At 38.7% G+C, this 115,352-nt stretch overlaps 12 protein-coding genes across 18 annotated transcripts; 7 read left to right on the top strand and 5 right to left on the bottom strand.

Moving 5' to 3' along the window:
• Positions 1-8,415: 8,415 nt before the first annotated feature.
• LOC121809100 lies at positions 8,416-8,979 on the top strand. Its single transcript, XM_042209648.1, has one exon. It carries the CDS (start codon positions 8,416-8,418, stop codon positions 8,977-8,979), a length of 564 nt encoding a protein of 187 aa, XP_042065582.1.
• A 4,129-nt stretch (positions 8,980-13,108) lies between these two features.
• LOC121809099 lies at positions 13,109-13,786 on the top strand. Its single transcript, XM_042209647.1, has one exon. It carries the CDS (start codon positions 13,109-13,111, stop codon positions 13,784-13,786), a length of 678 nt encoding a protein of 225 aa, XP_042065581.1.
• Positions 13,787-31,585: 17,799 nt separating this feature from the next.
• LOC121809098 (protein FAR1-RELATED SEQUENCE 5-like) lies at positions 31,586-32,684 on the top strand. Its single transcript, XM_042209645.1, has 2 exons — positions 31,586-31,658; positions 31,954-32,684. The coding sequence occupies exons 1-2, from the start codon at positions 31,586-31,588 to the stop codon at positions 32,682-32,684; spliced, it is 804 nt and encodes a 267-aa protein (XP_042065579.1).
• Positions 32,685-40,532: 7,848 nt separating this feature from the next.
• On the bottom strand, positions 40,533-46,902 carry LOC121808233 (tubulin-folding cofactor B-like). Its single transcript, XM_042208621.1, has 9 exons — positions 46,755-46,902; positions 46,186-46,314; positions 44,078-44,229; positions 43,496-43,614; positions 42,716-42,774; positions 42,313-42,354; positions 41,786-41,919; positions 41,138-41,207; positions 40,533-40,896 (listed from the first exon to the last, which is right to left on the bottom strand). The coding sequence occupies exons 2-9, from the start codon at positions 46,282-46,284 to the stop codon at positions 40,849-40,851; spliced, it is 723 nt and encodes a 240-aa protein (XP_042064555.1). The 5' UTR covers positions 46,285-46,314; positions 46,755-46,902; the 3' UTR covers positions 40,533-40,848.
• A 64-nt stretch (positions 46,903-46,966) lies between these two features.
• On the top strand, positions 46,967-49,481 carry LOC121808234 (PRKR-interacting protein 1-like). Its single transcript, XM_042208622.1, has 2 exons — positions 46,967-47,453; positions 48,967-49,481. The coding sequence occupies exons 1-2, from the start codon at positions 47,193-47,195 to the stop codon at positions 49,231-49,233; spliced, it is 528 nt and encodes a 175-aa protein (XP_042064556.1). The 5' UTR covers positions 46,967-47,192; the 3' UTR covers positions 49,234-49,481.
• Positions 49,482-49,698: 217 nt separating this feature from the next.
• On the bottom strand, positions 49,699-52,269 carry LOC121808232 (protein TIC 21, chloroplastic-like). The gene is made up of 4 exons (XM_042208620.1): positions 51,789-52,269; positions 51,090-51,347; positions 50,128-50,331; positions 49,699-49,952 (listed from the first exon to the last, which is right to left on the bottom strand). The coding sequence occupies exons 1-4, from the start codon at positions 52,071-52,073 to the stop codon at positions 49,839-49,841; spliced, it is 861 nt and encodes a 286-aa protein (XP_042064554.1). The 5' UTR covers positions 52,074-52,269; the 3' UTR covers positions 49,699-49,838.
• Positions 52,270-56,331: 4,062 nt separating this feature from the next.
• LOC121807057 lies at positions 56,332-59,153 on the bottom strand. 5 transcript variants are annotated; one of them, XR_006051739.1, is made up of 3 exons: positions 58,815-59,146; positions 56,900-58,003; positions 56,332-56,620 (listed from the first exon to the last, which is right to left on the bottom strand). XR_006051739.1 is itself a non-coding variant. In XM_042207245.1 (3 exons), coding segments are annotated over exons 2-3 (921 nt in total). In that variant the 5' UTR covers positions 58,249-58,301; positions 58,815-59,146; the 3' UTR covers positions 56,737-57,083. The 5 variants fall into 5 exon arrangements, 2 of the variants coding, with proteins under 2 accessions (XP_042063179.1, XP_042063178.1); XR_006051738.1 differs by having other exon boundaries at positions 56,333-56,601; XM_042207245.1 differs by lacking the exon at positions 56,332-56,620 and adding an exon at positions 58,248-58,301 and having other exon boundaries at positions 56,737-58,003.
• A 9,972-nt stretch (positions 59,154-69,125) lies between these two features.
• LOC121807240 (receptor protein kinase-like protein At4g34220) lies at positions 69,126-72,353 on the top strand. Its single transcript, XM_042207458.1, has 2 exons — positions 69,126-70,957; positions 71,540-72,353. Exons 1-2 carry the CDS (start codon positions 69,295-69,297, stop codon positions 72,193-72,195), a joined length of 2,319 nt encoding a protein of 772 aa, XP_042063392.1. The 5' UTR covers positions 69,126-69,294; the 3' UTR covers positions 72,196-72,353.
• Positions 72,354-78,501: 6,148 nt separating this feature from the next.
• Positions 78,502-80,713, bottom strand: LOC121807001 (leucine-rich repeat receptor-like kinase protein THICK TASSEL DWARF1). The gene is made up of 2 exons (XM_042207185.1): positions 79,157-80,713; positions 78,502-78,634 (listed from the first exon to the last, which is right to left on the bottom strand). The coding sequence occupies exon 1, from the start codon at positions 80,372-80,374 to the stop codon at positions 79,244-79,246; it is 1,131 nt and encodes a 376-aa protein (XP_042063119.1). The 5' UTR covers positions 80,375-80,713; the 3' UTR covers positions 78,502-78,634; positions 79,157-79,243.
• A 1,609-nt stretch (positions 80,714-82,322) lies between these two features.
• LOC121807161 (cyclase-like protein 2) lies at positions 82,323-84,296 on the top strand. The gene is given in 6 exon segments (XM_042207367.1): positions 82,323-82,678; positions 83,147-83,191; positions 83,303-83,375; positions 83,687-83,784; positions 83,881-83,951; positions 84,156-84,296. Coding segments are annotated over 6 exon segments (654 nt in total). The 5' UTR covers positions 82,323-82,434; the 3' UTR covers positions 84,279-84,296.
• A 1,328-nt stretch (positions 84,297-85,624) lies between these two features.
• On the top strand, positions 85,625-90,085 carry LOC121809674 (cyclase-like protein 2). Its single transcript, XM_042210427.1, has 6 exons — positions 85,625-86,508; positions 88,093-88,127; positions 88,233-88,315; positions 89,029-89,126; positions 89,617-89,687; positions 89,771-90,085. The coding sequence occupies exons 1-6, from the start codon at positions 86,094-86,096 to the stop codon at positions 89,897-89,899; spliced, it is 831 nt and encodes a 276-aa protein (XP_042066361.1). The 5' UTR covers positions 85,625-86,093; the 3' UTR covers positions 89,900-90,085.
• Positions 90,086-112,284: 22,199 nt separating this feature from the next.
• Positions 112,285-114,127, bottom strand: LOC121806810 (cyclin-D3-1-like). Of its 3 annotated transcripts, none has more exons than XM_042206964.1 (5): positions 113,618-114,127; positions 113,338-113,539; positions 113,124-113,254; positions 113,024-113,047; positions 112,285-112,947 (listed from the first exon to the last, which is right to left on the bottom strand). In XM_042206964.1, exons 1-5 carry the CDS (start codon positions 114,038-114,040, stop codon positions 112,924-112,926), a joined length of 804 nt encoding a protein of 267 aa, XP_042062898.1. In that variant the 5' UTR covers positions 114,041-114,127; the 3' UTR covers positions 112,285-112,923. The 3 variants fall into 3 exon arrangements, with proteins under 3 accessions (XP_042062898.1, XP_042062896.1, XP_042062895.1); XM_042206962.1 differs by having other exon boundaries at positions 112,286-112,947; positions 113,012-113,047; XM_042206961.1 differs by having other exon boundaries at positions 112,289-113,047.
• Positions 114,128-115,352: the final 1,225 nt, after the last annotated feature.

Below are 115,352 nucleotides of genomic sequence, written 5' to 3'. Positions count from 1 at the left end.
CACGTAAATCTCTGTGTCGTGATCTGTATTTTCCAGCATTCATCACCATCAAAAATTCGCCCAACCATCACTGGCGCCGTCTGTGGGAACACAAAGAACCAAATTTGTGATAAAGCGAATTTTTGACCCTTTTTCCACCCCAAAAAAATGCATACCAGATCACATACTACCCGTAATACCGTTCGTGAAAACCATGAGGAAGCTAGTCCAGCCCGCAGGTCCGGAAAACAGCCTCGGGAGACATCTACTTCCAGTTTTCACGATGAAGGAACAAGCCGCTCAAAAGGTCCACACACCGAGTCTTCCCAGCAGCCTGATTTGAATGAGGCTGTCAAGCTGTTCTTGGCTGAGAAGCAGGATGAGTTCTTAGCCTTCCTGCAAAAGAGCCAAGAGCCGAAGACGAAAACGGTGGATTCTCCTTCCTCATCCAGACATGAAAGTCACTACCGCAGTAGTGCCGTGTCTTCCAGGAAGAAGAATCCTCAACCCCGACATGTTCCTGTTCCTCCTCGGTACCGGAATCACAGGAGATCTCCATCTCCTCCATACCGAAGAGATGTCGGGTTCGCCATGTACGGAGCATTGAAGACTCCGTTCTCGGACGATATCACCCGAACTCCCCTTCCACAGAACTACCGAACTCCGTCGATGACTTATGACGGGTTGGTGAATCCTCATGACTTCCTGGGACGCTATCAGTATAACATGGCGAACCAGGGTCTCAATGAGGTCCATATGTGCAAGCTGTTTCCCGAGCTGCTTATCGGGAACGCAAGAAGGTGGTTCGATAGCCTCCCCCAAGGCAGCATTAGATCTTACCGAGATCTAATGGATGCTTTCCACAGGAGGTTCTTTCAGAAAGCGGAAGCCCGAATCACTTCGGCTCAGCTGCTTTCTACACGTCAAGGTCGCGACGAAAAGATCAGCGACTTTATGACGAGGTTCCACAAGGAATGCCTACAAGTAGATAATCTCAATGATCTACTTGTTATTTCGGCATTCCAAAATGGAATCCTGCCCGGAGCTCTCTACAGAAAGCTCGTGGAATGCAGTCCGCAAACAGCTCAAGAGATGTGGGACATTGCGGACCAGTTCTCCCGTGCCGATGAGGCAGACCGTCGCAAACGGTCTTTAGACAGCTCATCCCGAGGAGACGGGAGGAAGCCCGATCATAGCGATCAGGGACATCCTCGCCGAACTCCTTTTGGCGATCAGGGACATCCTCGCCGAACTCCTTTTGAAAGGATTCAAAGGACTCCGGTGCAAGACCGATTGGGGCCACGTCTCAATCCTGAGAAGCCGCCCGCCCGCCGTGATTCCGGTTGAGATCGGCGTACCCAGTCCCCGAACTCTAAATTTCTCCTCAGAAATGAATGATGACGGACTGAGAGCCGAACTAGATCTGGCCGAAGAAAGAAGAGAATTGGCCTGCATAAAAGCAGCCAAGTACAAGGAGCAAGTAGCCCGGTATTATAACCAAAGGGTGAAAAAGCTGCAATTTCAAGTGGGAGATCTCGTCTTGAGAAACAACGAAGTAAGCCGAGCAGAAAAGCTGGGCAAACTCGAACCCACATGGGAAGGTCCATATCGGGTGTCAGAAGTCCTCGGCAAAGGGTCTTACAAATTGACTCACATGTCAGGAGAACAAGTACCCCGAACATGGCACATTTCCAACCTCAAGAAGTTCCATTTGTAAGAGACAGTCCGGTCAGTCAGTCTTGTGTCTAGTTCGGTCCTAGAGGTATGTGCTTTCTTTGTGCTTGTTCGTCCTTTTTTGTCTATGTGCGTTTGGTTTGTCTATGTGCGTTTGGTTTGTCTATGTGCGTTTTGTCTGTCTATGTGCGTGTCGTCTCTTACAAATGTTACTGAGGTATCTTGTTCTTTAAAGGCTGATCCCTTTCTTAGAACATATATAAGCCAACGATTGTGAGTCCAAGCTTCTAAGGAGGATACAAGACCACAATTCAGCTTAAGAAACAAGCAGTTCGTCTGAAACGAACTGCAACAAAGGGAAAGTCCGATCCACGCGATAAAACTCGCCGAATTAGGACAAGGGAAAGTCCGATCCACGCGATAAAACTCGCCGAATTAGGACAAGGGAAAGTCCGATCCACGCGATAAAACTCGCCGAATTAGGACACAAGCTTAGTCCGGTCAAAGAAATTTACTTCATAAGACCAAAGACGAGTCCGGTCAAAGAAGTTTATTTCATAAGACCGAGGACCAAGTCCGGTCAAAGAAGTTTACTTCATAAGACCAAAGACGAGTCCGGTCAAAGAAGCTCACTTCATAAGACCGAGGACGAGTCCGGTCAAAAGAAGTTTACTTCATAAGACCGAGGACGAGCACGATGAAATTTTTTCGCCGAGCTGTAAATACGCAGTGTTAGAAGCGAAATGAAGATTTCATTTATTAAAACTTGTTCGGCATACAACTCCGCTGCCCTACGGGAAGGCGTTACGCTATTACAAAGGACTATTCTACTGTCCCTGGTTGCTAAAGTTGAGCCATCTATTCACAAAATCCTCGTGAAGCCGAGTTCGGGCGTTCTCGGCAGCTGAAGAATAAGCAGGTCGACGAGATGCTCTAATCGACCTACCGCCTCTTCCCTGAGCCCGGGAAGCTCTAGCACCTCGGCGGCGAAGAGTCTCTTCACGAAGCATTTGTTGATCTTGCTCACTCATAATCACAGCTCCTCTACGAACTTCAGTCCGTTCTCGTCTTGACGTTTCCGGCTGCTCCTGAGTTCGTTGCTGACTTGGAGTAGGGTTTTGAGCAAGTGAATCAGGGGTTTGAGCTAGAGTGTGACCATCTGTTGGCGGGAAATGCCTAAGGAATCTCTCGATTGAGGGACGCCGGGAAAGAATGATGTCGTACCGAGAAGCCCAGCGCCGCAATGATTTCACGACTTGTTGGCAATCCGAGCTCTCCAGCGCATTGTTCCTCCGGAATACATGATATTCCTCCCACAGTTCGTCAACTCGTTCCTGAACTTCAGAGATGGTCATTCCCCCGCGCCTGCAGATGAAATCCTCATACGCAGTCCTCTCAGCGACGGCGGTATTCAGCTCGGCCTCCAGATCTTTCTTTTCGGACTCTAAGTCCTTATTGTCGGCCTCCAGCTTCACTGAACGAGCCAAGAGTTCGTCATTCTTCACCTGGTCAGCTATGGCTCTTTTCTCAGCTTCGTCTAAAGCCGAAGAGTACAGCCGCTTCCAGTGAAGTACCTCCAGCTCCTTAAGAGTTCAGAATATAGAGCAGCTATGTCAGTTCGGCATTTCAGATTACTGAGCAGGTAGTAAACCACAACAGGAGTAAAAGAGAGTACGAAAGGCTATACGAAGACACAAGAGCAGAAAGAAGAATTTTTTCATTCATAAGAAAAAATTTTTTCTACACAAGGGCTTCAAAGCCGTTTTACAAGAAGGAAGAAACTAAACTAAGAGAAGGGAGACGAAATCATACTCCACCAGCTTCGTCTCCGCCTTCTCGGTGAGGTTCAGCTTCCTTCTCCTTGTCTGCTTCAGCTTCAGCCTCGGCCTCCCTGCTCTCCCCAGCCTGCTCGGCGCCACCGTAGCCGATCTGCTGGGCCTCCTGCTCGGCCTGCTCATCGCCGGTCTGCCGCTCATGCTGCTCGGTCTCACCCTCTCCATGGAAAATTGGAGCGGGTGAAACTGACCCTATGGAGGCAAAGATAGCCTCCATATTCTCATCGCGGTCAGCTCGGCAACTACGAACTTGGTCTGCAGAAAGCAGGACCGAGGACGAAGCAAGCTCCTCAAGCACCGGCAGACTCTGAAGCCGAGCTGCTATCTCTCGGCCGTACAGCGGCAGGATGACTTCGGGACCCTGCTCGGCTTTATCGGTCATCAGTTTCAGCAGATCACCGACAAAGGCCGAAAATTGGTTGCTCAGAAAGAGTTTCTCCGCGAAAGCACGGAGAACCTCTCCTTGGGCAACCACGGCGGCAGCATCCCTCCGTTTCGTCTGCTCTCGCTGGATGACGAGCTGGTTTTTGGCAAACTGAGCTTCATCTTGGGCCGAAATCCTAGCAGCTCTGGCTTTCTCAAAGTTTGCCTCAGCCTGCTCGGCCCGATGACAAGCAGCCGCCAACTTCCTCTGCATCTCAGCATAGTCGTTGGACGCTTTGGAGAGTTCGACGGCGACGAGCTTGGAGAGCATATCGTTCCTCTGAAAATGGAAAAAGCAAAAAGTCAACAGAGGGGCTACAAAAAATACAGAAAAAAAAAGCAAGGCCAGAAAATCAAGAAGAAAGTTCACCTCGGCGAAGTCCGTGGGCCATAAAAACGGCTCACAGATATGTTCCGAAGGAGGCGCCAAGACCACGTCTTTCTCCGGCGCTCTTGGGGGCTTCTGGGTCTTCCCCTTCCTACTTGCCGAAGTCGACTCCGGCTTCTTTGGATCCGAAGAGGTCTTTTGCCTCTTCGGATTCTTCTCGGCATCAGACGCCGAGCTGGTGGTTTTCGGCCTCTCCGGCTCCTTGGACTCAGAGGATTGGCGACTGAGCTTATTTAGCATGTTCACTGCCGAAAAGCAAGGAAACAAGGTTAGTTTTCGCCGCTAAAAGCAGTAAAGCATAAAAAAGAAATCCTCACCCTCAGTTTCTTCGTCCGAAGACGAGATATTGAACACGAGGTCGCCCTTGACGAGCTCAGTTTCCGAGTACTGTTTCCTAATCATAGGAATCTTATTGAGCTCGCCCTCGAGCTCGGCCAACGGTTCTAACCGAGGATGAGGAATCACGGACTTCGGCCCTCTCCAGGGAAAGCCCGGAGCCGCTGTCCTATTATAAAAAAAGAAGCGGTTTTGCCATTTCGGCCATTTGGTTTTGCAGAAGGCCCTAAAAGGCTGTAAAGGGATCAAGTAAAACCAAGATCCCTTCCTTTTAAACTGGAAAAAATTAAGGATTGCCCTCAGAGACAGATCCTTATCTAGCCTACGCAGTTCGGCAGCAAAGGCCGATAAGTGCCTCCAAGAGTTCGGAGTCACCTGACCTAAAGGGAGTTGAAAAAAATCTAGCAGCTCTACAAAGGCAGGGGGAAGAGGGAAACGAAGCCCGCATTCCAAGCCGGCTTCGTAAACGGTGGCATAACCCTCCGGCGGCTCGTTAGCCCTATGATCGTCGTCGGGAACCACCGCCTTCCCCCTGGGAAGAAGATATTTTTCGTATATGGATATCACAGTATCCTTACTCAAGATGCTGTGAAAATACTCTACGGTCTTCTCCCCGGATTCTTTCCGGCTAGAAGACCCCTTATCCCCTTTCCTACCGCTACCTGACTCAGAAGAAGAAGAAGACATAGTTCTTACTCTTTGAAAGTTTGAAGAAATTCTGAAGAAACTCTTGAAAGCGGAAGGAAATTTTTACGCAAAAGAGAGAGGATGCAGAAGAAGCAATAGCAAAAGTATTCAAATGATGAAGAAAGGACGTATTTATCAGATTCGGAGAAGATTTCAAAATCATCGCACCGTTTCGAATCCCACCTTTTCAGGATTCAACGGCCGGATTTTACTGTCGCATTTAATGCAGTCACGCGCAAGGCACGTCCCCTGACGTCAGCCTCCCCCGTACCTTTATCCAGAATGCCGAAGTGACTCGCTTCGCCGAAGTGATTCACTTCGCTTTTCGGGGGGGGTAGTGATGGGGTACGTACTAAACAAGCCCAATAGCAGTGACGGCCCATCAGCCCAAAGCCCAAGGAAGAGTATCAGTTCGGCATTACCAAAGAGTTCGGCCCCAGCCTACAGCTCGGTAAAAGCCGACCAATCAGTTCGGCATTACCAAAGAGTTCGGCCCCAGCCTACAGCTCGGTAAAAGCCGACCAATCAAGCTCTACTCTCAGATCGGCAAAAGCTGCTCGGCAATAGTTCAGCAGTTCGGTCTCAGTATTCGACCGAACTGGGAGATAGTGGACCCATGCAGGATCTCATGACCACTACACGATCTATTTAGTGGTGTCAAATCATGCAGGATCTCATGCGGGATAAGCGGACCAAACAAAGAGGTAGTGGACCCATGCAGGATCTCCATGACCTCCACGACATCCACAACCATCATTAGTGGTGATGCAAGCCACGATCTTAGTTCAATGTATAAATAGAACTTAGATCAGATAGACTGGGGTTAGGTTCTCGAGAGATCAAATATCAAATAGCAAGTCTGTATTGTAAGCTGTAGAAAACAGATCAAGCAATACAACTCTGCCCTCTTTTCTTCCCGTGGACGTAGATTTACCTCAGTAAATCGAACCACGTAAATCTCTGTGTCGTGATCTGTATTTTCCAGCATTCATCACCATCAAAAATTCGCCCAACCATCAATATACATCACGCAAATTACATTAATTATTAGTGCAATATATAGTTTCCCCAGAATCCTCTTGTAAATTGCGTGTTACTAATAATTAACGACTATAGATGGCAGAGAGGCAATTACACATTGAAGGCATGCAAATTAAATTATTTTGACCACATAATCAACGAGTAAAAAGTATGCAAATCTCTCAAATTCAAATCACTCACACCCTTCGACTCCTATATATTCTATATATATATATATATATATATATATATATATATATATATATATATAGGTATATATATATATATATATATATATATATATATAGGTATTTGATCAAAACAAGTATTGGCTTAAACCAAGAAATGCAGACGGTTTTCTGTCCATTGGATTAGCCAATCTAATCTTAAGATTACATTAATTAACGGCTAGATTTATTGGGTAGATATTAATATTTTAATTACTTATGATCTTAAAAGGTTAATTATGTAAATTGCATTATGTCGTTAGTTATAGTATTTCCTATAATTTTGCTCCGTCATCTAATGTTCCTTTTATATGATCATGACCTATATTTTCATCTATTATGACATATTAGAATAAATTAAATTTTTGTGGTATAAAACATAATTCATGTGTTATGACTTGAATGTAATTATACTTTGACCCTATTTTACCATGTTTTTTATTATGACACATAACATTAATTAGTATGACCCAAAGATATGTCTATATTTTTGGGTAATTTTTTTTGTCGTGCTTGAATTGTAAAGGCATTTTTAGTATGGTTATACCATATAATCCATGTGTTATGACTTGAATGTAATTATATTTTGACCCTATTTTACCATATTTTTTATTATGACACATAACATTAATTAGTATGACCCAAAGATATGTCTATATTTTTGGGTAATTTTTTTTTGTCGTGTTTGAATTGTAAAGGCGTTTTTAGTATGGTTATGCCATATAATCCCTGTGTTATGACTTGAATGTAATTATATTTTGACCCTATTTTACCATATTTTTTATTATGACACATAACATAAATTAGTATGACCCAAAGATATGTCTATATTTTTGGTTAATTTTTTTTTGTCGTGCTTGAATTGTAAAGGCGTTTTTAGTATGGTTATGCCATGAGTAAAACGGAACGTCAGTTTATATTTTTGAGTAATGATCCCATGATTTACGCGAAGAAAAAACGGAACGTCAGTTTATTTTTTTTTAGTTCCCATATTACCCTTTTATGCCTCAATTCGTTATTATTATGACCTAACAAAATGGTTGACAAGACTAAATCGTGGCCGTTCATAATCAGATCCTCCGTTCCAGATTTGGTCTGTATTTTTGTACTTAAGGGCGTATTTTGATAGATTAAGACCCTATATATATATATATATATATATATATATATATATATATATATATATATATATATATATATATATATATATATATAGGGTTGTGTTAAAGATAGAACCATTCTTAAGTGTAGAACCTAGAACTCTACATATTTTATTCATTGGATGAGGAAAAAATGACGGTCAAGATTAAAAATCATACATATTAGACTATGTTTCCACGACATTCCGGACTCAATATGTGAAAAAACTCACATGTTGATGGAAGAATGAATGAAATGAAGAAGAGTCCATGCATGCTTTATTTTTTCACTTCTCTGCATTCACCCATTAATAATAATTTTGGTTGTAATGGGAAGTTGCTGTGCAAATCAACACCATTGGATTAAAAGATCTAACGACCTCCGTTTGACATTTGTTCTACGTTTAAGAATGGTTCTATCTTGATCACAATCCTATATATATATATATATATATATATATATATATATATATATATATATATATTACTAACATGTATCCCGCAAAATAAAAGAATAAGAAAACAAAAACTCTAATGAATGCAGCCATGAAACCGTCCCATTTCATTCTTCTCCTAATCATCCTCCAAACCTCCACCATCTTCCGGCCATCCTGGCCGTGAAATACGTGTCGATCAACAACGCAAAGAACTATCCGGGAGGGAAGCGGTTCGAGAACGAGATCGGAATCCCATACACCCTAAAGATCATGGAAGAGATCAACAACTACATCTATAAAATTTTCCAGCAAAAAACCGAATCCGACAGGAAACCAGTGAAAGTGGCCACAGTTTTCATCCGGCAATACGACGGCGCAGAGGCCATAACCTACGGCGAGACCGTCAACGTCAGTGCACTCTACTTACAAGGGTACCAAGGGAACCTCAAATGGGAGTACACATCTCTCCTCCACCACGAGCTCACGCATGTTTTCCAGTGGGACGGCGAGGGGCAGGCGCAGATAGGCCTCGTTGGGGGGATGGCTGATTACATGATACTTGCGTCCAACTATTATCCCGAGGGATTCGCGAGTCGCGGGATGGGGCAGAGGTGGGACCAGGGCTATGATTTCACGGCGAGGTTCTTGGAGTATTGTGAGGGGCTGAAACCGGGGTTTGTGGCGGCGTTGAATAAGAAGATGAGGCATAATTTTTCTGAGAGTTTCTTTGTGGAGTTGTTGGGGAAGCCGGTGGCGCAGCTATGGTCGGAGTATAAGGCTAAATATGGGAATATTCATTCTACTGTTTTAAAGAAGAATAAATTGAATAATTGAAGAACGAGGAATTTTATTTACATGGATATATTTTGATCCCGAGTTTAATTTGAAAGGTGATGATAGACTTCGCCTGAGTAAAAAGGATATAGTATATTATTATATTTAGGGCTCAATCACCATTGCTTCATAGGAAAAGTCAAAATTAAAATGCATACATATTCACAATTTACAAACATAATTGATATCAAATATATATAGATAAAAAAAACAAATTATATTGTGCTTAAGAATGTTAAGCATGAAAAATATATCAAGAGAGATATTTATGTAAAAGATCCAGAACACCTTTATCTTGATGGAATCACTATCTCTTATTTTATTCTCTCCACTTAACTCACAAAATATATAACACTATATAAAATCTCGTGTCGAAAAGGAAATGTCCAACTTAGAATGGGACGGAGGGAATACAAAGAATAGAGGCGAACCATTAGATTCACTATGGGGCAAGAGTCCAATAAATATGGATGATAATTGACAGACGAGCAAATCCTATACAAGTTCCCCATGAAATCCTATATCTTCAAAAACATTTTCACTTCTACTTTCCCTGATTATCACAAATAGAAATAAATTTTTTTCACTTCCCTAATTTATCATTAGAAAATTCATAATAGCATAATTGTTACTTTTCCATAAATCACATTTTTTTATGAATAAATGAACATAAATTTAAAGTCTGGGCAACGAAGAACATAAAATAAAATTCTCATTTTTATATATGTATAAATTTAATCCAAAGTTCTTACTATTCATGGCTTTAAATGCAATTCACCGTATAGCAGTTTGCGCCAACATAAAAACAATTAAGATTTTTCATTCAATTTTTTGATGTGCTAATATTCCATGTTATCAATTCTTTTTTCGATTTTTTCTGCTCTTTATTTTTCGATTTCAGTCCCTTGTATGTAGTTATATTCTAGTTAATATTTTTTACAATTAATAATCAATTATCTCATAAATAATATGATTATTTGTTAATAAGTATTATTAATATTTTATTAAATTTATTAGCAAGACACTTGTATAAAATGATAATAAACTAGGAATGGGTATTCCGTTAATCTATTATTGGTTAATCAATAATTGAAACAAAAAAGTCGACTATTAGCTACTAGGGTTGGAACGGTACGGTATACCATGCCGAAATTGCCATACCGCATACCGTACCGAAAAATGCGGTATGACCAAAAACCTTACCTTTACCGTACTGCTTTTTTCGGTATACCGCATACCGGTATACCGAAAAGTCGGTATACCAAAATTTAGATATCGTTACCTTACCGATATTTCGGTATACCGTACCGTGATTTCGACATACCGCAATATGCGGTATGCCGAAATCACGGTACGGTATACCGAATACCACCTGTCAAAACCTAACATTCATGCATTAAATAGCAAAAATATCATTTTAAACATCTAAGAAATATCCAAAGTGATAAAAATCCATCACAAAGCAAACATAGTTCATGACATTCAAAATCTATTCAACTTCAAAAAAGATGTCACTAATCCAAAGAACCGACAAGGGGAGGAGCAGGGCAGAGCCGACGGGGAGCGACCTGAGATGACATCAATCATCATCAACACCTGAGATGACAAAGAAGGGGAAACATTAGCCGTGGTATTGGTTAGATACAGAACATGTGTAATTCTGAACAATTCTTCTACCGAATATAAAAGCCCTATTTATAACAACTAATAAATATAATAATCTAAAACATAACAGGAAAAGACTACTAACAAACTATAATATCTAAACAATTAACAAATACTACTACCTAACAAAAAAACTTGAAAGACATCTGTTTGATTAGATATTGAATATACTCTGTCATAATTGTTTTAGTTGTATAATTACTTATTACGTGCATGTGCTATATTTTTCCAGTTACATCTAAAATTAATTTGAATATCTGTTCCTAGACAATAATAAAACCATACTAGTTCTCCAAGTATAGTACCACTATTTCAATCAGAAATTGGTAGTAGTACATACACAAATTACAACTATATGATTCAAAGCTCACAAATTGATAAACAATTACATGCAAAGCAAATTTTATAACAGATTAATATACACCAATGAAGAAATAAAAGGTTTGCCATGACATACCTTGGCAAACCATAAGTGCAAAGGATTAGCTCAAGTAGAAGATATTGCTTTAAAAGCATCTTGGCTCATGTTTGGATCTACAAAAGAATCACAAAAGAATAATTAACATCTATAAGGATATAAATATAATAATTTATACTAAAGAGTAAAGCAACATACTCTTTTCAATTTCTTCAATTTCTCTATAAAATTCAAGGTCATCATCAGTAGGATCCTTATATAAGTTGAAATTTTAAGCTCTAAGCCAATCATTAGTGCACACCACTGCCTCCACCATTTTTGGACTCAAACACGTTCTAAAAGGATCCACAACCCTTTTACCTAAGCTAAAAGCTGACTCACTTGCGACCGTTGAGTTTGGAATTGTAAAGATATCCTTCGCAGTTAGTGAAAGGATTGGATACCTAGATGCATTTAATTTCCACTATTCCAAAAGATCAATATTAGGATTAGACCTCTTCTTCATCTCATTAGATCAAAATTAGGATTAAATTAAGAATAGGTGTACATTTTGCTTTGTTCTTCCGAAAGGCACAAAGAAGGCTGCTGTGTTAGATTAAGAAATCAATGGCAAGTATGCTAGTCAAGTTTACAACAATTTTAAATCTCCATTCCAAAATGCAAATGCACTCAATAAAAACATTACTTCTCCAAGCAAGAAGCAGATGATCATGAATTACCTAAATTGCATCTGCATACATACGCTACCTCATCTGCATACATACGCTATCTCTATTAATTACGGTCATCATCTAAGGCATCTCAACAAGGTAAAGCAGGATTCCTACCTTATTAGGTCATGGAGGAAATCTACGCTCTCATTAAAACAACAAACTACAGAAAATCAAGTAACTAGAAAAAAAATCAATGAATAGCTTACGGTACCAGCGGACGGCGGTGGTGGAGTGGCTGTCGACTGCGTCTGCGGAGCCTCTGTGTGTGTCGTGGGTGCGGTGCGGGGGTGCTGTGTGGGGGTGCGGCGGAGATAATGTTCTAGGGTTGCAAGAATTCCTCCCTTTAGGTTTCAATTATGTTTAATAAAATTATATAATAATATATTTTATAAATAATAAATATGTTAAATATGGTATATCTGCGGTATATACCGCCAATTACGGTATATACCGTATTTGCGGTATACCGTGTTATACCAGTATATACCGTAAATTTACGGTATATACCGCAAATATGCGGTATATACCGCAATTGCGGTATGATGCGGTATAACGCGGTATACCGTTGTATATACAAAATGCATACATTTACCGTACCTAAAACTGTCGGTACGATATGATACCGTACCGAAAAGTACGGTATACCAAAAATTCGGTATTTTCGATATTTTTTCAGTACGGTAAGTGCGGTATTTCGGTATATTTACCCAGCCCTATTAGCTACCGATAACCGAATTTTTCAGTTTCATTTCGTTTCCAATTATAACTGATCTCATTTGGTTCCAAGTATCTACCTAAGGTGTGATTGAATTCGGCTAACCGATCAATTAATAAGCCCTAATATAAACACTGTATGAATATCCATTCATCCCTTAATAATAAATCACATTTGCTATTTTGGGTTGTCCCTTAAAAATAGATCAATTTTATTTAAAGAAACTTTTTCTCTCTAATGAGGTGAGTCTCATTCTCCATTACCAACACCCCAATCACTTTTTTTCTCTATCTTTCTTAACCAATTGTGTAGTAGACTCTATGTAATTTCAAATGTGGCCTGTGTATACTATTACTACTATATATAAACACGAGTAGGTAAACTACATTTAATTTTCTTTTTACATTTTCCCCATATACATCTCGTAAATATTCAAGAATTAATTACCAATTCCATGCGCCGATATATGGATGCTTGTCAATTTCCACATTTTGACTACAAAATCAACACCATATTGTATGCAATCTATCACATTCAAACTTTCAAACCACACCCTCCTATATACTCTCCACAAAAAAAAAAAAAAAAAAACCACAAAATAAAATACTAAACTCCGCCATGAAAGTCCCCTATTTCCTCCTCCTAGTCCTCCTCGTTCTCCCGGCCACCCTCGCTGTGAAATACAAGGCGATGAACGACGCGAAAAGCTACCCGGGAGGGAAGCGGTTCGAGAAGGAGATCGGAATCCCATACACACTAGAGATCATGAAAGACATCAACCACTTCATCTGGGACATATTCCAGCAATACAACCAATCCGACCGGAAACAAGTCGAAGTAGCCACGGTTTTTATCCGACAATACGACGGCGCGGAGGCTATAACCTATGGCGAGCAAGTCAACGTCAGCGCCCTCTTCTTACAAGGCTACCAAGGCAACCTGAAATGGGAGTACACCTCTATCCTCCACCACGAGCTCACGCACGTTTTCCAGTGGGACGGCGAGGGGAAGGCGCCGGTGGGGCTGGTCGAGGGGGTGGCCGATTACATGAAACTGGTGTCGAACTATAATCAAAAGGGATTCGCGTCGCGGGGGATGGGGGAGAGGTGGGACCAAGGGTATGACTTCACGGCGAGGTTTTTGGAGTATTGTGAAGAGCTGAGGTCAGGGTTTGTAGCAGCGTTGAATAAGAAGATGAGGCATAACTTTTCTGAGAATTTCTTTGTGGAGTTGATGGGGAAGCCCGTGGCGCAGCTTTGGTTAGAGTATAAGGCTAAATATGGAAATATCAAATAAAGTGACTAATGATTATTTTGTATTGCTAAATATCATAAATGGTTACACATCCGAAAAAACATTCAATATGAACTTGATGTTCAACATTGCAACAACAAATTATAGCATAACATTTGAATTCGTATCACAAAATCGAACAAGATGCTAAATATTATCCACACTTCACCATTTATACACAAACCCTAAATATACAAAATTTGAATAAAAGACAATAATTTCAAACAAAACAAGATGTAAGATATATATAAAATATTAATCATGTAAGCAATTTAAAACAAGCATATCTCAAAATTTGGGAAAAATCGAACAAAGAATGGGACATGGAGTGAGCAGTTCCTACCTCTGAAGTGGAAGGGTATATGAATGAACCTAAACACACCGGATAGAGAGGGATTATGAGGATATTTAGGAATAAGACTGCATATTCGAGATGATCTGAACAAATTTGATAGGTGTTACTCATATCAACTAGATGCATTTTTATTTCTTCTAGTGTTAATCTCATAGGAACTCCATGGTTAAACATGCTTATCCTGGGGGCAATTCTAGGATGGGTGACCCCTGAGATGTTTTTCATGGGACATGTAAGGGAGGACAAAACACGCTAGAAAAACTTGTGTTGATCTGTGAGAACTGTCAATCTGGAAGACGAGTTGTTATGAACAATATCAGGGAAACAGTATTGACGTCGTCATAACTGTCATTAATATCAATATATATTAGGTCCATAAGAAAATAAATCAAATAGTGATTTTATTATTAAAGAGTAGAATTTTAAATGAAACTTATTGATATTAAATGATATATTTACACATTTAATATTATTAAAGTCTTTGAACACTTATTTGATCAATCATCTCAAACTGATATTGGACTTGAGAACAAATGTAAGGAAACGGGTGGCTTACCAAATTCCTAAGTCAATACTCGTATACTCTATCTATTCAATTAAAAATAAAACGTTTTTATTTCTGGATTGTCCTATTAAAAATGAAAGATTTTCTGAAATAAAAAACAACATCATCTCTACTTTTTCCTCTTTCTTACTTTTCTCTCCTCAATAACTCACTAAACAACACTAAATAAAATCCGTGCTGGAAACCAAATGTTTCATATTTAACGAAACGGATGGAGTATATTCCAGCAATCTCCCACTTTCTGCTACCAGACTTCCCGCCGCTTCTGTAGGATTAACATTTACGAAGATGGAGGACCAACTACTGTTGTCATGAACTCGCCTATTTGCCGGGTTATGAAAGTTGGTGGCGTTGATATATAGAGAGAGAACAATGAGAGTCGTTTAAGTTTTCTCTATGCATGTGTCGTGAGTATAGATTGTACTAGTAGCTAGAAGAAGTTTTGTCGTACCATTGGCAAAAAATGAAAAACTTTATAATTTAATATTTTGTTTTTAATACTAATTAAATTTATTAAATTGATGGTTTAAATGGTTATTTTCCCAACTTAAATAGTCATTTTGGATTAATATTACAATTGTACGACGATGGCAAGTTGTCACATGGACTCTAGATGACAAAGTCGACGAGCCGCATACTATCCAACAATGTGTTATTCCTACAAATGTAGTATTCTCTTCGGAAAAATGATCATTTATAGCTTAGCTAGCTAACCGTCACAAATTCAAGGATTAGATGCCATTGTCGAACACGTTGGTTAACAACTGTGGAACATCAAGCCATATATGCCTAAATATTCTCTCTTTAAATGTGTCCAACATATTTATGCCCTAGAACTTATTTACATTCAAAAGCTTGACATATCGGTCAAAGTTGAGGGTAATACTAATTGCAACAAATCAAAAGATTGAATATAGTGCTGCGAAGCGGTTTTTTAGTTACTCACTCCGTCCAAAGAAATTACTCATATTTTGCTATTTTGAATGTCTATAAAAAATAGTCATAGTCATGTATGTATTAAAAATGGAAACCTTTTTTCATACTTAATAGATCATATTTTTTCTTTCTCAGTCTTACTTTTTCTCTTTCCCTCTAGTTTGATCTACTTTTTCCCATCTCTTACTTTACAAATTTTTCATTAAAATCTGTGGCATCGACAAATGAGATTTTTTAATGAATGAATAGAGTATAATGTAGAAAATCAGTGGGGAGAATTGTTCGTTTTATTTAATGATGTCTATGATACAGAGACTACAAGAATATATAGGCTAGAGAATTTCTACATATGGTAAACCTAATTTACAATAATTGTTATTCTATATAAGGCACAATATACTCCCATATCAATTGCATATAATCTTCTTGATTTTATGTGATATTTCTTCTAACACTCCCCCTCAAGCTAAGTAATGGGATTCCCGATACTTAGCTTGCATAGCGGATGGAGGTGGGGTCGGCCGACCCCACCGCCATCCCTGGTGAACTGCCGGAATACTCCTCCCAACGGCCCCCGACCCCACGGCGTTCGGAACTCTGCCCCATGATTCATCTTCAAGCTGCGCGCAGCTTTTGCACCTTCATTGTTATTTCCTCTACTGCTAAATCTTTTATGCGTGGGTTTAGGTTTGGGCCTTTTCATTTATTTTAATTAAAACGTGCAGGGAATACTTTCTTCATAAATAATTTATCTCTATTATAATGGTTAATACTTTCTTTACAAATTACAACTAAGATTGCTCGTAATCTAAATTCATTTTAATTCAAATTAAGGGTTTGAGGCGTAGAGCATAGGCTGTGCAAAAAAAAATTCGGTGCATTATATTATAGGAGTATAGTTTATTGAACATCTTGTAGTCATGTTTTATTAATTAATTTATTTTATTATCGTAGTAACCGATAAATTTTAACCTAATTTTAATAGATATTCCTTCCGTCCGATAAAAATATGAATATTTAGAATGAAATGGAAATTAATGTACAATTGTTAAAATAAGAGATAAATGGAAAGAAAAAGTAATTATAGTATTGTTAGTGGAGAATGTGGCTCATCTACTAGAAAAGGAAGTTACGAAATACTATAAAAGGAGATAATTTTATGTGACATTCCAAAATGAAAATGTATTTATTTTTATGGGACGGATGGAGTAATATCTATCTTTTACTTTTAGTTATTGATTTTAGTTACCTTCTATTTTAGATTAATAGATACTCCATTCGTCCCACAGTAAAAGTCATATTTTGTCATTTCGGTCTGTCATACAATAAGAGTCACATTTCACTTTTGTCATAAATGGTAAATAGGTCTCACATTCCACTAACTCACTTCACTCACATTTTATTATAAAAAATCAATATAAAAAAGCGGGCCTCATGTTCCACTCACTTTTCCTACCCACTATTCTTTACATTTCTTAAAACTCATGTCTACATCAAATGTGACTCATATTATGGGACGGATAGAGTATTCATTTTTTTTAAAAATCTCGAGTTTCCATCAATTCTTCTTATGCTAATGGCGAACAAAAACAACAGCAACTAGAAGATATTTTCGCAACTAATTTTGACAGTTTCATAATATCGTAGAAGTACATATAAAATAGAGATATTTCATTTATAATGTATCTTTATAAGTATATATATTAGTATATTTTATTATTTCTTTCGACCCCACGGCATTTTATTCCTGGATCCGCCATTGGTAATACTAATTGCAACAAATCAAAAGATTGAATATAGTGCTGCGAAGCGGTTTTTTAGTTACTCACTCCGTCCAAAGAAATTACTCATATTTTGCTATTTTGAATGTCTATAAAAAATAGTCATAGTCATGTATGTATTAAAAATGGAAACCTTTTTTCATACTTAATAGATCATATTTTTTCTTGTTCAGTCTTACTTTTTCTCTTTCCCTCTAGTTTGATCTACTTTTTCCCATCTCTTACTTTACAAATTTTTCATTAAAATCTGTGGCATCGACAAATGAGATTTTTTAATGAATGAATAGAGTATAATGTAGAAAATCAGTGGGGAGAATTGTTCGTTTTATTTAATGATGTCTATGATACAGAGACTACAAGAATATATAGGCTAGAGAATTTCTACATATGGTAAACCTAATTTACAATAATTGTTATTCTATATAAGGCACAATATACTCCCATATCAATTGCATATATGTGATATTTCTTCTAACACTCCCCCTCAAGCTAAGTAATGGGATTCCCGATACTTAGCTTGCATAATACTTCTTGGAACCACTTCGAATTCACTGCCTTATTCAAGATATCCGCCAACTGATCTTCAGATTTGACATAAGGCATTTCCACCACTTTCGCTTCAATATTCTCCTTGATGAAGTATCTGTCTACCTCCACATGTTTGGTTCTATCATGTTGCACCGGGTTCTCTGAGATACTAATGGCCTCCTTGTTGTCACAAAACAGTCTACAAGGAAGGGCAGGTCGAAGGTCCAATTCCGTCATCAGTCTTCGCAGCCACAATATCTCTGTCAGTCCACTTTTAATTCCTCTAAACTCTGCCTCTGCGCTAAAAAGCGCTACCACCTTCTGCTTCTTGCTTCTCCAGGTTACAAGGTTCCCTCATACAAATGTGAAATACCCGTCAGTCGATTTTCTATCATTTGGGTTTCCTGCCCAGTCAGCATCGGTGAAACCATGTATCTCCATGTGCCCATGCTTCTCAAACATAAGTCTATGTTCAGCTGTTCATTTCAGATATTGAACGATTCTCAAAACCGCTTCCCAATGCTCTTCTTGCGGTGCATGCATAAACTGACTCACTACTCCAACTGCGCATGTAATATCCGGTCTAGTGTGAGATAAATAGATAAGTTTCCCGACTAACCTCTAATATCTCCCCTTGTCGGTCAGCTTCGCTCCTTCCATTATCTGCAATCCATGATTTTGTACCATAGGAGTATCTGCTGGCTTGCAATCGATCATCCCTATCTCGGCCAACAAATCAAGTATATACTTCTTCTGATTTATGAAGATTCCCTTCTTCGACCTTAGCACCTCTATCCCCAAGAATTACTTAAGGAGACCAAGATCCTTCATCTCAAACTCATGAAATAAGTTATTCCTTAGTTCGGCTATCTCCTCCTCATCATCTCCAGTAATGATCATGCCGTCTACATAAATAATCAGACATGTGATCTTTCCTCCTCTTTTCTTGATAAACAAAGTATGATCTGAATTACTCTGTTCGTACTCGTACTTCTTCATCACTTCTGTAAATCTCACAAACCATGCCCGTGGTGACTGTTTTAACCCGTATAGTGTCTTCTTAAACTGGCACACTTTCCCATCTACAAAATCTCCTGTGAAACCAGGCGGTGGTTCCATAAATACTGGCTTAGGTAACTCTCCGTGTATGAATGCATTTGTCACATCGAACTGGTGGAGCGGCCAATCCTTATTAGCAGCAATTGAGAATAATACTCGCACGATATTAATCTTAGCAACCGGGGAGAACGTTTAAGCATAATCCACACCATACGTCTGGGTGTATCCCTTCGCCACGAGTCGTGCCTTGTATCTCTTTATTGTCTCATCTGGTCTTCTTTTTATCGTGAATACCCATCTGCACCTGACAGTTCTAGTTTCTTCAGGCAACTTGCTTTTGATCCAGGTACTATTCTTCATCAGGGCTTTCATTTCAATAAGCATTGCTTCCCTCCACTTCTTATGTTTCATTGCCTCCTCGGCTGTCTGTGGGATTTCTTCTTCTTCGTACGGTGCAGCCTCAAATGCCCGAGCCATCTTAGTCAGATTTCCTTGTACGAAGTTTGTCACCCCATAGAGGCTTTTCTTCCCTATCTTTTCAGGGGAATATCATTTTGCCGGATCCCCCTTGTACTTCGGAAATGAAGCATGTATCTCCCGGTGTCTCCATCCACGGTGTTATCCTCCTCTTGGGATTATGTATCAACTGGGTTAGTAATAACTAGACTTTCAACAACATTCGGTTTAGGAATTACCTCGGATACCGTCGGAGGAGGATCGCTTGGGGGCGGATGAGAAGGTTCTTGTGGTGAGACTTGCTCGACGGCAGTGACCACCACTGGATCTATTGAATCCCCAATCGAGGAGCTTGGCAATGACACAACCCAACTTAGATAGTCCTCGGAATTACTTGGACCACTCCCCCTGACTACTAAGGTGGGTATGATAGAAAAAATCAGTTTCTGGGAAATTGCAGTTCATGGTGGTGGTGATTTTTCGAGTGGACGGGTCATAGCATCTGTAACCTTTTTGGTTCACCCCATACCCCACAAAGACACATTTGATTGTACAAGGTGATAGTTTGGTTCTCTCGTGTTTTGGGATATGAGTGTAGACGGTACAACCAAAGACTTTGGGCTGAAGGTTCAAGTGTTTGGGTATTTTGGCTTGTTTGGATAGTGAATAAATGGGGGTTTTCATGTTCAAGATTTTTGTAGGAAGGCAATTGATGAGGTAAATGGATATAGCAACTACTTCTGGCCAAAAATATTTGGGGACTTTGGATTCGATCATTATAGCTCGGGTCATTTCTAGGATTGTCCTATTTATTTTCTCGGCAACCCCATTTTGTTCTAGTGTATAGGCACACGAGGTTTGGTGGATCACTATTTTTTCGTTGCAAAATTGGGTCATAGCATTGTTAACCAACTCCCTCCCATTATCTGACCTAAGGGTTTTGATAGTGGTATGAAATTATGTTTCAATCAATTTAAAGAACGAGGTAAACCTATCAAACACATCATATTCGTTTTTCAAAAAATAAACTCATGTCATCCTAGTGCAGTCATCAATAAAAATCACAAAGTATCGAAAACCATTCCCGCCCACCACTGGTGCAGGACCCCAAACATCAGAGTGTACTAAAGAAAACATGGATTTCACACGAGTATTTGTAGGCTTAAAAGACTGTCTATGGCTCTTGGCCAAAACACAAGTTTCACATGAAAAACTAGAAGAAATTGGAAGGTTCGGATAAAGCAATTTAAAGTAACTAGGAGAAGGGTGTCCTAGTCTTCGGTGCCCAAGTTTCCTATTTCGTGGATCCGTGAGCCAGCATTGCACTGCCATGTTGAGCTATCTCGTCCACGTAATAGAGTCCCTCCTTCTCAGTCCCACGCCCAAGAATCCTCCTCGTCTGAATATCATATAAAATACAAAAGTCGGGGTACATTAGGAGCGTACAATTCAATTCCTTAGTCACATGACTAATGGACATCAGTCTCTGAGATAAAGTAGGAACATATAGACAGTTAATGAGTCGGAGTGTAGGTGAAATTTCAATTGTGATTGATCCTTCAACAGTAATCAATTCCCGACTCGCAGATCTAATATATGACTTCGTGCCATTATCAAAAGTAATAAAATCACTCCTTTTCGGAGTCATGGTATCAGTTACCCCACTGTAAAATATACAACCCTTTGAGTGTTTATCAATTACATTATGAACATGAAATGCAACGGAAGTTTCTCGTAGGGGTTCAAAACGATTTTTAGACACATAATTGGGGCAAATATGATATTCTCGAACTGTCCGGGGTTCAATTCTAATTTTCGGGCAGTCAGGGGGTAGAAATTAACAGCATGAGGTATAAACTGTAAATCAAAAAAAATTTAAATTAGGGTTTGGGATTAGCTCAAACCCGTTACCTCCTTGTACCATTCTGTCGAGGATTCCCGTCCTCTCGGAGGAATTCCGAGCGTCTCTCACGTTGCTGCCAACGGGTTGATCTTCCTGACGCACCCTCACCCCTGGTCCACTCGATTCCCCATGATTTCCACCGTCAATTCGTCGTGGTGTTCCATCGTTGTTCACCCCCACGACGAGTTTCGCCTGCGCCGCCCCTGCCCTTGATTTCTGTCACTCCTCCCACCATTCCGGGTACCCCAAACGTTTGAAGCATGTCTCACATGTGTGCTTCTGTTTTCCACAGTGGGAGAACCATAATTTTGAGGTATCGGGCGTTGATTTTCGATCGACTGATGGTGGAGGGACGCGGTGGAGCACTGCGGTATGGTGGTCGCTGGTTCTGGGCGGCGGATCCCTGTCCGATAGCCACGAATCCGTGTCCGATTTCACCCCCAAATGATGAATCGACATTGCTGCCGTTGGCTTCTCCGGTGGGTGAAGGCGATGCCGGTGGCATGATTTGACGTCGAGTCACCTCCGTCTTCACCCATCCGTAGGCTGCCTCCACTGATGGGGTCGGTTCCTCCTTCAAGATATCTCTCCGAATTGAATCGTACTTCTAATTCAATCCGGTTATAAATTTAATCAATCGTTTCTCATTCGAGTGTGTTCGAAATTGATCGATTCCCTTATCACAGCAACTAATCGACTGCTTCTGACTTCTGTCGATGTTGATACACAGCTCGTGGATCCTCCGGTAATAAGTTTCCAGATCGAGGTTTCCTTGTTTGATGTTTATTGCCTTCTCTTCCAGGTCGTAGATGTGGTGTTTGTCGGCCTTGTTCTTGAATGTCATGGCAAGACTGTCCCACAGCGCTTTGGCTGTTAGATGATGCGCGAAATCGGCGACGATATCATTCTCGATGTTGTCGACGATCCACGAGAACACCACTCGATCATTCTCTTCCCACTCGTTGAACCCCTTGCTTCCCGGTTCTGGGGATTCGTTTCGGATGTACGAATAGGCTCCTCGGCCTCCTATCTTCACCTTGATCAGCCTTGACCATAGGTGGTAATTCTTCCCATTTAACTTGAATGCGATCGTGACGCTTTTGCTATTCTTCAAACTTGTTATCTGTTCTGGTTTCATATCCTCTGTGTCTGACATTTTTTAGTGTAGATTCTAGTTTCTGGTTGGAAAGGAAAAGGTCGAGAATTGGTATATTTGGCTATGATGAGAATTTTCTGAGCCAAGATCGTTCCTGCTCTGAGGCCATGTAGAAAATCAGTGGAGAGAATTGTTCGTTTTATTCAATGATGTCTATGATACAGAAACTACAAGAATATATAGGCTAGAGAATATACTCCCATATCAATTGCATATAATCTTCCTGATTTTATGCGATATTTCTTCTAACATATAATTTAATCCAAAGTTTTTCTATTCAGGTCTTTAAATGCAATTCACCCTTAAAAAACTTTCGTCAAACATCAAAAGCACTTCATGATATTTTTATTTCATTTTTCCATTTTTGTCCAATCAATTGCATGCGTTTATAGGCGGCATATTATCAAGCGCCAATAGAAGGCACACAAATTAAATTATTTTGACTACATAATATACAAGAAAAATTATGGTAATCTCTCAAATTCAAACCTCACTCTTATATCTATATAAATATAGTCAAATATTATGCAAAATACATTAATTGTTACTGTATCAATTTCCCCATACATATTCCTTATTAAAAGTATATTCAAGATTAATTAACAATTATACATGCAGATAATAAATTACTAAAACTAGGTATGCAAATTTATTTCAAATTCAATCCACACTCTTATATATATATATATATATATATATATATATATATATATATATATATATATATATATATATATATATATATCAGCCATTAGATTAGAGAAATGGAAGGTCAAGATCAACATTGGGTAATTAATCCCGTGTTGCATTATTCGTCCTATTTTGTGCATTATGAGGGTACAATAGTAATCTAATAATGGCTGGAAACCGCTACGAATAATGCACCACATGGTCACGAGTAATGCATATAATTGACTATATAATGCACAATATGTGAACTGCAATGCATACGAATAAGATGTACCATGTTATGATGTTTGGACACACGTTTCTTGTTTCACCTAAGGGTTTAATAAGCTTAGGGGCTAGGGGTATAGTACGTAGACACGTATGTAATCTCCACATGGTAACGAGTAATGAATATAATTGACTATATAATGCACAATTTGTGAACTGCAATGCATACGAACAAGATGTGTTGTGTTATGATGTTTGACACACGTTTCTCGTTTCCCCTAAGGGTTTAATAAGCTTAGGGGCTAGGGTATAGTACGTACGCATTAATAACAAATTATAAAACGATACGAATAATTCACCAAATTGTCACGAGTAATGGATGTTATTAACTATATAATGCACAATATGTGAACTGCAATGCATACGAATAAGATGTACCATGTTATGATGTTTGACACACGTTTCATATTTCCCCTAAGGGTTTAATAAGCTTAGGGGCTAGGGTATAGTACGTAGACATTACTAAATGCACGTATGTAATCTTCAATCCGTTGATTAACCCATATACACAATACCTCTAATAATGCATAATATACTGAGATAATGACAATTAACAGCTACATAATGCACTACCTAAACCAAATAATGCACATACGTATATTCCAATAACAACAATTTGTTAGTAATGTCTACGTACTATACCCTAGCCCCTAAGCTTATTAAACCCTTAGGGGAAACAAGAAACGTGTGTCAAACATCATAACATGGTACATCTTATTCGTATGCATTGCAGTTCACATATTGTGCATTATATAGTTAATAACATCCATTACTCGTGACAATTTGGTGAATTATTCGTATCGTTTTATAATTTGTTATTAATGCGTACGTACTATACCCTAGCCCCTAAGCTTATTAAACCCTCAGGGGAAACAAGAAACGTGTGTCAAACATCATAACACAGCACATCTTGTTCGTATGCATTGCAGTTCACAAATTGTGCATTATATAGTCAATTATATCCATTACTCGTTACCATGTGAAGATTACATACGTGTCTACGTACTATACCCTAGCCCCTAAGCTTATTAAACCCTTAGGGGAAACAAGAAACGTGTGTCCAAACATCATAACACGGTACATCTTATTCGTATGCATTGCAGGTCACATATTATGCATTATATAGTCAATTATATGCATTACTCGTGACCATGTGGTGCATTATTCGCAGATACCAAAATGTGGCAGTTACTTTTCCGTCAAATGACAATAATAACCCTGTAATGCATACAACCACCTTCTATAATGCAACACGGAACCAATTTTATAGAATCAATCTGATCCGTTGATGCCTTAGATCTAACACGTAATATTAAAAAGGAAAAAGGATCTAAGATGTGAAAAGGAGAATAACGCTCCCTCATATATATATATATATATATATATATATATATATATATATATATATATATATAGGAAGGGATGTATTCATTTCCTTTTTCTATATTTTCTCCTATTTCATTCTTCATCTCAGCCGTTGATTTCCTACATCCTATGGCCTAAATTATTGGCTTTAATCATTAAATTTAATTCTATTAAAAACCGAAAAGGGCAAAATTGATAAACACTATAGTGTTGGTTATGGAAACTCCCTTAATTTCCTCCGGAGAAGATCTGAACGGTTATTGCTTCTGTTCTCACGCCCCAGACGTGATTATCTCCATACTCCCTATCTGCAATTTTTCCTTCGTCGCTCAGTCACACATTGCCGACATTCTCCTTTGACGCATCCTCGGTATTACAATCTTGTGTTGCCGACATTGTAGCGATCGTTGTTCTCTCAATAATGGAAGAAGGTAATTCAGTGTTGCCTTCCTTTGTTTATGTATCGGTTGGTTGTGTTAATACCAATTCAGATCAGTCCAAGTATTCGCTCGTTGTAAAGCAAGTAATTCGTGTATTGTGTTGTCGTCTTAAAACCAATACGAATAATGCACCAAATAGAAACGACTAATGCATGTTATTGACTATATAATGCACAATATGTGAACTGCAATGTATACGAATAAGATGTGCCGTGTTTCGATGTTTGGCACACGTTTCTTGTTTTCCCTAAGGGTTTAATAAGTGTAGGAGCTAGGGTTTAGTACATACACATTAAGATGTGTCGTGTTTCGATGTTTGGCACACGTTTCTTGTTTCCCCTAAGGGTTTAATAAGTGTAGGGGCTAGGGTATAGTATAGTACGTACACATTAATAACAACATATAAAACCGATACGAATAATGCACCTAATGTTAATGACTAATGCATATTATTGACTATATAATGAACAATATGTGAACTGCGATGTATACGAATAAGATGTGACGTGTTTCGCTCGTTGTAAAGCAAGTAATTCGTGTATTGTGTTATCGTGTTAAAACCAATACGAATAATGCACCAAATGTATACGACTAATGCATGTTATTGAATATATAATGCACAATATGTGAACTGCAATGTATACGAATAAGATGTGCCGTGTTTCGATATTTGACACACGTTTCTTGTTTCCCGTAAGGGTTTAATAAGTGTAGGGGCTAGGGTATAGTACATACACATTAAGATGTGCTGTGTTTCGATGTTTGGCACACGTTTCTTGTTTCCCCTAAGGGTTTAATAAGTGTAGGAGCTAGGGTATAGTATAGTACGTACACATTAATAACAACGTATAAACCGATACAAATAATGCACCGAATGTGAACGACTAATGCATATTATTGACTATATAATGAACAATATGTGAACTGCGATGTATACGAATAAGATGTGCCGTGTTTCGATGTTTGGAACACGTTTGTTGTTTTCCTGTAAGGGTTTAATAAGTCTAGGGGGTAGGGTATTGTATGTACACATTAAGATGTGCCGTGTTTCGATGCTTGACACACGTTTTTTGTTTCCCCCAAGGGTTTAATAAGTGTAGGGGCTAGGGTATAGTACGTACACATTAATAACAACGTATAGACCGATACGTATAATGCACCGAATGGAAACAATTAATGCATATTATTGACTATATAATGCACAATAAGTGAACTGCAATGTATACGAATAAGATGTGCCGTGTTTCGATGTTTGGCACACGTTTCTTGTTTCCACTAAGGGTTTAATAAGTGTAGGAGCTAGGGTATAGTATAGTACGTACACATTAATAACAACGTATAAAACGATACGAATAATGCACCGAATGTGAACGACTAATGCATATTATTGACTATATACTGAACAATATGTGAACTGCGATGTATACGAATAAGATGTGCCGTGTTTCGATGTTTGGAACACGTTTGTTGTTTTCCTGTAAGGGTTTAATAAGTCTAGGGGGTAGGGTATAGTACGTACACATTAAGATGTGCCGTGTTTCGATGTTTGACACACGTTTTTTGTTTCCCCCAAGGGTTTAATAAGTGTAGGGGCTAGGGTATAGTACGTACACATTAATAACAACGTATAGACCGATACGTATAATGCACCGAATGGAAACAATTAATGCATATTGTTGACTATATAATGCACAATAAGTGAACTGCAATGTATACGAATAAGATGTGCCGTGTTTCGATGTTTGGCACACGTTTCTTGTTTCCACTAAGGGTTTAATAAGTGTAGGAGCTAGGGTATAGTATAGTACGTACACATTAATAACAACGTATAAAACGATACGAATAATGCACCGAATGTGAACGACTAATGCATATTATTGACTATATACTGAACAATATGTGAACTGCGATGTATACGAATAAGATGTGCCGTGTTTCGATGTTTGGAACACGTTTGTTGTTTTCCTGTAAGGGTTTAATAAGTCTAGGGGGTAGGGTATAGTACGTACACATTAAGATGTGCCGTGTTTCGATGTTTGACACACGTTTTTTGTTTCCCCCAAGGGTTTAATAAGTGTAGGGGCTAGGGTATAGTACGTACACATTAATAACAACGTATAGACCGATACGTATAATGCACCGAATGGTAACCATTAATGCATATTATTGACTATATAATGCACAATAAGTGAACTGCAATGTATACGAATAAGATGTGCCGTGTTTTGATGTTTGGCACACGTTCTTGTCTCCCCTAAGGGTTTAGTAATCCTAGGGGCTAGGGTATAGTACGTACACATTAATAACAACGTTTAAAAATAGCGCGTGTTTGAGTTATACATAATTAACGTATTACGTAATGTACATATTATAAATAGTAAAGTTATAGTTAGGTGCATTAAGTGTGAGAACATGACATGCCATATATGCATTTGTTGAAGACCAAGGGCCACGCCAGCAGCTCTGCGAGTCGTCTGATTTCGAAGAGAGAGAAGGCTATAAAGGATGCGACAAGGCCTCTTAGACGGTGTAAGGCGTGCGATGAGATGGGTCATCACGACTCCAGGAACTGTCCATTGCTTAAGGAGATGATGATGAAGAAAGATGCGCGCAAGGGTAAAAGGCCAGCTTCAGTTATGTTCTATAAACACCACATCACAGTTTTTGTTTGGGTCCTAGTAGTCTTGTTGTTCAAATCTTTGTCGTACTGTTATAAGTTGAAACAGGTGGTTTTTTGCATTAGTTCACTTTTTCTGTTCATTAATGGATTTTATATCAGTCGAGTACTCTATATATCTGTGAAGTTAACTCAGTGAAGTATCCATGACGCCATGGATACTTTGTGTTCCCTTCTGCATGCAGAAAATGACCATTTGTTGATACATAATGCACTCTTTTAATCAAATAATGCACATATCTATTTTCCGTATCTACATCCACTTTTCAAAAAACAATGCGGCACATAACATAAGTAATGTCGAATTTTATTTGTCTGACAGTGATAGTTAACGAGTGTAATATACCAAATACAAAAGTACGTAAGAAACTTAAAAATTAAACACCTGTTAAGGACAACTAAACCAATTCACCCATATACGCAGGATAAATCTCATAATGCATACTATATCGTAAATAATGCATTTGTATGTAGACGTAATGCACTACATAAATAACCGTACTGCGCATAATACGTTTCTGAATAAGTGCATTATTTGGTTTACACAATGCATTATTTACCGTGTCTTCTACATTACGTGGAATATGACAAGCATTACATGCAGAATAATGACCATTTGTTGATATATAATGCACTCTTTTAATCAAATAATGCACATATCTATTTTTCGTATCTATATCCACTTTTCAAAAAACAATGCAGCACATACCATAAGTAATGTCAAATTTTATTTGTCTGACGATGACAGTGATAGTTAACAAATGTAATATATCAAATACAAAAGTACGTAAGAAACTTAAAAATTACACGCATGTTAAGGACTACAAAACCAATTCACCCATATACGCAAGATAAATCTCATAATGCATACTATATCGTAAATAATGCATTTTTATATAGGGCGTTCCACACCGTCCCGCGAGCTTAATTTGGCATCGTGCTAGATGTGAAGGACTACAAAACCAATTCATCGCCCGCGAGCTTAATTTGGCATCGTGCTAGATGTAGGGCGTTCAACACCCAGTATGCAAGATATCCGGGGATTTCCTTGATGTCAAAGGCAAGAACCGCCCCAAATCCAATTTCAGTCACTGACCTTTTCTGTCTAGGATTCAACTGCTACAAGCAGTTAAGGAATTCTGACGGCGTTCACCGACAGTAGAGTTGATCACCTTTTCGACCTGTAGGTTGATTCGGCTCACCCTCACTTCTAGACGTACTTGGGCCTACATCAGCCAACCTATCTCTGATTTTTGGACAACGCAACTGGTATAATGTCGTCCACTGCGTCGTCTATCTCGTCTCTAAGCTGCTTCTCTGATATGGCCCAAACAACACACCACATTAGAAAATTAACACCACATCAAAAGACAGCATGAAATGCGCAGTACAAGGATTGACGCATATATCACAACAAATAATGCTTCAGTTAAAACAAATAATGCATAAAACTTTACCCATAATGCATTGGACAAAGCAAATAATGCACTTATGACCATCACATAACATATTTATCAATTTAATCAACAAGCTGAAACTTAGTTTCTAATCTGAGGCCATTAACAAATACAATCAATACCTCTGATGTGCTTACTACACTCCTAATATTTACCTAAACATGTTGCACAATGACATGACAGATACTAATAATTCCCTTTGATAATGCATAATATACTTCACATAATGTAAATTTCGTAGGACATAATGCATTGTCTAGACCCAAAAATGCACATGTATTACACACAAAAACTAGTAACCAATATCAAGAATACAACTCATAATGAACCATAAACTCCAACATATGCATACTTACAGATTCATACTGCACTTCCCACACCAAATAATAACCATATTGAATCTTGACTGAGTTGCTTAAACATCATAGACAATACCCGTATTAATGCCTAATATAGACAGCATAATGCAAAAATCATGGTACATAATGCACAGTCCAAAATAAATAATGCAAGTACATAATTTTGTCTGAGTTAATTCAGTAAAAACATATGACATAATGCATTGTCTAAACCCAAAAATGTACATGTATTACACACAACGACTAGTAACCAATATAAAGAATACAACTCATAATGAACCATAAACTCCAACATATGCATAATTACAGATTCATACTGCACTTCCCATACCAAATAATAACCATATTGAATCTTGACTGAGTTGCTTAACCATCATAGACAATACCCATATTAATGCATAATATAGACAACATAATGCAAAAATCATGGTACATAATGCACAGTCTAAAATAAATAATGTACATATATACTTTTGCCTGAGTTTATTCACTAACAAAACACAACACCCTACATAATGCATCATTTACTGCACATAATGACACTTACATATATACATAATGCACTAATCAAACATGCAATTATCCTTCCACACAATCGACTGATACGATATTGAATTGTACAAGCGGCGCAGCAAATATACCTGCAGCTTGGGATGGTTGTGAGCGCTGACGTCCTCGCTTAGGCATATTTTATCTGTCGGGAAATAACCAAATCAGATACCAGAATCCATGCTTTCAAACCCAAAACATAAAAAACCCGTCGGATATAGAGAAATGTCAGAACAAACAATAAACCCCAGTCGGATACCACAATCAATGATTTTATACCAAAAACAATAAAAACCCGTCTGAATTTCATGCGCCGCGTCAATTTTAGATGTTCCAATTTATAGTTTTCGTGCCTACAAAATCATTAAAGCGAAGTCACGAACCTTGTCACCGGTTGCGGTTCGATGTTAGCAACGGTGGAGGGTGGGTGGCTTAATCTTGGACGATTGTTGTCGATTATTTCGCTGCCTATCGAGCGACGAACATGAGTTAGGCTTTAGAGAGTTGAGAGAGTGGAGAGAGTGGAGAGTGGTTTTGCAGCGTTTAATGAGGGAGAATGAAGAGACGGAAGTTTCAAATCCCAATAAATTCGCCCATTCCAAATTCTGGCATTTCAATATTTGTCGGATGACAATTTTACCCTTATAATGCATACACACAGGTTCAATAATGCAACACGGATAAAAAAAAGTAGCATCAATCTGGACCATTGATGCATAAGATCTAACGCCTAATAATAAGAAGAACAAAGGATGTTAGTCTTGAATAGGAGAATAATGCTCCCCTATATAGGAATATATATATAGGAGGTTGATCAAAACAAGTATGAGTGTATATAAAGAAATACAAGCCAAATTTCAGCCATAGGATCTGGCGAGATCATCTTGATTTTAAAACATGGCTCAATTAATTCATTAAATCTTGTTATTTTATTCAATAAAAATCCAATAAGATTAATTAAGTAATTAGCTCTATCACGTTGGTTATGACATCTCCTATAATCTTGCCATTTCTCTTTCCACTATCAAAGTATACGCATGAATTATGAGATATATTTCTTAAACTGCATCTTCTACGTATATGCATCTTCTTCAGCCACTGTAACATCAAACTTCCATTATAATTGTTTCAGATTATTATTTTCCATTCTCAAATATATATCATCGTCGTTGGAAGATCATAACTCCAATCGCGTTCCAGATTAGTCTGTTCAATTTTATATTCTATATCATCATCGTTGGCAGATCCCAAACTCCAAAATGGAATCTGACACACATTCTACTTCGCACGTAGATAATCAATCATATTCCGATGACGCTGTTGGGAATACAGGTTATGGTCATATTTTTTATTTTCATTTGTTTGTTGTGCTCCGATTCACATATTTGTATCTGTTTATGTCATCGTATTCGTTTATATGAATCTTTTTAAGTATATTATTTGATCGATTTGTCCGCTATGATTCGATTTCTGTATAGTATGACACATTTTAGTTTAAGATAGTTGTATGAGTTGTATGCCGCGATTTCATCCTATTATGACATATTATCATTCTACATCCAGTAGATGGAAGCTTGTTTTTAATTATCAACTTTTTTTGGTGTTTTCTGATTATGATTTATTACAGATGTAAATAAACCAGAATGCCCTATAGAACTTAAACCATTTGTTGGTCGTAGCTTCCCCACATTGGACAACGCAATTGAATTTTACGAGAACTATGGTCGAAGTGTTGGATTTGATACAAGGAAGAACAGTTCAAAAAAGGTTGATAATATCACCATATGGTTTTACATGGTGTGTAACAGAGAAGGTGAACAGAAATTTAGCGATCAACAACCCAAACGACGACGTAAATCGAAAAAATGTGGATGTAATGCTTGTGTTGCATTCAAATTCGATTCTGACCGTGGTTACGTCATTCAACATTTGAACGAAGAACACAACCACCCCATGGTTGATATACAACACCAGAAGTTCATGAGATTAAATCGTCAACTTGAACTAGTTCACCAAAAATTTATTTCGGATTGTGTTGATGCTAATATCGGTCCATCTCTCACTTTCAAGCTATTGACTGAATTGATGGGCGGATATGAGTCTGTTAGGTGTACTGTGTTGGACATTCGTAACTACACACGGGACATCAGAAGATACGCTGAAGGATATGACGCCCAAATGATAATAGGCGAGATGAAGAATAAGAAGGAAAATTGTGACGCCTTCATGTACGAGTATGAAGTTGATTCTCGTAGTCGACTGATGCATTTATTCTGGTGTGATCCTATTGCTAAGATGAATTTCATGCAATTTGGTGACATTATCTCGTTTGACACTACGTACTCAACTAATAGGTAAATGTTGTCCACTTAAAATTGATGCATTTTTCTTTTATGCTATGATTTGAGTTTATTATGACCTATTAGTTGCAATATCAATATTCACTTGTAAATGTTGCAATATCAATATTCACTTGTAAATGTTGTCCACTTAAAATTGATGCATTGTCTCGATTCACTGGGAAGGACAACCATGGGCGCGCAGTGTCCTTTGGAGCTGGTTTGCTTTGTAGTGAGAGCGCAGACTCTTTCTCTTGGCCATTCAAGCAGTTTGTCAAGTGCATGGGCATAGCTCCTCCCCCCATTTGAAATGTGGTATTTCGCTGACTTCTTTGTCAATGTTTGAAGAAAATTCATCTAGTTTGTCCTCATCATCAACTTTTCCATTAGTCTCCACAACCGTGTAAAGCTACACATGTTTATATCAGAAGAGTTAGTTCACAAATTCATGTTAAAAATCATGGTTTAGGTTAACTCACTACAGGGTAGGTTGTGAAAAATAGTCTTTTTGGAGAAGTGACCGATTTCAAAGCTTCCATATGGTTAAGTACAGAGCAGAAGGCACTAATTATTCCACTAGAAACCTCATGATGTGGCAGTAACGAACAGAATTCCAAAAGCATGACTTCAACAACTCGGTCATTGTATATAATATGTTCTCTGGCATTCAAACAATTATTAATTTGTTATTAGGTCAAAGATAAATCCTGTACGCTGATATCATATCACTTACTCATTTCCGTGGTAAGTGGTCATCAACCAGTAATACATAACTCGTTCATCTGGAGTAAGCTTGCATGACACTGTAACTGCTCTCTCAAGAAATGGTGAACGAAATGCATTAGACCATCTCAAGTCTGCCTTAGGGCGAACGTTCATCTTCAATTTTTGCTGGTTGTCATGTAGCTACAATTAGATGGTATAGATCAGTTGTATGTGATGTATAAATATAATATATGTTCAGTTTAGGCAGTACACGCCCTTCTGCGTACAACTAAATAGATAATTACAACAAATATTACTTGTTCGTTTGTATAGACGACCAATTCTTTGCCCAGTTTTGGTTCTGACTTTTTAGCGAAATGTGTGACAAAATCCTCATCAACCTCATCACATTCCATGTACGCTTCCACTGCAGACTGTACAATGGCTTCCACATCGAGTTCCTTATCCTAATATTTATTACCAGAAAGGTACATAAGACGTCATACAAAACTGTAGTATTTCTTTGATAATGTAATTAAGGATAGACACATACATTAGTTTCATCCTTGCTTATAAGCTTATTATCCAAAATTGTTATTGATTTCGTTCCCGAAGCTTCCGAATAAAATTCATTAGCAGCATCATCTCCACCGCCTTCCATGTAGTCAGCCATGGCTGATTTTACAATCTCTTCCACATTGATAGATCCTTCCTATTTATAATACAATGCACATTTAATAAGTATAATAATATTTGGCTTACGTCGTTCTGCTTGATATTTGGTTCATAATGGATGCATACAAGAATATATTTCAAAGCTGGAAGTACCTTTTCTAAACCCGTCTGATGCGATGCATCGCTACCACCGTTAAATGATGTACCAATTATTGGGTTGTTGACCTGGTACTCACTCTGGAACAATCATATATGTTAAGTGTTATATATCACCTCAACAAACATGGCAGTACATATAGTTTTCGAATGACATTTTAACATTAACATTTACCTTTGATGCACACAAACGTGCTGCTCCAGAACCAACACTTATAATAGTTTTTTCAGTGTCCGAGCTTTGAATCCTTCCTATAGCCGTGAAGCTACTAATCTCCAAAACAGACTAAAATAAATGGTAGTATTAATGAATGTTTACGTATGTCATAGATCTCCAAAAATAATTGCTACATATCGTATGATAATATCATTATAGAGCCCTATTTATAGCAGTCTATATCAATAAACGTAAAAAATTATTACACAACAATTACCTTGTTTACTCCAGCCTGTGGTGTAACAACACAATTCTGTAATTCATTTATGTTAGTTATTTTTCCTTGTTTCACACCGATCCTTCTTGCGAGATCACCCTGCAATTCAGTTTGTTTGTCGAACAAAATACTTTGGATAATGGTATCAAAAATCAAACTAAACGAGCAATTATATGATATATATAAGAAAAGCTTTGAAATAGGTTCCAAATATTAGTACGATCGGAGAATACACTAACAAGTACAACAAACATAAAATATGTGTTTTCGGTCATACTAATCGAATTTTTAAGTCATGAAAACATATGGTTAAATTGGGTCATAACAAGCTGGAACTTGGTTATATGACCAACACATTCACTGACAATGACAAAAAAATTCAATGACGAATTTTGGGTCATAATAAACGGATTATAGAGTCATAATACATACACTTAATTTGGGTTATAATAAGGAGGCCCTAGGTCATACGAATGGAGAATATGCGCTTGGGTCATATTAAACACATATTTGGTCATGGAAATAAAAGGTTACACATCGTGCCAAATGAGTATGGCCCTGGGTTCCACATTGTCACTGCATCATTACAGATTACAAAAGTCTTGTACACAACAGTGTTTAAATATTTAGTACAGGCAACTTGGTTCACCATCAAAAATTACATTGGTTTCGAGTTAGTCTTCAACTTACATTCTTTGGTACAAACGAAGGATGGATGTCAAACGGTGGCCCTTCCTCAGCAAGTTGTGTAAGTTGTGCCGTAACCTTGAACATGCTCTGCACAACCTCTACAAGCTCTGGTACATTCAACTTGTCCTTTGCCAAAGCTGTCTTCACTGATGCCACCGTTTCCTCCTCCTCATCCACCTCCACCTCGGGAATTACCCCAATCATATTGCAGGCAGTTGATCCAGCAATCTTCATTGCTTCAAAGTTCTGAATTACATTAGTTAAATCATTCATACTTATCAGCAAATTCTGCAGCCCCCTCACAGCATCTTCACTTGCTGCTGCAAATCCCTAGATTGCAATTTCCCACTGGTCTTTTTCCTCCGTTTATTCCTCTTCGAAAACAAGTATGCTTGATGGACGCGGCAGCTTGTCAGGGTCACCTCTGTCTACTAAACTTCCCCTCCCGATTGTATCGGCAGATTCAAGCTCCATTTTCTCTCTTTGCCTTAGTTTTTACTTGTCCAGCCAAAAACTGTCAGGAAAATGCGTGACACCAAAAGTTTTTTGTGGAAAACCCGATCCACATAAAAAGCCTGAAATTGAAGTTTAAGTTTTAAGTAGTTATAAGTCATGCTTCATGATTTGAAATTTCATACATAATGCAGATTTGTAAAAGGGAATATTCAAAAAAAATTGTTTCTAAGCAAAGTGTATTAGAGATCATACCACCAAGAATGATATAGGTCCTGTGAATGGTGTATTCTTGGTAGACCTCCAGTTTTTAACTGCCACAGCCAGTGTTTCGAGTACATAAGCACACCAATTGTACTCTTTCACAACCGATATGTCTCTGAACACATAGTCTATATGCGTCCGACACTTTCCATCCCCACAAGGATTAATCAGAACCGTGTCTACTATTAGAATGAAAACCTTGTGAAACCATTCACCACCCGACTTATACTTTAAGACCTCTTTAATCAGGTCCTCCGGAAGAATACAGTCGACATTTTTTCCAATTCTTCAAGCAACCTCGTCAAAGAATGGCTTCTTTTTTTGCCTATGGACGCGGTTGATCAATGTCCCCCCGATAGGAAGCCCTAAAGTCAAGTAAACATCTTCCGGGTAAATTGCAAGCCGTTGGTTTTCCAGCTGAATAGTGCAGTCTACTTCCCCGAAACATTTGACCAGGTCATAGGCCATTTTCCTGGGACCTCAGCGATACCAAAATGCCTCAACTCTCCAAATCCCATGTCTATCACTTCATTCATCTGTTCTTCGTTTAGAGCTTGTGTCATCTCGATTATTTTCCGAGGACTGGTTTTGAGCTTCAAGGTTTGGTGCCTTATTTTCTCCTCTTCTGTCTCTCCTTTTCCAACTCCCTCATACACCTTCTCTTTCCATTTATTTACCTTCTTTGTCCCAGGGGCCTTTTTGGGCATTTCTTCTGTTTGTACTTTGTCATTCTTGTCTACCGCTGGATCGTTTGTACGCATCACAGATTCTCTCCTGCGCTTTGAACCTGTAACCATAAAAACAAATCAAATAATATTCTTTATTGTTAAAAGTATTAGTTGTCGTACAATAGAGGAATACCTTTTGCCATATCGGGCGAATCGGTAACAGCAACAGTCTCTTGGACATGGGAGGTATCAGCCTTATCACTTCCATATGTGTCCAAGTTCATATTTTTTAGGCTCTCCTTAGCCCTGGCTCTTTTTCTGATAATGATTTCATTTGCCTTGTTTAAGGACATACCAATCCTACCTACAGCCACACATTTATTGGAAAAATTAAATAGTTTTCCAGTGTCATAATACTTGCACATTGTATTCATTATGAATGTCACTTCAGTCATGACGACATTAAACTCAAAAACATATTAAACCACACAGAGATAGGTCTTAATATGTGCAATAGTCATTATATCCACAAATCAGTCATTTTATTTAAAAGTAGTGATTATTACATTACATTTGTAAAACTAGGAATTAAACATTTCAAGTGTAACATCAGTGGTTGAGTCATATTTGGATTTAATTACATAATGTGCAATGTGCAATGTAAGCATAAGAAAGAGGTTAATATTGAGTCATAAGTGTCATAACAAAACTATTGTGTAATAGACAAATCATCACAATCATAGCAAGTTATTACTATTTTTTTCATGTACATACCTTTTCCAGAATTGGATACATGTTTATCCGTCTCTTTCCCTTTAGCCCCTTCTTGAATGATTTTTGTATGAGTTCCCGTATCTGAAAGCATATTGCAGCTACGTGATACTTTTACAGAAACATATTACAAACATTAAACAAAAATGGCATTTATATAAACTCCAGCCTGTCACCAAAGATCTAACTTTTTTTCCACAAACAATGGGTAGTACCTAACCAGCACAGAGAGGAATATATGACATGTTCCAACTTAATCTCAAGTGTCATAACAAAACAAAAGTGAATTACAGATACCATCACAATCATATCAAATAAGTACTAGTTGGGAGTAGCACGCACATTTTCCATAAATGGGTAAATCATCTGAAGACTCTTTCTCTTTTCCAATTTGTGGAATGACTTCGCTATGTGTTTCCATAACTGAAACATAAATAAATTATCGTATAACATTACAACAAACAAATCATATAAATATTCATTTATTCATAACTCTTTTCACATATATGGCATACTTATTCATCAGTAATTAAAGAGCAGAGCTACAATAAGGTTAAAAATGTATAAATTTAACCTTGATTTATGTCATGGATATCAGGAATGGCTTCAGTTATGGGTTCTGTTGAATTTTTGACTTTTGGTTATGAAACAAAAAAACACAATTAAATACCAAATTCCAAAATAGAATCAAAACTACATGCATCAAAATACCAGAATTTGGTATCGTATTTCCTATCAGAGCTTTTGGGATCCTTGGTAGCTTTTTCTTCGAGGACGTTCTCTGATAAACTACGTGAACAACAAACTGAAGTTATACTACCAAATACTGATTAATGATAATTTGGCCATCTAAAACTAAATAATTGAACATGTTTTTTCACTAATTATTTAATTAAGTTATATTTTTATGGCACAAATAGAATATTAGTTTTATAATAATTAAATGAGTGAAATGAGTTCATGAAATGTGGTCTATTTAACCAAACATAGTAAAAATGGAATAAAATAATTAATAGGGATCGGACGATAATGACAAATTAAATGAAATAATTAATGAGAATTAGAGTAATATGGAAACCCATATTATAATTGTCTGGACTCGGAAGAGTTAGGCCATCCGCAACGCTGTCTCTTATCCGTCTCTTAACCGTCTCATCTCTTAACTATTCATGGGCCCCACTGTATTTTTCACTCTATCTCTTAACTAAGAGACAACACCTGCAACCCTCCATCTCTTATCCGTCTCTTAACCATCTCATCCCTTAACTATTCATTCAATTTCATTTTTTATTTTTATTTCCAACAAATTCAATTAATAAAAACACACTTCATTAAATAAAATAAAATAAAATTGCAACTTCAAATTCTAAAAAAATTTAAAAAAACATAATTAAAATCCTAAAAAATATTAAAAATACATAATTTAATTTCTTCCGCGCACTCTACTGGTTGCCAAAGTTTGCCCAAATGTGCTCCATTAGATCATCTTGGAGTTGGGCGGGGGCGGTAGAATCACGTGTCCTTGCCCGAATAGACAACCGATCTTGCATGGACGGATGCACTCCACTGCGAGACGGACTACTTGCGGTAGAGATTCTCGGGGTTTCAGGGTCGAACCAATTTCCCGCCTCAGGTCCTTCGTCGGCGACAATCATGTTGTGCAAGATTATGCACGTATACATGATGTCGACCATATTCTCCATAAACCACGTACGAGCCGGGACTTTGATAATGTTGAAGCTCGCTTGGAGAACCCCGAACGCCCTCTCCACATCCTTGCGAGCAGCCTCTTGCTTCTGCGCAAAAAGAGTCTGTTTTTCGTTCACCGGCCTGTTGAACGTCTTCACGAAGGTTGGCCACTTCGGGTAGATGCCGTCGGCAAGATAGTACCTCATTTTATATCGCCGGGTGTTAGTAATGAAGTTGATGGCCGGCGCTTTACCATCCAAAACTTCGGCGAAGAGGTCGGATTGGTTGAGCACGTTGACGTCGTTGTTCGATCCGGGGACCCCGAAGTACGCAATTTTTTTTATTTTCCAATATTTCTATAATTTAAATAAACATATATTATAAACTATCAATTAAACATATAAATTATAACACTTATAAATGTAGATCATATAATAAATTATTTCTAAATTTTATGAATTGTATCGTTTATTCTATTTATATTTATATTTTACTTTTCAAACAACTTTAATTCAGAAATATTTAAAGTCTAGAAAATATACAAATAATTTATAATATCCGGTATATATCTAGATGTACAAATAATGAATTAAGTTGTCAGATTAATCAATTAATATCAGTAATTAAATTATTTAACGCTATGTTTGTGTGTAGATGCATCAATAACAAAACTTACAGCTAGTGTTGTATGTAGGATTTAATAAATAATTTATTCATGATTATAAAATAGAGTATAAAATAAAAGGCCGTGCATTTATTTAATCAAAGAAATAGGGTGAAAGGAAAGTGGGTGGTTTTAATAATAATCGGAATTGCAATCTCTCTCTCTCTCTAAAACTTTGCTGCGGTTCACGTGAAATTGAGTGCGTTTTAACCACAGCACTCCCTGCTGTGTTTTTTAACACAGCAGAGGATCCTCTCCTGTGTTTAGCTGTGATGGAATTGTGTTGCATTGCCATTGTCATGCTAGATGATGAATCTCACACCGTTACTAAGATTGTTGCGAGTGGATTTGGATCCTCTACGGTGCACAGCACTGCTGTGCACCTAATAAAATAATTTTTTAATAATAAAAAAAAAAAAAAAAATTTAATGTGTTGTGAGGTGCACAGCAGTGCTGTGCACCGTAGAGGATCCAAATCCGTTGCGAGTCGCCTGTATTATCAATGGTTTATATTTATACTAATTTATTATACGTAAATAATACTCTTATCACATGTAACAATGATATGTTGTCATTTATCTTTATACACATTTCAATATTTATAGGCAAAACATACAACATGCAACATTTAACAGTGTTAGAGGCCCATAGCTCACGAACAAAAGCTCTGGCATACCTTTAAATTAACATGTAGAAAATAAAGTTATAGTACTACTTAATTATATGAAAACAAAGTTGATATGATATGACACATTTGAAATCGTCTTCAAGCAACACCCCTCTCATTATCCCCACCAAACAAAAGCTGCACTGGCTCAATGCCTACTTAAGTCCCGTATCAATAATTGTGATTTTACGTACGAAGACACCACACCGTTTCATCACAGAACATATTCATTTCCAATACAATTATCATCTCATCAATCAAAACCGAACAAAATATTCCTACATTGGTAGATATGAATTCAAACATCGCAAGAAACTTTGGCATACCTTTTTATAGGTTGCCTCAACTTAGATTTCATCTTCTTCGAAAGGATCTTGTTCCGGGAAGTCCCCAACCTAAACATCGTAAAATGAAAAAAAAAACACAAGGATGATGAATAAAAATATGCAGCAAAAAAAAACAATCAATCTCAAGTTTTTCATGTAGAAAATTTAAGTTTCTCCAAGACCTCTCTACATAGTCCACGACATGATTTTATTTAACACAATCTCAACCTCTTGAGCTAAAATTACAAAGAAGTAGCGGTTATTTTCAATTATAAGAATGCAAGGAAACCAAATTTAGTTAAGAACAGACCTTTACTTTATCTGGTCTGACCATTCCACCACAAAGAGGAGGGCATTCAAAATAACGCTTTCCTTTCACCCTGCAAACAAAAAAAATTGACATGTTCAAATGTGCACAACATCCTCAAGCTATCCCAGAGCTTCCCAATAACCACCTAATACATATCGGCAAAACTTATTAAGAAATCACACCTATTCATTGTCAGAAAACATCCCTTCCATGTCATACCCAAAACCTGACCCATCGATAAAACTCAATCACATGCATGGTGACTGAATGGAATAAACTTCTGATTTGCAAGGGTCTTGTAACAGAATGTTATGTATTTTAGGATGTTATCAACCTTATCTAAATCCATAAGATCTTGTCAAGGACTCAAACATAAAACATAACTCCGGATATGAAGAACGGCCGAAACAAAGCACAATATAAGAATACCAAAAATAGGTTAAAGAACGACTCAAATTCCAAAGCTTACTTTCAAGACAAGCACAATGATATTGTGTTATCATAGCTACGATTAATTCCATGACAGGCTTTTCTTTCTATATTTATTTCACCCATTATAAATCTCAGTGCATTAAGTGTTTACTGCTTCATTAATAAAATATCATAGATGCTATTGTAGAAAATCACATGAAGTTGAGAATCACGCACATGCCATCATGTTTCCCCAGAGGTTCATCATACTGGATCCCAACCCAAAAACCAGGTGCAAGTGTTTCTGCCTGACCCACAAATTTGACATTGCCTCGTTTCTCCCCTACTTCAACTTGGCATCTATCTCCCACCTATTTTGTTTGATGGAAAACAAAGGAAGAATAGAACAAAAAGAGTTAGCATTGTGCAGCTTGTGCTCATGAAATATTCTCATCGGAATACAGAAAAATATGCTATGTGTAATTGACAAGGGCACTTTAAAAAATTAAAAATTTGGATAATAACTGATAATAGAAGTGTCAAAATTATCTGAAGAGTGAGAAGAAGAAAATGTTTATGTATAAGATAATAAGATAGAAGGTTCAGCCGATATAGCCCACATTAGGCTTATGTTAACAAGAAAAGTATGACAACTGGCCCACTGGTGACTTGCAATTAGATATTCCATTACCATATGCAAGTTTTACAAGATTACAACTATTGTGACACAAAAAAGGTATGAAGAGTCAAGGTGCAAAGCAAACCTTTATGTTTGCACATAGGTCCTCCATGTAGTTGTCTGAAATCTGTAATTAAATGAAACTAGAATTAAGAACAAGAAAATAATACAGAGTGCAGAGAAATAAGAGCTACTGTTTAGCAATAATATTTCACAAGATAAGAAGTGTTGTAAATACTAACAGTGAATATAAAAGTTATGTAGTCTTATACAGAAGAACTGTCTCGTAAGTTTTTAAGAAGGCCAAAATTCAGAAAATAATCTATAAGCCAATTCAATCATAATCATTAAAGAGCAATATTATAGTACTAGTAATTTATTTGTCATGAAGGAAAATGACAGTAAACCAATCAGAGGAATACCATGCGCAAACAATCTCAACAAGTAAGCATAAAATGCAGGTAGATAGAATAATACACAGCACATACTTTAGACTCCAGATTTGAATGTTGAACTCCCATTCTTTCCTTGAACTTTTTGTAAGTGCCTGAAACAAATAATAGTTCAATTCTCTCTGACCCCACAACATCAGGTAATAAGATATAGTATTAATTAAAACTATGATATCCATATTATGGAACACAAAATTGAACGCGGAAAGTTGTTATATTGCACAAAATGTGAAATAAAATTTGACAAATTCAGGATTAGAGATGAAGCCGCATAATTTGAGTGGGTGACAATGTCAGCAACAAGGAATAATACAGTTGGTGGTGCTGGTTATGTTGGAGTGGAGTAGCGGATGTGACTGTTACACGAGGTGGAGGATCGTGCAAGCTATCCATCCTTAGTTCCCTTTATGATTTCCTTTATGATTTTATGTAAGACTATCAATTATCATATAATGGTCCTTTGTGGTTTGACTTTTGAGAAGAGTATTGAGCTTTTGAATCGTGTATTGAACGGCATTCTGGCCTATTGGCCTAGGCCTTCATCTTACCATTTATTTATCCAATTACATATCCTTTTTCGTTTAACAAAATGTTTGACATATACATACAATCCTTCTTCGCTTCATTTCTCTAACAAAATTTTACCCATTTCACAGCTTGTAATGTTGCCATGATGACTAACAGCATCTTCTCCATTGGAGTAAGTCATTTTCAAAATTAGTTTGGACATTCATGAGAAGACAAATAAGTCATCTCCGAGCTAAGAATATTACATATATGGAGGAGATTGAAACAATGACAAGGCATACGGCATACCATCAAGTTTGTTATATGCTTCATCAGAAATTTTGTATTTCTCTACAAGGGAAGTATCTTCCAGCCAACCACCAGACGTAACTGATGAAGGATCAAGATCAACGACATGAAGCCGGAAACTAAGAAAGTAAATAATCCAGTATCAGAATTAATGCAGTACCCAAACTAAATATCTAATGAAAATAAAGTTCAGTCATGAAAATTAATACTAAAAATAAAGAAGCCAAAAAGGGCACTGAACAAGGAATTTAAGCTATAAAACCTTAGATACAGAAGATTTCTGAGTAGGTATCGAATATGATAAACATAGGGGTTCATTTGGTGCAAAATTCAACAACTAATCAACTTATTTACAAACTACAATTCAAAGCTTATTAATCTTGTTTTCCTTATGTCATTATTTCTTTACAGCGACCATAGGTCAGTAAACTATTAAAATGACACATATAAACAAATTTAATATACCAATACTAAGAGTACCAATAATAAAGAAACAAATTGATTAGAAATGTAAAAACAACCACCAGAATTGTCTAGAAACCTTAGACAAATGAAGAAAACTAAATAGAATATCTAAATTACCCGTCTTGTGGAGAATAGAAACCAAGGGGTCTCGTGTTATCAGCTAGATCTGAAACTTTAGCACCTGCATCATCATAAAGCTCGAGGCACATTGACTCAACAGAAGTGCCACACTTTTTCCATAGTTTATCTTTTACAGCTTCTACAGTCATCTGATAAAAAAGATTAAAAGAATTATGCAACAAGCACATATGAATAAGTTATTTGGTAATCAAGTTTCTTGATTTCTTGATTAGGAACACTGGCGCATTTATGCATACGAATTCAGGCATGATTTTGATGAAAGTTTTCACTTATATTTCACAAATATAGCTTCTGTGAAAACTTCTACAGCATGTAGAATGAATCCAAAGTCCCAGCACTAGTATCAAATATATTAAGCAATCAGGGATCGCTTCCTTGTGTTAAATCCAGACATTCCCATATCTAACCCCCGTCAAAATGCAGGGCCAGGGAAGATACTAAAACTGATTATTTGGTACTCACTCTGTCCGCGAATAGAAGTCCCTTTTTTTTCATTTTGGTCCTTCCATGAATAAGAAACCCGATTCATTATTACTATAAATGGTAAGAAGCCCAACATACCACTAAGTAACTCATACCACTCGCATATCATTTAAAACTAACACTCCATCCGTTCCATATTAATAGAGTCGTATTCCTTTTTGGGACGTTCCAACATAAAGTCATTTCTATATTTGGTAAAAAGCAATACACACTCTATCCCATACTTTTTCATCACTCTACTTTATTCTCTCTTCATCTCACTTACTTTATCTTCTCTCTTGCTTTAATATGTTGGGTTACAAACCCATCCCACATCGGATGAGTGAGGGAAGTTGGAAGGTGTATATAATTCATGTCCAACCCCAATTAGTTTGAGGCCTTTTGGGAGTGACCCAAAAACAAATCCATGCAGGCTTGACCCAAATCGAATAATATTAAACTAATGTTGCAGTCGACAATCCTAACAAGTGGTATCAGAGCCCAGGTGGCTATGGGTCGGTCCTGGATGAGCCCCGGTTAGGGTCGGGCCCTGAAGGACTCGGGTTAGAGTCAGGCCCAAGATGACCCACGGGCCAGGGCTGAAATGACCCATGTTCGTGTCAACTGCGTTCCGATGTGGTCTCGGTTTGAGGGGAGGTTTGTTGGGTTACAAACTCATCACACATCGGATGACCTAACAAGTGGTATCATAGCCCAAGTGGCTATGGGTCGATCCTGGATGAGCCCCGGTTAGGGTCGGGCCCTGAAAGACTCGGGTAAGAGTCAGGCCCAGGATGACCCACGGGCCAGGGCTGGAATGACTCACGCGTTTGAGTGAGGAAAGTTGGAAGGTGTACCAATTAGAGGAAAGTTGGAAGGTCCCAATTAGAGGAAAGTTGGAAGGTGTATATAATTCCGGTCCAACTTGTTGTGTTACAAACTCATCACATATCGGATGAGTGAGGAAAGTTGGATGGTGTATATAATTCCTGTCCAACCCCAATTAGAGGAAAGTTAAAAGGTGTATATAATTCATGTCCAACCCCAATTAGAGGAAAGTTGGAATGTGTATATAATTCCTGTCCAACCCCAATTAGTTTGAAGCCTTTTGGGAGTGACCCAAAAACAAATCCGTGCGGGCTTGACCCAAAGCGAACAATATCAAACTAATGTTGCAGTCGACGATCCTAACATAATCTTCCCACTTCACATATTAAATATATGTTTCTTAATCTTCGTGCCGAAAAGATATGTCTCTATTAACATGAGAACGGAGGGAGTATATACAAGTGGGACCCATATTCCACTAACTTTCTTCCACCCACTTTTCTTAACATTTCTTAAAACTTGTGCGGAAAAGAAATGGAACTCCTAATAGTGGACAAAAGGAGTATCTGGTAGTCAGGTTTTTTTAGCACATTCTGGGATATCTAAACAAAGCATACAGAGAACTCTCCTCCAAACTCTCATTATCAGTACATAAGGTTATCATTTATCAATACAATTCATTCAACCAATATACTTATTGTTGATTAGTGCAAATCACAAGTTTTCCACAGAAATAAATGAAAAATCAAACATCAGCCAGATATAAACAAAAAATGGTGGTGCGATTTGCATACCTGTAAAGAGAATCGAACATCAGAAGCAAAACTCTTGATGTTGGAGTGAGTGACGCGTAAAAGAACCGACTCATCTCCTTGAACTTGTAACTTATCCATATTCTTCAGCGCTCACTTAGCTTATAGGCCCTGCTTGTCAAGCAAAACAACAGAATCCGTGATAGAGGTAGCAAATAGAGTCGGACTGGCTTAGCACATTGGGACAATGAACGAAAATTGCCCTAATTTAGTAGCTAATTCAAACTAAGAAGAGCATTCACAATCAACTTTAAATATCTTTCAGTACACTACTGATAACAGAATGTCTGTTTCTCCACTACTGCTAAAGCCTTATTAGCAAATTGTTCAAGTTTCATGCACAACACTGAATTGCAGAAACTGCAATGAAGAAGATTCACACAAAACCTAGTTCAGGAATAAGTGGAAAGCACGCATTCCACAGAAAAATCGAATTAAGGATTGATATTCACTTGCTCTTCTCTCACATCAGTTTCAACTGATTCACCGGAAAAGAAATGCGGTTGCTCTCAAAAACTTAAAAATGAAAATCAAAAGATTCAAAATCAGACCTGCAGCGATTGAAGCAAGCGCCTACTCTTATGAGATGAGACGAACGATGCCTGGTTCTCAGAAAGTCAGAATTGTGGATCGTCACGAGGTTTCCGAATATTTCCTTTTATTCACTTCTTCACCTTTTTAGTTTTTGTAATTTTTACAAAAATATTTTAAATATTCTCTTTTTTATAATAGTAGAAAATATATTAATAGTACTCCATAAACTGAAGCATCGACCGAGGTGAAAATTCAAAATGCAATGCGTCTGTGCAGGCCTCAATAAATTGAAATACTCCAGTTTCCCATAATTCTAGGTTAGATTCGATCAATTGCAGCTCCCGGTCAGTACAACCCATTGATTTAATTTGAAACCACAAATCTCGCCGTCGAATTACAACGAAAACCCGAAAATCCAAACCCTAGGGTTGAGGGGTTTTGCAGAAAATTTGCAAATGACATCGTCGGGAAGGCCGACTTCCGCCGCCGCCGGTGATTTGCAGATGGTTGTGGCGGCAGACAGAGCACCTGCCACTCTGCCACCACGTCCTCCGTCATCTTCGTCCTCAGCTCTGGTAGAATATACGCCGCCTGCAGCCAACCCCGAGGATGAGGACCTTGAAGTTAAGCTCCGGCGCATTATTGAATGCGTTCCTGTTCGTGTCAGCAACACCTCCGGCAGTTCGGCCGGTTCAGGCTCTGGTGATTTCCATCAGGTATTGCCTGCTTCTTGTTTCAATGAAATGTTTGCAAACTGAATTGTTGTAAACGTTGATTGATGTGTGCCACTTGGAGAATGGTCTTAGTTTTTGCCATCTATTAGACTTTAGAAAAGTTTGTATTTTAAAAAAAATAAAGTCTTATGGATGAATCTCTGTGCCAACTGCCAAACATTAGTCAGAATGTTTCTTTCTTGAATTTAGGACTGAACATGTTGAAATGATTCATGGAAGTTATATGCTGTGATAATTCTTGTCGATCTTTTTTATGTATTACTCTGGTTGGCGGTATGACTCTGAGGGGGTGACTTACTTAGGCATGAGATGAGATAATAAATATTTGGGGGTTTTGTTTACCACATTTGGAAGTATTTCGCCATGTATAGCTCCTTGCATGATGGTGTAGTTCAAGTTTACTTATAAAAGCATGTGTCTCTCTTTGTCTTGATTAAGAATCTGGCCCATACATGAATAATTGGTTATTGACTTGGTAGTTCAGTACCTCAAGTGTCAGACCTGTTCACTTTACTTGATTCTGGTTTTAACATTGGTTGGGAACAGTACTGAGAGAGCTTTTGAAGACCCTTCAGAATGCAACATTACATGATTTATTTACTAGCACTAATATTCATTAGTTTTAGCATTTAAATCAGCCATTAGTTTGATATAATTTACCAGAGAATTTATATCAGTACTTAGTAGTAGCTCAAATCAGGAATTTTATTCTACGATTGTGTTGATATGTCATGAAACAAGTCCAGATTAAATATGTACCAGTAAAGGACTATTTAACTTTTGGTTCATAACGAAGATTGACGAATAAAAACTGGGTATAAGAAAGATGAAGTATTGACAGCAGGAGCTGAAGTTTCAGGAAACATGGCATGTGAGTTTTACTAATACCAAAAGGGTGAGGGATCCACTGTAGAAGAGTGAGAGTTACATTATGATGTGTGACTTTGTGTTTTGTTCAATTCTATAAGCTTACTTCTGGAAGTTCTGGTTGTTATTAATAATATGGTTGTGTTTGTATTTAGAAAAAAAAATCCACTATCATTTAGAAGATATTGCATGTTCTATATGTTATTTTAAAACTCTATCCACGTGTTCGTCCAACATCATGCTGAGATTAGTATTCAGCTGTTATCCCTTATGCTTTTGCATTTGTTAATCTCAAGCTGCATAACATGGATTAATCTCATTTGCATTGCTTTATCTGCTTCATTTTTGTATATCATGTCACCTTCTAATATGAGTTGGTGTAAGAATCACTGTTTTTCCCATTGCATATTATATACCTCTTTCATTGTCAGGCTAGCAAGCATCTATTTGGCCCATTCATGTGTTAAGTTTTGAGTTTGTGTCTTTGGCTCCTCAGAACCAATCCTTTCTCGAGTCTCTTGATAATAGTTCATGAAAACTTTTCCATTAACATGATAATAATGTGGCTGCTTCTCTCCCTTTGTATGGAAGTTTTACTAACTTTTCATGGGGCTATTACTGGTGACAGTATCGTCAAATGAGACGGAAAGAACAAGATCGGCTTGCAAGAATGGATGCAGACTTCCAGAAAAGGAAACAGATAACAGAATTTGCCCAGAGAAGGGAGGAAAGATTAAAAGCTGCTGAGGAGCGTACATCCAAAAAACGCTTGAAACGTCTGAAGAAAAAGCTGAAGAAGAAAGAAAAAAAGTGCAAAACGGATGCTGGAGGTGACGAGCATCAGAAGGAACAATCTTCAGATGAAGGTGGAGATTCAGACTACAAGGAAGCTTAAGAGGTGATTGAACTGCTGCTGTCTTGTTCTCGTATTCCCAATCTCTTGTTTGTGCATGATGGCATAATTGGCATTAAAGTGTTAGATACAGAAGCCGGACATGGTGAAGATCGACCGATCGTTCAAAATTCGCTGTCTAGTTGACTAAACTTGAATCTCTTTGAACTTGAATGAGGAAAATCAACTTGTATGTGGTTTAGGTCATTATCATTGCAATCTAATGGGATAATGGAATGGCTATTCTTTTAGTTTTGACTGACTTGTTATCAGCTCCACTTTGTAGTGAGTTACTGGATACTTCACCTGAGATATTTTGTAGCAGGGAGCTCGAGACATATCTCCCCCCCCCCCCAACTTCTAAGTAAGAGGGATAAGAGAATTGCAGAGAACGATTTAAATTTGGTTACACTCGACGAATTTATAGTTTTTCTCCAAATGCTTTCGACTTAATTTTTGAAACTCTGCTTTAAAAAACATAAATTGCATTCAAAGAGTCCACAAATACACGAAAATAGTCAACAGCAATCTCTTTTCTAAGTTCAAGCAGCCAATTGATTGCGGAAAGCCCGTTTCCATGTACTTTCTCACCCAACAGTTGATCCAAGTTAGGCGATCTTTGGGATGAGAACGGTTTCTGAAGATGGCAAGGTGACGGAGCGCAATAGCTCCAGCGAGCATACTAGTCCGATAAAATGTGACATTATGGTGTTTGCAGATGCCTGCAAATAGAGCACAAAACATGGTTAAATATAACTGGAAAGAAGCTACTATGATTGAGAACTTTCACCCTGATTAAAAATGCTAAAACTCTACCCAAATGAAGAACACCAAGTAAGGAGAGGGGTAAATATGTAGTGGTAAAGTGAAAATATGGAGTTAGTTACGCAAGGATACCTGCACCAAGAACACATCCAAGGCAAGAACCGGGCTGTTCCCAGGGGCAATACCCTGATAATAAGGAGTAGCTGAAGTGGTAAGAGCTTTAGCCACCAACAGGCCTACTGTCGCTTGCATGCCAAGTATAGCAGCACCTATGCCCAAGACATTTACGCCTATGCCGTTTTGCAGACTTCTCACAACATCAGCACGAGGAGGCGCCTGAAAGCAAATGGCATGTGTCAAATCATCATAACAGGACAGAACTTGCATTCAAGATACAGTGCTTGCACAAATGTAATGAGATATTGCCTCGACTACACACTTATTATATCAGTGCGTGACGACTTAAGTGGGAAAGTACTAGGTGTGTTTTAGTGATTGAATTTTCAGTTAGCAATCAAACACAATTAACAGAATGCCCAGAATAAACGTAAATTACTTAACTCTGCCTCAATTTATGCTCCGTATAGTGGGCGCGGTGAAATTACTCCATGGACATGAAAACACTCACCAACATCCACTACTTAAAGAAAAAAAAGGCGATTCGCCTTGTTAGAAAGTCTGGTTGTGTAAGTATGTCTTATATAAGCAACTTCAGCCCCTAGGGGCATATTCTTGGTCTAACTCCTATTCTATCACGGGCCTGTATACCTCACAATGGAGTATCTATGTGTTTCATTGAGAGATTTTACATAAAGGAACATCTGATTCTCAAGTCTCTACTCTCTACCCCATACTCAGCCTGAGATATTACAGTAAATAATAATTTTTCTTAGAATTATCTGCCCTATTTACCATATACCACATCTTCCAAACCAACAGAGTTAAGATAGTGGTGGTTCCACCATTTATTGCAGATTAAGACTTAAGTAATATGAAAGCAGTTATCTGAATACAAAATGCTTGGTGCTTCCAAAAATACATTACGAAAAACATTTGAGTGCTACTAATATGGAGTACTATTTGTTAATCATTACCTTTGAAGGATCAGTGGCTGTCTTTCGAAGTCTATCAGATAATTGAATATACCCAAATGACCAAAACACAGAAATGAAGGCAGCAGCAATACCACCAGCAGTTGCATAAAAGGTAGGAGGTGATGTGATTTTCCCAGTAATGACAACAGAAAATGAAAGGATAACAGCTGCCACAACTGTGCAAACCAGTTGCCCCCAAAATCCAAAACTTCCCAATCTCTTGAAGTACCTTGAAGTTTTCTCCAATCTCTTCGAAACCTGAAACAGCCATTTCAAAAAAAGAAGCTCAGGGCGGGAATATCAAAGGTTCAGGTTCAACCCAATGACACTAAATCACTCCACAGGAACCAATTTCTGATCTGCATTACCTAGTGGAATCCTTTTTATTTCAGGGAATTGTTAAGCTAAATGTTTTCATTTTTTAATAAGAAACGTGCAATGTTCTTAAAAGCTCATAAATTAATGATGTAATTCGGTCCAAATAAAAATAAGATGAAATTTTAGGTTGCAATTGTCAAATAGCAATAATTACAAGTGTGCGACTGAAGGGGGAAACCCCTAAACCCTAGATTCAGATCATATCCCTCGAAACTGGAAACTCTCAACCTGGAAATTCCATAGACGCACAACTCTAATCCACATTAAACAAAAATAAATTGTACTTCTCATAGTAACACAGAGAAACGGAGAGAGAGAGACCTGAGCGAGTTTGGCTTTTTCAGATTCATCACTTGGAGAAGTATAGGCAGCAGCAGTGGGAGTGGGAGTGGGAGCGGAAGCTAGGGTTTTGGCAGTGTGATTATTGAGAATTATGTAAGGTGGGGATAAACTCTGGAGAAACTTCAAAGAAGAAAGAGATGAATGAGGAAAGGGGGAGGTGTTGAATCGGAGAAAATGACGGGAGACATCAGACGATACCGCCGCCTTGAAGGGCGGAGGTGGTGCGAGGCCGGAGCGAGATGCCGGCCGAAGAAGAGTTTGCATAGTTTATCTATGAGATAGTACTACAAAAAAGCTCCCGGAATGCCAAGCTTATGGTTATGGTTTTCGCCTCTTTGTGGAACATATATGTGAGGAAAGGATCCCCTGAATTTCAAATCATTTTTGACGTGCTTAAACAAAACCAATTTAATGTATAAATATAATTTACAATAAAATATGAAATTCGATAAAGATGTGTCATCAATGTTTTATAAAAGACTAAAGGCCAAAATTAGTACTAAACATATAACTATTTTACGATTTTGGTCATTAACGGTTTGACCCAATTAATTATTTTCATGATAGTTTTTAATTATTTTAAAAATAAAAATTATTTATTCTAAATAAATAGAAAAAATATTTATTTTAAATAAAATGAAATGAAATATAAAATTCATTATTAAGGCACCTCCCCTCCGCCGTTCCAACCCCAAAAACTAATTGAAGTCAGCCGCCCCCTCCCCTGAGACTCTCTGACCCTGCTTGCAGCCTCCCCCTCTTCAATCACAGCTTCGGGAACACCTATAACCTCCCCCCAACCACCGCTAACTACTCTTCCCCCTTCAACTACAACTGGTCCAATGCCGTCCTCCAATTCTCCGGTGCCTCCAACGGCACTCAATATGACTGCATCTCCGCTGTTTGGCTCGCCGACGCTGAGCTGATCCGCCACCAGAGAGGAAAGGTTCTAGTTCAGAATCCAGAGCATTAACGGCGCCGTTTACAGGGAGATTCAAATCCCTAGGCAACACGTACAGAGCCGTGATCGAGGTCTATATCTCCGCTCATGGTGACGATGAATTTTGGTACTCAAACATGCCCGATTACTACTTAGAGAGAAATATATTAAACGTCAAGCGCGCACTGGCGTTTATCGTGAGGTTCTCGTCAAGCTCGATGCAATCGGAGCTTTCAACCTACATTCTTGAATCCTACAAAATCGAGCTTACTCTATTTCTAGGTATGTTGCTCGACGACAAACTGCACAATTTCAGATTCGGAGTCGCCGAATCGATCCCCTTCTGGCTCTTGGACGCCAAATATTAATAAATTAGAAACATCAATGTTGTTTTAATTCATTTGTTAAGTATTTTAGATTAATTAGTTGCTAATAAAAATTAGGGGAGCTAATAATCAAAATTAAGGTTTAATTGGGTCAAAATCTGATTAAAAACCTTTGACCGTTAATATTTGACGGTTCTATCCATTTTAGACTGATTGTGGCCCGAGTTGAAATGTAAAGGATGCAATAATTCAAAACGTAATGTTAGGACCAAAATCGTAAAATGTCCATATGCGTAGAACTAATTTTGACATTTACTCTTTATAAAATGTTTCATCAACACTTTAAATTGATACAAACAATTTCAAGTTTGCATACAAAAATTTGTTACTAATGTTTAAGGTTACATTCCATCCCAATTTTTTAGAGCATCCGCAGCGGCGGGCGTCCCAGTGGACGTCGGACCGGCGTGCCGGACGTCCGCCATTAGGCGCAAACCCGGTGGACGCGGACGTCGCTTGCGGACACCGGAGTTCCGCGGCTTTCCGACGACGTCCGACGGGACGTCTGTCATTGCGCTGCCACGACGGACGTCCAGGCAGACGTTCCGATTTTTATTTTTAAAAAAACTCTATATATATGGCCCGTTGAACTTCATTTCATTCGCACCACTTGTTTTAACGAGTTTCTCTCTCTCTACTTTCATTTCTTTTGAAGATAAATGGAGCATCACGATAGTGATTCCCCCGCCACGAGTGAGTCACAAACGCCGACTTTTTCAGTTAGAGTTGGGGGAAATGCCGGCGGAAGTGCACCGATGTCCGGGATGATGCCTGAAATGGCGCCGATGATGCTCCAACCCCAAATGGCAGGGATGATGCCCGGGTACTACAATATGTACCCCCTTAGTGTGCAGGGATGGGTGGGATGATGCCTCAAATGCCCGGGATGAGTGCCGCGATGACGGGGATGATGCCCCAAATGCTCGGGATGATGCAGGGCATGCTTGCCGCTGCAGGGGGGGCAGGCAGGGGGTCCCCAAATCACATGGGGACAATGTCTATCGCCCCTACATGGATTTATTGTCTAGTGATTCCTCCCAGAGTACTCATTTGAAGACTCAGTTCACCGGCATTGAGACTTTCTCTTTTGAGGAGTTGGGGCTATCTTCGGTCAGGGAGTCTCCCACTGAGATGCCACCGGCGGCAGGGAGGACACGGAAGCAAGGGAGAGGGAAGGGCAAGGGCACTACCTCGTCCTCGCGTGCGGGGAACGGGGGTGGGGTGGGGACCGAGGAGGAGGGAGAGGAAGCCGGCGAGAGAAAGAGGACCATCTGGAGCATATGGGAGTGCGTCGCGGTGGCGAAGGCCTGGATCAGTGTAGTCGAGGATCCCTACGTCGGGGCTAACCAGCATATCGACAGAATGTGGTGGCGCATTAGCCAAAGCTACCTTCAATTCAAACCGCCAGGTGGGAAGCCTCATGATGGAGAGCAATGCCGGAAATAGTGGGGGCGGCTGAGGAGGCAGCTCAGCCGATTTGCCGGCATCTACCAAAACAAACTCTGCACGGCAACCAGCGGCATGTCCGCCGATGATGTGAAGCTTCTGTATCACCAGCAGTTCCCCGATAGTGAATTGGGTTTCGGGGAATTCAAATATTGGGAGATCGATCTAGTGGTGCAGACTTCCGCCAAGTTTAGTTCGGGTGTTAAAGCTAGCTGGCCGAAGCGGATCGATTTGGAGATGCCATCCCTGCCCGTGAGTGACGCCGGGACCGGCCACAGGCACGACCGGACTGGAGGCGGGGACGACGAGGAGATAGACGGGGGCCTCATTTGTCGAAGCTTGAGGTTGTTTTTTTTAACTATGTATTTTTTTAATAATTATGTATGTTTTTATTTTAAATAAAGTGGTTGCATTTTCTCCATATTCGTGTTGAAATTTTAAGAACCTATTCGTGATAGACGGGGACCATCTCGCGGCCCACCGTCGGTTGTACGATGACTACTTTGCGCCTGAGCCACGGTTTGGGGAAAACCTATTCCGGCGACGGTTTAGGATGCATCGGCCGCTGTTTATGCGTATCGTTGGCGCTTTGGAGCGTCGATACGGGTATTTCAGGGTGCGGGAGGATGCAGCGGGTAAACTCTGCCACACGCCGATCCAGAAGTGCACTGTCGCAATCAGGCAGTTGGCGTACGGAGGTGCGGCGGACATGTTCGACGAGTACCTCCACATCGGCGAGTCGACAGCCCGCGATTGCCTGAAGTATTTTTGTCAATGAGTGAGGGAGATATTCGGGGATAGATATCTTCGGAAGCCTACCCCCGAAGATTGTCAGGCTCTGCTGGATATGCACGAGTCTCAGCACGGCTTCCCGGGGATGCTGTGCAGCATAGATTGTATGCACTGGGAATGGAAGAACTGTCCCGCTGCTTGGAAAGGGTTGTACACTACCGGTTTCAAGGCCAAGAATCCTACGATGATCCTTGAAGCGGTAGCTGACTACCGGTTGTGGATTTGGCATGCCTATTTTGGAGTAGCCGGGGCGAACAACGACATCAACGTCCTCCCGTTGTCGCCCCTTTTCAACGAACAGTGCATGGGCGTCGGTCCAGCCGTCGACTTCGTCGCCAACGGCAACCAGCACAACATGGACTATTATTTGGCGGATGGAATATACCTGATGTTGCCCGTCTTTGTGAAGACAATCAGATGCCCAACGGATGAGAAGAAGGTATACTTTGCGCAACGCCAGGAGGCAGCGCGCAAGGATGTGGAACTGGCATTTAGTGTGCTCCAAGCTCGATGGGCGGCAGTGAAGAGTCCGTCACAGCTGTGGTACGTTGACAGCATCGCCGACATCATGTACGCATGTATTATCATGCACAACATGATCGTCGAAGATGAAGGCCCAGCACTAACCGATTGGGCCAATGATGATGCTGACGCTGAGGGTCCAAGCCACAGCGTGGCCACGAGCAATGTACGCATGGGGATACCTCATGACGACATCAAGCGAGTCCGTGCATTTACCGACATGCGCCAAAAACAAGCTCACGTTCGACTCCAGAACGATATTATCGAAGAAGTGTAGCAGCGTAGGGGGTCGTAGTTGATGTAATTTTTAATTATTGAAATGTATTTTTTTAAAAAATTTGGTGAAATGTTTTTTTCTTTTTTTAATGGAATTTTTTCCCTATTTGTGTCGGAATTTTAATTCCGTAACTTGTTTACTTCCGGAAATTGGTTAATTTGTGAATTTGTGATTTTTTTTAATGTGGGAATTCCGTCGGGAATTCCGCCACTGTGCAGTGGGAAGTCCTTATGACGTGGCAGAGCAGTGGGAAGTCCTTATGACATGGCAGTGGGAACTCCGCGGGGAAGGGCGCCGGGACATCCGCACCACTACGAATGCCCTAAGAGACAGTGAGCTCAAGAATTTATCAATGCACCATGGTTTGCTACAAACGCAGCCAATCTGAATCTGCTCAAATTCCATGTTAGGATCAGTATCTTGCAGCCACTGTAAAACAAAATTACACCTGGTCAAAATAAAAACTAAAATGAAAAATTGCAGAAACACGTTATGAAATTCATAACTTAACTCAAAATGAGTTACTACTACTACTTAATGTTTCAACCTTATTGCTAAGAAAGAAAACAAAAAAGATTTAGCTTTTCATTAGCATGATGAGTACATTGATTTTACTGCAGGCCAGCACAACCTCAAAATTATTGTAAAAAATAGTAATATTGAAATAAAATAAACTAGTACTACTGTACAATATAATTTAGGAAATTAAGGAAAAACTCAATCTTACATTGTTTTTACTTTCCTGTGGTTTCAGTTCATATGTGAGCATCACTAAATTTAGGAAGAGCTCACATCAATCGAAATCCACCAACTGATTACTTCACATCAAACTGGATACAGTTAGCAGCTTCATGCCTTTGTTATGGAAAACGAACAAACTCTTTACCACAATTTTGTCTTCCTTCCAAGCATCAATTCCGAAATCTTCTATCATTCTCCCACCACAAGAGCTCGGAGTTGTCGGCAATAAGTTTGCTCTCATACACAATGCGACGATGTAATTTATGCTTAGGGGATGGTCTCAATGACCTTAGTTCAATCAGTGGATTTGTGATCACTGTTCTATTGCAAATCTCTTGTGCTGGTTGGACATGCTTCCACCAGAAATCAGACAACGCTATCTTCATAGTGTCCCAATATTCCAAATTGCGGTGTATCCTTAACAAACTGCTGCCGTTGAGTGTCCAGACATACATGTCCATCCAATCTCGATCAAATATCTCCATCAAGCCTTGAGCTTGGGGGATATAATGCAGTGGTACTCGTTTCCATGGCTCTGCTTTGCTCATTTCACCACCAAAGAATGGGCATTTAATTTCAAGAACCCCATGGCTGGGCAATCCATATATATAACTGTCAGTAGCTCCATCGGGGGAAGCAGCAAGCCAATTATCGACAGGGTTCTCTCCATACACTTGGAATTCAGGATACGATACTGTATTTCCAGTTAACAGCTTATATTTTTCAAGCGCCACCTCTTCATTAATGTTGCTCCAACAAGTTGCTAAATTACCTGAGAATGGCTCGATTGTTCCAAGTTTCTCTAGCCATAATCTAGCCCGTCCACGAGGCCAGAAACCAATTGCCAAAGCAAAAGTACTTGCTGTTAGTTTATTCTTTCTCAAGTGTTGCCAATTCTTGAACCAATGCTGAACTCCACTAGATTGATTAAAATCATGAGTTTTACTAGAAAAACTTTCAAGACTCGAACTGCCACTGTACCTCCTCAAGTTTCCGTGGAAAAAAGAAACTGGAACCTTCTCAAAGTTGCATATATGCTTGTTAAATTCAGAATATCCAACAGAAGAAATAGATTTTCTCAAATTATTCACTGCACAAGATAAATTTGAAGATATTAGTATCCATCACTCCACCGAACACCCTATATTTAATGCATCTCTCAAATCACAAAGATGCATAGAAAATGATTAAAATGAAAGATGCCACTAAACTGACGTAAAAAAACGAACATCCATATCTATGATTAGAGTGTATATCCAAGAAAAACATTTGTCAATGCAGCATAGACCTGGGATGAACAATAAAAACCATGAGGAGAGTGCAAGAAACCTTACTCTAACGTACACCACCATCAGAGCAAGTAGCTCTGCTATCTCGGCGACCACTAACTGAAAAACAAGGCGTAGAATAGTACTTGCTCAGTTCATTAATGAGGCCACATAGAAGAACAAAACAAGGTAGAGTTTGAGTATCTAGTTAGTGCAAATATAAGCTCAATATCATGGCTTATGCAGATTCAAGGTAATAACTCGAATACATAATTCATCAAACAGTTGTCTTGCATAGCTGCTTAAACTAATCTACATCCGTATCCAAATTTGCAAATATGGAAAAATAAATGTTCATAATGTCAAAAAAAAGCTCATTATGCTAACCACATGAAACTCCAAATTCAGAGACATGTAATCTGAGGATAAAATAAGCAAAAATCAAGCAAGCACAAACGAAAAATTAACATGCTCGGCATTTCAATTATGAGAGAGGATAAAATCAGAATTGATTTTAAAAAATTACACATAATAATCAGGCAAAGCGTTGTATATTGAGGCAGTTGCAGAGCATATGGTTCCAGGGTTCAGGAAGGGTTTAACAGAATAATAACTAAGGGGTGAGAAACCGACCAATTCGCATGTCGCGTCATGTATCTAATATAGAGAGCTGCGCAGAGAGTAGGCTTGAGGCGCAGCGGCCGCCTCCGGAAACTGCTGGTCCGTGGCGGCGGAAGACAGCGGCAGCTGCGCTGCTCCTGTTTAAGTCGGCGCGGCCACTCCTTCGAGATGCTTCTAGTGGAGGCGGAAGGTAGAACGTCTATAGGAAGGAGACGTAGCAACGGCGGCATGAAATTCCGGCAAGTGTGGGAGAGAGGGAAATGCGAAGAAATGAGAGGAGATGCGATGTTTGATGGTTTACTATTTGCTTGAGGGGTAGGAAAGAGAAGGGAAGGGAAGAGAAGAGAAAGATTTGGGCTTTGCGTTTGGGCTTAGATACTTGTTTTAAAGAGGTAGTAATCCTATTTATTTATGGGCTTTAGCCTACGTGGCTGAAAAATGAAAATGAATTGGTGTAATAAGAATATTTTTTAAATTCTGTTTATGAAATACGGAGTAAATTTTTACTTAGTACTTGTTTGAAAGTTACTTATTGGAGTAGTTATTATCTCATTTTTAAAATTTTATATCAACACTTAAAACTAAACGCTTAAACTTCTAGAATGTACAAATTAAAGAATGAAAATTATTTATAAATAATGTACTTCATATTCTTGCATACACATTTGTGTATGCTTATACGTTTTTTACCAATAAAGAATTATCACAGAAAATAAATTATTTTAAAAAATCCTTAAAAATTCCCAACACCATTTGGCTTGAAATTTAATGGTTAAGTGTTTGCAGTCATAAAAAATTAGTAGTATTACTTAAATGATCCTATAACCGAGTATCTTGCCAACGGAATAGGATTGGCTTAAAATCCTAGCGGTAGATTAGATTGAAATAATTATATATTTTACGATTTCAAATTTTTTCGTTTTCCTTAATTTTTTATTGTGTTGGGTATGTACAATGTAAAAATCAAGATTATTTTTAACTTTTTTTTTATCTAAATAATGATGATATCGATAATGGCAAGAAGGTAAATTAGTATCCCCGTTTAAGGATGACACAATTTCTTAAGTTTGTCCTATCTAAGATGATACGTTTTTTATTTTAGAAATAATAATTTAACTTTTATTTTCTAACTAATACATCAACCCCTCAATTAAAAGTTTAATAAACATGAAAATCAGTTACTCCATCTATCTCACCATAAGCGAGACACTTATTTTGGACACAGATTTAAAAAATTGATATTTAAACATTTAAATGAAGAGAAAGTAGAGTATAAGAGATAAAAAAGTAGATGATTGAACGGAGAATAAAGTAGGTAGGTGAATAAAGTAATAGAGATAAAAGATACTCCCTCCCGTCCAATAAAAATAGACTAATTGGGGATTACACGAGCTTTAATATTTAATTGATAAAGTAAGAAAGAATGAGAAAAAAGTAGTTGAAATAATATAGTAGATTGTGGACCATAATGATAAAGTAAAAGAGAATTGATAAAAAAAATTCATATATGGATATGGATTATTTGTATGGGACGGAAAAAAAAGAAAATTCAGTCTATTACTATGAGACAGAGAGAGTATTATTTTATACTAAAAGGTGAAATAACTCATTTATGGTGGGATATCCTAAAAAAACGATTTGCTTATAAATTGGGATATCGTAAAAAGAAAAGTGACTTCCTTATAAATTATGATGTAATGGAGGGCGTATGATTTTCTATGCATTATAATATATTTCTTTTAAGTTAAAAATACTTGGTCATAAAATAGTAGTACTACTAATAATATGATGTTTTCTATTTATGATATGATCATAGTTTGACCCTAGGAACTAACACCCTAACAAACTCTAATCATTTTCTTGATTGTTAATTTATAATATACTCCCACCGAAAAACTGATAACAACTCCTTAAAATATGATAGTAGTGTCAAATTTTTAAAATTGTTAATTAACCGAAACCACTCTATTTTTAAAAAAAGAACAATCTCCCACCTGCAATTACTATATATGATATGAAGTTGAAAGTTGAATTTGAGTAGAAATTGGTGCTAACGGACAGAATGTGTTTGATGGAGTCCTATTTAATTATAATAGCAGGTGCAAATCAATTTCCTTTTTATTTATTTTTCCTTGAATATACATATAAGTATTGGATTCTTATACCAACTCGTGACTTGATTCAGAAAATGTTTTATCTTGTATATGGGACTGATTTGAAAATGGCTTATCTCTGCAAAGCATATACTTAGGCTTAAGGATAATATACTTTTTATTATTTCGAAAATATTTATCAATCAGATTAATGATTAAATTGCCATAGTCACAGCGTAATCCATAGTACTAATTGGAAGAAAGAATGGTAATGAAAGTCTTACGACTTGAAAATTCTTATACCAAAAATATCCAGCATCATATTCTTGAGGAAATTTGCGCTTTTATATGTCGAGACAGAACTACAGTTGAATAACCTTGAGAATTTTCTTTTAAAAGTAATTAAATTGCAGTTTATTCTTTTAATAACTAGACATGATATTTGCTCCCATGCGTTTGTTTTACTGTGTCACTTCGTTGTTGAGTTACGTGGGAAATTGAGATTGTTCTACAAGGCTTTAGTTAGTCCACTAGATACACCAAATTTCATTCATTTTTCGATGTGTATTTGAAATTTGAAATAAAGTGTGTAAACGAAAATATTAACTGAAAGAATGGCATTTTGTGTATTGCAAAGTTGAGTAGTTGTATATAGGCAAAGAAACAACAACCACATATTCACCAAAACCACAGACAAAAATCTCTTTCTATACATGAATTTCTTGTAAATAATTAAATGGTCAATTTCAGTTGTAAAAAAAAGTGAATGCTTCACTTTCTCAATACTGACAAATAATGTATGTTAAAGTTGGCAGGGAGAATATTTGTATAGTTGTTACCCTTGTGAGTGCTCTCTTTCTACTTTTAATAGATTTTCATATAACATTTTATTTATTTCAAATGTAGAATATGTAGTTGTGGGAATGTAGTACGCATAAAGATGGGAGAAGTAATCTAGGATGAAAGATTATAATATCAACCAAGGCTCTGTACTACATTAAGCATAGAATGCATACTTGTTGTGACTTTTCTTTAAAATTTCTTATTTGACTTGCCGTTGTTGTGCGACCACTTATCTCTAATAATTGAGACTACATATAATGTCGCGATATGTACTAGTACCATTTTGTTTATGTTATATTGTGTTTGTTCGCTGCTGTTTTTTTCTATAGTAATTTTGGATCTATCGTATTTGTCCGCTTTTCGTTCTGTAGTAATTTTAGATTGAATGTTTACTTTTGACTATATATTGATTTTGTTTTTTTTTTTTGTTGTTACTAATCTAAACTTTTTTATACTACTCACACCATTTTTCATTCAAATGTTTTACCATTATTAGATGTAGTGCAGTATATATGTAGATTTTTATATGACGATGACAATAAACTTACCAACCTTTTTCCTTACTGACATTGGCAAAAGAGAGTGAACATTTTAAATACTACTCCCTCCGTCCTGATTAAATGTCTCATATTTGACTGACACGGGTTTTAAGAAATTGTTTGATTTTATGTAGTAAATGGGTAGAAAAGTTAGTGGAATGCGAGACCTACTTTTATTACAAAATATGAGTGAAATGAGTTAGTGAAATGTAGGATCCATTTACCAAATATAGTAAAAGTGAAATTAGATATTTATTGGCGGACGGACGTAAAAGAAAAAATGGGACATTTAATGGCGAACGAAAGGAGTGCTATGAGTCCAAATATAAAATGCCCATAAATCATTTCTTGAGTATACTCTATATCTATAACATGGGTTGTCAGACAAAATTTATACTATAGCCTTTCACCCTTTTAAATGTGACACCTCAACCCCTCTAACGTATACTCTTATAATAAATAAATTCCTTATCATAAAAACAATCAATACACGTGTCTAGTACATAGAACACACATATTATATAATTCTAAAATTCAACATATAACAAGTACATATTTCAAAACATTCTACACAGTAGTGGAACCCTGTCACTACCGTATATACTATACATTCATCTATATGCAAAATGATGAGGAGGAGAAGGTTGCCAAAATGCGTCAGCCGCCGAACCTGATAACACGTGGAGTTCCTATGACCCATGTCAGTCAAAACTTTATTGCTATCTTATTCCTGAAAAAAATTTAGTGGTTTAAATGAGCCACAACTCAGTGTATATAAATCTTACCTTTAATTCCACAGTTCAATAGTCAGCCATATTCTTAAACCAAAATATATAGCAATCACCAACAAATATTCCATACAAATTCATATACATATGCACATGCCACTTTGTTCAGTTTATTATTCTGTAACAGTCAAGCCTGGTGTCTGCCCGGGATTCCTCTATGACCCGAAGGTCTCTCTGTAATTGGACTCATAGGTCCCTCTATATTTGACCCGAAGGTCCCTCTGTAATTGGACTCATAGGTCCTCTGTATTTGACCCGAAGGCCTCTCTGTATCTGGACTCATAGGTCCCTCTATATTTCAGATCCAGTACAAGGCTGTCACAGATCCTCTTTAATCACATGATTCATGTACTTTCAATACCATATGTAAAACATCAATTACATATTTCTATCATATAATTCATTTACAGCATCATATTCATTGCACCAATCACATATCCATATCATATTCCACCATCTATATCAAATAACACATATTCATATTGGATCACATCATATAATCAAATCATTCATTTTGTTTAACAACTAACAAGAAAGCAAATAAAACATGTAAAATTAAAAGTGTGATTTATACATACCTTATCACAATAGGTAAACTTATTAAGTTCCTGATTCCAACTCTTAATTTATAACCATCGATTCGAATCCTTTCTCTTTACTTTTGTTTTTCCTCTAAACTTTCTCAAACCCCCTTTTTCTTTGTAAGATAAACTATATAGTATATATATATATATGTACATAAACATGTACGTCGGCTACTTAGCCGACTCAAACAAATAATAAATAAAAGTTCACAAATTTTTCATTAAGTGAAGATAAGTTCTAAAAAAGTCATGCAATTCCCTTCCTATTTACGTGTAGTACCTATCTTCCATGCATATATATGTGTTGTGTCCCATGCACAACACCTACGTGTCCCATTACACAACCATTCCCATAATATTACATATACTATTAAACATACACACATTATTATTACACATACTAATTTATAACTATAATTAGTTGTGCATGGCTATACGTAGCCATATACACACATTGATATTGTACACATATATAATATACTACTACTTTAAGTCCCATGCACACACTACTACTTTAATTCAATGATTTAATATGCTAAACAAATTTATATTATACATAATATCTTCATTATTTCGAAATACGGAATAAAATATGCAATAATGCAAAATGATGCATGTTTCGGGTCAGGGATATCACATTATCAATCACATACTACTAGTTAATAGCATAAACAATAAACTTTCACAATTTTTACAAGAATTTCCTCATTTTACTTATCTCCAATTCCGTGCATCTCAATCTGAAGTAAGAGCATCCGCAACGTGTCTCATTGCTGTCTCTATCTCGTCTCGGAGAGACGAGACGGCAGCGAGACGGCGTTGCAGGTATACGTCTCGGTCTCGTCTCAGCGGGTGTCTCGTCCCGGATGGACGGCTGGCGCGACAGCTCGCCACGCGCCAGCGCCATGTAGCGCGCGCTGGCGCTAGGCGTGATGCCCACTCGCCGGCCCGCGAGTGGGCGTCGTCACGCTGATGCAATAAATTATTTTTTTTAAATTTGATTTTAATTAAAATAAATAAATAAATAAATAATTTAAACGGTAATGTTACCGATTTTTTACCGTTTTCAACTGTATTTTTTTTCTTTCTTTTTTTACTCTATAAATACTCCTCTTTCATCCCCATTATACACACAAACACACATCTATTCTTCTCAAATCATCTCTCTTTCCTCTCCAATTTTCATCTCAAAATGTGTGGCGACGAAAACAAGGGCGGCTCCGGCGGATATGACTTGAACACGTTTGGCTACTGGGGGGCATGTACAATGTCTTGGGTGACGCTGGGCACCCAAGGCTCGTCGACGCCGGCGGCGTACCAACCACCATATTTTGATGTGGATGCATACTCTCGTCCCTCAGCCTCGAGGTATGGGCAATCGCAGGGATTATCCCAAATTAGGGAAGATTTTCAGGATGAACCCAATCCGGAAAGAGGACGAGGCAGTGGAAGCTCCAGGGGTCGTGCATTCAACGCCGTGGAGGAAGAGGAGGAGGAGGCCGAGGAGGAGGAGGATATAGGCCGTCATCCATACAGCCGCAAGGACACGATGACTCCGTTCAATGCTTGGGTCAGCGTCTCGTACGATCTCATCGTCGGGAATCAACAAACCCGCAAGTGTTTTTGGGAAAAGGTCACCGACGACGGCGTACCAACCACCATATTTTGATGTGGATGCATACTCTCGTCCCTCGGCCTCGAGGTATGGGCAATCGCAGGGATTATCCCAAATTAGGGAGGATTTTCCGGATGAACCCAATCCGGAAAGATGACGAGGCAGTGGAAGCTCCAGGGGTCGCGCATTCAACGTCGTGGAGGAAGAGGAGGAGGAGGCCGAGGAGGAGGAGGATATAGGCCGTCATCCATACAACCGCAATGACACGATGACTCTGTTCAACGCTTGGGTCAGCGTCTCCGATCTCATCGTCGGGAATCAACAAACCCGCAAGTGTTTTTGGGAAAAAGGTCACCAACGCCTACAACGAGAACAAGCCGTCTCGGTCCCGCCGCCGCACCATGAAGATGCTCTGCAATCATTTTGACCGAGTCGACAGAGATGTCAAAAAATTTTGCGACATCTACAAGAATGAAGCAGCTCAATACCAAAGCGGAGCCAGTGGAGCCGACATTATGAGAGCGGCTATGCGAGTCTTTTTTGACGACAACGTCAAAGAATTCAAACATGTCGATGTTTGGGAGGCTGTCAAAGACGTTGAAAGGTGGGCCAGCGGTGTCCAGTCCAGCACGGACTCGAGCTCGAAATGCACGAAGCACACGGCTGGTGGCCAATACTCGTCTAGTGAGGGCAGGTCAGGCAACGCCTCACAAGAGGTTGAGGGTACGACCACCGATGTAGGGGCTCCTCTCGTGAGCATCATCGGCTGCAAGGGACCAAGACGGCGAAGGCGGCTAGAGGGAGGAGGGGCCGAGGCGAATCAAGCCAGGCGGGCTCGGTCTCGGGCTCGGGCTCGAACACCCTATTGTCCATGTACTTGACCGCCACGATGGCTTACACTTCCCGGATGACGCCTCCCCAATATCAAGTCCATCTTGCCAGAATTGATTATATGGCAAGACAAATTGGTATTCCTCCTCCAGGTAGCTTGAGTGCACCGCCACCGTCTTCTGGGGATGATTCGCCGGCAGAGTAGTTCTACTCAATTTCTATAAAATTGTATTTTAAATTATGTTTTTATTTTTTTTAGGATTTTAATTATGTATTTTTTTTTATTTTTTTGAATTTTAAGTTGTTATTTTATTTTATTTAATGAAGTGTGGTTTTATTAATTGAATTTGTTGGAAATAAAAATAAAAAATGAAATTGAATGAATAGTTAAGGGATGAGATGGTTAAAAGATGGTTAAGAGATGGAGGGTTGCAGATGTTGTCTCTTAGTTAAGAGATGGGCTGAAAAGTACAGTGGGGCCCTTGAATAGTGAAGAGATGAGATGAAAAGTATAGTGGAGCCCATGAATAGTGAATAGATGAGATGGTTAAGAGATGGATAGGAGACGACGTTGCGGATGGCCTCAGCCTCTAGGTGCTCAACCACACATAGCAACTGTACTTTCTAGTTCCTAAGGCGACCAGCAACGCGTCACGCGGGTGGCCCGTATCCCGTCACTCAGGGACAGCGACGTGACACGTTGCCGCGCCCGATCTCATCCCCAGCCCGTCACCCATCCCGTTCCGCCGTGACGAAACGTGAGACGGCTCGCCACGCGCTGAGGCGACGTGGCACGCTCCCAGGCCATGCTTGACGCCCACTCGCCGTCCCGCGAGTGGGCATCGTCACGCTGACGCAATAATCCTTTTTTTTAAAAAAAATCGAATTAAAAATAAAAATAAAAAATGTGAAACGGTAATATTACCGTTAATAACCGTTTTTCTTTTTTTTTTATTTTTTTATATTTTTTTATATGTTTTACTCTATAAATACTCCTAATTCATCCCCATTTCACACACAACTACACATCTATTCTTACCAAATCATCTCCATTTCCTCTCCAATTTTCATCTAACATCTCATCACAAAATGTCTAGCGGTGGCGGCTCCAGCGGGTGGGATCTCAACGCGTTCGGCGACTTGGGGAGCATGTACAACACATTGGGTGGTTCCGGTTCATCGACGCTGGGCACCCAGGGTTCGTCGACGCCGAGGGGATACCAACCACCCAATTTTGATGTTGATGCATACGCCCGTCCCTCCGCCCCGCGGTATTCGCAGGGATTATCCCACATTCGGGAGGATTATCCGATTCAACCCACTCCGGAAGAAGGCCGATGCGGGGGAGGAGGCCGAGGCGGAGGAGGAGGAGGATCTAGGCCGGCATCCGTACGACCCCAAAGAAACATTGCCGGTATACGTCTCGTACGATCCCATCGTCGGGAATCAAGAACCCCAGAAGTGCTTCTGGGAAAAGGTCACCGATGCCTACCACGAGATTAAGCCGAAAAGACCCGCCGCCGCACATATGAGATGCTCCGCGCTCACTTTGACCAAGTCGACAAAGAGGTCAAACGATTCTGCGCCATCCACAAGAATGAAGCGGCTCATTACCAAAGCGGAGCCATGAGAGCCGACATTTTGAGGTCGGCTTTGCGGGTCTACTTCGACGACACCGGCAAACAATTCAAATATGTCGATGTTTGGGAGGTCGTCAAGGACGATGAAAGGTGAGCCGGCGGTGTGCGGTCCAGCACGGGCTCGACGTCGAAGCGCACGAAGCACACAGCGAGTGGCCAATACTCGTTTGGTGAGGGCGGTTCGGGCAGCGGGCCACAAGAGTTTACCTCGCAAGAGGTTGAGACCCCGACAGACGATGCCGGGGGATCCTCCCGTGGGCGCCGTCGGCCGCAAGAGAGAAATGCGGCGAAGGCGGCTAGAGGGAGGAGGGGCAGAGCCGAATCAAGCCAGGCGGGCTCGGGCTCCGGGGGACCCCCCAACTCCCTTATGGCCATGTACATGATCGCCACAATGGCGGACACTTCCCGCTTTACGCCCGCCCAATACCAAGCCTGGCTTAACGGAGTTGCGTTTATGGTGGCACAACTTGGCATTCCGCCTCCTCACGGCTTCAGTACACCTCCACCGCCTCCGGGGGATGATTCGCCGGTGGAGTATTTTTTTTTATTTTCTGTAAAATTGTATTTTAAATTATGTCATTTTTATTTTTTTAGGATTTTAATTATGTCTTTTTTTATTTTTTTGAATTTTAAGTTGTATTTTTTATGTTGTAATTTTATTTTCTTTTTAATGAAGTGTGTTTTTTTAATTGAATTTGGTTGGAAATAAAAATAAAAAATGAAATTGAATGAATAGTAATTTAGGGACGGTTAAGGGACGGAGGGTTGCAGGTTCCGTCCCTTAGTTAAGGGATGGAGTAAAAAAGTACAGCGGGGCCCGCAAATAATAATTTAAGAGACGGTTAAAGAACGGTGTAGTGACAACGTTGTGGATGGCCTGAGACAACGACACTAGCTCGAAACAACAAAACTAGCTCGAAACAACAAAACATACATACAAAAGTCACATTGTGTCATAGCAATACAACTATTTAAAATCACATCTTATCCTATAATAATCATTTTGTCCATATATGTGAAGCTAATCAATGTAGATATGAGATACACTACTATTATGATGAAACAATTTTACAAGAAGAATTCATGACTAGTAGTCTAGTTCTTGTACTAGCTAATTAAGAGTTGTTAGTTGAGTTTTCCAGAACACTATAAAAAAAGATTTTTACCGAACACGAAAAATCCTCAGAAATTTGTGATCAACACATACCAAACAGTTTATGAGCATATATGCACAAGAGTAGTCGTAAATTTAACTTAAATATAATTAGAAAAGTTCTCATGCATTAAACTGATTTGCTCAAATTCAAAGGTTACATCTAAGAAAAAAAAGCATAATACATTTTAACTCTCTCTGAAAATTTCTTTTATTCATTCCACTCACTTTCAAAATATCCCATACTTAACCCCATCTGCTCAACTTTCCTTCACTCTCCCATATTTTTGTTGTTCACCAAAACAACCATCTCCAAAGTTGCTCACCCTCTCTCTCTCTCTCTCTCATTCTCCTGCTCATGAAATAGCAATGCATCTCTGTGTAGCTCCCCCAAGTCCATGAAACAATGTCCACCTCCACCCATCTCCCTCTCTACTCTCTCTTTCTGCTCCTCTCTCTCCACGCTGCATCATCTCTCAACTTCGATGGAACCCTTCTCCTCTCCTTCAAATACTCCATCCTCTCCGACTCTTCATCCGTCCTCGCCAACTGGGACTACAACGACGCCACGCCCTGCCTCTGGACCGGCGTAGCCTGCGCCCCAGTCACCAACACCCTCGGCTTCCCCGACCCCTTCCGAGTCACCGCCCTCACTCTCCCCAACACCGGACTCGTCGGCACCATACCGGACGACTTAGGCTTCCTCCCTCACCTCACAACCCTCGACCTCTCCCACAACTCCTTCACCGGCACTCTCCCTAACTCGCTCTTCAACGCCACCGACATCCGACTCCTCGACCTCTCCGGAAATGAAATCTCCGGTTCCATACCCGACCTCGCCGCCAGCACTGCTCTCAGCGTTCTCAACTTGTCTCACAACGCGCTCACCGGAAATGTGCCGCGCAGCGTCGCTTCTTCCCCGAATCTCACCGTTGTTTCCCTCCGAAGCAATCGTCTCTCCGGCGGTGTCCCGATTGGCATCCGATCGCTTCAGGTCTTCGACATCTCGTCGAATTCGCTCAACGGATCGCTGCCGCCGGCTGGCTTCGGCGGCGAGAATCTTCGATATCTTAACCTCTCATCTAACCAGCTCGCCGGAGCAGTTCCACCAGGCTTCGCGTCGAGGATTCCGGCCAATGCGACGATCGATTTCTCGTTCAACCGTCTCTCCGGTGAGATTCCGGCGGAGGTGTCGCTGTCGAATCAGAAGACGGAGGCGTACGCCGGGAACGCCGACCTCTGTGGCAAACCGGTGAATAAACTGTGCACGGTTCCTTCCACGCTTTCATCGCCGCAGAATGTGACTGCTGCCAACTCCTCCTCCGCTTCTGCGGCGGCGATCGCCGCCATACCGAAAACGATAGCGCAGCCGGATTCCGCCGTGGGCGAGAATCCGGTCGCGGCGCAGCAGCACGGCCTGGAGCCCGGGGCTGTGGCGGGAATCGCAGTTGTACCTTTAGCTGCGGTGGGAGTACTCGCAGCCCTAATTTTATACATCCACCAGAAGAGGAAGAAGAATGCCGCCGATAAAAGCGGCGCGATTCCGGTAGCCACCGCATACGAATTCAAAAAAGAATCTGATTTCAAAGAGACAAGGACGGCTCCAGTTTGGTCCTGCTTAACAATAAAAAACGCGGAGGAATCATCGGAAGCCACAGGTAGCGACAGCGACAGCGACGGCGACGAAAGGAACAACTACGTCGCCGATCATCATCATCCTACGGTTGAAAAGCAGCAAGTGAAGAGCGAGAGGGTGCTGGTGATGGTGGACGGAGAGACGCAGATGGAAGCGGAGACGCTGTTCAAGGCTTCAGCCTATGTTCTAGGATCGAGCGGCTCCACCATTGTATACAAAGCCGTGCTACAAGACGGGGCGGCGTTTGCGGTGAGGAGGATAGGAGAGAGCGGCGGCGCGGGGAGGTTGAAGGAATTCGAGCATCAATTCAAGGCGGTGGCGAAGCTTCGGCATCAGAATCTGGTGAGGCTGAGAGGGTTCTATTGGGGAGAAGACGAGAAGCTTGTCATCTCTGATTATGTCTCTAATGGCAGCTTGTCCAACGTTGGTTGCAGTAAGTTAATTTCTCAACATCTCAGCCTTTTTTTTTCTTTTTTACAAATTTATTTATTTTTTAATTTGGAGATTGAGGTTGAATTATGAGAACATTCTGATTGTCATTGGTATATCATTTTCAAGCTAAGCTTCATAGAAATTGAGTCGGAGATAACTTGGGACCATAGTATTTTGTAGTTAGGATAAATATAGCAATGTTCCTTGCATAAGACAGCTTCAGAATTGAGACCATGCTTGTCGTAATTATAACAATGGACCTCCATGTGAGCATATAAGGTTCAATTGTTCTTCTCAGATAAAAACACATAATAAGCCAAAAGCATGTGCTACCACACCTCCTACTTCTCTAGGGAGAGACAGTTATCTCATGAATTTTGTTTAGGTCACAAATGCTAAATTCAGTACTGAAAATTAAGATTCCTTAGCACCATAGCTCAAAAGTGCTCAAACCTAGCTACTCCTCTCTTTTTATTGGAAACTTTTTCTTTAATGTTGTTGACTTCATGAAATTTGACGGCATTGTTTTTATTTTATAGTAATTTATATCAATCTTATAATCAAATTGTTGATATCATTATAGGAAAAATTGGATCATCACCATACCATTTGCCTTTCATGACCCGAGTCAACATAGCCAAAGGTGTAGCAAGGGGGCTAGCTTACATCCACGACAATAAAAATGTGCATGGCAACATAAAACCTAGCAACATTCTCCTGACAGCTGACATGGAGCCCGTGATAAGTGATTTCGGGATCCATGGGCTCATATATGGCAAGCATGCCCGCAAGTCCGACGGCCCAGCCCGGCACTTTGGGAGCAGGAGATCGACCCCGTTCCATGAGGATCTACACGAAAACGGTAGCCCTTGTATTGGGCCAGCCGTGTTTGTGGGGTGCACATCCCCTTATCATGCGCCTGAGTCCCTCAACAACCTCAAGCCCAACTCCAAGTGGGATGTCTACTCTTTCGGGATCTTGTTGCTCGAGTTGTTGACCGGAAAGGTTTTCTCGGACCGGGACTTGAGCCAGTGGACCGTTGGCTCGGTGGCTGAGGATCCGGCTCGGGTCCTAATGATGGCTGACATGGCGATAAGGGGTGACGTGGCGACCCACAAGGAGGCCATGCTGGGTTGGTTCAAGCTAGGTTTTAGTTGTGCTTCATTGGTCCCTCAAAAAAGACCTTGCATGAGAGATGCCCTTCATGTGTTGGAGAAATATCCATGTTGTTTTCAGTAATGATGGTTTTGGGAGGGAAAAGGCTATGATTGTTGGAAAAAGAGAGATAAAGGGCTTCCTCTACTTTGGTCTTTTTTGACTTAGAATGTGAAAATGGTGAATCTTGTTCATAATTAAAGTGATTAATCATAATGTTATTAGTATCGAGATTGTTATTATTGAGTGTTTTTTTTATAAAGGTTTGCTTTGTTGTTAAGCAATTAACCGCAATTATTAAAGTTATTGCATGTGTGTAGGATTTGATTGTATTTATGTCGCAAAGAAAACATGAAATTTTAGTAGGAAGGTGTGCATGAGGCTGTCACCTTTTTCGTGACTGGCCTTTATGACAGGAAAGTTTAATCAACTTAATTGATTTAAGTTGATTAATTCTAAAAGTTGATAAAAGAAAAGAGAGATCAATTTACAAGTCAAACTTGTTTTGATTTGTCCATATTACAAGCAGTGACAAAGCCAGAAATTTTTTATTGGGGGTTCAAATACTTTTATTGATGACTAAATATCATAAGAAAAAATATATTTTTTTTCATTTATTTAATGATTAAATCTTCCGATATTTACTTGTTAATTTTCTATGAATCTTTAATAAGAGAACTTTGATTCATTTTCTATGAATCTTTAATAAGAGAAGTTTGAGATGAAATTGAATGATGATTATAAAGAAATGAATCAAGATTATGGAGTATATTCTTAGACTAAAATTTATTAATATTATATGGAGTAAAATATTTTCATATTTAAAGAGTATATTGAAGTCTAAAAATATTTAATTTATCAACTATGCAATTACTGTTTAAAATAATCAAATGTTGCAAAGTGACACAAATAATAAACATTAAAATTAAATAAATTAGTAGATGTGGATGTTTAAAAAGTAAGAATCTTATGAATGATAAAAATTATAAGTAAAAAGATTTTTCAAAGCGGTCAACATGAAAATTTATAAAATGAACATAATATATAAATGGAAAAATTTGAAATAAACAGAATATAAAGTGAAAAAGTCAATAGAATTAGCTTAAGTGGTGTCTATAAAAAAAACTAAGTGAAGAAAGTATATCTAGTGTTTTGCAAAAAGAAAAAAGTCAATAGAATTAGCTTAAGTGGTGTCTATAAAAAAAACTAAGTGAAGAAAGTATATCTAGTGTTTTGCAAAAAGAAAACATCAACTGTGGTTTATGGGAGTCAAACTCAACTCCTCACGGATGAAAGGGGAGTATATTAACCAACTGCGCAGGAACACTTTTTAGTGTATTGTTAAAGCATAATATCTAATAATGGTTACGATAGCTGGGGGCCCAGTGGCCCCCAGGCCCCAGTGTGGCTTCGTCACTGATTACAAGAGTTGTTTATTATTTGAAATAACATCTTGTTGCTCAAGTGATATCATCTCAATAACAATATTCTTTTGATTTTTTTTCTCATTTAGAATTAACTTCAGTGTCAATTTTTAATTCTAGTAGGTCAGATGAATAAATTAATAATACGCTTTCTTTATTAGATGATCTTTTATGATATTGAAGAATGTAGTAATCAAGTGGAGTAAGAGATCCTCAATTCGATTTCTACTTGATTGTACGGTAGTATTATTTTATATGGATATATCATATGTGGTCTAATTTTTATTGTTCAATATTACTATTTGAAACACGTATCTAGAAAAAAAATTCTAAAAATGAAAATCAAATAGTGAAGTGTAACGAATGGATTTAGTTTGTAGAAGGATATGATAGATAGAGGCCCATATTCAAATGGGCTGAATATATTTTTTCTTAATAGTATTCTAAATTCCAGTTCCTTTAAAACATATATAGTGTACTTGCTAGTAGTACTCATTGTTTTATGTTTGGTGTTTCGATTTTTTTTGTTGAGTAGTTCCATCTGGTTTAATTCATAATTTATTGACTTAAATCCATTATATTCATTATTTCATCAAATCCACAAAAAATGAAACACAAAATCAATGTATAATTTTCACACAAGTAATAAAAATTAAATTTAACATCAAATATGTTTTTTTATTTAACAAAAGAAAATAATTACTTACGATTCGCTATAATGTGTGCATTCATGGATTGACTGAGGATTAATATTATGCATCGGCAATATTATAGTAAAAAAAATTATTAGCACAAGCAGGTAAACAAAAAAGGAAATGGACCCATGCCTACCAACCCACCCACATTAATCAATAAGTATCCTTTACTAATCAAGAGAGTAGAAGGATTATTAATAATAAATCCTCTGGCAAATTTAGGGCGTGGGGGGAGTCGGCGATCCCAAAAATGACAGGATCGCCTAGTGTTTTTTGGACCACTCACCTTCTTAAAAAGTCTCATAAAGGAGGAGAAGGGTTATCTTGAAAAATATCAAAATTATGATATAATTAGTCATTTCTAAATGTTGCAGAATGGACCAGAATATAATCAAATTTCATGGTTTTTTTTGGTTATTTACCCATAAGAAATTGAACACAATATATAATAGAAATATCTAGAAACAAATGCTAGAATATATAGGGAAAAAAGTAAGAATTCTACAAGAGAGAAGAAAAAACAGAATAGAAAATTTAGAACAAATATGTAGTCTAGAAATATGCATGCTTATTGTAAACATTTTATAGAAGTTAAGTTTTGCATTTTTTAAAAAAATTTTAAATTCATGTAATGATAAAGTGATATTAAATTAATTTTTGAAAAATTATTTGAGTCGTACATCGGTCGGAGGTAGAGACTAGTATAACTAAATATGTTATGCAATTCTAACAACCTCTCACATGACGACGAATTTCTCATAAAAACATATTCAAACCAAATATACATTCTCAAAGTCATATATATTATTTGCATCCCATATGCAGGATACCAATGCAGTGTTCCTTATCCCGGTACTGGGATTCTTCCTTATGGTCTCGAGCAAGTAGGGGACTACAACAAGCTCCAATTAAAATAGTAATGGGTATCAAATTAATTGACCGTTTTTATAAAGTAAATTATTATAAATAGAAAGTATATATAAGAATTTTCATGTTATTGATTTAACGTTTCGATGATTTATTCTTTAAATCATTAAAATTATAATCAATGTGATAAAATATTACGAAGCGCCTAGATTTTTACAAAGTGTTAGAATTAAAGTATGAATCAAATTTTATAGAAAATAAAGACAATGCTTATTTTGAAATTAATGAAATACTATAGTAATGGATAAATTGAAAATTTTGCTATAAAATAAAGAACTAATCTCATAAATATTATTCTTTCATTCCAAGATAGTTGAGTTCGTATTCCTTTTTATATTGTCCCAAAGTTATTAAGTTATTTTCTTGTTTTTGACAAAAACTTTACCCACTCTTCATCTCTCTTAGTTTACTCTCTCCACTTTAACTTTTAACACATTAACGAAGAAGTATTGGTGAAGGCCATTGATGCCGGCATTGTAGCACAAATATATTTTTTGTTATGAAGTAGCTATAAGCTATTGATTGATTTTTAAATGGATCATTTTGTTAAGAAGCATTTGTTGGTTTCCTCGTCTCTCTTTCCAGGCAGCACTGGACGTCTTTACAGTCGAGCCACCGTCCAAGGATAACAAGTTGGTACAACATGTAAACGTGATTGCTACACTACATCTTGGCGCCAACACGATGGAAGCTCAGGTTTGTTGAAGACTTCTCAGCTTAGTTTTATATCAACTGCTTTCTCAGTTCCTCTGTATTTCTGCTTGCTTGTGTTTATAATTTAACGTGTTTTACTCCAGGAATGAGTTGCCATTGAAATAGCTGAAGCTGTGGTGGGGGCGTTAAGTGGGAACTCACTGCAACGGCTGTCAATGCACCTATGGTTCCTGCTCAGGTACTCAAAAAGTTGTCAGTCATAGGTTTCCTGTGTCCTCGATTGTGAATACAAACTTTAGCTGAATGAGGCATTGTGTGATGAATTTCTAGGAAGCATGCGCTGTGGATTTAAATTTTAATGGGAGCATGTAATAAACATGATACTCGTTCACATAATATAGTTCTTTGTGAGTATTAGAGTGCAGAAATGATCCGTTTGGGCCAAGTGATGCAATGGTGAAACTGCTAATGCTTTACCCTAACCCTTCAATGTCATATTATATAATATCTTCTGATGAACTCTTTAGTAATCCGTGCTCCTTATGTGAAGGAAAATATAAGTTGTTGAAGGTTTTATCATCCGATTTCCTTGAGTGCAGGTTCTCACCGAGCTGAAGCGCTATGTTGCCCTTCCTGAAAAGCTTGGCAGGCTTGCTGTTCAGTTGGTTGGTTGCCGGTGGGGATGGTGTGAAAACTGTGAAAGTTACATATGCATCTCAGCCGTTGAGGAATTCGTCTACCTTAAGCTCTAAGCCATGTATCTCTCCAGTTGGGAGTGGTGGTTATCTCATAAAATTTTGTTAGTTGGAGACGTATGCTCCTAATGATTTATGTAAGAAAATTTTGTTTGCAAGTTTGCTATTTTTCTTACTTGATTTTGTATTGCAAGGTTGTTTTCTAGTAATTACTAGAGCACATATAATCTGGTGGACGTTGTGAATTCTCTATTTTATCACCATAACACACATTCTAAAAATATATACCATGTCTAAACCACACAAAAAAAAATGAAGGCATGAGAAGCCATTCATTTTCCATAAAGTAGAGACCATCCCATTCCTTCCTCCCTCGTTAGATGCAAGTTATGGCCACCACGGGAAAAACTAACGCGGTGGCGGCCTGGGCCGCAACTGCATTGGTGGGGGCGATTCTCTGCATATTGATCCCGGGGAGTGGGGCGGTAGGGATGTTCCCGGAGGTGGAAATAACGCTGGCGAACGACGGGCAGAGCTCGGTGTGGTTCATGTGCCAGTTGACGCACAAGGGAGACTCGTTGTACGAGCTGCCAGCGAACAGCACGTACCGGTTCAGCTTCACGCACATGGCTTTCCCTATGCGGTGGTGCTACCTGTACATCCACCCGGGTAGCCATGGGTTCTTCTGGGCGTACACGGTGCGGTCGAGGTGCACCAAGTGCTTCTGGAGCATCGACAGGCACCCGTCCCTCTACCGCAACGACATCGGCCGTTGGGAGAGGCAGAAGCTCTTCATGCCGCCTTCTTTCAATATCTCTAATTTCTTGGTTGCTGCTACTTAATCTGCCAGATAGTCCGTTAAGATTCATTAGTTTTGTATATTTTCATCATTCATTATGTATGAGACTATTTTTGTTTATTTGTTTGTGCTTATTGTTTATTCAGTATTTCATGTTTATGAATGTCTTGTTTATTTTGGGGAAAATTACTGAATTTCTTGTGTGTTTTTTTGGGAATATTGCCTAATTTCTTGTTTGCTTTGGGGAAAATTACTGAAAAAACCGTGTAAATTAAAATTTTTTAGTCAATGTTGCTAATTTAAAAATTGGCTGAAAAACTCAGGTTTAACTTTGTTTTCAATTGGCCCACGTGCCCTAATTTGGCCGAATATTTAGTTATGTGATAATTACAAATAACTTTAAATATCATAATTATTCCGACCGATTCTTTAGAGTTGTGCGACAAAAAAAATTGGACCAAAATTTATAACTATCGGACAATTTGTTCAATGTTTTTAATGGATGATTAGGAAATACGGGATATTTCAGGTATTTAAATTATGAATTTTGGTCAAACTTTGGTACGCCTGACGAAATATCTGTCTTTTAAATATATTCAAAGCTGACATGTTTAATTAAAATAAGTATTTTTTCTTTTATATTCCGTTATTTCTCATTTCTCTTCTTATTTTATTGAAATATTGTCATTTTTAACATCACAAAAAGATGTCGATTTCATTCATGGAAGGACAATTAAGAAAAATTGAAATTTCGTGATTTAATATTTCAATTTTAAAGTTCACTCGCCTATATGCGTACATTAAATAATAATGCATCGTTTTTGTGATATCAGTTACACAATTTGGTTTATTAGATGACCCTTATATTGTTGTGCAATACTTTGTTTATTTAGATAAGAGTAAACTACAAAATCTCTGTATATTTTATAGTGAATAGATACATATTTGTGGTACCATATGAAAATAAATACTAACTACAGATTTCTGAACAAAAATACTTCTTCTCGTTCAAGTATTTTTAACGTTTTGACACTATTTTTTTTTTCTTATTTGTTCATTTTAAGCCTTTAAGGAAAATTTTATACAACCTCCAATCCTCCATTCCACTATAATAAGTAAGACGTTTTTTTTAAAGAATTGTTAAGATTCGTCAAAAGATCTTATAGAGTCTCTACAAGAAGCATGAATTGTGCACATACAAGCCATTCTCATAGTCATTTCATTTATATGTTCATTCCATTACTTCTTTATCTATTCCATTGTAATTTCAAAACTCATGAAACAGCCATAATTTGACGGAAATTATAATCCCTAAACTAAAACATACAAGTGTGATCGTCGACTGCAACATTAGTTTGATATTGTCCGTTTTAGGTCAAGCCCGCACGGATTTATTTTTGGGTCACTCCCAAAAGGGCTCAAACTAATTGGGTTGGACAGGAATTATATACACCTTCCCCTACTCATCCGATGTGGGATGGGTTTGTACCCCAACAAACCTCCCCTCAAACCGAGACCACATCGGGAACGCAGTCGACACGAACATGGGTTGTTCCAGCCCTGGCCCCTGGGTCATCCTGGGCCCGACTCTAACCCGAGTCCTTCAGGGCCCGACCCTAACCGGGGCTCATCCAGGCACAACCCATAGCCACCTGGGCTTTGATACCACTTGCTAGGATCGTCGACTGCAACATTAGTTTGATATTGTCCGCTTTGGGTCAAGCCATCACGGATTTGTTTTTGGGTCACTCCCAAAAGGCCTCAAACTAATTGGGGTTGGACAGGAATTATATACACCTTCCAACTTCCCCTACTCATCCGATGTGGGATGGGTTTGTACCCCAACAACAAGTAGTATAATTTGAAAATAAATCTAGTGGTCAATATTCTAAAATCTTAAGCACGAGTGTTTGTGATACTTCTGCGTAAGTTAGGCAATTAGTTCCCAGCATAGGCTTGCTGGCAAATGAAATCGGATTTCTGCGACTTCAAACAAAGCTCCGATGCCGATGGACAGCTCCGCAGGCAATTATCTCCCAAGCTGCCCGACACCTGCCCGTTGCCCGAGATCAACCGCTGCGGCGCCGTACCGTTCAGGTAGTTCCCGTCTAGGTACAATCGCCGCAGCGACGATCCCTCCCTGCTGTACTGCCCCGGGATCGGCCCTCGGAACTCGTTGTAGCTCAGCGCCAGCGATCGTAGCTCCGGATAATCGGAGAATTTTTCCGGCAAAAGCCCCTCCACTTTGTTGTAGCTCAAATCCACGGCCACGAGCTCACTGTCCGACTCAGCCAGCGGCGTGGCGACGGAGACGCTCGTGATGCCGTTTTTGGCGAGGTCGATTTGCTGCACGGACGGGAGGAGGAAGAACCACGACGGTACGGCGCCGGAGAGCGAGTTCTCGGCGAGCTCGACCACCATCAGGTGAGTCAACTCGGCGAAGGAGGTTTTGGTGAGCGAGCCGGAGAGCGAGTTGGCCTTGAGAGCCAATTCAATTAAATTGGGCGGGAGGCGGGGGATCGGGCCGGTGAGGTTGTTGTAGCTGAGATCGAGGGTGGTGAGGGCGGGGAGCGGGCTGAGGTCGGGGAGGGGGCCGGAGATGAAGTTGCGGCCGAGGTCGAGCGCCTGGAGGGATTTGGCGGCGGCGATTGAGGGCGGGAGAGCGCCGGAGAAGGAATTGGAGCGGAGGATTAGGTTTTGGAGATTGGGGAGGGAGGCGATGGAGGAGGGGATGGGGCCGTGGAAGTCGTTCTCGCCGACGTCGAGGGTGACGAGTTGAGTGAGTTGGGAGAGGAGTGGGGTGAGTGTGCCTGAGTAGCCTTGCGAGTCCAGGGTGAGTTGGACAACTCGGCCGCCGGCGCACATGATGCCGCAGGTGAAGTCGGTGATGCGTGGGGTGGCGCACGGATCGGCGGAGAAGTTCCACGTGGCGAGGCAGGAGGCTGGAGGGATGGAGGAAGGCTTCACGGCGGATTTGAATGCGCGGAGGGCGGCGGTCTCGGAAGAGATGGCGGATGAGAGGGAGGGCGACACGGCCGCTAGGAGGAGGAGTACGGCGGCGGCGGCCATGGTGAAAAATGTGAGAGATGATTGGAAAATGAGAGGATTTTTAATTCGGAGAAAGTTTGGGAGAAAATTAGGATAAGGTCCTGTATTGTGTTTATAAAAACAAGATAATTTCTTAATTATACTTTTCCACCGTTAAAATTATACCTTAGCATTGAAAATATATTCCTCTAAACAACTGAGACATATTAGAAGTACAAACGAAGGATTAGAATGTAGCGTAGTAAGGGAGTGAATAATGTATAACAAGATTTAAGAGTAGTAAAATCTTGTTACTCCAAAGTTTGGTGTGTTAATAGAGAGCGGTTTGGAGTTTATTTGCAGATAGAAACTAGGAGTGTGATTTTTGGCAAAAAAAAAATTCAGTTTATTAAGTTTAAAACCACCGACGTCATTTTATCGTGTTGTATTAATAAACATTTATATTTATGTCATTATTTATTGACAACATCAAAATATTAAAGTTTTGTATCAATTTAGAATCAAATTTACCTCTAAATAAGTTACCATATAGGTCAATTGAGAAGATTTTAAAATTTTTATTGAAATTTTGGAATTTAAATAAATCAAAATTTAATAAAATTTCAAGATTTTATAGATAATTAGTAACTCTTAATTGAAGTATTTTAAGAATTTAGTTTGACATTAAATGTAATATGGATTAATAAAAAATTGGATAAACAAAAGAAAAAAAAGCCATATTCTGATTAAGAATTATTAACCATTAATTTATTAATAAATAAATTGAATCATTAAATTATTGAATGTCGTATTTTAATATTGAAAATAAATAATACTACTCCCTTAATTATTTTTTATCATTGATGCATTTATTTTAGATACAACTTAAAAAATTATGTTATATAAAAAAGAAATAAAATAGAGATGTGTTGCTTTTTGTTATAAAAAAATAGTAATAAGATACTAGATCTAAAAAAATTATAATTCAACAATTATTGAAGGAAACGGTAATCATATATGTTCGTTTTATTTTAAAATTTTAGGTTTGGAAGCCTTGGGAGGGCAATCGCCCCTCCCACCACCTAAATCACGACTGAGGATGTGTATATATGTGTAAATTGTACTCAACCATGGTGCGACTGCTGACGTGAACTTCGAGTCGAACAGGCACTCCCGATTGAAACGAAGACAACAAAGAGATGAATAGTGGATAAAGGAAAATTTGGTGTGAAGGGATACCTAATGAATGGTCCCTCAAAGTCTCGATCACAGCCACCTCGTGTGGCTGTTAGGTTAACTAAAACAGAATAAAATAATTTTCAACGGTATACTAAAACCTAAAATGAGATAAGTAATTAGTTCTAATGATATCCAAAATCAATCTTATTTTTTTATTTTTTAGTAAAAAGTACTCTATTTGTCCAAAAAATAGACAAAGTTCTAAACGACACGGATTTTAATGCGCAATTGGTAAAGTAAAAGAGATCAAGAGAAAGTGTGATAGAAAGTAAACTTGTCTATTTTTTATGAACGGAGGAAGTAGTACATATTTTTAGATTTATACTCCCTCCGTATTAAAAAAATAGAAACATTTAAAATGACACGGGTTTTATGCACAATTGGTAAAGTAGATGAGAAAAATTCGTAAAGTAAGAGAGGTGAAAAGAAAAATGAGTAGAGTAAAAGAGAGAAAGAGAAAAATTAGTGAAAGTAGAGTTAGTGAATTGTGAGGTTCATACCCTAAAATAGAAAAATTATAAAGCTTCTATTTTTAAGGAATGATCCAAAATGAAAATAGTTGTTATTTTCAAAAAACGGAGGGAGTTCAAAACTAAAACTAAAAACTTTTTGAATTTTGTGAGAAAAAAAAAAGATAATACGGAGTATGAAAAATTATCTAAGTTTGAATATTGGGGTAAATAGTTGGAGAAAAATCATATAATACTAATGTTTGAATAGTGTAAATAAATGGTTGGAGATGTTATAAAACTTCATCCATCCCACAAACAACTCTTTGATGAAAGTGAGAGAGATGAGGATTCTAGTTATTGCTCAAGCAATTTGTATCCTTGCTTGGGCTGTTTCATCGTCCAATTCCAACGATGAAGGAAGCCTACGAAGGCGAAGAAATACACGATATCACTTATAGCTTCACTCCTTACCCTAACGGAATTGGCAAGTTTCTCACCCTTCTGAGGAGCATGAAGAATCGCTCTGACTACAATTTCTCCGAGTTGAAGCTGCCCCTTCACGCCGGAACTCACGTCGACGCGCCGGGCCATTTCTACGGCAACTACTTTGATCAAGGGTTTGATGTCGATTCCCTTGACCTCAGAGTACTCAATGGCCAAATTCATGCCTTTAATTCACTCTAAATTTGTTGATTTCTGCTCGAATTGGATTTGTGCACTGCAATTAGGTTATCACTTTGAAAATACTATAGAATGACCTTTGTTTTTAGAAGTCAGCTTATGTCATAATTAGGGAGATGTAACTCAAGTAGCTGATTAGTTTCTTCATAAATCGGTTTACTATTTCATTTTTAATTGGATGTGAAGTTTTAAGGTCTCATATGGCTTATCTGGTATCCTGCTTCTTAGATGAACAATTTATGAAGTCCCCTTTGACTGAGGAGGTCTGTTCATTAAGAATCTGTTTGCCTCATTTCTGTGTTCTTACTTAATGAATATGCTAGTGAGCTAACAAGCCAAATACTGTCAAGCTTGGTTCGTATTGTACGGATTAAATATCTGCCTTGATATAGATATGCTACATTTGATGGTTTATAATGTCATGAATTTTGCGTTTGGACAGGTCCTGCGCTGCTTGTAGATGTTCCTAGAGACAAGAATATTACTGGTATGCTAAAGCGGCATTCATGGTAGATTTAAATATTTGTGCTGGAGTAGATGTACTTGTTTCCTAGTCCTTACATTCCACTTTTCATCTCTTTGGTTTTCTCTATTTCAGCTGAAGTAATGAAGACCTTAAACATTCCCAAGGGTGTGAGAAGAGTACTTTTCAGGACACTAAATACAGATAGGTAATTTTAACTTAATCAAGCAACTCTTCTTGGATAAGAGTTGATGCTGCTTGACTGTTCTTACTTCTTACACTCCTTATATCTTGGATCTGGCCAGCCTTCTCATTTTGATATGGTTAAGGACATTTTTTGTTTACCGGTTGAGTGTCTCAAAGCTTGTATTTGGCTTTAGTTTCAATATTTCTCATTTTTCATTCTGCATAATTGAGACACACGAAATACTCTTTTAACTTATAAAACCAGCTCACTGAAGCCATTTTTAAGGCATTTAAGAATCTCCAATAGGGGATATGTCCACGGGTCTTTTTCAGGCGCCTAATGTACAAAAAGGAATTTGATTCGAGTTTCGTTGGATTCACGGAAAATTGAGCACAGTAGCTTGTAGATAACACTGATGTTAAACTTGTGGGTAAGACCTAACAGTAGAACCCTTTCATGTGCTATTTTAACATATCCCTGCACTTGTTGTTTGTGAACTGATCTTGATGAACCATTTCCATTGCAGGAACTGATTACTTGTCTGTTGGCGCTTTCGATTATGCTACCGCTGCTCATCTTGTTTTTCTTAAAAGCAAGGTAAGTTGGGCCTTTCAAATACTCTATCTGCTTATATGTCTGCTGGCATTTAGATATCATCAGCTGATGTTTGGAGTTTTAAGTTTTGAAATGATTTTATATCCGTTGTTGATCTTATCTTATATTTTTGTCCAAATAAATTGAATTTTCGGAGCTTGTAACACCCACTGCAAAACAGTATTTAATTGGGGTCAAAATTTGCAGGAAATCATCCTAGTCGAAGGGCTAAAGCTTGATGATGTTCAAGCTGGAATATACTCTGTACATTGTTTGCCTTTGAGATTGGTTGGTTCTGAGGGTTCACCCATCAGATGTATTCTGATTTAAGTGACGTACGCATCTCTTAAAGTGATGCATGTGTTTCGTGTGATTAGGTTGTTTTGATCTAAGAAACAACTTCCTTCTCCCATGATCTCTCCCAATCCTACGACATCAATGCCATCAAGCAGCACATTCGCTTCGACGTCTCCTTTTTTCTCCATTGAGTTCAACTTTACGAGTCTATCGTGAGAGATTAAACCTGGAATCCTCCTCCACAGATGAGCTCTTTTTCGACGGGAAGATCCTTCCCCATCCAAATAAATAAAATGCCTTGCCCTCTGCTCTTCCCTCGCTGCCACTGCCTAGAAAATCCGGCAATAAGCAAGCGGATTCCAAAGAGAAGCCAAAAGAACGTTCCAGCGGTTTCTGCGCAACTCAAGCTTGAATTGGGGCAGCGGATGCATCTGGAATCTCTGCCTCTGTTGTTATATTTTGGCGTTGGGAACTGCTCGGACCGGCGTCGGGGCTATCCAAGTTAGCTCCGGCAAGCTGGCTAGCCACCTCATACTCGCCGGCGTCGGATAGGGATACCGACCTCGACCGTTTGCTGGAGGAGCTGGAGGAGGATGATACGCATCCCCTATACTTCAGATGCACACGCAACTCCTGCCAAGCGCTGAGGTACTTGAGCTGTTTGTAATTTAGGGATTGGTAGGTAGCCAAGACGGCACTGATGATGTCGAGCTCGCTCCTGCCGCTCCCCGCCGACCGCTCTTCCTGAAGGTAATACCCCTGGAACTTTTGGATTTCTTCGTTGGCTCTGAATATGGCATTGCGCACCATACTCTCATTGCACTCGATGGTTCCAGCCGGACGGTTTTCATTGTACCGGTGAGAGACGCGCCACCAAAACCTATCCCCGTTTTGGTTCGTGCCTATCTCCGAATCTTCGGAGATAGTCAAATAGGCTTTGAATAATTGATCCATCTTCGCCGGAGTGTACGGGGTGCGGACACCACTGGGAGTAGGAGTAGGAAGAGGAGTTTGAGAGCCGCCGCTCCCTTCCGATCTGGGTTCGGGTGCCCACCCGTATCGCCCATCGGGGACATCTTGGTCGTCCACCGTGTAAGGCCAGTAGCCACCCGGAACTTGAGAACTTTGGGTTTGAGGAGGAGCCGAAAATTGGGTTTCCGGAGTAGGGAATGGTTGTGAGCCAAACCATTCGTGGTTCTAACAGCGGGAGTCGGATGGGTGATCGCCGGAGCCGGATATTTTTTTTTATAAGAGTGAATGATTGAGAATTGATAAGAGAAGATGAAAGAATTTAGATGAGAATTGTGTAGTGTGGTATAAAATTTTGGTGTGGAAGTGAAGGTATTTATAGATGAAAATGTGAATTTTAGGGAAAAAATTGAAAAATAAATTGAAAGTGGGGAGAAAAAGGATATAATTTATTGGGAAGTACAAAAATATTTTTTTAATTTAAAATTGTATTTTAAATTAAATTCAATTTTTTTAAAGAAAAAGAAAAATCAAAAATGGCAACTGCTTTGCCGTCGGCCAATCAGAACGCGGCTTATGGCACAGGCGCCGTCCGTTCCATGGAGCATAGCTGCGGATGATCTTAGAAGTGTATTTGAATGCGCCTATACTTTTCTGGAGAAAACAAAATCTTGAAACCGGGATGGATTCACGAGACTCATAATAGTAGAAGTAATTTTCTACTAAATCAGTATATATTCGATTCGTCAAATTGATTAGTTGAAAGAATCTTCTATGTTGCTGGTTGCTGCATTTGTTAACTAGTTAAAAAGTTACAACACCAAATCATTATCCCCAAATTCCATATCTCTCACTCTCTGAAGCTATATTCCCGGCGACATGACTCCGCCGCAACTCCTCCTGCTAACATCTGCGTTGCTTCTGTCGCATACGCTGTTCCCATTCGCCTCCGCCACCTCCAACGAGGCTTATCCTCCGACATACGGACTCGATCAGCCCTGGACTCCCCCCGCCGATGATCTAGTCCCTGTGCGCCGCGAAGTCTACGGAGGAGGCCGTATCATCGACATAAGCCACCGGTACCACCCGGACATGCCTTCCTGGGAGTCCCCCGACGGCCTCGGCCACTTCCTGTGGCTCGCTAAGAGCATCAAAAAAGGGGAGCTCGCCAATAACTCCGAGATGAAGCTCCCCACCCACACCGGGACCCACGTCGATGCGCCGGGCCACGTCTTCGATCACTACTTCGATGCCGGCTTCGACGTTGACACGCTCGACCTCGATGTTCTCAACGGTACTATTCAATCACTTAATTAATTGGCCTTTTTTTAGTATCCGAATGAATTCATTGTTTTATGTTTTCTTTAGCTAATATGACATAGAAATGTGGGATTTTGACTGTGTGATTCTGGTGTTATGTCACTAGCTATTGTTGAATGTTTCGTGCTCAATTAAATTACATAGGAAGTACTTACTAAATTCGGTGGTTACACCGAGAAGTTGATGATTTTGATTGCATGTTTAGTAGTACCAAATTCGGTGCATGAGTCATAGGGCATCCTTCTGATAACAATTGTGTGGATTAGGTTTCACTGTTTCACCTTGTCATCTGATTTTCTCGATTTAGCATGTATAAATGCACATATAGGCTTTAAATTAGTGGTCTAGGTACTTCTAGTTATATACTCGAATCTACACAGCCATATAGCCTGACTAAGGTGAATAAGACAGCCTAAAGTTTGCTTCAATTGTGGAAGAAATGAGGGCTTTGCATGCTTTACTGATTTGTTCTGTCGTGCAAGCAATTACTTGCCTGAGTATGGCTATTCTACCATGGGATTTTGTGTACCTAGAATGGTATGGTGATGGGTCGGGTGATCGTGTTGGGGTTGCTGATGCTCCTCCAAGAATGGAAGCATATGAAAATGGATACATATTTCATATTGCTCATAAGTTTACTCATACACTAGTGGGTGATTCTACTGAGGGACTTGGGCGATGAGCATGAAGGATGTGTCTGACTACAATTTCTCTGAGATGAAAATACATGTTCAATGTGGAACACATGTAGATGCACCTGGGCACACATATGACTTACTGAATTACTATGATGAAGGGGCATGGTGATGATAGTTTGTACATCAGAGTCCTCAATGGTAATAAAGATATCAGCACCATGTCCTCCTAGTTCTTCATTTTAGAAAATTTTCCAATTGAGTTTGGGCATATGGACTGTATATGAAATGTTTAGAACCACCTTTGAATAAGTTCTTGCATAAAATGGCCTGAAACCCTGCTCACAATCATCTTGAAATATCTTGACTGTTCACTCATATTAAAATAGATGGGTTAGTGAAAAGAGGTTTACACTTTGTTCTTAGGTTTAGCAGATTTTGAGTGTTAAAAGTATATGCTCTTGTTTTAAAACTAAATAGATGCCGCACAACAGTTAGGGGGATATGATGCTATAGGTATTTTCCTCTTTGATGCCAAAAGCCTGGTTGTGACTAATAGGTGAACCTTGAGGATTGATGTTAGAGTAGTAGAACAGTACAGATGTTTAATCTTACCTGGTTGGATTTCCAGTCTGCTCAGACATTACATATGTGAATATATGAGCTACAGAGGAATTCTGATTACTTGACTTTGGTCATTTTATGAGCAAAAGTATAAGCTACACATGAAATCTGATCTCTTTATTATTGTCATTCTTATCTGTTTTAATAACAATTTTTTATAGGCTGTCATTGTAAAATTGGTTATTGTAAGATCTTGTGTTACCCATTAAATTATCCGTTCTTTTGAGTTCTGTTACAGCCTTGATGTAGTTATGTTTATCACAATTCAGTTTTCTTGATTTTCTTATTATTTTGAATAGGTAATGCATTTCTTGTCGATGTTCCAAGAGAAAAATATCACTGGTATGAGCTATATAACTAGATTGCTACTCTATGAACAAATTGGTTTGTGCTTGCTGAATAACTAAAGTAATCATCACATTCTTTCTATTGCCATGTCCATGTTTTAGCTGAAGTTATGAAGACCTTAAATATTCCAAAGGGAGTACGAAGAGTACTCTTCAGAACACTAAATACGGACAGGTAATTGTATTACTGGTAACTCCTAAACTCTTCTTACGGCTATTTGTTGAGTTTGCATAGGTATTGTAAGAAATGTGTTCCATGTAACTGTTTTGGGTCTAGTGGAGGGAAATTGTTGCCTCCTTTTTTTAATGGAGAAGTCTTGAACAAGAATGGTAGCAGTTTTCTCCTTCACTAGAGTGTGAATTGACATTTTATTTCTAGACATCAGCAAGTCATCCTCATCATCATTGTTGTATACATGGCAAAGTGGAGATTTCCCAATATTTGGATGGTTGTGCCAGAAGTTCTATTGTTTGAGTGATTTAGTGGGAAAAAATCTTTTAGATAGCAAAGTGTAGAAACATAGTTAAGAAGACAATTTTTTGGCTGAAGTAAATTCATTTTGGTTAATGTTTATTTTCTTAGAATGTAATGCTTTGCTTTTGTGGTTCAGCCAAGTGGGAGTAGAATGTTAGCAATATAATGTAAGCTAAATGTTCAATCAATTTTTTTTTTTCTAAATCATTATGAAGTAAAACTGCTTAGTCTTACAACATGCCAAAAGAAAATTTCTTTGGGTTATTAGTCTGGACGAATAAAGTATTGTGTCTTGTTTATGCTTAATATAATTTCTTAAGACGATGTTTCATGGCAGTCTACTTTAAATTCAGCACATTATCGGGCTGTTTCTAAAAGTATCCAATTGGGAATATTATTGCATATATTTTCAGAGGCCTTATGTACAAGAAGGCATTTGACACAAGTTATGTTGGGTTCATGAAAGATGGGGCACAGTGGCTTGTCGATAATACTGACATCAAACTTGTGGGTAAGACTTAAAAGTTTTTGCTTCATATTAATCTTTTCGCCATCAAGTTGTATTAGATGGAAGAAAGTTTTGTTCTTTCAAGCTCAAAATTTTAATATTTGTTCTGTATGCTTCAGTACCTTCACCTTGTGCACAGTTGTATATTCTTACACAGTTTTTATAGAGATTTGCTGGCCACGGATGATCCCTTCTTCATGTCTCTTCTTCTTGGATGCAAAGAAAGTGCAATTTTTTTTCTCTAGCCATATAATCACACTGATCTAATTGGCACCTCGCCCTGTATAATGACTGGATTGCTATTCTTTCTGGCCACAGCTTCCAGTTCTATTGTTTTTTATTACAAGTGTTGCTTCACCCTCTCAATAGGGTTACTAATGTCTACTTGAACCCGTACTGCTTAAACTGCTGTCCGAACCAGCATGTTCTTAGCTATTAGTTTTTTCACACAAGTCTGATGCTGAAATGAAACCATTTTGGTCTTTGATGGTAGGAGTGGATTACCTGTCGGTGGCTGCGTTTGACGACCTACTTCCTTCTCATTATGTTTTCCTTGAAGGAAGGGTGAGGATTTGTTGCCTGATTATTCAAACTCTGATTGTTGAATACACATACGTTTGACTTTGAAAATTGTGGAATTGGTTCAGGAAATAATCCTAGTAGAAGGACTGAAACTTGATGGTGCAGAAGCAGGAATATATTCAGTGCACTGCTTGCCTTTGAGATTGGTGGGTGCAGAGGGATCGCCGATTAGATGTATTCTCATCAAGCCATGAGTTGTTGTCTTCACATCACCCCGCCATTGTCTTCAACTATATAACTCCCTCGTTTGTTTTAATAAACTGAATGAGTGTGTTTTATAGTAAAATTTGAGTTGAATGATTTAGTAGACAGCCCAAATAAAAATGAAGTAGGCCCAGCCCATTTAACATAAATTAATTGGACTTTATTCGTTTCTCAAATTGTTTTCTGAATTTTCAGAAATTACAAATGTGTCACTGCGTTTTTTGTGTGCAAATAGAAATTTTAATACTTTGACGTTTTCAAGCTACTAAAAATGGCAGACATACAACTTTGGATACATCTAGCAAAACCATTTCGAAAATTTTGTATACAATCAATCCTTTGCTTCGTAGTTCTAGACATAGGAAATTAAGAATTCTTATATGTATAAATTAGCACTGCATTAAAGATGTCGTCATTGATTATGCCAAGACGTTGTGACTACCGCGAACAAACACGTATTAACAATAAGAAGTTTGTTATGATACTAAGAGAAGAGTCGCAAGACGTAAAATTGATTTATAGTATATTATTATGCACATATGTTTTGTAGTAAGTCCAACAAGCATAGTTTTTACTTAATAAAAATAGTAACTATATAGAAATATGAGTCCAAATGTATGTGTTGGGGCAGACATGCTTGAGTCCATTATAGTACGACGTTTCACAGTTATGGGAGGACATGCTTATTTCCTTCCTTTGTCAGTTTTGCCTTACCCTTCAAAAGTGACATTTGAGGTCCAAAAACCATTCTGCAAAACACCTCCTTTCTCATACATTTATTTTACCCTCTAAAATAACTTTCTACTACTACTACTACTATTGACGGAGCCATATCAAGTTGGGGTATCTAAAATTTATTTTGAAATTAAACTCAAATTATAGAAATGCTACAAATTTCCAAAAACGTGCTAAATTGAGCTATGAGTTCATGCTCATATTGATTTGGGTTTGTTTGTTCTTCATTATAATAGTCTATGGCTATATCAATCATGCTTTATTATTTATCTACTTAACTCACAAAACAATACAGCATAAAATCTTTTGCCGGGAAAAAATTAGAATGAAATGGAGAGTGTATGCGATTATACTAACACTGAAATATACTGGTTCTAGAATCGGGTTTGATGCATCCTCAAATCGACCTAGGAACTAGAATGAGGATGTGGTCGTCTATTGGCCCACTTTCATAAACTCCCAAGTAATGTATGGATATTATGGTTTACGGAATTAATTTTATCAATTCAATCTGATAAATGATGGTTATTGGTAAAACAAAACACAAAAGGACTTTTACATGTGCTGGACTTAGGGGTAGGCAAAAATACTGATATATTGACTTATCATGCTGAAATACATCGAAAATATCTAATTTTTAGTATATCGTAATTTTTTTGTACGGTATGATACCTTACCGAAAGATTTCGGTACAATTATGGTATGAATTTTCATAAACTGCGGCATACCAAAATTACGGTATATACCTTACCGACATCAATATGTATACCGTAAAAATAGTATATATCGTGCATACTGAATGTATTTGTATATATGTTAAATACTCTTATTGTGGACACGAGTTTTAAGAAATGTAAAAAATAGTGAGTTGGAAAAGTTGTGGAATATGAGATCCATTTTTTTATATTGGTTTTTATAATAAAATGTGAGTGAAGTAAGTTAGTGGAATGTGATACCTACTTACCATTTATGATAAAAATAAAGTGTGACTCTTATTGTGGGATGGAGGGAGTACATTTATAGTACTCCTTAATATTATATAGGGATATATTGGTATTGCGATATACAATATCGAAAACAGATACACGGTAAAATCTCAGTATACCAAATTTTGGTACGGTATACCGAAAATGTGGTACAATATTGGTATATTGAAATTGGTCGTCTTAAAACTTTGATATGCTGGAAATTTTAATAAAGTAAATGTATGATTTTTATACATACGAAATTTCGATTCTGTATACAGTATGATATACTACTATACCAATCCCTAGTTGGACCACTTAGTTATAAACGAAGGAGCACTAACATTGAATGATTCATTCCTGTTTCCTTCTTAACACAGTCCCTTCTCTCAAATGAGGCAAAATTACTTGACTTCATAGAGTTCCATTTTTTGTGGGCTCGCTGTGAATTCCATTTGGATCCCACCTTTAGATATCCAAATTTTATTGTTATTACTCATTTATGATATGCAACACTCTTCTTTTTTCTCAGAACTCAGAAGTTTAATTCAACAAACTTATGTCACGCATGAAATCTGGTATGCACAAGGATGCTTTTAATGATGTTAATCGAAATTGAATTTGATATTTTCATTGAACTTTAAGTTCAAAATTAGGTACAACACAATTAATAAAAAATTATGTTACAAAGTATAGTTGAGATCACATAACGCTAAGGTTCAAGGAAATCAATTTATTTAGAAGCACACACGTACAACATATTGTACTCAAAAAGGAAAATGATATCATCAATTGTTTTATAGGAAAAAAAAAAGAGTTAGAGGACTTAAATAAAGGTCCTACATGAAGATACTAAGTATTTAATTTTCATCTGCTGGAAGAGCAGAGGCACACAGTCTCGTATCTTTGGTTGAAGATTTCCAATAAAATTATTAATTGCACGAACCATCTATCACGTACAAAATGGCATATTTCAAACCCATCATTTTCCCACTTGACCTTTACCCAATTTAATTCCAAGCTACTCCCTCCATTCCATGGTAATGGAGGCGTTTCTTTTCGGCACGGAGATTAAGAAAATTGTGTTAGGTGAGTTAAGTAAATGAAGAATAAAGTGGAAAATGAAAAAGGTAGAGAGATAATGAGAGAATAAAGTAAGAGAGAGTAAAGTAAGTGTGGAGAAATGTGTTGACTTTTACTAAAAATGGAAATGACTCTATTACTATGGAACGTACCAAAATGACAAAATAACTCTATTACTATGGAATAGAGGGAGTACTACTTTCCAAATATCATTGTTGTTTTTAATTTTATTGTCATTTTTAAAAAAAATTATCCTATAGTTCGAATTTATCGCATTATATCATTATTATGTCGTACCAACGGAAATGAAATTACAGAAATTTGTTTTCGTGTTGTATATATTTGCAGAAATTGAGTCATGTTTTTATACAGCAGTGCTAATATAATGCATCGTGTTCATTTTTGGTCTTACCGTATCTATATTGTATAGCTTTGGTAATTACACAACACAATGAATTTCCAAGCTTATTGTGTTCCAAGGGCATCCACTATGCGCATGTGCACTATAGAGACTTCACGATCTATTCATGGATTTTACGAATGTTTTAAATTATGTGTGATGGGGTGCGTACTAAACAAGCCCAACAGCAATGACGGCCCATCAGCCCAAAGCCCAAGGAAGAGTATGAGTTCGGCATTACCAAAGAGTTCGGCCTCAGCCTACGGCTCGGTAAAAGCCAACCTATCAAGCTCTGCTCTCAGATCGGCAACCAAAGCAGGAGTATGAGTTCGGCATTACCAAAGAGTTCGGCCTCAGCCTACAGCTCGGTAAAAGCCAACCTATCAAGCTCTGCTCTCAGATCGGCAACCAAAGCAGGAGTATGAGTTCGGCATTACCAAAGAGTTCGGCCTCAGCCTACAGCTCGGTAAAAGCCAACCTATCAAGCTCTGCTCTCAGATCGGCAACCAAAGCAGGAGTATGAGTTCGGCATTACCAAAGAGTTCGGCCTCAGCCTACAGCTCGGTAAAAGCCATCCAATCAAGCTCTGCTCTCAGGTCGGCATCAAGCTCTACTCTCAGATCGGCAACCAAAGCAGTTCGGTCTCAGTATTCGACCGAACAAGGAGTTAGTGGACCCATACAGGATGTCCAACACACCCACTACCACGTGGTGTCAACTCAGGCCACGATCGTAGGCCATGACCTACGCTACATCCACGATCTTAGGCCATGAGCTACACGACATCCACGACTTAGGGTGGTGATGCAAGCCACGATCTTAGTTCAAGATATAAATAGAACTTAGATCAGATAGAAGAAGGTTAAGCTCTCTAGAGATAAAACACCATATAGCAAGTTTGTATTTGTAAGCTGTAGAAAACAGATCAAGCAATACAACTCTGCCCTCTTTTCTTCCCGTGGACGTAGATTTACTTCAGTAAATCGAACCACGTAAATTCTCTGTGTCGTGATCTGCATTTTCATTCTCTACCAGCATTTACAAACCTCAGAAATTCGCGGATCCATCACTGGCGCCGTCTGTGGGAAACAGAGAACCAAATTTGTGATAATAAAGCGAATTTTTGACCCTTTTTCCACCCCAAAAAAAAAAAAAAAAAAATGCATACCAGATCACATACTACCCGTAATACCGTTCGTGAAAACCATAAGGAAGCTAATCCAGCCCGCAGGTCCGGAAAACAGCCTCGGGAGACATCTACTTCCAGTTTTCACGATGAAGGAACAAGCCGCTCCAAAAATCGTCCCACCGAGTCTTCCCAGCAGCCTGATTTGAATGAGGCTGTCAAGCTGTTCTTGGCTGAGAAGCAGGATGAGTTCTTAGCCTTCCTGCAAAAGAGCCAACAGCCGAAGATGAAAACGGTAGATTCTCCTTCCTCGTCCAGACATGAAAGTCACTACCGCAGTAGTACCGTGTCTTCCAGGAAGAAGAATCCTCAACCCCGACACATTCCTGTTCCTCCTCGGTACCGGAATCACAGGAGATCTCCATCTCCTCCATACCGAAGAGATGTCGGGTTCGCCATGTACGGAGCATTGAAGACTCCGTTCTCGGACGATATCACCCGAACTCCCCTTCCACAGAACTACCGAACTCCGTCGATAACCTATGACGGACTCGTGGATCCTCATGACTTCCTGGGACGCTATCAGTATAATATGGCGAACCAAGGTCTCAATGAGGTCCATGTGTGCAAGCTGTTCCCCGAGCTGCTCATCGGGAACGCCAGAAGGTGGTTCGACAGCCTTCCTCAAGGCAGCATTAGATCCTACCGAGATCTAATGGATGCTTTCCACAGGAGGTTCTTTCAGAAAGCGGAAGCCCGAAGCACTTCGGCTCAGCTGCTTTCTATACGTCAAGGTCGCGACGAAAAGATCAGCGACTTCCTGACGAGATTCCATAAGGAATGCCTACAAGTAGATAATCTCAATGATCTACTTGTCATTTCGGCATTCCAAAATGGAATCCTGCCCGGAGCTCTCTACAGAAAGCTCGTGGAATGCAGTCCGCAAACAGCTCAAGAGGTGTGGGACATTGCGGACCAGTTCTCCCGAGCCGATGAGGCAGACCGTCGAAAACGGTCTTTAGACAGCTCATCTAGAGGAGACGAAAAGAAGCCCGATCATAGCGATCAGAGGCTTCCTCGCCGAACACCTTCCCCACCAAAGGAGGGATAGCGGTCATACGAGGTGATCGAAAAAGAGCAAGTGTGTTCGCAGATTGCGCTTAAAAGTGCCGAGCAATCAGTTCGGCACCATCAAGCATAGCAATCACAGCAGCCGGAGTCAGAAGCAGGCGAAATGACCGAAGTCACACCGGAGCCGAACTCAATGGTGTACGGCATTGAAGCCGTGATTCCGGTTTAGATCGGCATACCCAGTCCCCGAACTCAATTTCTCCTCAGAAATGAATGGTGACGGACTGAGAGCCGAACTAGATCTTGCCGAAGAAAGAAGAGAATTGGCCTGCATAAAAGCAGCCAAGTACAAGGAGCAAGTAGCCCGGTATTACAACCAAAGGGTGAAGAAGCTGCAATTTCAAGTGGGAGATCTCGTCTTGAGAAACAACGAAGTAAGCCGAGCAGAAAAGCTGGGCGAGCTCGAACCCACAGGGGAAGGTCCATATCGGGTGTCAGAAGTCCTCGACAAAGGGTCTTACAAATTGACTCACGTGTCAGGAGCACAAGTACCCCGAACATGGTACGTTTCCAACCTCAAAAAGTTTCATTTGTAAGAGACAGTCCGGTCAGTCAGTCTTGGGTTCTGTTCGGTCAATGTGCTTTCTTTGGTTTGCTTGATCTTTGTTTGTCTCTGTGCGTTTTATCTGTGCGTTTTGTCTGTCTATGTGCGTGTCGTCTCTTACAAATGTTACTGAGGTATCTTGTTCTTCGAAGGCTGATCCCCTTCTTAGAACATATACAAGCTAAACGATTGTGAGTCAAAGCTTCCAAGGAGGATACAAGACCACAATTCAGCTTAACAAGCACTTCGTCTGAAACGAACTGCAATAAGCCAACGATTGAGAGTCCAAGCTTCTCAGGAAGATACAAGACCACAATTCGGCTTAAGAAATAAGCACTTCGTCTGAAACGAACTGCAATAAGGGAAAGTCCGATCCACGCGATAAACCTCGCCGAATTAGGACGACCAAGTTCGGTCAAAGAAGTTTACCTCATAAGACCGAGGACGACCATGTCTAGTCAAAGAGGTTTACTGCATAAGACCACTTCGGTTAACTGGGAAAGTCCGATCCACGCGATAAAACTCGCCGAATTAGGACAAGGGAAAGTTCGATCCCGGCGACAAAAATCGCCAAATTAGAACACAAACCAAGTCCGGTCAAAGATGTTTATTTCATCAGACCAAGGACGAGTCCGGTCAAAGATGTTTATTTCATCAGATCAAAGACGAGTCCGGTCAAAGATGTTTATTTCATCAGACCAAAGACGAGTCCGGTCAAAGATGTTTATTTCATCAGACCAAAGACGAGTCCGGTCAAAGATGTTTATTTCATCAGATCAAAGACGAGTCCGGTCAAAGATGTTTATTTCATCAGACCAAAGACGAGTCCGGTCAAAGATGTTTATTTCATCAGACCAAAGACGAGTCCGGTCAAAGATGTTTATTTCATCAGACCAAAGACGAGTCCGGTCAAAGATGTTTATTTCATCAGACCAAGGACCAAGTCCGGTCAAAGAAGTTTACTTCATAAGACCAAGGCCCAAGTCCGGTCAAAGAAGTTTACTTCATAAAACCGAGGACGAGTACGATGAAATTTTTTCGCTAAGCTGTAAATACAGTGTTAGAAGCGAAAACAAAATTTCATTTTTCAAATCTTGTTCGGCGTACAACTTAGCTACCCTACAAAATGGCGTTACGCTATTACAAAGGACTATTCTACTGTCCAGGGTTGCTGAAGTTAAGCCACCTATCTGCAAAATCCTCTGGAAGCCGAGTTCGGTTGTTCCGAGCAGATGAAGAATAAGCAGGTCGACGAGATGCTATCCTCGACCCAACGCCTCTTCCCCGAGCCCGAGAAGTCCTAACACCTCGGCGATGAAGAGTCTCTGCAATAAGCATCTGCTGATCTTGCTCGCTCATAGTCACAACTCCTCGGCGAATTTCAGTCCGTCCCTGTCTTGACGATTCCGGTTGCTCCTGAGCCCGTTCTCGTCTTGACGTTTCCGGCTGTTCCGGAGTTCGTTGTTGGCTGGGAGTAGGACTTTGAACAAGGGAACCAGAGGTTTGATCTGGAGTGCGAGCATCTGTTGGCGCGATATGCCGAAGGAATCTTTCTATGGAGGGGCGCCGAGAAAGAACAATGTTGTACCGAGAAGCCCAACGCCGCAGTGATGTCACAACTTGTTGGCAAGCCGGGCTCTCCAGCACATTGTTCACACGGAGTACATGATATTCCTCCCACAGTTCGTCAACTCGACTCTGAACATCTGATATGGTCATTCCCCCGCGCACACGGATGTAATCCTCGTACGCAGTCCTCTCAGCAATGGTCGTATTCAGCTCGGCCTCCAGATCATTCTTATCGGACTCTAAGTCCTTATTATCGGCATCCAGCTTCACTAAACGAGCCAGAAGCTCGTCATTCTTCGTCTGATCGGCTATAGCTCTTCTCTCAGCTTCGTCCAAAGCCGAAGAGTACAGCCGTTTACAGTGAAGTATCTCCATCTCCTTGGGTACAAAGCAGCTATATTAGTTCGGCAGCTGTACCGAGCAGATAGTAAAATACAACAGGAATAAAGGCGAGTACGAAAAGCTATACGAAGACAAGTGTAGAGAATTTTTCATTCACAAGGAAAATTTTTTTTACACTAGGGCTTCAAGGCCATTTTACAAGGAAGAAACTAGACTAAGAGAAGGGAGACGAAATCATACTCCGCCAGCTTCGTCTCCGGCTCCTCGGTCTGGTACAGCTTCTTTCTCCTGGGCTACCTCAGCCTCGGCCTCGCCTCCTGCCGGCCTCGCCTCCGCCTCCTGATCGGCCTCCTTCTCCGGATGCCCGGCCCGCTCGACTTCGGCCTCCAGCTCCAGCGGCTCGGCCTCACCCTCTCCGTTGTAAGTCGAAGCGGGTGAAACGGGTCCCACGGAGGCAAAGATAGCCTCCAGGTTCTCGTCCCGATCAGCTCGACAACTCCGGACTCGGTCTGCAGAAAGCAGGACCGAGGATGAAACGAGCTCCTCAAGGAGCGGCAGATTCTGAAGCCGAGCTGCTATCTCTCGGCTGTACAGAGGCAGCACGACGTCGGCCCCCTGCTCGCCCTTATCGGCAATTAGCCTTACCAGACTACCGACAAAGGCCGAGAACTGGCTGCTCAAAAAGAGTTTCTCCGTGTAAACACGGAGAGCCTCCCCTTGGGCAACCACGGCAGCAGCATCCCTCCGTTTCGTCTGCTCCCGCTGGATGACGAGCTGGTTTTTGGCAAACTGAGCTTCATCCTGGGCCGAAATCCTAGCAGCTCTGGCCTTCTCAAAGTTAGCCTCAGCCTGTTCGGCCCGATGACAAGCAGCCGCCAACTTCCTCTGCATCTCAGCATAGTCATTGGACGCTTTGGAGAGTTCGACGGCGACGAGCTTGGAGAGCATATCGTTCCTCTGAAAATGAATAAAGAAAAAAGTCAACAAAGGGACCACAAAAAAAGCAAGGCCAGAAAATCAAGAAGAGAATTCACCTCGGCGAAGTCCGTGGGCCATAAAAACGGCTCACAGATATGTTCCGAAGGAGGCGCCAAGACCACGTCTTTCTCTGGCGCTCTCGGGGGCTTCTGGGCCTTCCCCCTCCCCTTTGCCGAAGTTGACTCCGGCTTCTTCGGATCCGAAGAGGTTTTTTGCCTTTTCGGAGTCCTCTCGGCATCAGACGCCGAGCTGGTGGTTTTCGGCCTCTCCGGCTCCTCGGACTCCGAAGATTTTCGGGTAGCCTTGTTCAGCATGTACACTGCCAAAAAGCAAGAAAGCAAGGTTAGTTTTCTTCGTTAAAGCAGTAGAACATAAAGGTAAAGAAAAATCCTCACCCTCGGCCTCTTCGTCCGAAGACGAGATGTCGAACACGACGTCGCCCTTGACGAGCTCAGACTCCGTGTATTGTTTCCTAACTACGGGAATCTTGTTGAGCTCGCCATCGAGCTCGGCCAATGGTTCTAACCGAGGATGAGGAATCACGGACTTCGGCCCTCTCCAGGGGAAGCCCGGAGCCGCTGTCCTATTATAAAAAAAGAAGCGGTTTTGCCATTTCGGCCACTTGGTTTTGCAGAATGCCCTAAAAGGCTGTAAGGGGATCAAGTAAAACCAAGATCCCTTCCTTTTAAATTGGAAAAAGTTAAGGATTGCCCGCAGAGACAGATCCTTATCTAACCTACGGAGTTCGGCAGCAAAAGCCGACAAGTGCCTCCAAGAGTTCGGAGTCACCTGACCTAAAGGGAGTTGAAAAAAATCAAGAAGCTCTACAAAAGGTGGGGGAAGAGGGAAACGAAGCCCGCATTCTAAGCAGGCTTCGTAAACGGTGGCATAACCCTCCGGCGGGTCGTTAGCCCTATGATCATCGTCGGGAACCACCGCCTTCCCCCCAGGAAAAGAGTATTTTTCGTAAAGGGATATCACAGTATCCTTACTCAAGATACTGTGAAAATACTCTACGGTCTTCTCCCCGGATTCTTTCCGGCTAGAAGACCCCTTACCCCCTTTTCTACCGCTACCAGACTCAGACGAAGAAGAAGCAGACATGGTTCTTACTCTTTGAAAGTTTGAAGAAATCCTGAGGAAATTTTTGAAAGCGGAAGGAAATTTTTCACGCAAAAGATAGAGAGTGCAGAAGAAGCCAATAGCAAAGGTGTTCAAATGATGAAGAAAGGCGGTATTTATCAGATTTGGAAAAGATTTCAAATCATCGCACCGTTTCATATCCCACCTTTTCAGGATTCGACGGCCGGATTTTACTGTCGCATTTAATGCCGCATTTAATGCAGTCACGCGCAGGGCACGTCCCCTGACTTCAGCCTCCCCCGTCCCCTTTTTCAGAATGCCGAAGTGACTCGCTTCGCCGAAGTGATTCACTTCGCTTTTCGGGGGGGGGTAGTGATGGGGTGCGTACTAAACAAGCCCAACAGCAATGACGGCCCATCAGCCCAAAGCCCAAGGAAGAGTATGAGTTCGGCATTACCAAAGAGTTCGGCCTCAGCCTACGGCTCGGTAAAAGCCAACCTATCAAGCTCTGCTCTCAGATCGGCAACCAAAGCAGGAGTATGAGTTCGGCATTACCAAAGAGTTCGGCCTCAGCCTACAGCTCGGTAAAAGCCAACCTATCAAGCTCTGCTCTCAGATCGGCAACCAAAGCAGGAGTATGAGTTCGGCATTACCAAAGAGTTCGGCCTCAGCCTACAGCTCGGTAAAAGCCAACCTATCAAGCTCTGCTCTCAGATCGGCAACCAAAGCAGGAGTATGAGTTCGGCATTACCAAAGAGTTCGGCCTCAGCCTACAGCTCGGTAAAAGCCATCCAATCAAGCTCTGCTCTCAGGTCGGCATCAAGCTCTACTCTCAGATCGGCAACCAAAGCAGTTCGGTCTCAGTATTCGACCGAACAAGGAGTTAGTGGACCCATACAGGATGTCCAACACACCCACTACCACGTGGTGTCAACTCAGGCCACGATCGTAGGCCATGACCTACGCTACATCCACGATCTTAGGCCATGACCTACGCTACATCCACGATCTTAGGCCATGAGCTACACGACATCCACGACTTAGGGTGGTGATGCAAGCCACGATCTTAGTTCAAGATATAAATAGAACTTAGATCAGATAGAAGAAGGTTAAGCTCTCTAGAGATAAAACACCATATAGCAAGTTTGTATTTGTAAGCTGTAGAAAACAGATCAAGCAATACAACTCTGCCCTCTTTTCTTCCCGTGGACGTAGATTTACTTCAGTAAATCGAACCACGTAAATTCTCTGTGTCGTGATCTGCATTTTCATTCTCTACCAGCATTTACAAACCTCAGAAATTCGCGGATCCATCAATGTGCTCCTATTTTCGTAATTCATGTATGTGTGTACCTTGGGAAACTTAGTAGACATTATTCAATTTTCACATTTCTTACTTGAGAAATAAAAATAATGTTAAAGTCGAAACTAGTTGCGGAGGGATGATGTGTGCAGGACACTCCATGCCATTGGTCAAGGCATAAACATGCTGCTCATAGCAAGTAATATGTGCACCCGCTTCTTTATACGCACAATTGTTTTACATGTTGTGTCGAATACTCCCTATGTCCGTGAATAGGAGTCCCATTTTTCCATTTTAGTCCGTCCGCGAATAGGAGTCCCGATTCACCTTTACTATAAATGATAATAAGGTCTCACCTTCCACTAACTCATTCTATTCATATTTCATTTAAAACTAATATATACAAGTGGGACTCATATTCCATCAACTTTTTCCACCCATTTTTCTTTAAACTCGTGTCACTATGGAGTGGGACTCCTAATGGTGGACGGAGGGAGTAATATGCAACATTTTGTTACGCACACAAATACAATAATTATTTTATTTTCGAGATCAATAAAATAGATTTAAGTTTAAAATAATTCTTTCTGGATATTTAAAATATAAGGTAATATATTTGGAGCTATAAATGTTCATGGAGGAGAAGTAATAATTTGACTCACGCGAGGAGTGTGTGGACAGTATAAATGAGGCCACTTCGAAGATACGTCAAGGCCCACTTACCGGCCCAATTAGATCATGGACCCATCACGGTGTGGGGACTTGGGCATGAATTCAATGCTAAATGTTCTTTTTTTTTTTCCGAATAGTGCTATTTTATCATATTATAATCGATGAAAAAGTATTTATGTTTTAAAAGATAATTTTTCTTTCTTTCAAAACCATTTATTTTTCTCTTATTTGGCACCTATTATTTATTATTACGAATATATTCCTATTATAGCTAGTTATCTTATAGTCAAATAATTTTTCCCTTTTATTTTGTTTTGATTCTTTTGGCACAATGATCAATTATTTCAGAGAAACATTGGATATTAATGCTTCTTCCCAATATAGGTGGTCGAGGCATTTAAGTATGGAGTGCTAAATGAACTATACATATTTAATTACTACTTTCATACTTCAATGTGTGTCTTCCTCACCAATCGCCAATGCCTCAACTTTGGGGAACGAAAAATATCACGTTTCATATTTATTTTAAAAGTAAAACTTAAACTCGTTCGTCTATTTTCCCCTCAAACTTCTAAATCATAAATAATCATGTAATGAAATTTTATGAGCCATATGCAAAACAAAATTAAAAACCACTTCCTCGTTTTTAACAACTGAATTCATTTAATTTTAATATCTCAGTTGATAATCAAATCCGATTCTATTTATATGGTGTCATTTAGTCGGGCCCAAACTAGATGAAAAATATGCTCTCGTATTCTTAAGTTACTCAAGGTGTTGTTTCATTTGGACATTGAAATTACGAGATCAATATTTAATGGTTTAAGTGTGTAAGATAATAAAGTAGAAAATGTGATTAGATAATTTTAATAATATAACCGGATAAAAGTGAATGTAGAGTTTTCCATATGGAAGTAGTTCGAAAAATATTTAAAAGTATATAAACCCTAACAGAATAAAAGTAGTTCTATATCAAGAAATGGTCTCAAAAGATTTTACTTTTAGATAATCACAGTGACGTGAATGGGTGTATCAACAACTTCAAACGAATGTAAAGATAAAGAATACAATCAAAGTATCGAATTTAATTGTTAACTTTGGAACAAGAAAAATAAAACTGAAAAAAACAAACCATGCCACACAAAAAGCAACTGGAAAACCTTCACCAATGACGGCGCAAAATGGCTTGACATGTGGAGAAAGGAACTCAGATTTAGTATTTTTTTTTTGGGAGAAAGAGACGAAGTCTACGAGGAATGAAGGAGAATGGGTTTGAGACAGAAAAAACAAAGATGTTTAATTGAATCAAAATGGAACAAAATGGATATCAATTTATTATATTATAAAATGGAGTATTTTTATTTTTTTTGAACAGGATACACCGCTTTGAATTTTTATAAAATGTTCGTGGATCTAAATTTATTTTTATTTTTCAATCTATGTCTTCTTATTTTTTTTTATCGTGACTTATAATAGTTCTTTCTTCTGCACTAGAGGCCAGTTTGACAAATTTAGAGAGTCTTTCTCATTATTAAGAGATTCTGATTTTATCTTAAGATTCAAAATGTTGTGATCTTCACTTCTTTGCAATTTTTCTAAGAAAAATGAAACTTAAAAACATTTGATTTTGAATTTTTTAACTTATATTGTGAAATAAAAATCTGATCCCTTAAAGGAAAAAAAGTTTTCTCCAAATTGCATTCATTTACTTAAATCAATAAATTCTCAAAATTATGTTGTGGATATGTAACTATATTATCCACAAGATAATATAATTATAAAGTAAATGAAAGAAGATTGAAGGCATAATTGGAAGAATGAAAACAGGAATTTGGAATGTAGAATTTATGCAAAACGAGGAATGAAAGTAAAATTGTAAGTAGCCATAAATAGGCAGAGGTGGCGGAAAATCAATAAATAGCCATAAACTGAGGGACCAAACAAATATTTTGGATGAAGTGGAGTGGAGTGTTTTTATTTTTATTTTCCAGTTAGAGTTACAGCTTTACAGCTGTGACACCTGAAAAACAAATCAAAAGGTGAAATTCCATCCCACATATTTTTTCTACTTTTCACCATTATTTTCCGCGTCTTTATTAATCATAAGCATAAGAGAACAACTATTTCATTTTTATAAGTTTTCTAAAAATTAAATAAGGAAAATGACCTATGTCAAAATGAACTAAGTAAACCCCTAGAGCATCATCGTACAATTACACTACAATTATAATTTGTGGGGACAAAACACAAACCTACCTTTGCGATCTTTCATAGACTTCTCTCTCTCTCCTCCTACATGAGAAACTAACTTTCATGCTTTTTCAGTTTTCTCCTTCCATTATTTTAGTTGACTTAATATGGAAATGCAGTTTTGTTTTTCAATTAGCAGTTAATATTAATTTATTTTCATAACTAATACTCATATTATTTCTGTTCAGGCAGCGCAGAGTAGCAGAGCACTGGAAAAAAATTAATTGCGCACCTTAAGAAATGACGAGAAAACCCTTAAATCGAATTAGTCATGCATAGGTCGTAAAATACAAAATGAGGATAATTTCGTCAATGGCTATGCTCCGGACTATAAAGTAGGAGTTGTACTGAAAATAATTTATAGTAAGGCTAATTACATTTTTATATAGGAGTATTTTTTTTTCAAAAACATACACAAACTATGCATGTGTAGTTCGAACTAGTACAAATTATAATGTGGTAAGTATAAATTAAATATACTCGTTCAAACGGTAATCATAATCTTCCCCTCAAAATGATTATCACAAACATGCAAAACACACATATTCTCTCTCCTTCTCTAGAAGAAAGGAAGAAGGTCAAAAAAGACAAGTTCCACAAAATCGTAGATTTTGTCTCCAAGTTTCAGATCTAGGACTTTTGATATTTCATTGAAATCATCCATCCACATTTTGGATTACATATTATTGTTAGTTTTTAGATCTCCCTTAATGTGATAATGTTAATTTGGTTAATAAAAAATTAATTATACGGATTCAAATAGGTCCAAATAAAATCCCACAACTATCTCTTGATCCAATGTAGTACTATGTTGCATTTGGTATAATTAATTAGAGTCGATGTGCATACAAAAGAAAAGGTCCATATAATATATCCATGCCCAATTGAACTTTTGTGTGTGTGTAATTTTGTATAGATGATGGAAGATTAAATTATATTGCTACTATATGTTACTCCGTACTACTCCTTCCGTCTCATTAGAAATGAAACATTTGCTTTTATGCAAGGCATTTTATGTGGTGTTGTTTTGTGAGTTAATGAGGAGAGAATAAAGTAAGAGGATGAAAAATGAAAAAGTTAGGAAACGTTTCACTTTTAATGGAACAACCTAAAAAGGAAAACGTTTCGTTTTTAATGGAACATCAGAGTATTATTCAGGCTGTAAAATGATTTCAAGATCAAGTTAATTAGCAAATGCAAAATCATCCTACGTTTTACAAGATCAAGTTAATTAGCAAATGCAAAATCATCCTACAATTTACTATAAGCATATACAAACATCAAAATTAAAACGCTTTTGATTAATTAGTCTAACTCTTAAATGTTTTACTTTATTTCAGTATGATTATTGACACGCATAATGACGATTGCACGAAGAACTCAGCAAATAAGTGGAGTATATATTATGGTGGATGGATGATTATGTAATAAGCCAGTTGTTACGCACGGAAAAAATATATCATGTCTATAAATAATAACTAATTTAATTTGGCTTTTGTAAAAAAATAATATCGAGTGTAACACGTGAAAAAAGAAGCGACCAAATAAGAAAAGCCAAAAGGGTTTTAGGCATGCTCACAATCTCTACTCTCTCCAAATTTACAAAATTGACAATACCAAGAAGCAAAAGGGATGGTAAACTTTTATTCTAGTGCTCCAATAAAAGGAATTAAAGAAGAAAAAAAAAGAGGAAAATAATAAATCAAAAAGCAAAAGTATATGGTATTTTTATCTTTATTGAGTTAATGAATATATAATCACATAACTAATTCACTTTATTTGTTAAGTTGAATTAATTGGACTCGTGAGACATTACCTAGAAAAACTCAATCGATTAACACCCTAAATTATACAGGTACTATTAATTAACAACTTTCTTGCAAGAATGTAGTATATGTCCCGATCGATCAATGCTAATGATCATTAATTAGTAATTACTATTAGAAGAAGGTAAAATAACCATTGAAAGTGAAAAATATATTTTAAAAATAAATCATTTATCTTTTGTGGTTATAGTTAATCGAACTTCCAACCTATTAATTAAATTAGAAACACATTGTCGACAAGAAGTGTGCAAATATTTTGAAAAAAAGAATACTTTGAAATGATTAAATCGAATTCTTTTAGAATTCTGTTTTGATTTGATTTGTGTATATAAAATATTAAAATCAAAATCAAAATCAAAATCAAATTTAATATAAATGATGAAGTGTATAGTATTTAATCTATATATATATATTTAATTGAATTTTATACTACCTATAAGCAAAAAAGCCTACAACAATTTAACCAAGTATAAATTCATACTAAATCACGTCAGCACATTCCACTTTTAACCATTGAAATTTAGCTAGGGTTCTCAAAATTGCATAGAAGGATTTTATTATTAAACTGCTATAAAATCTTATTTTTACCTACGTCTACAGTCTATCAAATTGGGATACATATGATATGATATTTTCAAGTTATAATCTGTCTGCCTAAATATTGTTATTAGTTCATCATATTATTCCTTTTACACTACTACTACTACTATAGTATAATGAAGCATTAGGACATTTTTTTTTTCAATGTAGTTTGATTTTCACAGTTCTATTTTCAATTTACTGAGTTCAATTTTATTCGGACTTTGATTTGGTTCGATTTATCTTCTAGATTAATTTGATTTTTGGATTTATGATTGGGTAGGAAGGCTTGCTTTGCATATGCTCAATCTCTACCAGCAATCACTGTTATGATCATTTTGTCTCCCTTCCAACTGTCTTACGTTGACCAAACTCAATAAAGGAAATTAACCTATTATTTCTGATGTGTATTCAGTTTTCCACACTTTCACAGTATCATAGTAATATCAATTTTTTTTAATACTGATCAAATTTTGGTTGCCATTTCGTACAATTATTGCTGCCCTTATATTGACTTATATCAATGTCACGAGCGCTTATTTATTTATTTATTTTAATTAATTATTTTGCATTATATTTTTGCACGTTAAACTCTACTAAGAAGTAAGGTAAGAAGTAGTGATCAGATAAGATGTAAAGTACTAATAATTCTAAATTGAATCTTAAAAATCCACGTAATAATCAATATTTAATTAATAAAAGTGATAATAAATTTTAAAAATAATTATATACTCTTATTTGATTCCATAAATTCAATTGAAAGATGCAAAATTAAAATTTAATAAGAAGTAAAAAATATGTGAACAAGGTAAAAGTGTAACACACAAAAATTAGTTCACTTAATCTTTATCCAAGTGAATAGATACTGTTGATTATGTGGGTTGTTGTATAGGTGGACTATTATTTGGGCCCGGGATTAATTCTGGCCCAGGAAGCTTGGGCTTCTGTTTTGCCCTAGCCCGATTGTTTGGGTGATATATATGCTCTCTCTCTCCACTCCACCGCCTCACTTGACGCTTTGCACTCTCTCACTTCTCTCTCTATGCTCTCTGGCGATTTGGTTTTCCCTTTGAGTGTTGTTTCTCCGGTTGTTTCACTACAGTTTTTCACGGATATTTGAGTGATAAAACGTGTGTGTTTGTGGGGAAAGTAACCAGTTCGGTTGCTTGGGCTCTGGTAGACGTCACCACGGTTCGTGAACCGCCGGTTCACTGTTCGGAACCGGCGGTTCCGGTTCAAGATTTGTTGGAACCGGAACCGGCCCGTCGAAGACCGCACGGTTCCGGTTTATGAACCGTGAACCGCCGGTTCACTTGAACCGGCCTAACCGTCGGTTGTTACCCGGTTCCGGGCCGGTTCGGCGGTTCGGCGGTTTATCCGATTTTTTTTTTTTTTTTTTTTTTTGCATTTTGTAAATTGTAATTCAAGTTTAAAATGTAAAAAAACTTGCGTAAATAACATTAGAATGAAGCGATGTACAAATGTAATTTTATTGATACAAATTACAACTTCAAAATTACAAATTACAACTTTAAAATTACAAATTACAAGTTAAAATTTACAAATTACAACATAAAAATTAGAAATTACAACTTCAAAATTATAAATTACAAAAGACTTAAAGTCTTCATTACAATTTACAAAATTACATATTCGAAATAAAGGGGAGAAAAAAGAAATAAAGGAAAAGGACTTGAGCTCAACTTAAATTTAAACTTAAATTTAAAATTTAAGTTGAAATATAAGTTGAGATGCCTACGTATCCTCAATGCTCAATTGCATTTTGGAATCAAAGTCCACGTAGTTCTCTTACCTTGCTTACCTATTTGGCTTGATCGGAAGTATTGGCGCCTACTCTTCTTCGTCGGGGAATCCGGTTGTACTACTAGTTTGTCCTAACATATTAAAACATATTAAAACATACTAACATATTAAAACATACTAAAACATACTAACATATTAAAACTTACTAAAACATATTAAAACATATAAAACTTACTAAAACATATTAAAACATATTAACATATTAAAACTTACTAAAACATATTAAAACATACTAACATATTAAAACTTACTAAAACATATTAAAACATATAAAACTTACTAAAACTTACTAAAACATATTAAAACATACTAACATATTATAACATATTAAAACATATTAAAACATACTAACATATTAAAACATACTAACATATTATAACATATTAAAACATATTAAAACATACTAACATATTAAAACTTACTAAAACATATTAAAACATATAAAACTTACTAAAACATATTAAAACATATTAAAACATATTAACATATTAAAACGTACTAAAACATATTAAAACATACTAACATATAAATCAAAGGAAGGACCACGCTGAGGCATTCCACAATAGGCCATCTTGCACAAGCATATAAGAAAAGGCGGTAGTCCGCACATAATCTTTTTCCGAGCAAGTATACCAAATGGTGCTCTCAAATTAAAGACTTATCATATAACATATTAAAACATACTAACATATAAATCAAAGGAAGGACCACGCTGAGGCATTCCACAATAGACCATCTTGCACAAGGATATAAGAAAAGGCGGTAGTCCGCACATAATCTTTTTCCGAGCAAGTATACCAAATGGTGCTCTCAAATTAAAGACTTATCATATAACATATTAAAACATATTAAAACTTACTAACATATTAAAACTTATATCATATAACATAATAAAACATATTAAAAAACTACTAACATATTAAAACTTATTATAACATATTAACATAGTAAAACATTTAATTTAGAAGTTTAGAACTTACTTGTAATCGAAGAGCGGCTCGCCTTCCCACCTCCTCCGCAACTTGTGCTCTAGAAGGGGCACGACGACGCCGAGAGTCACTTTGATCTTGAGCAATGCCCTTGCCCCGATCACCACCACGACGAGATGAAGACATGATATTATGGAAATTGGAAGTAGAGAATAGATAGTAGTGTTTATGTGAATATGACTATATGATAACGTGAACAAGAACAACGTGAGTAAATTATGAGCGCAAACAACGTACACAACTTGAGAGAATGAGGATGGAGAATAGAGAAATTGAGATTGAGAGAGAAATTCTTATTAACACAAGAATGGGGTGAGTAGAAATGGAAGAGGAGGGGGTATTTATAGGGGAAAATTGTGATTAAAAATTTTTTAAAAAAAAAATCAAATTTTGAAAAATAACGCCGAAACCGCCGGTTCGCCGCCGAAACCGCCGGTTCGCCGCCGAAACCGCCGGTTTTCGGTGGAACCGGCGGTTTACGGACCGTTTGAATTTTCAAATTTTGAAAATTGCGGTGGGAAACCGCCGGTTTAGGCCCGGAACCGCCGGTTTAACCCTGAAATTGTGAAAAGGCTAGGGAGTAGGCCTGAAATTGTGTCGGAAACCGCCGAACCGCCGGTTCGGAACCGCCGGTTTCGCCGGAACCGGCGGTTCCGACCCGCCGGTTACGGTTTGCATAAAATGAGGAACCGGAACCGGCCCGGCGGTTCCGGCGGTTCCGGTGCCGGTTCGAACCGCCGGTGACGGTTCCGGTTCCGGTTCGGAACCGCCGGCGACGGTTCCGGGCCGGTTCATCCGGGCCGGTTCGGTTTGGAGACGTCTAGGCTCTGGAGAAGTTAGGGTTTCCTGTTGAGAGGTTTCTTTGTGAAGTGTGGTTCCGAGAGTGAATAGATCAGAGGCGGTGGAGTGGTTTTGGGTTGGATCTGTGGTTGAGAAGTGTTTTCTCGGTTGGATTCAACGGTGCTCCCTTGGATCGTGGTTTTGGTGAATAGATTTGTACTATTAGCGGGTGGCTGAGCCATAGCTCTTAGATCTATGCGATTCTTTTGATTTCTCTCTATTTTCTGCGTTGTATGTTTAGATCCGAGAGGATCTGTTATTTTGTTACTGACTAGATATTCTAGTGTGCAGGGTTCTCGGTGATATCTTGGAGCTTCGGTCCAAGATTGCAAGTTCGAGATAATTAGCTAGCTACTGTTGTAATAGCTAGGGTTCTTTGTAAATCAGTCGCTTGGTTGATAGTTTGACTGAGCTATCTTGTACAAGACCAAAAAAGTCTCGGTAATTAGTGAATTCAAAGCTAGTCTGATCCCTACATATACCTTGTATACCAACTACTATATGAAGACAATATATAAGATTGAGGAATACTGGCAGATCTCACTTGCTATTAAATTATCAATTCAACATCAAATTTATTGAAAATCATTTAATGAACTCTCATTTTTCAATCCTTTTAAACTTGCACATCTCTGTTGTTTGTAAAAAAAAATGAATTGTGAAGACCATAAAACTTTCATTTATGTCAAGGACCTAATCATAAGTTTTCTTTCATGTGTGTGGAGTCAAATATTCACATGCATGATGCATGCAGCACTGATATACACATTATATGATGACTGTCACACGGTGGCACCCACTCAATAAATAGGGTTACAATTACATAGTAAGGGGCCGTTTGGTAGCTATGTTACGGCTAGATAAGGGGATTAATCCGGGTTTATTTGTGCATTTGGTAGCTATGTTAATAAACTTAATAGCCCGTGTTTTGTATCCGGCCCGCACAAAGCCCATTGAAAAATCTATGTTTCAATGATATATGTAACCAACCATTTTGCCATGTTACATATCAAGAATACCTAGTTAATTTTACAAAATACATTTTTACCCATAATTTAAAATTTTCTAAACCTAATCCAAAATAAACGCCTCACTACACAAAAAATAATCCTCACTTCAAAAAAATTGGGACAAGAAGTTCTTCCACAATACTCTCATTCTGCCTCCCTCCATTTCTTCCGGCAACTCAAACATCCGGTGAATCCATTTCTTCCGGCGACTCTATTTCTGAATCAAGGTTAGGACTTTTGCAAGTATTCTTCAAGATTTACCCGAAATACCTTGAAAAAACCCTCAAATCTCTTGGCCTATTTCAATGCTAATTTGTTGGACTATTTCTCCAATCTCTAATTGTGTGACTATGTCATCTCCGGACACATTGCAGCTACTGACATGGTGATTTGCTCATTTGCAGATTTTTGTTAAACCTGGCCTCTTGAGCTTGTTCAAATTTGATACAGATCTTGACATTACGTTGCAAAGGATTGGGTTTGTCCAACTCAGAGAGTGGACAGAGAGAGAGAGAGCACGATCCATAGAGAGAGGGAGACGAGGGAGACGAGGGGGAAGGGAGAGGGAAGGCGGTGACGGTGGTGGCGCCATGGAGAATCGCCAGTGCGTGGAGAGGAGATTGAGGAAGACGGTGGTTTTGGGAATTTGGAGAAGTATAGTAGAGAGAAAATGAGGAAGATGGTGATTTTGGGATATTGGAAATTTGGAGAAGTGTAGTAGACAGAGAGCCGTAGAAGAGAGAGACAACAATTATTCTTTAAGGATAGTTTAGGGATTAATTTAAATTAATGAGGATACTTTTGACAATCATAATTTTATCCTTATTTGTAACTTGTTGTATCAAACACTTAAATATGATAACTCGTAATTATCTTAAGCTATCAAACACCCAATCAAGGTAAATAAACAATTTGAAACTATGATAAATATCACAAATTGTATCATGTCTAGTCAAAACATGACATGGCTACCAAACGATGCCTAATAGTATTAATCTATGCATGCATGCATTTCTAAAGGTTTCAGACCATATACTATTAGATAATTTTACATTTCATTTCTATTTACCCAAACATTTTTCAGTGAAAAATTGATGAAAAGAAGCCAGCTGTCATTCCCAAATACAGACATTAGATAAAACAAAACATTTCAAAAGCCAGCCATGAAAGAGAAGGTAAAAAACAAAAGGCCCCTCAATCGAGGTCAAACCACAGTGACCGACAATTCAACTTTTTTCATAATTTCAGATGATTATTTATCTACTCACAAAGCAGCTAGTAATGGCAAATATGTGAGAGAGATAAAAAGGGAAAGATATGTATGTACAAGAAAGATGTTTAACATTAAGAAATGCCTCAATTCATGAATTGTCCATACGAGAGAGAGTGAGCATAAAACAGAGTGCAGATATTCTTCATTGCTTCTTGTCTTTTTTTCACTTACTCCCTTGCCAGCTCTTCCTGCCACTCCCTCTCCCTCTCTCTCTCTCTCTCCCTCTCCCTCTCTCTCTCTCTCTCTCCATATATATATAAGTATTTTTTTTTTCTCCTTGTGCACAAATTGGCAGAGTTGTTGGTGGAAAGGCCATTTAAACCATTACTCCGAGAATGCAAGAAACAATTACTACTACTACTACTATAATTAATTAAGAGGAATATAGAGAAAATTAAATGTCGAGGGAGAGGGAGAGGGAGTGTGTGTAATAATGAGGGACTGTGGTGGTGAGTCTGATTTGATCAACTTTTGCTTTCTTGCAATCCAAATTCAAAATTGCAGCATCTGGGCTACCTGGTTGACAAATATTACGCTTCAATCCATTGTTGTATCCAGTGTTTGAAATTGAATCTAGTACCTCTCTAATCACCTCGTAACACTCATCCACTTCTTCCTGCATTCATTCGTTCATTCATTCCACATATTTATTACCAGAATCTCCATTTCAAGACTAAAAACAAAACCCAAACCTTGTTGATTTTGAGCACGCCGAGCAGCTGGCCCTCGTACTCTACGGCCCGCCGCGGCTCCAACCGGTGTATCACGTGAAGCATTGTCGCAGTTGCCAACACCGACGGGAGATACAGTGTGAATCTCGGATCTGTATGATTACATAAAAAAATTTAATCTATTTTTCTTTTTATTATTAGCATTTACTCCCTCCGTCTCCCAATGAAGATGAACCTGAAATGATAGAGAGAAGGAGATTGTGGCAGGTGGTGAGGAATTCCCAGTGGACGTGGCTCTTCAATCCCAGCCTTCTTACAATGTGATCGAGGAACGAAACCGGGGTGACTGGATTCATCCGCCATTGCAGAGCCGAGAGCACTAGCAGCTCCATCCTCTGCACGGTCCTGGGCTCGAAAAAGTATTCGGTTTCCTCAACCTGCATCAATTAAAACTCTCATATATAAACGCAAAAAAACATGGGAATTTGTGGGAAGCGTATAATATACTAATATACTTGAAGATCTAAGAGGAGAGGGACGTGGGTCTCTTGGAGCTTGGCGGCGAGGGAGAGGCAGGTGAGGGCAGCGAGGTGGATCATCCAGGGCTTGTCGTGGGCGAGGGAGGAGAGGAAGCGGTCGAGGTAGTTGACGGCGAGGATGGCGGTGAGGGGGGAGAAGGAGTAGTGGGCGTTGATTTTGAGAATCCAGTGGACGGATTGGTTTCGGGAGGGGGAGAGATTGAGAGAGTGGTGAGGGCGTTCTTGTTTCTCCTTGGAGAAGAGGGACTGGAGCTCCTCGTCTTCCCAGAAAAGGTCGTGTTGGTGGTCCTGCTCCAATGGGGGGAGGTCTTCATTGTTGTTGTCTTCATCCCATTTCTCTTCTTCGCAGTAGAGGGCGGCGTCGAGGAAGGATTTCTCGGCGGATTGCTCAATAGCCATTATTTATGATAAGATGTGCTTGTGTTTTTGTATATATAATTATGAGGGAATGGGAGAAGGGAGGGAGGGAGGGAGGGAGGGAGTTCACAAACAGACACAAAGTCAAGGAGGGAGATTTTATCAGACTGCTTGTCCTTTCTTTACCCCTATAAATTGCTAATCATATACTGTATTGTATGTATGTGGAATTAGTTAAGTCACAATAATTAATTCATTCATTCATTACGATTTCGATTTCGAATTCATATAAGTATAACGACTGTATTTCTGTTAAATTAATTGCCTTAGAGCATCTCCAGTGGGCGGACATCCCACTAGGACATCCCAAAAACACCTCTTGCCACGTCACTAGGACTTCCCATCCCACTGCCACGTCACTAGGACATCCCCTGCACAATCCTCCCTTCCCATCGTCCTTCCCACTAGGACATCCCGCAATAAAAAAAAATCATACATTTACAAATAAAACAATTTACATTTACGGAAATAAAATTTGACCGAGAATACGAACGGGAAAAATTAGAGATGTAGAGAGAGAAACTTGTTAACACAAGTGGTGCGAATGAAATAAAATTCAACGAGCCGTATATATAGAGTTTTAAAAAAAAATTTAAAAACAGGACGTCCGACTGGACGCCACAATGGCGGACGTCCGCCCGCCTGTCGCGCCGACGTCCGAGGACACCCGACGTCCTCACGGGACGTCCGTATCCGACCCTAAACGCCACAATGGCGGACGTCCCGGTCGCCCGTCGCGACGTCCGACCGGACGTCCGCCATTGGAGATGCTCTTAGTCTCCAACTATACAATAATTACTTTTCAATTACTACTACTTTACATCACCAAATTTAGTCCAATTCTAGTCAATTACCTAACGTTTGAAAACAAAACATTAAATCATGAATTTTTATTGTTTTCACGTTTGTCGTTTACAGAAATTTCAACTGTTTATGTGTATGGATTTAGATTATGTGGTTCACTAGTAGCATAGACGTGTAATAAACAGTGTTGTTTTGGATTAAAAAAAAAACATCTATCTCTTTAATGAAATAACTTCCTCTATTTTTTATGAAATATTGTCATTTTGAGCCTCATCAATGAAAATGTCGTTTTGAACAACGATGTTTAGTTTTCGTAGGAAATTATTATTGTCACATCACTATTGACTTCATCCTAAATTCGACGGGTGAATAGATTGAGAAAAATAATAAATCTTCCATCATTTAATGTCATATTTTTCAAACCTTGTCAACATTTGGCCAAATAACTTAATTTAAATGGATATTATTCGATTTTAATTTGAGCTTCCTT

This window comes from Salvia splendens, chromosome 6, assembly GCF_004379255.2.
Source record: "Salvia splendens isolate huo1 chromosome 6, SspV2, whole genome shotgun sequence".
In the NCBI taxonomy this organism is placed as follows: Eukaryota; Viridiplantae; Streptophyta; class Magnoliopsida; order Lamiales; family Lamiaceae; genus Salvia; species Salvia splendens.
The sequence above is the reverse complement of the archived record's forward strand: the minus strand, read 5'-3'. Positions and strand labels throughout refer to the sequence as shown.

Bases quoted from the DNA above. Each gene is read 5' to 3' on its own strand.
- LOC121809100 (XM_042209648.1), top strand. From the start codon at position 8,416: ATGGAAGAGATCAACAACTACATCTATAAAATTTTCCAGCAAAAAACC.
- LOC121809099 (XM_042209647.1), top strand. From the start codon at position 13,109: ATGAAAGTCCCCTATTTCCTCCTCCTAGTCCTCCTCGTTCTCCCGGCC.
- LOC121809098 (XM_042209645.1), top strand. From the start codon at position 31,586: ATGGAATCTGACACACATTCTACTTCGCACGTAGATAATCAATCATAT. The intron at 31,659-31,953 runs GTTATGGTCATA...GATTTATTACAG, and splicing joins TGACGCTGTTGGGAATACAG to ATGTAAATAAACCAGAATGC.
- LOC121808233 (XM_042208621.1), bottom strand. From the start codon at position 46,284: ATGGATAAGTTACAAGTTCAAGGAGATGAGTCGGTTCTTTTACGCGTC. The intron at 42,775-43,495 runs GTATGCCGTATG...TATTTGTTTCAG, and splicing joins AGCATATAACAAACTTGATG to GCACTTACAAAAAGTTCAAG. The intron at 41,920-42,312 runs GTTTGCTTTGCA...CAAACAAAATAG, and splicing joins ACCTATGTGCAAACATAAAG to GTGGGAGATAGATGCCAAGT.
- LOC121808234 (XM_042208622.1), top strand. From the start codon at position 47,193: ATGACATCGTCGGGAAGGCCGACTTCCGCCGCCGCCGGTGATTTGCAG. The intron at 47,454-48,966 runs GTATTGCCTGCT...TACTGGTGACAG, and splicing joins GCTCTGGTGATTTCCATCAG to TATCGTCAAATGAGACGGAA.
- LOC121808232 (XM_042208620.1), bottom strand. From the start codon at position 52,073: ATGCAAACTCTTCTTCGGCCGGCATCTCGCTCCGGCCTCGCACCACCT. The intron at 50,332-51,089 runs GTAATGATTAAC...ATTTGCTTTCAG, and splicing joins CAGCCACTGATCCTTCAAAG to GCGCCTCCTCGTGCTGATGT. The intron at 49,953-50,127 runs GTATCCTTGCGT...CTCTATTTGCAG, and splicing joins TGGATGTGTTCTTGGTGCAG to GCATCTGCAAACACCATAAT.
- LOC121807240 (XM_042207458.1), top strand. From the start codon at position 69,295: ATGTCCACCTCCACCCATCTCCCTCTCTACTCTCTCTTTCTGCTCCTC. The intron at 70,958-71,539 runs GTAAGTTAATTT...ATATCATTATAG, and splicing joins CTTGTCCAACGTTGGTTGCA to GAAAAATTGGATCATCACCA.
- LOC121807001 (XM_042207185.1), bottom strand. From the start codon at position 80,374: ATGGCCGCCGCCGCCGTACTCCTCCTCCTAGCGGCCGTGTCGCCCTCC.
- LOC121809674 (XM_042210427.1), top strand. From the start codon at position 86,094: ATGACTCCGCCGCAACTCCTCCTGCTAACATCTGCGTTGCTTCTGTCG. The intron at 86,509-88,092 runs GTACTATTCAAT...TATTTTGAATAG, and splicing joins CGACCTCGATGTTCTCAACG to GTAATGCATTTCTTGTCGAT. The intron at 89,688-89,770 runs GTGAGGATTTGT...GAATTGGTTCAG, and splicing joins ATGTTTTCCTTGAAGGAAGG to GAAATAATCCTAGTAGAAGG.
- LOC121806810 (XM_042206961.1), bottom strand. From the start codon at position 114,040: ATGGCTATTGAGCAATCCGCCGAGAAATCCTTCCTCGACGCCGCCCTC. The intron at 113,540-113,617 runs GTATATTAGTAT...TAATTGATGCAG, and splicing joins CTCTCCTCTTAGATCTTCAA to GTTGAGGAAACCGAATACTT. The intron at 113,255-113,337 runs GTTCATCTTCAT...GTAATCATACAG, and splicing joins CCTTCTCTCTATCATTTCAG to ATCCGAGATTCACACTGTAT.